Raw genomic sequence first — 144,179 nt, forward strand, 5'->3', positions numbered from 1 at the left:
AACTGGCCGTATTGAGGGTAAAATAAGAGGATTGTGTTTCCCCCCGGTTCCCTGGGGACTTTTTCATCCTCCTATCAGACATGTTGTGCACTAGAATTGTGTCTTTTGTGTGGTAGGAATGCGATGTAACCCTTAGCTTGATTGCTGAGGTTGTGCTAAAACTGCTGGAGAAACTTTATTTTCCTAAAAGAAAAGATGGTTTGGTCGCTGTCGTGTGTGCTTAGCAAGGCCTGTGGCCGATACTAATCGAGAATTATGTATTCTCTCATTGTGAAAAACGGCGTTCCTCTGTAGAGTGTTTTTGCCATTTTTTGTAGGTGATGATGGGTTGTGTGTGTCATGTGACCTGCAACTGGGTTGGACTGGCCACAGAAGCACATGTGTATGTTGGACCGGGGCTCTTAGAGCCCTCTCTATTCTGTGTTTTTTCCTTAGTAAAAATCAGATAGCAGGTTAGCTCATGCGCTGTGTGGAGCTGTCAAACGCTTCATAGAGCTGACTATGACTGTGTCATATTCTCTTTTTGTCATTACATCGTATCATGGGTGTGGGGTCGTAAAGGGGTGAACTGGTAACCTTTCCTCTCCCCCTTGTTTCTGTCGGTCAGGGGTACACCCCCTGTCCTTCAAGGTTCCCGTCACGTGGCGGTTCGGCACGTTACGGGGGGGGGGGGGGGAGTTTCCTGGTCCCACGGCCTGGTATATTGGGCGTGTGCACCGCAGGAATTCCCCCGCCATAGAGTACGTCACCGTGCACGTCTCTGTTGGTAGGACTTCCGTGTGCTGTTCAGGTCCATGTGTTGGATCTGTTTCAGGGGGGTGGTCAGGGCTCCTCCTCACCAAGCGCCTATTCGGGCCTTCTGTGAGTTCGGACTCCTTCTTCCATGGGAGGGAGCCTCCATCAGAGTACAGAGCCTTCCTCCTCAGATTGTCAAAGTGAGTGGACCCTCTAGAAGGTGTCCTATTCTATTGTATATGTATTCGATTCAATTCGATTGTTGAGTGTGTATGGGTTCAGTGCCTCTTCCCCGGAGAGCCCTAAAACCAATTTTTTACATGGCTCAAGGTGCAATATATTCTTTTCAATCTGTACAGCTCGCGTGGGAAGTCTCTCTGGGGATCCCCGTCTCCTTCCTATGGGAGGGTGGTGGGATGTAAAAATGTGAAAATGTTTTACCCCTGGCTGTGTAGACTGGGATACATACTGTTGATGCTTCCTTCTTTTCTATTCAAAAAGTGTTGGAGTTAGGAAGTGTCACACCCCTCTTGTCGTTCCCCTGGGCGCCTTGGGGATTCAATGACAGGTCTAAATAGCCTGTTCAATGATGGGGGTGTGTCCCGACGCACGTATAGTGCTAGCTCGCTGTAAACAGGCGACTGACTGGCACGCCTTGGTTGCTTGTGGTTGAAACAGCGTTTTTATAAAGCAACTGAGATGGGGGTTTTTCCTCTTCCGACGACCAAATCCCATGACCTGGGTTGGTTTTTCGACGGATTCTCGTTCATGTCTGGGGGATGATGATGGAATGGATCTGAACATATGTAGAGGGGTCTCACGCCCTTGGGGTGGGCCACCAGGCGCGGTTCGCCCGAACGTCTGGGTGGCGCCTTCTTTTCATGTTAAGATCAACACGCATATCTGCCCTTTCTCCTGGAGTAGGCATGTCGGCGTGGTTAGGGCACGGGTTCTGGCCTGGTTAGTACTTGGATGGGATACCGCCTGGGAATACCAGGTGCAGTAACTGAGGGGCCTTTGTCCGAATACGCTGGCGATGTGGGGGGCGGGGCACTACGTGCCCACCTGGTGGGGTCTTGATGCTGGCATCATGGACTTCTCCGGGCCCCCATTCCAGGGAGTCCAGTCCTTTTGGTGGGTCTGGGTCTTCCTTCGCGCTCCGCTGCTACGGCCTTGCCACGGGGTTGGGTTTGCCCTTGACCCCGTGATTCTGGGGGCAGTAACGAGGTTGTTCCTCCGTTCGTTCCCGGGTGGCATGCGGGTTGTGCGTGTGTGTAGTCGTGGGGTCAAGCCACGGTCTGCTCACCCTGTGCGTTGAGTTGCTTGAGTGCCTCTTCGCACGGTCGGGTCCGTCGCCCTCCCGTGAAGCCCCTAATAGGGGGGATGCCCTCCATTAGGGGGGGTCGGGGGGGCTCGGCCCTCCCTGTTCTGATGGTTGTGGGGGGCTGTCAGCGGGGTGTATTTGTCAGCCAGCGGCTCCGCTTGGCCTCCCATTGTGCAGTGTGATGCCAAGCAGAGCCCCTAACGGAACAGAACGTTAGGTTATGGCTATAACCAAGTTCTGTTAGTTAGGGGTGACGCTTGGCATCAGACGGCCGCTGCAGCCCTTGACCTCACCTTGTGGTGAAAGCTTGGGAAGGAGGAGAGCAGGTGACCACACACCTGCTTATGAAGGTAAGCTGATGAGGGGTGTGGTCAGACTAATACTGGTATTAAAGGTACATTTTGTGGAATTTATTCAGTGCGCGTGCACGTACGCGAGGGAGTGCAGTGTGATGCCAAGCGTCACCCCTAACTAACAGAACTTGGTTATAGCCATAACCTAACGTTTTGTTTCCGCACGGAGGGAACTAACGTTAGCTAGCTGGTTAGCAATAACGTTGGATGGGGGACGCTGAGGAAGAAGAAGAAGTTATCCCCGTGAGAGCAGAAAGGATGGAAGGACTGAGACCGCCACAGACGCTATGCTTGGACACTGGAAACCTTGCGAAGACGTGGAAATCGTCGAAGGAGGAGTTTACACTCTACTTGGACCTTTCTATGCCAGATGCGGCCGAAATTATGAGAGTGAAGCTGTTCTACTACCTCATTGGAGAGGCGGGTAGGGAGCTATGTGAAACGTTGATGGGTGACGGCAATTCGGCTGGGAAGAAACTGCCAGACTTGCTCACTGCATTTGATGAACATTGCAATCCCAAAGTGAACGAGACTGTGGAAAGATATCGTTTTTTCATGAGGAATCAAGGTCAGAAAGAAAGCATTGACACATATGTTACTGATCTCAAAGTGCTAGCCAGTACATGTAACTTTGGAGAAATAAAGGACTCGCTCATACGGGACAGAATAGTATGTGCTGGTAACGATGCAGGGCTGAAAGAGAGACTGCTTAGAGAAGATAAGTTAACACTGGAAACATTTCTACACATGTGCAGGGCCACAGAGTTGTCTCGGGAAAATAGCAAAACGCTCTCAGGGAACAGCGTGGAGGAGGTACACATGATCAAACAGACAGAAGGGCAGGAGATGGATACAGTGTCATGCATGTTCTGTGGGATGACACATGAAAGGAGCAAGGCAAAGTGTCCAGCCTACGGAAAGAGCTGCAAGAAATGTGGTAAAGAAAATCACTTTGCAGTTAAATGTAAAGCCAAACTGGGGAAAGAGAAAAAACATGAGAAAAGAACATGTAGAGTACACCAGGTGACTGACCAGGATAGTGAAGAGGAATACTATGATGACGTCACTCAAGGGAGAGTTGAGAGATCTACAAGAGAGGGAGATCATCACGCCTGTGGAAAAGAGCACGGATTGGATTAGTAGTTTGGTTACGCTGCAGAAGCCGAATGGAAAGACTAGAGTGTGCATAGACCCGCGACCACTCAACAAGGCACTGAAGCGCAGCCATTTCCCCCTGCCCACCATAGAAGATGTTCTCCCAGACCTGTCGAGAGCAAAGGTGTTTACAGTCTGTGATGTCAAACATGGATTCTGGCATGTGAAACTGGAGGAGTCGTCGAGCTATCTGACAACGTTTGCCACACCATTTGGCAGATATGTGGCTCAGGATGCCTATGGGGATAAGTCCGGCTCCGGAGATATTCCAGCAGAAGCTGACCCAGGCGCTGGAGGGGCTGCCAGGCATATACATTATCGCGGACGATATCCTCATCACGGGAGAAGGGGACACACAAGAGATGGCTAACAAAGACCACGACAGGAAACTGAGACAGTTCCTCACCAGATGCAGGGAGAGGAACATAAAACTGAATGCAGATAAGCTCAGATTGAGACAGCAAGAGGTACCGTACATCGGACACATACTGACAGCGGAGGGGCTGAAAGTCGACGCGGAGAAGGTTCGAGCAGTGAGAGACATGCCGAGGCCCACCGATGTGAAAGGCATACAGAGACTAGTCGGCATGGTGAATTACCTGGCTAAGTTCTATCAACACCATCAGACGACTGTGAGACACTGAGACAGCTCACCCATAGAGACAGCATATGGGAGTGGACGGATGTGCAAGAGGAAGCATTCTGCAGGCTGAAGGACAAGATAGCCAGAGCGCCAGTACTCAAGTACTATGACCCCAAGCAGGAACTTACGCTGCAGTGTGACGCATCAGAAACGGGACTCGGAGCAGCACTGACCCAAGGTGGACAGCCGGTAGCGTTTGCGAGCAGAGCGCTGACTCAGACGGAAAAGGGTTACACCCAAATTGAAAAGGAATGTCTGGCCATCGTCTTCGGCACAGAGAAATTCCATCAGTACACGTACGGCCGGAAAGTGACTGTACAGAGCGACCACATTAAAGCCTCTGGAGAACATTGTCAGGAAGCCACTGCTGAGCGCACCCAAGCGACTGCAAAGGATGTTGCTGCGGCTTCAGTCATATGATATAGATGTGACGTACGTTCCCGGACGTGACATGTTGCTCGCGGATACATTGAGCAGAGCGTACCTGCCTGAGAGCTCAGGCGCGGGGTCAGTGGAAGCTGAGATAGAGACAGTCAATATGGTGGACTACATACCAATCTCAGAGGCAAGACTCAGCACAATACGCTCTGTTACCCGAGACGATGACACCCTACAAAGGTTAAGTGATATCATAAGGAAGGGATGGCCGAAGAATAAGAAAGACACACCGATAGATATCAGACACTATCACTCCATACAAGAGGAGCTGAGTGTTCAGGACGAAATCGTCTTCAGAGGAGAGAGAGTTGTGATTCCAGACACAATCCGAAGCGACATCACCCGCCGCATACACTCTACTCACCTGGGAGTAGAGGGGTGTCTCAGACGGGCGAGAGAATATGTCTACTGGCCAGGAATGACTGAGCTGATCAGGACAGCCATATCCAAGTGCGACATCTGCAGAACAATGGACACAAAGCAGCAGAAAGAGACACTGCACTCACACGAGGTGCCGAGCAGGCCGTGGGCCAAGGTGGGGACAGACTTGTTTACCCATAACAATATTGATTACCTACTGACAGTTGACTACTATTCAAATTTTTGGGAGGTCGACCATTTACCGGACACAAAATCGAGTACGGTGATAAGAAAGCTGAAGGCTCACTTTGCTCGTCAGGGGATCGCAGATGTTGTAGTTTCGGACAATGGGCCACAATACTCGTCACACGAGTTCGAGAGGTTCAGTCAGCTGTGGGGATTTAAACACCAGACGTCATCCCCTGGCTACCCTCAAAGCAACGGGAAAGCAGAGTCGGCGGTCAAAACTGAGAAGAGACTCATGATGAAAGCCAAGGCGGCAGGGGAGGACCCATACCTGGCGATGTTGGATCACCGCAACACTCCATCTCAAGGGCTAGACACAAGCCCAGCTCAGAGACTGATGTGTAGGAGGACCAGAACCCTGCTACCAACGAGGGATAGTCTTCTGCAGCAGGAGGTGAAACGCACAACGGCAGAGCAGATGAGACGAGGACAAATGAGACAAGCTAAATACTACGACAGAACAGCGAGAGATTTGGATACGCTAAAAGTAGGAGAGCATGTCAGAATTCAACCCTTCGAACCGCACACAAGCTGGAGAAAGGCGACAGTGGTGCAGCCTGTTGACCACAGATCCTACAGAGTAGAGCTGGACACCGGAACTGTTCTTCGACGAAATCGACGACACCTGAGACGGGACACGGGCACAGAGCCAGGTGGGCCGGACCTGACTGTATCTGTTGAGACCCACAGCACACCAGAGTCTACCGCCACTCTGGGCAGGGACATAGGGGACACACAGACTGTAACCCCAAGATCGGGTCGAGCAGTTGCTAGACCAGGATATCTCATGGACTATGCAAGCTGAGTGTGTGGGGCACAGTGTGTTCAAGAAGAAAAAAAAAAGAGAAAAAATTATGGTTTTGAAAGTAGATTTTTATCTCATTACCGTTTAGCTCCATGTTAGTTCGATATTAATGGCATTCACCATTTAGCTCCCTTTAGTTCAGTAAAAGAAAAGGGATGTTACAATAGGATCTTTTAGTTCAGTAAAAGAAAAGGGATGTTACAATAGGATCTTTTAGTTCAGTAAAAGAAAAGGGATGTTACAATAGGATCTTTTAGTTCAGTAAAAGAAAAGGGATGTTACAATAGGATATTTTAGTTCAGTAAAAGAAAAGGGATGTTACAATAGGTTTGTATTAAACTAAGGTTTTGTTTCCGCACGGAGGGAGTTGAGTGTGACACAGCTATGTGGAGAGCTGGATGAAGAATGTCAACGTGAGATTATAATAAAAGTGTAAGCAACTTGGAGAATGCTTCAATCGTCAATTCTGTAGTTCATGGTACAGTATAAACCAAGGCAGAATTTAACAGTCCTTACTTTGGCTGGGTTGGCAGTGTGAGTCGTGTCACTAACTTTTGTCTTTTTAGGAGGCTGACTCGTCATTATTTTATTAAGTGAATTATAATGCGACTTCAAGGGTGACCATATTGTGATTTTTTTTTAAAGAGGACACTCTGCCTTCAGCCTCAAGATACTTAATCAAAGTTTACTCAAAGATGCCTTATCATTATAATATATTTAAAGTATACCTCCTCTGTATGGATATAAAATTATTGTTTATATTATTTATTTTATATAACAAAATAATATCTCTCTATAACCAAAGTTACTCAACATGCTGTATTATGCCTAAAGTAATCTGACAAATCTCAAGAAAATAACTAAATCAACCTAAGACAAAATATATATTTTCAAGTCTTACTGGACAAAATAAATAACAAGAAAAATATGATGTAATGTTCTAAATAATACCTCTTCTGTATTAGAAAATCCAGCTTTAAAAAATATATCTTTATCTTTTCAATGTAATGTAAATTATAAAACAGAAACCTCAAAGATACTAATTTAAAAGTGCACTATGCAGTTTCAGATTTGTTGCAATTAGTGTACTAAAGTAATTTATTACACACATAATCCTTAGAATGATTGTATCATAAGCATCTTATCAAACCAAAACATCATTTTGAGGCATTAAAATAGTTTTCAATTATTTTCTTTCTCTCTGTATAGCTGCATTCTTCAATCAATACGGTCAACTTTGCCATCAAACTCTCGCCTCGCACTGCTTTGTTTGTAATGTTTTGCTGTGTCCATGTGAGTTTTGAGATCGCCAGCACCTTTATTAGACACATAAACACACACTGTAAACCCGCACGTTCAAAATAATCAATTAGTTTGAGTAGGGTATACTCAATATTCTATGAAAGTTCTACTAACTTGAATGTCTTGAGTTCGTGTGACGTGTTCTTATGTTTTGAGTAAATAAAACTCATCGTTTTTGATTGACTTGGAACTATTCACTTATTAAGTAAGTATAATGTAAAAGCATAACTTAAGTACAACTTAAGATAATTAAGTAGATACAGACTCTAAACCGCATTATGTTTTGAGTAAATAAAACTCATAGTTTTTGATTGACTTGGAATTATTCACTTATTAAGTAAGTATAATGTAAAAGCATAACTTAAGTACAACTTAAGATAATTAAGTAGATACAGACTGTAAACCGCATTATGTTTTGAGTAAATAAAACTCATAGTTTTTGATTGACTTGGAACTATTCACTTATTAAGTAAGTATAATGTAAAAGCATAACTTAAGTACAACTTAAGATAATTAAGTAGATACAGACTGAAAACCGCATTATGTTTTGAGTAAATAAAACTCATAGTTTTTGATTGACTTGGAATTATTCACTTATTAAGTAAGTATAATGTAAAAGCATAACTTAAGTACAACTTAAGATAATTAAGTAGATACAGACTGTAAACCGCATTATGTTTTGAGTAAATAAAACTCATAGTTTTTGATTGACTTGGAACTATTCACTTATTAAGTAAGTATAATGTAAAAGCATAACTTAAGTACAACTTAAGATAATTAAGTAGATACAGAGTGTAAACCGCATTATGTTTTGAGTAAATAAAACTCATCTTTTTTGATTGACTTGGAACTATTCACTTATTAAGTAAGTATAATGTAAAAGCATAACTTAAGTACAACTTAAGATAATTAAGTAGATACAGACTCTAAACCGCATTATGTTTTGAGTAAATAAAACTCATAGTTTTTGATTGACTTGGAATTATTCACTTATTAAGTAAGTATAATGTAAAAGCATAACTTAAGTACAACTTAAAGGGGAACTATCTTATAAATGGCCTTTTTGAGTGTTTAGCATTGTTTCCTAGCTATGTGAACTTATATTAATATGATCTATGTCTCAAAATTCTCATATTGGCGCATTCTTCCAATTCTCCTCTCACAATATTCACCCTCACTGAACTGAGTCGTTTGAAAATGTGCCTATATGTGATGTCATATAGTCACCGCTGCATGTTAATGTTGAGATAGACGACGACGCTCCGCAGTGGTTTAGGTGGCACCTGCAGCCCAGGCTCAAAACAGCTCGAAATCTTGAGGTAGAAAAATGCTGTTTTTGAGGACTTGATTAGAAATACAAAACAATGAATAAAAAAAAAATATATATTACAGAGGTGTTCCATAGACTCACAGGAATTGTGTAAAAGTGCCCAAATAGTGAAAGAAATAGTAAAATAGTTCCCCTTTAAGATAATTAAGTAGATACAGACTGTAAACCGCATTATGTTTTGAGTAAATAAAACTCATAGTTTTTGATTGACTTGGAACTATTCACTTATTAAGTAAGTATAATGTAAAAGCATAACTTAAGTACAACTTAAGATAATTAAGTAGATACAGACTGAAAACCGCATTATGTTTTGAGTAAATAAAACTCATAGTTTTTGATTGACTTGGAACTATTCACTTATTAAGTAAGTATAATGTAAAAGCATAAATTAAGTACAACTTAAGATAATTAAGTAGATACAGACTGTAAACCGCATTATGTTTTGAGTAAATAAAACTCATCGTTTTTGATTGACTTGGAACTATTCACTTATTAAGTAAGTATAATGTAAAAGCATAACTTAAGTACAACTTTATTAACAGATTGCAGAATGGGTATAGAGGTGTGATAGGTGTGATAGGTGTGATAGGTGTGAGAGGTGTGATAGGTGTGATAGGTGTGATAGGTGTGAGAGGTGTGATAGGTGTGATAGGTGTGAGAGGTGTGATAGGTGTGAGAGGTGTGATAGGTGTGAGAGGTGTGAGAGGAGTGAGAGGTGTGATAGGTGTGATAGGTGTGAGAGGTGTGAGAGGTGTGATAGGTGTGAGAGGTGTGATAGGTGTGAGAGGTGTGATAGGTGTGAGAGGTGTGATATGTGTGATAGGTGGGATCGGTGTGAGAGGTGTGATAGGTGTGAGAGGTGTGATAGGTGTGAGAGGTGTGATAGGTGTGAGAGGTGTGATAGGTGTGAGAGGTGTGATAGGTGTGAGAGGTGTGATAGGTGTGATAGGTGTGAGAGGTGTGATAGGTGTGAGAGGTGTGATAGGTGTGATAGGTGGGATCGGTGTGAGAGGTGTGAGAGGTGTGATAGGTGTGAGAGGTGTGATAGGTGTGAGAGGTGTGATAGGTGTGAGAGGTGTGAGAGGTGTGAAAGGTGTGAGAGGTGTGAGAGGTGTGATAGGTGTGAGAGGTGTGATAGGTGTGAGAGGTGTGATAGGTGTGAGAGGTGTGATAGGTGTGAGAGGTGTGATAGGTGTGAGAGGTGTGAGAGGTGTGAGAGGTGTGATAGGTGTGATAGGTGTGAGAGGTGTGATAGGTGTGATAGGTGTGAGAGGTGTGAGAGGTGTGATAGGTGTGAGAGGTGTGATAGGTGTGAGAGGTGTGATAGGTGTGAGAGGTGTGAGAGGTGTGAGAGGTGTGATAGGCGTGAGAGGTGTGAGAGGTGTGAGAGGTGTGATAGGTGTGAGAGGTGTGATAGGTGTGATAGGTGTGAGAGGTGTGAGAGGTGTGATAGGTGTGAGAGGTGTGATAGGTGTGAGAGGTGTGATATGTGTGATAGGTGGGATCGGTGTGAGAGGTGTGAGAGGTGTGAGAGATGTGAGAGGTGTGAGAGATGTGATAGGTGTGAGAGGTGTGAGAGGTGTGATAGGTGTGAGAGGTGTGATAGGTGTGATAGGTGTGATAGGTGTGAGAGGTGTGATAGGTGTGAGAGGTGTGAGAGGTGTGATAGGTGTGAGAGGTGTGATAGGTGTGAGAGGTGTGATAGGTGTGAGAGGTGTGATAGGTGTGAGAGGTGTGATAGGTGTGAGAGGTGTGATAGGTGTGAGAGGTGTGAGAGGTGTGAGAGGTGTGAGAGGTGTGATAGGTGTGATAGGTGTGATAGGTGTGAGAGGTGTGATAGGTGTGATAGGTGTGAGAGGTGTCATAGGTGTGATAGGTGTGAGAGGTGTGATAGGTGTGAGAGGTGTGATAGGTGTGAGAGGTGTGAAAGGTGTGAGAGGTGTGAGAGGTGTGATAGGTGTGAGAGGTGTGATAGGTGTGAGAGGTGTGAGAGGTGTGATAGGTGTGATAGGTGTGAGAGGTGTGATAGGTGTGATAGGTGTGAGAGGTGTGAGAGGTGTGATAGGTGTGAGAGGTGTGATAGGTGTGAGAGGTGTGATAGGTGTGAGAGGTGTGATAGGTGTGATAGGTGTGATAGGTGTGAGAGGTGTGATAGGTGTGATAGGTGTGAGAGGTGTCATAGGTGTGATAGGTGTGAGAGGTGTGATAGGTGTGATAGGTGTGATAGGTGTGAGAGGTGTGATAGGTGTGATAGGTGTGAGAGGTGTGATAGGTGTGAGAGGTGTGATAGGTGTGAGAGGTGTGAGAGATGTGATAGGTGTGAGAGGTGTGAGAGGTGTGAGAGGTAGCTGGTGCTAACTAGCTAGCCATCGCTCCCGGCAGCTAACGCCGGTCCCCGACTGGTGCTAACTAGCTAGCCATCGCTCCCGGCAGCTGACGCCGGTCCCCGACTGGTGCTAACTAGCTAGCCATCGCTCCCGGCAGCTGACGCCGGTCCCCGACTGGTGCTAACTAGCTAGCCATCGCTCCAGGTCCCCGGCTGGTGCTAACTAGCTAGCCATCGCTCCCGGCAGCTAACGCCGGTCCTCGGCTGGTGCTAACTAGCTAGCCATCGCTCCCGGGAGCTGCCGCCGGTCCCCGGCTGGTGCTAACTAGCTAGCCATCGCTCCCGGCAGCTAACGCCGGTCCCCGACTGGTGCTAACTAGCTAGCCATCGCTCCAGGTCCCCGGCTGGTGCTAACTAGCTAGCCATCGCTCCCGGCAGCTAACGCCGGTCCTCGGCTGGTGCTAACTAGCTAGCCATCGCTCCCGGGAGCCTGCGCCGGTCTGTCTGTCGAAGACCGAGGGAACCGCATCAGGCTTCAGCTGATTAGTGGTCTTCTGGACAAACCTTCCACCCCCAACAACATAATCCGAGGCAATGAAGTGTTCGCTGGAGATCTTCATTCCCTGTCCAACAGGCTGATCGCGCCGCCTGAGTGCAGCCAGCCTGAGTGCAGCTAACAGTAGCTACTGTCTGTAACTGTGATGCATTTTCTGTTTGCAGTCCAATGTTCACCAAAACACACACCCACACACTTATAATTTGTTCCTCAACGTTATATAGACAGGTCATGTTTTGTAAACTAACGTTATGTTTAGAATGGAATGAATACATGGGTCGGGAAAGATAGTTAGCTCAAAGCTAATCCGGCCTGTTTAACCACTAGCTTCTGTTAGCTAATGCTGGCTGAGCAAGGAAACTAACAGTAAACGTTTTTACATGAAATACAGCCCAAAAACCATGCTGATTGATTGATTGATTGAATTGATTGAAAACTTTATTAACAGATTGCAGAATGGGTACAATACAGTGCAGCTCAATACACACAATTGTTAAGGGGATGCAGACCAGAGAAAGACTTTAGTCTTGTTTACATCAGGGTCCCCCATTTTCAATTCATCAGGACATATATGACATACAGATAGACAGTACTGCTACATCTATGACATACCAGATTTGCAAATACAGTACCGTTTGTGATACAAAAAGAGTCCAGAAAAGGGAGTATATACATTTGACGTAGAAACTGTACATTGGAGGAGGTTGGGTGGGGTTGTGTGGGGGGAGGGGGGGGGGGGGGGGGGGGTTGGGTAGGGCCGGGAACACTGTACAACTGTACAAGCAAAACTGTACATTGGGATATTGACAACCATACTAGGTCATTTACATTGGAGGGGGTTGGGACTCTGTACGAACAAGCAAAACTGTACATTGGAATATTGACAAAACCATACTAGGTAAATTACTGTACATTGGAGGGGGTTGGGTTAGGACATTTACAGGGGCCAGTTTCGAATTGCAGTCTCCTGTAGGTGTTCCTTGAGTGGTTTTGACAAACGTTTGCTTATTAAATACATTCTATACTATAATAATACAAACGTTTCATTGCCTCTCTGTGACGACAAAGTTGTTTAAATAAGGGGAGAAAAGTAGCTAAAACCAATGTATTTGGATGGGACAGGAAGTGCCATTGGCAACCGGAAGTCAGCCGGAAGTGGCTACTATCAGATTGTGCAAGTGGAGAATAGATTCCCCCTCCCCCCTCCCCTCCTCCCCTCCTCCCCTCCTCCCCTCCTCCCCCTCCCCTCCCCTTCGAGAGGGTAGTCCTAAGCAACTCGCGAGACCTAGAAGATCTCACAGGACTTGAGGTATTCAAACGTAACTTGTTGGCGCGATCGCCGCGATGATGTCTTCACTACTGGCTTGACAAATAGTCTGAGCCAAACTCCTTGGTAAGTCATTGACAATATAATGTATTATGCCATTCACATACCATAATCTTGCTGTCATCGTTTGACTACATGCTACTTTGTGAATTATTACCGTGGTGGCAAGCAACTAGTAGCCTACAGTGCAGAACGAAGCTTGTAGCATTGTTAGCATTATTAGCTAGCATGCTAGATAGTATACTAGTTAACTGGTAAGTGAGTTCTTATGGGAATAGTATGATCACGTTCAGATACCATCACCGGGCTGTTATCGTTTGACTAAATGTTATCTCTGTGCCGTGGCAAATAGTTTGGAGCTTGTTTTAGCAAATAGTATTGCATATTATTACAGTAGCTAGCATGCTACTAACGTTAGCTAGCTAGCATGCTACTAGCGTTAGCTAGCTAGCATGCTACTAGCGTTAGCTAGCTAGCATGCTAGCTAACGTTAGTCTGCCATTTTGTTTCGTGATTAAAATGTACGTTTTTAATAGTTACATAAGCATTGTTGTAACTAGTGACCTGTTCCACCCCAGGTGAAAATCTGCATAAAATGTATACCTAGGTAAATGGAATATTGCTCCACTTCTACAAGGGCTATTTGCATATTCTTGGTATCTAGGAACATCTATGGACCTCAATGAATGTATTCTCAGTGTCAGAAATATTGTGTCTATTACTAGGCTTGCTTAAATTGTGATGAAACAAAGGAAAATATGAATTATGATTTTTCTTTTCATCTTTGACAGTGAATAAAACCATGATAATAATGACCAAACTTAAACATTCAGTACCCTCTTGAGATCATGTGTACAAAAGATCTAAGGAAATTGATAAAGGGAAGATGATCAAACTGAAGGTTCTGTATGTACAGTACTGAATTCTCCCATCCGGACCAATGCAATTTGAAATATTATTATAGAATATAGAATATATGCTTATACATTACCTTATTATAGCCAATTAGCACATTTATATATATATACATATAGTATATTTCAAATGGCCGAGTTCAATTTGGATATAGTATCACCAGGCGTGCATAATAACAGATACTGATATTTACTGTAATCGACTGTACTATTTTATTTCCCCCACAGTGTAACCATTTTGAAACTAATTTCAGATCTAATTCTTCCTACATGGTAACAATAGTGTGGAGAAACTGACTGCGTTTCAATATTTGTCAAAAACGTTACCTTTTGTAGCTTATTATCGCGAATCATAACAATTATTGATATGATTCATTCAGAACGCTGAACTTTGAACCACCATAGTATGTGACAGGAAGTGTAGATTGGAGAAATTTCAACGCAGGCCGATAGCTAGCGATCTCCTCTACAAAATGGCAAGTAAACTACAATTCCGATGGTTCAACATTTCCATTTCCGGTTCCGGGTCAGAATAGACGATCGCAAATAGAAAACTTAAAATTATCTAAGTACACTTTTAACCTATTGCTAAACTATTGCCAACCCAACGTTTTACATTCTACATGTATTTGTGACATAGAAAGCTTATGCAGACCACATTTGCCCTGCGCCGACAGACCATAGTGAAGTCCAGCCCACCAGTGAAAGAGCTCATGGACCTCTGGCCTGCTCTCAAAATGGAGTCTGAGGTAATATAGATCAGCTCTCTTTCCTGTGTTAACATTTGGCACATTCTGTGTGTTTTAAAGTGAAACTTGTGATTCTTAAGCCTGGTTTATATACTCTAGCGGCGCATCTGCGTGTGTGTTCTGTGCGCCCCCGCGAGCTAGTCATCAGCGACCGATTCCGCAAAGCATGTAATGACATGGTTGACCAGAAATCCCGCCGTCATGCTCTGAAGCCCAAACCAAACAAAGTAAGAGATCCACCAAGTTGAAGTGACTAATTGATGTTGATATACTATATTGTCCTGCTGTTATTAAATATAGGTGTATGCAGAGTTCCAGCTGATTGCCAACCAGAACCTGCCCAACACATTCTACGCTGAGCTTGACCGCCATCTTCCTCGGCTGATGACGTTATTCAGACAGAAGGCGTCCAAAACTGGGAACACGGCAGATGCTTTGGCTCACATTTTAAAAAATCCACGATGAACAGGTGAATAGATTATTATACATGACATGTCATAGGTCGAACCTCTGTAACATTGAACAGGTTCAATGATTCAAATGAGCTTTTGAATTTTACAATTAGTCCACCATTGTGTTTGCCATTTTTCTGATTGCATTAAAGATGTGAACATGTTATTTGTGGACATATCTGATTGGACTGTTTAAAATCCGCTTTGTTGAGTAAATATTTCCATATAATACAATTCTTTTTTCTTCTTAATCTTACATCTTAATAGGAAATCCATGATGTTCACACCAGGCGTACCACTGTTCTCCATGCCCTGCCTGTGTATCTGCATGAGGAAGTCTCTGGATTTTTCAAAACCTGCACAGTGAGTCCGAGTGAAAATAATTTACAGTACAACTGTATATTAAGTGAACAGTTAATCAAAATGCCAGAAATCCCGCCGTCATGCTCTGAAGCCCAAACCAAACAAAGTAAGAGATCCACCAAGTTGAAGTGACTAATTGATGTTGATATACTATATTGTCCTGCTGTTTTTAAATATAGGTGTATGCAGAGTTCCAGCTGATTGCCAACCAGAACCTGCCCAACACATTCTACGCTGAGCTTGACCGCCATCTTCCTCGACTGATGATGTTATTCAGACAGAAGGCGTCCAAAACTGGGAACACGGCAGATGCTTTGGCTCACATTTTTTAAAAAATCCACGATGAACAGGTGAATAGATTATTATACATGACATGTCATAGGTCGAACCTCTGTAACATTGAACAGGTTCAATGATTCAAATGAGCTTTTGAATTTTACAATTAGTCCACCATTGTGTTTGCCATTTTTCTGATTGCATTAAAGATGTGAACATGTTATTTGTGGACATATCTGATTGGACTGTTTAAAATCCGCTTTGTTCAGTAAATATTTCCATATAATACAATTCTTTTTTCTTCTTAATCTTACATCTTAATAGGAAATCCATGATGTTCACACCAGGCGTACCACTGTTCTCCATGCCCTGCCTGTGTATCTGCATGAGGAAGTCTCTGGATTTTTCAAAACCTGCACAGTGAGTCAGAGTGAAAATAATTTACAGTACAACTGTATATTAAGTGAACAGTTAATCAAAATGCCAGAAATCCCGCCGTCATGCTCTGAAGCCCAAACCAAACAAAGTAAGAGATCCACCAAGTTGAAGTGACTAATTGATGTTGATATACTATATTGTCCTGCTGTTTTTAAATATAGGTGTATGCAGAGTTCCAGCTGATTGCCAACCAGAACCTGCCCAACACATTCTACGCTGAGCTTGACCGCCATCTTCCTCGACTGATGATGTTATTCAGACAGAAGGCGTCCAAAACTGGGAACACGGCAGATGCTTTGGCTCACATTTTTTTTTAAATCCACGATGAACAGGTGAATAGATTATTATACATGACATGTCATAGGTCGAACCTCTGTAACATTGAACATGTTCAATGATTCAAATGAGCTTTTGAATTTTACAATTAGTCCACCATTGTGTTTGCCATTTTTCTGATTGCATTAAAGATGTGAACATGTTATTTGTGGACATATCTGATTGGACTGTTTAAAATCCGCTTTGTTCAGTAAACATTTCCATATAATACAATTCTTTTTTTCTTCTTAATCTTACATCTTAATAGGAAATCCATGATGTTCACACCAGGCGTACCACTGTTCTCCATGCCCTGCCTGTGTATCTGCATGAGGAAGTCTCTGGATTTTTCAAAACCGGCACAGTGAGTCCGAGTGAAAATAATTTACAGTACAACTGTATATTAAGTGAACAGTTAATCAAAATGCCAGAAATCCCGCCGTCATGCTCTGAAGCCCAAACCAAACAAAGTAAGAGATCCACCAAGTTGAAGTGACTAATTGATGTTGATATACTATATTGTCCTGCTGTTTTTAAATATAGGTGTATGCAGAGTTCCAGCTGATTGCCAACCAGAACCTGCCCAACACATTCTACGCTGAGCTTGACCGCCATCTTCCTCGACTGATGACGTTATTCAGACAGAAGGCGTCCAAAACTGGGAACACGGCAGATGCTTTGGCTCACATTTAAAAAAATCCACGATGAACAGGTGAATAGATTATTATACATGACATGTCATAGGTCGAACCTCTGTAACATTGAACAGGTTCAATGATTCAAATGAGCTTTTGAATTTTACAATTAGTCCACCATTGTGTTTGCCATTTTTCTGATTGCATTAAAGATGTGAACATGTTATTTGTGGACATATCTGATTGGACTGTTTAAAATCCGCTTTGTTCAGTAAACATTTCCATATAATACAATTCTTTTTTTTCTTCTTAATCTTACATCTTAATAGGAAATCCATGATGTTCACACCAGGCGTACCACTGTTCTCCATGCCCTGCCTGTGTATCTGCATGAGGAAGTCTCTGGATTTTTCAAAACCTGCACAGTGAGTCCGAGTGAAAATAATTTACAGTACAACTGTATATTAAGTGAACAGTTAATCAAAATGCTAAGTATCAGTCTTCCTTCCTTCCAGGTCTCCCTTGTGAAAGAGATATTTGATCTCGACAGGACTAACCTGGTTAAATAAAAATAACCTTCTCACCAAAAAAATTGTTCTAACTAAAATATAAACAACTTACAAACACAACTCCATATACTTAGTTTTGTGCTGCACTTTGTAGAAACCATGGATTTATTTGTGATTATTATGTCTCTTTCATTCCTTCAGGACACGCCTGATGAGCCAGAGCTTCAGGGTGTTGCAGTGGCCCTCCTTACTGTCATCAGTGACCATGGCACAAGTCCAGTTCACTACCAGCCTGTGACAATCTCTGATTGGTGATTCCTTCCTGGTAATGTTTGGACTAATCTATGCACTACACCTCAGCTACCCCAAGGGACTTACCAACACTTTTGAATTCATTCAGAAGATTTTACTAGGTCTAGAAGCTGGTATACTCAACTCTTCCTCTCCTTCCCTCCCTCAGATATCCACGTCTCTGAGCGGATCTCGGCCTGTCTGTCCGACATCTCCGCCTGGATGACGACCAACCACCTCAAACTGAACCTAAGCAAAACAGAATTGCTCCACCTGCCGGCCAAATCCTCCCCCCTGACCGACCTTTCCATCACAGTCGAGAATGCAGCTGTGACCGCGTCCCCGACCGCCAAGAACCTTGGTGTTGTCCTCGACGACCAGTTGAACTTCTCTGCTCACATCGCAGCGACAACCAGAACCTGCCGATTCCTCCTGAGCAACGTCAGAAGGATACGCCCCTTCCTGACAAAAGAAGCCACCCAACTCCTCGTCCAATCAACAGTCATCTCCCGCCTCGACTACTGCAACGCACTGCTCGCTGGCCTCCCGGCCACTGCCACTAAGCCTCTTCAACTCATTCAGAACGCAGCGGCCCGCCTGATCTCAAACCTACCGAAGTCGGCCCATGTCACCCCACTTCTTAGGGACCTGCACTGGCTCCCCATTGCTGCACGAATCCGCTTCAAGGCCCTTGACCTAGCATACCGTGCGGCAAAGGGAACTGCTCCCGCCTACCTCCGGTCAATGGTCTCTAACTACACACCCTCAAGACCCCTACGCTCTGCATCTTCTGGCCGCCTCAGACCTACTCCTATCCAAGCTCCGGGAGGGTCATCAAAGAGAAGTCGCCTATTCTCAGTCCTTGCCCCACAATGGTGGAATGAACTACCCACCCCAGTTAGGACAGCCGAAACACGTCCAATCTTTCGCCGTCGACTAAAGACTCACTTCTTCAACCATTATCTGAATTAAAAAAAGAAAAAAAAAAAAAAAGAAAAAAAAAATCTAACCCTAACTAACCATACTGTCATGCACTTGTCCTAATAAACTAACCTACACTGTAGCACTCAACACTTTGATGAACATTGTTACTCAGCTGATAGAGTTGTGCTCTTCCTGATGGCTTGTCGTACAGAACTTGTAAGTCGCTTTGGATAAAAGCGTCAGCTAAATGACTAAATGTAAATGTAAATGTAAATGTAAACTGTTGCCCAGGTTGCAGACTCTCAAGAATGACTTGATGATGCAATCATTTTTTTCCCCCTGATTTTTCAATGGATTTTCTCCCCGTCCCAATTAGTCGTTGTGCCAATTCCCCCCCCCCCCCTACCTGGTGCTGTATGCATGTTCTCCTACGAGTCGGTATAAGGGCGTCCCGAGTCGATCGCACGCTTCCCCCGAGACGTGCGCCGACAGCCAGTGACGTCTTTTCACTTGGCAGCAAGGGCTCTCATTGGTGAAGTGTAACGCGTGGGAGGGCACGCTATCTCCACCAAGTCCTGCCCCGCTTAGCAAGCGCCGAGACCTGACCTGTAGGCGTCGCTGTCCACAACGCCAGATTCCCACCCGCCAGCTTCCCCACCCCCTAATACTGCCGAATTGTATTAGTGTGAACGGCCAGCCAAGCTGGTGACAACGCAGGGAGTTGGATTCGAACACGCGAATCCAGTGTCTCCAGCGTTGGTGACGAACGCAATCTCCGCTACGTCACCTGACCGCTCTTGCATTAAACTTTTGAAGGTATTATTTTGACATGACAAGGAAATTAATACCTCACCCCACATCCTTCTTTCAGATGAGTTTCTATTCCTTACTGTAATCAGTGATCATGACACAAGTCCAGTTCACTACCAGCCTGTGACAATCTCTATTGTCATTGAAAGTCATATCATGATCAGCTTCCCCAGATTTGGTGATTCCTTACTGTAATGTTTGGACTAATCTATGCACTACCCCAAAGCACTTACCAACACCTCAAAAGTGTGTCTATAGAAACTCATCTGAAATGTCTTGTCATGTCAAAATAATACCTTCAAAAGTTGCTGTACTACTTTGCAGATGTTCAGCCAATAGGTCCAAACTACTCAATGTACCTTGTTCTTTATTTTTTATGTAATATGTTTACATTTGAGAGTTTTACAGTTCGAATTTTCTTAACCGTCTATAGCTGGCATTATTGTAATTTCATCCAAGTAAGTTTTAGAGTTGAAAGAGTTTATCAGAATCTCAAAGGCAACATCCAAGTCCCAAACGTTTGTTTCTTGAGGAACAATAGGAGGCAATGGGCATAAATGCCACTCTGCTCTGACTGCTTCCATTGCTTGTAGGCAGTGGTAGAGTTAGTGTTCTCAGTACAGAGTACAAGGCGATATACCAGGAGCCATAAACGCAACACAGAAGCGTTATTATTAACATATACAGAATATGAACTTATACAGAATATGAACTGGTCAATTACACAACTAGAGTGAATAAAGACACAATAATTGATTAATAAAATAACTATTCACCATTAGCTGGACTCAGTTCCGTTTCACTTGAATGAATCGCTTGGGAGTCAGCAGCAGCAGACCATCGATCTTGTATGCTGAGAGTGGGACTGTATCCTTGAGACCTTGTAGGCAGTAGTATACTGCCCTGTCAAGGGCTAACCGCAGTAACTTGAAAAAAGTAAAAATTTAGTTATGAGTGAAATTGACCTTGTCAATAAATGTTTTATCTTGTGACCAAGTTTCAGATGTTAATGTCGCTCAGTTTTGGAGATATGGGGTTTTAAAAACTGCAGTAACTACAAAATCACACTCAAAACCCAGGCAGACCGCAGTAACTTCCAAACAGTGAAAAATGGCTTTAAAGTGTTTTGACTTGCCATCCAAAATGTGTTATAGGTAAATAGATGATAGTACCCAGATTTAACATGTATTAATGAAGTAATCTTTAGGCATACAAAAATATGACACAATTATTTTAATTAACCCCAAAAAAGCAGATATTGCACTCTGCTGCACTATTTCCTTAAATAATTATACAGGTAATGTACAGGCAAAGTGCAGTAACTTCAAATACAATGTTGTTTTCCCTCCAGCTTTCATAACTTAACCTAGCCATTTTGAAAATGAAATTTAATACCTGAATATATTGGAATGATGATGATCCAAATAAAATGGCTAGGTGAAGTTATGAAAGCTGGAGGGAAAACAACATTGCATTTGAAGTTACTGCACTTTGCCTGTACATTACCTGTATAATTATTTAAGGAAATCGTGCAGCAGAGTGCAGTATCTGCTTTTTTGGGGTTAATTAAAATAACTACGTCATATTTTTGTATGCCTAAAGATTACTTCATTAATACATGTTAAATCTGGGTACTATCATCTATCTACCTATAACACATTTTGGATGGCAAGTCAAAAAACTTTAAAGCCATTTTTCTCAGTTTCACTGTTTGGAAGTTACTGCGGTCTGCCTTGACAGGGCAGTATAGTTAGTGTACTGTATAGTGTTCTTAGTACAGAGTACTGTAGTGTTCTAGTTATCATTCTGCAAACATAGCCTGCTCTAAATGACGGATGGTGCCTCTGACATTCTGACTAACTCTTTCAATGAAAACACCATCTTGTTCCATGATACATCATGGAGCAAATACATGCAGCTGCATTTCCATATGTAGGTATGTGCACTATTAACAGTATTGCCAGCTGTATAGCATGTAATGTGGATTGGTATTTTGGTTCCACATTGGCAGGACCCAATATACAGCACAACGTTTGTGAATTTTACATGTGCCAAGCGGATTGACAATTTTCAGATAATCTATACATTTTATTCTGTACTGTTCATAGATACACTGTGTTATCCCAACGGTCACAATAGTTGCCGTCAACATGTTTGCTCATTCTATGACCACACTATACAAATTTGAGTAATTCAGCCAGGATGTAAACGGCTCTGGTCATGTGCACTGCACATATTGAGACCCTTTATTATTTCAATATTTGCTGGAAATACATTGATACATCATTCAGTAACATTTTCAGAGCCTTATAACAAACATTATTACACTATTGTGACCAGAGGGATTAAATGTGTAATATACATTACATTGTATGTACATGTTATAACATGCATGTATTTATTTTCTATATATATTTTCTATATATATATATTTTCAATTTTAACATTGCCATAATGTTGGAGAGGGCAACACAATGTTTTTGTAAGATAAATAGATGTATACTCTTTGAATAGAAATAAATATAAAGAGTTTGAAGTTGTAACACAATGTTTTTGTAAGATAAATAGTTTCGATGAAGAACAAAACCTCCTAAATGCATACAAAAAAAGGGGAAAACTTCATATCTGCACTTTGCAAGGCACTAATACCTGGTCGGTATTGTTAACATATATAGTCCAAAAACAGTGTACGGTGTTTACAGTGTTATTGTACATTGCTAACATACAGATTATATATGTATACTCTTTTATACTCTTTGAATAGAAAAAAATAAAAGAGTTGTTTGAAGTTGATATAATGTGCTTGTGTAGTTATTTTTCTGTTAACTTTTTCACATGGATTTTAAAACTGAACCTTAAGTTATAGTAACTGCAAATATTTGAGTTGATTAACTTAGAAATTTGAGTTGATTAACTTAAAAGAAATGAGGCATGGGATGGCCTCAATGTCGTTGAGTTCTGTTAACTTAATCACATGGATTTAAGGTTGAACCTTAAGTCACAGTAACTGAACATATTTGAGTTGCCTCCACTTGAGAACCTTAAGTCACAGTAACTGAACATATTTGAACTGCCTTAACTGAGAACTGTAAGTCACAGTAACTGAACATATTTGAGTTGACACCACTTGAGAACCTTAAGTCACAGTAACTGAATATATTTGCATTGCCTTAACTGAGAACTGTAAGTCACAGTAACTGAACATATTTGAGTTGACACCACTTTAGAACCTTAAGTCACAGTAACTGAACATATTTGAACTGCCTTAACTGAGAACTGTAAGTCACAGTAACTGAACATATTTGAGTTGACACCACTTGAGAACCTTAAGTCACAGTAACTGAACATATTTGAACTGCCTTAACTGAGAACTGTAAGTCACAGTAACTGAACATATTTGAGTTGACACCACTTGAGAACCTTAAGTCACAGTAACTGAATATATTTGCATTGCCTTAACTGAGAACTGTAAGTCACAGTAACTGAACATATTTGAGTTGACACCACTTGAGAACCTTAAGTCACAGTAACTGAACATATTTGAACTGCCTTAACTGAGAACTGTAAGTCACAGTAACTGAACATATTTGAGTTGACACCACTTGATAACCTTAAGTCACAGTAACTGAATATATTTGAATTGCCTTAACTGAGAACTGTAAGTCACAGTAACTGAACATATTTGAGTTGACACCACTTGAGAACCTTAAGTCACAGTAACTGAATATATTTGAATTGCCTTAACTGAGAACTGTAAGTCACAGTAACTGAACATATTTGAGTTGACTCCACTTGAGAACTGTAAGTCAGAGTAACTGACCATATTTGATTTGACTTAACTGAGAACCTTAAGACACAGTAACAGACCATATTTGAGTTGCCTTAACTGAGAATTGTAAGTCTTAGCCAACTGAAAACATTTGAGTTTATCAACTTAAAAAAATTGAGGCCATGTATGGCCTCAATTTTTTTAAGTTCTGGAAACTTATTCGGGTTTACAGTGCATGGTCAAGCTTTGCACGCATTGCACTCCGCTTCCAATTAGTCTCGACCGGGATGATAAATTGGAAAGTTCATCTGTAATGTACATTTTCGCATTTGCATTGTGAGGAGCCAGCAATGCTGGTCGGATCTCTCCACTTCCTCATCTGTTGTGTGTCTGTGTGAGCGTGCAGTAGCGCTGCCCACAAAGCACTGAAAGCGGGGCTTCTCTTGGTAACGTCACACGCAACAGATTACCGTTAGGGATGTCCCGATCAAATTTTTTTGCTCCCGATCCGATCCCGATCATGTGATTTTGAGTATCTACCGATACTGATCTTTCCCGATCCGATCAACAAAAATATTTTTTTTTTTATTTTTATTAAATTTTTTATCCCAATTTCTCACATTACATTCACCCTGAATGTTGACGTTATCGAGGTGAAAAGTTAACTTAATTCAAACGAGGCATTGCAATCCTTGACATAAATCATTTGATGTATAATTAAATCAAAGGAAATGCGTTTGGGTTTGAGAGTGTGGCTGGTCTGCCGTTCTGCAGATGGATACTATTGGTTTGTTTTGGCAAAATTATTCTGCTCTGTGTGACAATAAATAAATGAATGATGATATGCAATTTAAAACCAAAACTAAGGCCTCAGTATGAGTTTAAGACGTGAACATGGTCATGTTTGTTGAATAAAAAAAAAAGGTAAGGTTGATCACCACCGAGGCCGTCTTCGCTGGTCTGGTGACACGTCTCCTCCGATCTTCTCCCCTGCCTTCTCTCTGGGCCTACCTCCGGTTCCTCTACAATTTGAGGCAGCATGCCCTTCCTGCATCGGGCTCGGCCACCTGGATGGATGGAGAGGAAGCTGTGGAGGGCCGAATCCAAGCTGGGGGCATTTGGGTCAGGGTGTGAGACACCAGGGTGTGGTTCCGGTGTAGAGTCCCGCTTGGCTGAAACGCGGACACTCTCCCTCTGCCTGCGTCTCAGCTCTGCCATCTCTCTTGTTCGGTTCTCCTGCAGCGGGACAAGATGTTCAGAGTTAAATGATGTACGATAGTAACGAGAGGGAAATCCATGGCCTTCTCTCCATGCTGTGGTTTGTTCTGGTTCAGGCTACATCTGCCTTTAGATATAATATACGACTTCAGTCTCACCTGAGCAGCCGTGTCAAACTTCTGGCAGAAGGAGTGGAAGACGGAGCAGCACTCCTCCAGTTTGAAGACGGCTGGGTCTTCACAGAAGAACCCGGCCACCACACGGCTCACAGAGTCCAGCTCCAGGAGAAAGGCCTCAGTTTCAGCCAGCTTGGCCTCCGCCCTCTGCAGATCCATAATATAGAACAGTTCAGCCAACTTGGAACCATAACACAACAGTTCATCCAGCCTGGAACTACAATAGAACAGTTCATCCCCCGGGCGGCCGGGTAGCGCAGCGGACTACGCGTCTGTCTACCACCACAGAGACAGTGGGATCGAATCCAGCTGTGGTGCTTCCGGGTTGGCCGACCGTCCATACTAACACAATTGGCAGTGTTAGCGGGTGGGAAGCCGGCGTGGGTGGGTCCTAGTCGCGTCTATACTTTCCACAAGCTAGTTTTCCTTCCGCGTTCCCGTTTTGCGCTCCGATTGGCCACGCACGTTTCTGGTCATGTGACATGTGCACCCAATAGCATGACGAGCAGTGTCTTAGACCATTTCCGCGTCAAACAACCTGCAAACTACCTAACGCCTAGTTTATCACTGGTTAAGCTTAGGCGACTCTTTTGCAGTTGGTTAAGGTTAGAGTTTGGAATCAGGGCTGGCGTTCTATCGCCATGCTCTAAGACAAACTCTAACCTTAACCAACTTCGAAAGAGTGCCTAAGCTTAACCGTCCAAAAACTTGCAGTCCCACGATTGGCGCACATGTCACATGGCCAATCAGAGCGCAAAACGGGAACGCGGAAGGAAAACTAGCCTGTGGAAAGTAAACAGGCGTCCTGGTCATTGTAAACAGCGACTCCTACAGTTCGGTCGGGGCGCCTGCCCAGCAAGGGAAGGATCTGGGAGAGGTAGTGTGACCTTCCACACGTTACACTCTCCCAGTGAGAGTCCGCGCTGCCAGGTGAAAAGAAGCGGTGGGCTGGGTACACATGTGTCTCCGCCCTCCCGGACCGACGGTAGGGGGTAAAGTGCGCAACAACCAGGAAGGGGATTGGGAATTGGCATAACGACTAACATTGGGATGGGAGAAAAACAGAAAAAAAGGAGGAAAAAGATTTATATAAACTGGGAACACTGGTCACTGGGAGATGCCTCACCGTGAGAAACGTCTCCATCTGGTGGTGCAGGTCAGGCAGGCCTCTGACACGCCGTCTCACCTCAGCAATCTTCTGGACTTCTCTCTGGAAGTCAGTCTTCATCCCTTCCCCAACCCTGTCAGAATAAAACACATTTATTCCCAAAACAAGACAAACTGGTAGATTTCATTTATTTGACTCAACTGAAATGAGAACAGCAGCTACTGGGAACAGAGATAGTAATCCCAGACTCAGAGACAGAGGAGTGACGAGACAGAGGACTGATGAGACAGAACTTATGAGACAGGAGTGATGAGACAGGAGTGACGAGACCCACTTTGATGCCGACCCAATGTGTCCAAGCTGGCTGGAAAACGTCAGAAGCTGAACACCGATGTCCTGAGCTTGCTGTGAGTGGAAAATAAAGGGAGAAGAGATCGATGGAGAAGGGAGGAAGAAGAGACAGATGAAGACAAGGAAGGGAGAAGAGATGGATGAAGACAGAATCAGGGTTTTCAGGTTTAATTTCACTTCATGGTTCAGTCTGAAAGTTATTCCACTGTGCCGTTTAAAAAGATGAGTCACGTGTCAGTCAGACTAGCCTAGTAACCACATGGTGTCAGTCAGACTAGCCTAGTAACCACATGGTGTCAGTCAGACTAGCCTAGTAACCACATGGTGTCAGTCAGACTAGCCTAGTAACCACATGGTGTCAGTCAGACTAGCCTAGTAACCACATGGTGTCAGTCAGACTAGCCTAGTAACCACATGATGTCAGTCAGACTAGTTACTGTAGACTAGCCTAGTAACCACATGATGTCAGTCAGACTAGTTACTGTAGACTAGCCTAGTAACCACATGATGTCAGTTAGACTAGTCAGACTAGCCTAGTAACCACATTAGTCTAGTAATGACAGTAGTAACAAACACCGTTTGTGTGATTTGTGTAAATGCAGCTGTCGCCTATAGAGGGCGCATGTTTATTTTTATATTTCATTTTATCTCATGTGACGTATCACGTCCCGTCTCACGCTCTGACTTGCCGTAGTTTGATCAGATCTGGCAGAACGTGCCCAGACATGTAGGAGAAGACAGTGCAGCAGATTTATGCACTTTATTTGTCAAAGCTAAAAGACTAAAATGTTAGAGTTTTGAAGATAACCCCCTCCCATTTCGTGCATCCATGGGCGGCACAGTAGAACACTGGACTGTGAAGTTGAAGACTCCCAAGTGAGAAATGAATCGCGTTGGCTATGAGGACGTCGGGTAGAGGATTGTCTGCAGTCGAAGATGTATCGTCATGTCTGGGGAACTTTTGTGCTGGGAAGGAGTTGCAGCAGTGTGCACACGGCCAAACAAGCGAGCTCGTGGAAGAAGACGGCTCGAGGTTGGCGCGGGTACAGGACTCTGCCACTGAACTTTTCCACGTATCAGTAAGATTTCACAGCATCCATCTTAAAGAAGCAGCAGACGTTTCCCTACATTGAAGTTGAACTGCATAGGCAAATGCCATTTACCAAGTTGACTGACTACACGTCTCAGGTATTGACTTTTCAGAGAGAAGTATTGTTGTAGGCTACAATTGCATTGCAAGTGCGCACATTCTTGAGACTGTATATAAGGTTGTTTACAGTTTAATATTTTTGGCCATTTAAGAATAGGTTGATATTCATTAATGAAGTCTAGCTTTATAAGGTTAATTTAGAAAAGGCCAATCATAAAGGGTATATTCGAACTTGATAGTTTGCATTTTCATAATAGCCTACTAGGCTTACATTTTCATTTCGTTTTTGAATTTCATATTAGCCTACACATTTTATTAGTTATATCCCAGTATAGTAAGCTACTATAATATAAACCTAGGCCTATGGTTTATTTTTATTTTTCATAATTTGTATTTCACATTGAAGAAAGGTGTAGATTTGAATGAGCCTACAATGTTCAACTAAATTAAGCATTTTATTTTTGAATACTTAAGACATTTGTTGACACTTTTCATTATTAGGCTTACACATTTCTTAGACTGAATTCATATTAGCCTACCCCTCTATTTACAGTTCATAGTTATTATTCCATAGATATGGTTCATAAATATTTAATGAATACATAATTGATTTATTTACTACACAGTAAACATGTCACAAAGGGGTGAAATAGAGCAGACTGAATCTCAGATTGAGACAGACAAGCTAGACGATAGTGAGCCAGTGATGGATCTAAAAGTGAACTTCAAAAGGGCATATGAGAGGTGGAAGCACAACATAAATGGACTGAAAAAATCCATCAAGTATAAGGACGACTCTGAGCTAATGGAGACCATGGCCAGAATAAATTCAGCCCAAATGGAGATTGATGGTATTTATCTAGAAATGAGACACTTTACATCCCGATCATCCAGACTCAGAAACCTGTAGAAGGAATGATACATGCCAATCGCTCACCAGGACTGCTAATACAAAGGCTCAGCAGTTCATCAACAACAAGAGGAGAACCAGGACTGCTAATAAAAGGGCTCAGCAGTTCCTCAACAACGGTGGTTCTGAAATCTCAGTGTCACACAACGCAAGACAAGCTGCAGCGGAAGCAGCCGCAACTACAGAGGTACTAAAAATAATGAAAGACCAGAATGAGCAAGAAGGAGAAATCCGAAGACTGGAGCAGGAAGATGAAAGGCTGTCGGCTGAAAACGACGCAGAGAACGCCAAGAGTTCTATTCATCATGGAAAGTGCTGATAGAAGAACAACGCTAAATGAGAAAAAGAGAGAAGTGGAACGGTTAGAGGAACTCAAGAAACTCAACGCAGCTAAGGCAAAGCTAAAGGTTTACACTGAAAGCGTTCATAATGATGATGAAGAAGATCATCTGTGGTTACCCCTTCTACACTATCCTTCAGCACATTCGCTAGCTCTCACCCCACAAGAAGAACTGCGTCCTCTTGCGCCTCCAGTGTATCAACCCAACCCCAATCCGGTAGTCTCTAGACCAGTGGTTCTCAAACTGTGGTACGCGTACCACTAGTGGTACTTGGTGGTACTGCTGGTGGTACTTGAAAACATTTCCAAAAAAGCGAAATAATTTTTATTTATTTTTTTTGCAGTCAGGCCACTGAACTTAGAAGCAGGCCAGGCCAGTGTTCCTGGTTGCGGCAGCGCGATAGTTAGATAATCTAAGTGGGGAACAACCAGGAGATCACTGTGACAGAGAGTAATGCAGTCTAAACAGTCATACATCTTTAATTCAACTTCAGCCCTGATCATAACCATTTATTTTTAGATTTCTTGTAATGTCAGATAAAAAATGAAATACTCCCACTTTTCTGAAAAGGGTTGGTGTTAAATCTGACATTACAAAAAATCCATCAAAATATGTGTTGCTGCTAATCATTGACACGTGCCTAGCCTGTAATAATCCCCCCCAGAAAAATTTACTTTGCATTTGATATATTGTAAATATTTTACTTTTTGTGTGTGTTTTTTTAACAATAATTTGTGATGCCATCACACACACATGGCATTTAAAGGGTAAACATTCAAAAATGTATTGAATATGTGTTTTCTTTTCTTTTTTACAATAATTTGTGATGCCCATCACAAACACTGGTATTTAAAGGGTAAAAATTCAAAAATTCCTGCACCAGAATGCAGGAAATTAAGTTTTTGTAACCAAATAATTGTGTGTGTGTGTGTGTGTGAGTGTGAGAAAGAATGACGGACAATTGCTTGCTGTGTGAGAGAGAGAGAGAGAGAGAGAGAGAGAGAGAGAGAGAGAGAGAGAGAGAGAGAGAGAGAGAGAGAGAGAGAGAGAGAGAGAGAGAGAGAGAGAGAGAGAGAGAGAGAGAATTTGTACATTTGCTGAAATACAGTTGTTCTTAATTTTCTCACTTGCTATGTGAGAATGTTAGTTATTATGTTCTCAATGCCCCAAATCAAATCAAATTTATTTATAAGGCCCAACAACACACGTTAATGTCCCCATGGGCCGTACAGGTCTTCTTTAAACAAGTCAAGAAGAAAACATAACAATAAGTCAAGAATATCTCGATGTGATTTATCAAGAAATATCTACAGCAAGAATTTTGGGTCTCAATGAATCCAAAATGACATTGTGGTTAGAAGTGGTGGAGAGAATAAAAGCTAGCATATAATGGTAGTGTCTGGTTAGGAACAAGTTATAATGGTTGGATTATCCAATGGGGGGTCCGGGAGGGGGGGGTTCGAGCTGGAGCATATGTATGTAGGTTTTTAGATAACAGGTATTAGGGGTTTATCCTGTATAAGACATTTGACTATATGGTAATTTCATTGGATATGCACTGTGAATTAATGCTTGTATATCTTATCGTGTGTTGTCATGTTTGTTTATATGTCTGTTTAAAAAATAATAAAAAAATAAAATACAAAAAAAACAATAAGTCAAGAACAGAACAAGGACACCATAAGGTCCAACAAATTTAAAATAAATGCAAATAAATGAAAGAATGCAAGCACTCCCAGACATACCCCACACGAAGGTAAGGAAAAACTCACTAAAACCTAACAATAGGCATCAGCGCTGAGGGCGCATGGCGTGCCGTGGGCTCAAGCTTTGCAACCACACCCCTTCCTCAGGCTCATAGTGGACAGGACGACCTCCAGAGGGTTTGTCTCAGACTTTTATACGCTCTTAATTCAATCCACGTATAAAAATGTGTCATTGGATACAATCTGGCGTGTGGATATCCCGGAGTTGGACCCCGAGTTTGACTGGGATGATGTTTGGGCAAATGTGGCATTGTCTTCCCGCAACCCCAATCACCAGCAAATAAATTTTAATTATAAGATAAGATAAGATAAGATAAGATATTCCTTTATTGATCCCCTTGGGGAAATTCAGGCATCATAGCAGCATGGGGGGGAGGGGGGGAGGGGTACAGGTAGTAAAACAACACAGTATACAGGTAGTAAAAGACAACACAGGCAGTGTAAACAATTTGATCAATATGGTCAATATAATTTACTATCTGACTAGCTGAGGAATATTCACATTATTCACAGTGTCACATGAGGTGCAGTATGCAAGAGGTAGTGTTATAATAATTTACTATCTACTGAGTATACATTAATCAAAGTACCAGGGTAGTCTACTTTGTCCCCCTTGGGTTCCTATAAGTCCCAGGTCAATGTCTGGTAGCAGTCGCTGTCGCTGCCCCCTGTTGTGGGGCCTGGAGGCTGCTAGTCGCTGCCCACTGTTGTGGAGCCTGATGGCCGCTGGTATGAAGGACTGTCCGAGGCGGTTAGTTGAGTGTCGGGGGGGGATGAGTCTGTGGCTGAACGAGCTTCTCATCTTGACTAGCTCGTCGTAGAGGGGGTGGTAGGGGTTCTCCATGATGGCATCCAGCTTCCTTATCATCCCCCTCTCTACCATCACCTCAAGTCTAGGTAGCTCGACTCCCACCACGGAGCTAGCCTTCCTCACCAGCTTGTTGAGCTTGTTGGTGTCCCTTGAGTTGATGTAGCCTCCCCAGCATGCCACAGCATAGAAGAGGATGCTGGCCACAACAGACTGGTAAAAAGACTGCAGCAGTTTGTTGCACACATTGAAGGACCTGAGTCTCCTCAGGAAGAACAGCCTGCTCTGTCCCTTCCTGTAGAGGGCCTCTGTGTTGTCCGACCAGTCCAGTTTATTGTTCAGGTGTACCCCAAGGAACTTGTATGAGTCCACCATCTCCACATCCACCCCTCGGATGGAGATGGGAATCGGGGGGGGCCTCTTCTTGCCCCTCCGGAAGTCCACCACCAGCTCCTTGGTCTTACTGGTGTTGAGTTGGAGGTGGTTGCTGTCGCTCCACCCCACGAAGCTCTCCACCAGGGCTCTGTACTCCTCCTCATCATCGTCGGTGATGTAGCTTACGATGGAGGAGTCGTCTGAGAACTTCTGCAGGTGGCACCCGCTGGAGTTGCGGCAGAAGTCTGAGGTGTAGAGGGTGAAGAGGAAGCACAGCACAGTTCCCTGGGGGGCGCCGGTGTTGCTCACCAGTACGTCAGACTGACTGTCCTTTAGTCTGACGTACTGTGGCCTCTCAGTGAGGTAGTCCTTGATCCAGGCCACCAAGCCGTGCTCCAGCTGCATCGCAGAGAGCTTCTCCGCTAGCAGTGACGGCTGGATGGTGTTGAAGGCGCTGGAGAAATCAAAGAACATGATCCTCACTGAGCTGCGCGGCTTCTCCAGGTGCGTGTACGCTCTGTGGAGCATGTAGATGATGGCATCCTCCACCCCGATGTTTGCCTGGTATGCAAACTGCAGGGGGTCGAGGGAGTCACGCACCAGGGGCTTGAGGTGTTGCAGGACCAGTCTCTCAAACGTCTTCATGACGTGTGACGTCAGAGCGACTGGCCTGTAGTCGTTGGGGGTGCTGGGACGTCCCTTCTTGGGCACCGGGACAATGCAGGAGGTCTTCCAGAGCTGGGGCACCCTCTCCAGCCTCAGGGAGAGGTTGAAAAGATGCTGGAGCGGTGCTGCCAGCTGCTCTGCACATACCTTGAGCACCCTGGGATTGGTGTTGTCCGGTCCTCTGGCCTTGTTTACATTAATTTTGGAGAGCTGCCTACTGACCTGACTGGTTGTGATCGTCAGGGTTGGGGGTGGTGGGCAGTCTGCTGGTGTTGGGGGTGGGGTGCCGTTGCTGATGGGTGTGGGGGGGTGGGGGGTGGGGGGGCTGCTTTGTAGGTGTGATCTTTGTAGGACCTATCTTACACCTAGGAAGCTATTTGCTATGGGACTGGTAACCGACTCTCGGTGCACCTTGTGCTCTCAAAGGGCCGCTGGCACTTATATGCATATGTATTGGGATTGCCCACCAGTGGCCCGCTTCTGGAGGTCAATAACGGACAAACTTTCAGATTTGTGTGGCTTAACTATCCCATTCACAGCTGTTACGCTACTCCTGAACGATATAACGACACTACCCGCGTCCGTACAACTAAAAAGGGTTGTCCTAGCGGGCGTCACAGCAGCGAAGAAGCTAATAGCATTGAGATGGAAGGAGCCTGAGAAGCTCACAGTGATTAACTGGTCCCTAACACTGTTGGATGTGATTTATCTTGAGATATCCACAGCGCGGGTGATTGGGGTGGGGCAGGCTGGTATTGACCTGTGGTTTGCAACAGCAGAGAAGGTCAGGACCGCCGTGTGCGGCTGAGCGGGGTTGAGGTGCTTGTTCGGGGGAGTCCGGCGGTCTCGTGGGAGGGAGAGGAGGAAATGACTTGTCTGTCTTGTCTTTTGTCTTGTCCTTCTTAACTTTAACTGGGGGAATTTTATTGGGGGGGAGCTATTTTGCTATTTTGCTATTTCTTCACTGTTTGGGCACTTTTACACGGTTCCTGTGAGTCTATGGAACACTCTGTAGGTTTTTGTTTTTCGAAAAGGTTCATTGTTTTGTATTTCTGGTCGGGTACTCAGGGGCAGCGTTTCTCTACCTCAGGATCTTAAGCCGTTTTGAGGCTGGGCTCCAACCACTGTGTGGCCTGGTGACAATTGCCACATTGTTATGCAGCTGGAAATCTCTGACATCACTGATATGCACGTTTTGAGATGACTCAGTTTGGTGAGGGTGAGGGTTGTGAGGGGAATTGGAAGAGTGCGCCAATATGAGAATTAGAGACATAAGTCTTATTGATATAGAGCCACACGGCCGGGAAACGGTACTGAATACTGGGAAAGGCTAATTGTAAGATAGTACCCCTTTAAAATTAAAATGTTGTACTCTGTTTTTATAAATTGTTATTTCTTTTATTATTATTGTTCTGTTATCTCCCTGTGAAGTTCTGTGTATTGTTATTATGGTTATTGTATTGTGTTGTCTTGTTTTCATGTTTCATGTTAGGTAAAAATGCTCCACAGGCAGTGTGGAGGAGAGAAACCTTAGAAGGGCCATTCAAGGGGGGATCTCCCTTCTTAGATGTCGGTGATAGTAGTGTTGCAGACGGACAGTTGGTAAGCATGCACTCAAGTGTGTAGTGAAACACAGATGAGTGCATGCAATAGCAACTGAACATTTTGAAAGATTAAAGATAGAGCTGATAGCGAATCTATTTGAGGCACAGGGGCGGCGCAGAGAGGGTCGCGTCCTCCCCGTCTTAATCACGGGACATTCAACACTCCGGTCATTGCTCAGGGACAGCCGGAGACAGGGAGATAGGGGGCGGCGCAGAGAGGGTTGCGAACTCCCCAACATCATCGCGGGACGTCCGGCACTCCGGTCACCACTACGAGACCTCCGGAGACAGGGGGGCACGCAGAGGGGGTCGCAACCTCCCGGCCTTCATCACGGGACGTCCGACACTCCGGTCAGCACTCCAGGACGTGCATTGTATGAGTTGTGTGGAAGCGTTTGCTAGTTCTAGTGCTATCCCTTTGTACATTGTGGCTGTGTCTGACAAAAGTTAACAATAAATAATGGTATTAGGAATACATTTGCCTCCTGCGTGAACTGTGCATAGCTGAATAGACTGTATTTTAACGTCGGCCATATGGTGGTACTTGGAGAGCCAGCTACGTTCTCAGGTGGTACTTGGTGTAAAAAGTTTGAGAACCACTGCTCTAGACCTCAGGGGAGTGTAGACTCAGAGCCTGGGGTAAAGACAGTCTCTAGACCTCAGGGGAGTGTAGACTCAGAGCCTGGGGTAAAGACAGTCTCTAGACCTCAGGGGAGTGTAGACTCAGAGCCTGGGGTGAAGACAGTCTCTAGACCTCAGGGGAGTGTAGACTCAGAGCTTGGGGTAAAGACAGTCTCTAGACCTCAGGGGAGTGTAGACTCAGAGCTTGGGGTAAAGACAGTCTCTAGACCTCAGGGGAGTGTAGACTCAGAGCTTGGGGTAAAGACAGTCTCTAGACCTCAGGGGAGTGTAGACTCAGAGCTTGGGGTAAAGACAGTCTCTAGACCTCAGGGGAGTGTAGACTCGGAGCCTGGGGTGGAGAGTGAGCGAGAGGAACAGGAAGAGCCTGTCATTCTGACTGGACAAGAGCCATGCACTGCTACAGCAAACTGTGTGAAGAATGAAGATGAGAATGAGCAAGGAGAGAGACCTTCTCAACAAGGAGAGAGCCCGTCTCAACAAGGAGAGAGCCCGTCTCAACAAGGAGAGAGACCTTCTCAACAAGGAGAGAGACCTCATCAACAAGGAGAGATACCTTCTCAACAAGGAGAGAGACCTCATCAACAAGGAGAGAGACATTCTCATCAACAAGGAGAGAAAACAAAACCAGGAGAGTTTGTGAAAGAAGACCTCCATCTTCAGAAAAGATGGAAGAGAGTTCAGTTCCTGTCAAATGAGTTCTGGACTAGGTGGAGAAAGGAGTACCTGCTTAATCTGCAACACAGAAAAAAATGGACCAAGGACAGGAGAAATACCAGCAAGATGAGAACTTGCCAAGAAATCAGTGGAAGTTAGCGAAGGTAGTGGAAGTCTTCCCGGCTGCTGACAATAGGGTCAGAAGAGTTAAGCTGTTAGTCAGTGACACAACACTAGACAACAAAGACGCACGCATATCTCAGCCACATTATTTAGAGAGAGCCATACACAAAACGGTACTATTACTGGAAGTCGAGTAAAGGCTCATTGAAACCTTTTTTTGTTTTGGTGTATTTGGTTTGTTTAAAGGGTTCCCAATGTTTAAAGGGTTCCTGATGTTTTAAATGGTTATGTTGAAAATCACAAGTTATGTGATTGGTGGGAGTGTAAATGCAGCTGTCGCCTATAGAGGGCGCATGTTTATTTTTATATTTCATTTTATCTCATGTGACGTATCACGTCCTGTCTCACGCTCTGACTTGCCGTAGTTTGATCAGATCTGGCAGAACGTGCCTAGACATGTAGGAGAAGACAGTGCAGCAGATTTATGCACTTTATTTGTCAAAGCTAAAAGACTAAAATGTTATAACCCCCTCCCATTGAGCTGCAAGCAGGCCAAAGTGGTTAGTAGAGCTTATTCACACTTTTCGTTTTGTTTTTGTAATTCTATTGACTGAATTGTATGAATATTGACTGTTATTATTTCCTGCATTGTAGTTCTACGGTGGTGATGAACGTGATTTGCATCAATAAACAGCCATCTGTAATTAAAGAACTCGGAGTCCTCGTCGTGCATCCATGGGCGGCACAATTTGTATACAGAGCATGGACACAAGTCATACAATAAACAATAAACTGCAAAAAATAGACAAGGGCAAGATGTGGTCCGCTGGAGCACAGGACTGAGGTTTAGCTTCTTCAGTAGCCACTAGGGGTGGAACGGTTCACAAAATCGACAGTTTGGTTCGATATACGTTGTTTTTTATTTAAAAAAGAATTTAACACTCAAATCGAAACATGCTTCTCATTTATTATATATATATATATATATATATATATATATATATATATATATATATATATATATATATATATATATATATATATATATATATATATATATATATATATATATAAAGTTTACAGTGTTAGTGTTTACAGCCTTAAATAATGTTTGGCACACAAAGACCGAACTGACTGAAAAATATAGGCTACATTTGTCAAAGTATTAACTTAGTGCAAACAAACAATATGCTCAGCCAGCACTAGACTTTCTTTAACACTTTGGGTGCCGGGAACCGTCTTTAGACGTCTTTGCTGGCCATGCTAAAGTTGCCGGAGGACGCGTTACGTCGTCCTTATATCAATATTTCAAAAATCTGCGATCGGATTCATATGTCCCCTCCGCTGGCCTGAGATCCACCAGCAGGACCCACTGAGCTCTCTGGCGGTTCAGGAGCGCCATCTGGTGGCAGATCGGCGCAATCGCCAAACAGGATATGGCTCGTCACGCTACACAGTGATCGATTGGCAATAACTCGATAAACAACATGATTTGGACGTATATACCATTATACAAGCTGCGGACCGGGTAAAAATATATCCCATAATGATAAGATTTCTACTCTACGATGATCGCCCAATGGCGCGCGGAGACTGGGGTGAGTTTCAGCGTGTAACGTTACCGTCTTCGATACTAACTGCTATTATCAACATTTGACCCACATTAGATGATTGGTATAACGCTGCCCACGGAATTATAAACGCCCCCTCGCCCATCCGGTCAACATCAGATGACGTGTAGTAACTTCTAGAAGTACGTCTAGTTGGAATTTTTTATATCGCGCTGATTGCCATCAAACTGTATTTCATCATCAATATAATGCATTTGGGGCTATATATCACGTTCTGGAGAAAGCTGCAGAAAGAGATGAAAACATACTTATACATTAGACCATACTTTACTATGAATATGTGAATGAAAAAGTTTAACGTTGCTACACAATGAACAATACATATAGGACTTTGAATGGGCCCTAATAATGGCAATGTAGCAATAGAATTTAAAAAGTTATAGCCCTGCAAAGAAGGGGACTTTCTCCATAGACAAATAGCGCTGGTAATCTATGGTATATCATGAATTTAACCTTAGGCAGCCAAAGTGTTAATATAAACACAAAAAAACAATGTCAACAATGTTTAAATTCCCTGATTGTCAGTTCTTAATGGAAAGATTCGCTTGAAATTAAAGTGCAGTATTTGAAATACAATGAAAGGAATATGGCTGGATTTCTTATCAAAGGGAAAAGTGTCACTGTTATTTAAAATAAATAAATAAACAAATTAGAAGGCCAACAATATAAATTGCAGCATACATCAAACTAACACACACACTGTTTCAAAACAACACTGCTCTGTTCATTCTATTTTAAAAATACGGACATTATCTGTCTACATTTATTTAGACTAACATTTAAATATTGAGTGCAACTGTGGTGGATTCATGTAATTCGGTGAGTTGGAACTATCTATGGGTTGGGGGACCGCACGGACATTTTAGCGTCACGGACCTTCTCGACTCTTAACATTACCGGAGTTGATAACATGCAGTGGAAAAGCGGCAATAGTCCCGGTTGGAGTTATTAAACACAGTTGTATGTTAGCCTTCTTGGATGTTGAATAAACGCCCATCATTGTCTTTAAACACCCCGCCTCTCATACTCTCATTTTCTCCTCTGCTAGCTAGTAGCTACGATAACATTTCATTGGCTGTATTAGCTGGCGGGCTACCATAGTTAAAACGTGCGTTGTGTTGTACAAACCGCTAATGTTATGGCAAGATGTGTGTAGGCCTATGTAATGTTAATGGCTATGTTTTTAAAGTCGTAATGAAGATTTATATTGCGCTTGCCATTTACACAAACTGACTAGCACCTGCAGTGCAGCCAGCTCCCGGCCAAATGATTTTTTTTGCGCATCCCCTGAACCGTACAATACACAGACGCCCCGAACCGTGGAGGTCGTGCCGAACGGTGTACGGTTCGAATGCGTATCGTCGTCGTCGTCGTCGTCCCCCCCCCCTCACCTTGGCCACATAGTGCATGAATTCCAGGCATGTTGGCCTTAATGTCGGGCAGTTTCAGAAGAGACACCATCCTGAAGGATACAGCATTACCAGCATAGCCACCCTAAACAACACATAGTTGGTCTTTATATAACAACACTACTAACAATAATAATAGGAACTGTAGGAGAAATACCAACATTGTTCATATAATTCCCTGCTTCCAACACCAGACGAATGACATCGTGGAGGTCATCACAATGCAAGAGTTCTGAGAGAGAGAGAGAGAGAGAGAGAGAGAGAGAGAGAGAGAGAGAGAGAGAGAGAGAGAGAGAGAGAGACGAGAGAGAGCATCACAATCCAAGAGTTCTGAGAGAGACAGAGACAGAGAGAGAGAGAGAGCAATCCAACAGTTCTGAGAGAGGAAGATATTCAAGAGGTTTATTTGTCACATACATACCAGGGCATACAGTGAAATGCGGGTGGCCATGCCCGCTTTGTGCAATAATACTAAATAATAGACATAATAAACAGGTAATAAAATAGACATGCTAAAGTCCTGAGATAATGCAATACCAATGTTACCTACGGATTAAGGCACTGGGTCCTATGTACACTACTAAACAATACAGTTTTTACTCTATATCCCTATGCTATACTTGCTATTTCTAAACTATACAAGAACCACATCAGTTCTTTCCTTAAAGTGACATTTATTTTCCTCGTTCCTTTAAAGTGTCCTTTCCATTGTGTTTAAAGTGACCGTTTGTGTGAGCGAATGCAGAATGTGTGTTGTGTATGCTCGTGTGTGGAGAGTTCAGTGTTCAATATGAGAGAGAGCGAGAGCGAGACACACAGAGAGACCTGGAGGTCATCACAATCCAACAGTTCTGAGAGACAGGAAGAGAGACAAGAGAGACAGACACACAGACAGAGAGCAAAGTAGATCCGAGTTATATTACATCATTACCCGTGTGTGTGTGTGTGTGTGTGTTACCGTTAGCTGCGTTGATCAGGATAACAATAGAGTTCTTCATTTCCTCCATGAGAGGAAAGAACTCCTCCCTCAGAATCATGGTCTTGAGCTGCTCCTCGTAGCTGAGGACGTCACAGAGGATAGGACGTCACACACAGGAATATGTTCTTAACCCTTTCACTACCACACTACAGAAGGTTAAGCCTTATCACACTACAGACGGTAGTGTGGTAGTGAAAGGGTTAACCTGCTGTCTTGTGGCAGTGAAAGGGTCAACCTTGAAAGGGTTAACCATTTAGTTTGGCAGTGAAAGGGTTAATGTCATTTAACAAATGGACTTGTAATCCATTACTCAATATACCTGTAATCCATTACTCAATATATTAACATATTCCCTCTCAAGTTTGCCAATGTTCCTGGAGATGCTGGTTCACGCTACTTGCTTTAGGGCCTTTTATTGACAAAAAGCGCTTGGATAGAGCTGAGAAACGGGCCACAGCGTGTTCTGCAGCTCAAGATGTCGATGTAGGGTCTGAGCTTACAAGTGAAAGTCCTCCGAAAAGAACTTGGATCCAGGACAAGCCTGCCAGCTTTTGCCGGCGCTGTACTTCCAGGCTTGTGCATAATTTGCAAGAAAATGGACAAGTATGCGTGTTGTAAATTCCCCATTATTTTCTATGCTGTGTACCATTATTATTTCCAGTCAGGCACTTCTTTGGACAGCCCAAGGGTCCTTAGTCTGGTAATTAAATGCAGCGGCCATCTTGCCGCCCATGCGTTTCCATTGCTGTCTGCTTTCACATTAGTGTGTTCGTGAAGAAGTAAGTCATCAATAGCCTCCAATGTAATGTCTATGGTTGTACTATGGCATTCAATACCATAGTCCCCTCCAAACTCATAGCCAAGCTCAGGGACCTGGGCTTGAACTATGACCTCTGCCAGTGGGTCTTGGACTTCCTGACGGGCAGACCCCAGGTGGTGAGAGCAGGCAACTGCACCTCCTCATCCATCACCCTCAACATAGGGGCCCCCCAGGGCTGTGTTCTGAGTCCCCTCCTCTACTCCCTGTACACACACGACTGTGTGGCTCAGCGGAGTAGCAACACAATCATCAAATTTGCTGACGACACAGTGGTGGTGGGCCTGATCTCTGCCAACGACGAGAGGGCCTACCTGGAAGAGGTCAAGGTCCTGGCGGGATGGTGCCAGGAAAACAGCCTCTCCCTGAACGTCAGCAAAACAAAGGAGATGATTGTGGACTTCAGGAGGTCGGGGGTCAAGGACTACAGCCCCCTCAGCATCGACGGGGCACCGGTTGAGAGAGTCAACAGCTTTAAGTACCTCGGAGCCTACATATCCGAGGACCTGACATGGACCACACACATTGACAGTGTTGTGAAGAAGGCACGACAACGCCTCTACTTCCTCAGGCGCCTAAGGAAGTTCCAAGTCAGTCAGAAGATCCTTAAGAACTTCTACTCATGTACAATAGAGAGCATCCTGACTGGCAACATCACCTCCTGGTTTGGGAATAGCACTGCACAAGACCGAAGCAGACTACAAAGAGTGACACGTTCAGCCGAACGCACAATTGGAGGGGGGCTCCCCACCCTCCAGAACATTTACAACAAGCGGTACAGGGGCAAGGCTAAGAGAATCATTAAAGACTCCAGTCAACCGAACAACTGCCTCTTTGAACTGCTGCGGTCAGGCAAGCGATACCGGAGTCTCAAGGCGAGCACAGAAAGACTCAGAAGAAGCTTCTATCCCCAGGCCATCAGGCTGCTCAACGAACAATGAACACTACACAACAACAACCATCAAACGCACATAGCACACACATCCACACGCACACACTCACTTTAAACAAACACACTGTAGCACCCACTCCCCACACTTTATAGCACACACTCACTTTAAACAAACACACTGTAGCACCCACTCCCCACACTTTATATTTATTGATGAAGGATTGCACTACAACTCGTACACCTTACTGTAAATTGTACCTAAATTGTACCTCATCCCATTTCTGCTTTGCACTATATAGTATTGTACATTAGTACACTGCATAGTATTGTATATTATATGGTAACTCAGTTTTTTTACGTCTATTCTGCATAGAACATTGTACATATGTCTATACTGAACACTGTGACCTCATTTTCTACTTATAATTTACTACTCTACTCTTCTACTTCTAATTTACATGCTATACTATGTTATTTGATACTATCTTGTCTAGCACAGTCTCTGGAGCGTAACAGTAAGAAGCATTTTGTATGAAAGTATTCTGTACTTCTGTATGACAACTATTAAAGAAACTTGAAACTTGAAACTTGAACTTGATAGATGCATGTCATATGTAGCCTATATTATGCCGCTAAGTGACTTATCTTATGACTATGACTTGGTGCTATGTTTGTTCCAAGCTGCTAATTGAGCTAATGCACTGAGCTAATGCTATGCTAATGTGAATATGCTATATAGCATTGTTTCAGTTATGTGTATCTTCTAGATGCCAGCATGTTATGACTACTAAGTATGTATTCTGCTCATCTGTTGCAGAATACCACTCACTCAATATCTCACTATTTCATCCAGCCTTACAACCTGGATGAAAACACCATCATTCTGAGAGATCACTCTCATTCACCAACATATCCTAATTAAAATACAAAGGACCGTTCTGCACTCTGACCGGGGTGTGCTGTTTTGGATAAAGTGGCTCCAGTAAACAACATTACAAAACATTATATCTTCAATAATGTGACTGAAAGGCAAACGCAAGAGGGACCACCCATCACTGGCAGAAACCTTGTCTGCAGGTATGAAAAACAAGGCTAGCTTCACTAATATGAAAAATACACTATTTGATGCTGTGCTGAGAGACAGTGGACACCTACGGGTGGCTACAATTAGAAACTGGCCCCGGTAAAAATGCAATGGGTGGCACATCGAGGATGGGGAGTTAACAGTGACCTGGATGACTACAAATCCAGCCCCTGATAAGTGTGTTGCCGGTAGTCCACTGCGGTTGCAAACAAGGCAAATGTGAGACAGGAAGATGTTCCCGTGTGTCTGCAAAACTGCTATATATTTGTCAATGCCAAAACTGTGCAAATGTTTCTAAGGAAACCGAAGATATGGCTACATGGGATGACTCAGATGATAGTGGTGAGGATGATTAACATCAGTGTTGCCTGGGAAGTGTGGTCGTGGATGAGGGGTTGGGTGCAGTGGTGGTCCCACGCGGTACCACGCCGACCCAGCAGTTTTCTGAGCAGAAGTACGCACACGGATGTGTATGCGCGTGCACACAAATGCGTTCACAACTTTCACTCGACTCGTCGGGCCGTGCACCAAGTACCCGGCACTTATCCATCACCTAGTCTTTGCATAATAATAGGATACCAATAGCATAACAAAGAAAGAGAAGTGCAAAACCAAAATACAAGCCCTGTACCAATTGGTGGGAGTTTGCTTGAGCTATGGAACCAAATGGTCCCGACTGGAAGTATGAGACATTTAGCTGTGCTTCAGAAGGAAACTGTAACGTTACATTGTTAATTTAGTTTGTATTTACTTTTCTAGTTTTCAATTAAAGAAATTGTAACTACAATATTATATCTACAATTACATTTAAAACATAGTTTGTTTTTCAACCATATCTGTTGACAATATAATTTCTTTATATATTGAAGGCTACATCCTGCTACCTTTTTCAGCTTCTCTATTTCAAGGCAATATTTACAAAAACTAAAACTAGTAATTTTCTATACAAACATGTCCTACTATTTATGCATAATCAGCATCTGTTCTGTGCGCACGCGAGGGAACATGCACGTGGCGTCATTTAAACAGCGTACAGGCAGTTCTGATATTACGACTGCACCCCTGGTTGGGTGGTGGATGAGGGTGTGGACTGGGGTTGGGATGTTTGTACCTGCATTCCATTTAGTTTTTAAACAAAATAAAAAAGGTTAATGAGTAACTTATTGATTTGTCAATTGTTTTGTACATTATTCCAAATGAAGGGGATGGTGTAGTGTTTTGATTGATTAACTATCGTGCTCAAAAGTGTGTGGATCTATTATTTCTCATTATATTATCCACTGAACTGTTTTATGTGTACAACCTCAATCTTTAGAACATTTTACCATATTTTATATTGCAGGTTGGGAATCGCAAAGTAAAGCGTTTGATACAAATTTGGTGCATATCATGGAATAATTTCACATTCAAGTATACTAATGCACCAATATTTGACTCAGATGTTTAGGTACATGTGTAAATGTCAATTTCAGAGAGATTTTGTCAACACATTTCTTTATTTTTATTTTCATACATATACATTTATGGCCCCCGACAAAAGCCGGCAGGATATCTTGCAGAGAACTTTTAACCCAATGTCGATGATGGTATCGTCTATGGAAAAATGCATTCAGAATGTAGTTCCCAGACGTGGGAACGAAAATCCTTTTCTAGACACTTTTCAGGCTTCACCTTATGGCCTATCTGGAGAAGACGATAAGCTAATTTACCAAAATGTTGGCGTGTTCCTTTAACACAGGAAACCAGCAGGGGGGCGCACTATTTATCGCTTGAATGCCAGCCCTTTGGGACCGATTTTCCGATATTTCATGATTTTCGCAGAGCTATTTCTATATTCTATATTATGGCTATGAGTCTAATATGCCCGTCGCTTATCAATGACTTGCTTGCAGTCAACATGTACGAAACGGATTGTTTTTTTCATCGGTACACTTCCGTTTTATACCGTTTTGAAAAACAGAAGTTTTTGGACATTTCTTAAAAAAAAAGATTCCGCAGGAATCGCCCTTTAGTGGAATACACTCATTTCCCGTCTGATTTATGAATCGTTTTCAAATAAACGCTAGATTATCGATAGTATGTGTACTTATGCACGCTAGAGAAGCGGGCTGAAAAATCTATTATCTATGACCTGGTCAGCGCTAACGTCATATACAGTACACACATAGGGGACACGTTGTGAAATATGTGAAAAGAAACATCCGATTACCCCAATACTGGTAAAATAGATTCCTTCCCTCAGATCAGATGTTCTGCAAAAAGATTATTCCAATTCCTGATCGCCATTCCAAATATCGATCGCGTTTATTGATCCAACGTTATGTACTCGAAACGCATATTCCACGCTGCTCTGAGGATCCCCAATGAATGCAGTAGTCTCGGGTTACATGCCTGAGAAGTAAAATGTGGAATCCGGAGTTTTCTTTTCACATGCATTTTCATTGAGTCCATTCCAATGGGTGCAATACCATCCGGGAGACGATAGCCCTTTTCGAGCTCATAGACAGTCCCAATGATAACGTGAGGCTGGATTGATTTGGATATCGCTAATAAAAGCAATAACGATTAAATAACGAGTTATCTCGTCGTTGGCACTCAATGTGTTAATAGTATTCCCAGATGGATATAGTTGACTCACCCCGGTATCTTCACCAGCTGCAGCATGAGCCGGTCGGCATCCGGCAAGAGAGAGGTCCCCATGAAAGGACAGCAGCTGCTCCACCTGTACAACCACAACACTGTTACAAGCACCTGTACAAGCACAACACTGTTACAACCACAACACTGTTACAAGCACCTGTACAACCACAACACTGTTACAACCACAACACTGTTAGTGTTACAGCCACCTGTACAACCACAACACTGTTACAACCACAACACTGTTAGTGTTACAGCCACCTGTACAACCACAACACTGTTACAACCACAACACTGTTAGTGTTACAGCCACCTGTACAACCACAACACTGTTACAACCACAACACTGTTAGTGTTACAGCCACCTGTACAACCACAACACTGTTACAACCACAACACTGTTAGTGTTACAGCCACCTGTACAACCACAACACTGTTACAACCACAACACTGTTAGTGTTACAGCCACCTGTACAACCACAACACTGTTACAACCACAACACTGTTAGTGTTACAGCCACCTGTACAACCACAACACTGTTACAACCACAACACTGTTAGTGTTACAGCCACCTGTACAACCACAACACTGGCTTCAAAGCCCAGCCAGTTCCCTTGTTTAATGTCCTCCATCATGTCACTCACTGGCCTGTAGTTGAAGACACAAGTCATCATCACAGACATCTTGGTTGGCAAACTACATGATTGTAATAAGTCATAACGTTAGACATGATCAACGTGCAGTCTTTTGGTTAGTCAGTTAGTCGCTGTTTTGATGATCAACGATGGTTCCGGTAGTCCATTTACATTTTGTCATTTAGCAGACACTTTTATCCAAAGCGACTTACAAGTTTTGTACGACAAGTCAGCAGGAAGGGTACAAATCTATCAGCCGAGTAACAATGTTCAAAGTGTTCAGACTTGAGTGCTATAGTGTCGAGTGTATGTTAGTATATTAGGAAGTGTGTCTGACAGTAAGGTTATGTTTTTTTTCTCCCTCTTCATTTCAGATATTGAAAATTTCAGTCGACGGCGAAAGATTGGGTTTTGGCAGTCCCAATTGTAGTGGGAAGTTTGTTCCCCCATTGTGGGGCAAGGACCGAGAATAAGCGGCTTGTGAGGACCCACCAGAGACACAGGGACCCACACCAGAGACACACAGGGACCCACACCAGAGACACACAGGGACCCACACCAGAGACACACAGGGACCCACACCAGAGACACACAGGGACCCACACCAGAGACACACAGGGACCCACACTAGAGACACACAGGGACCCACACCAGAGACACACAGGGACCCACACCAGAGACACACAGGGACCCACACCAGAGACACACACCAGAGACACACACCAGAGACACACAGGGACCCACACCAGAGACACACAGGGACCCACACCAGAGACACACAGGGACCCACACCAGAGACACACAGGGACCCACACCAGAGACCCACACCAGAGACACACAGGGACCCACACCAGAGACACACAGGGACCCACACCAGAGACACACACCAGAGACACGCGAGGACTCACACGCTCAACCATTTCATTACCTCTTGAAGTGTTTCAAGAAGATCCCGATATTCATGCTCTTCTGGGAGGAGAGTATTGAGACCTGAAGAGAAAGACTCATCAACACATCAACTAGGGATGCTCTGCAGAGTGGAGAGACTGGGAGACCCATGTTACTGACCAGACACACTATCAGTGATGGCTGTTTACTGCAGAGTGGAGGGACTGGGAGACCCATGTTACTGACCAGACACTATATCAGTGATGACCGTTTACTGCAGAGTGGAGGGACTGGGAGACCCATGTTACTGACCAGACATTCTATATCAGTGATGGCTGTTTACTGCAGAGCAGGAGGGACTGGGAGACCCATGTTACTGACCAGTCACTCTATATCAGTGATGGCTGTTTACTGCAGAGCAGGAGGGACTGGGAGACCCATGTTACCGACCAGTCACTCTACAGTATATCAGTGATGGCTGTTTACTGCAGAGCAGGAGGGACTGGGAGACCCATGTTACCGACCAGTCACTCTACAGTATATCAGTGATGTCGGTTTACTGCAGAGCGGAGGGACTGGGAGTCCCATGTTACTGACCAGACACTCTATATAAGTGATGGCTGTTTACTGCAGAGCAGGAGGGACTAGGAGACCCATGTTACTGACCAGTCACTCTATATCAGTGATGTCTGTTTACTGCAGAGTGGAGGGACTGGGAGACCCATGTTACTGACCAGACACTATATCAGTGATGACCGTTTACTGCAGAGTGGAGGGACTGGGAGACCCATGTTACTGACCAGACACTCTGTATCAGCGATGGCTGTTTACTGCAGAGTGGAGGGACTGAGAGACCCATGTTACTGACCAGACACTCTGTATCTGTGATGGCTGTTTACTGCAGAGTGGAGGGACTGGGAGACCCATGTTACTGACCAGACACTATATCAGTGATGACCGTTTACTGCAGAGTGGAGGGACTGGGAGTTCCATGTTACTGACCAGACACTCTGTATCAGTGATGGCTGTTTACTGCAGAGTGGAGGGACTGGGAGACCCATGTTACTGACAAGACACTATATCAGTGATGACCGTTTACTGCAGAGTGGAGGGACTGGGAGACCCATGTTACTGACCAGACACTATATCAGTGATGGCCGTCAGAATGTATTATTTTATATAACAAAAACATAGCGCTTACAGCACCAGTGTCCTGCGAGGTGGACGCTCACCTGCGCCTCCTGGGCAGAGCCGTCCCGGTTCCTCAGGTTCCTGGAGCTCCGGTTCCTCTGCAGGCCCGGCTGGCGCTGATGATGGTCCTCGTGACGGAACAGCTTCTCCATGGACTCAAAGTCCAGCTCCACGTTCTTATTCAGCAGCCGAGGTGTGAAGACATTCTGTTCCCCCGGAACACTCTGGCAGCAGGGGATCCAGTTGAAGCTCTTCATGTGCAGAAGTGGGCCTGCACCTCGAGAAGGAGGGGGGGAGGGGGAGGAGGAGGAGGGGCAGGGGGGGGGGGGGGGGGGGGGGTACACCGATGGGGGAGGGGGTGGGGAAGGTCCGGCAGCCTTTATAAGCTCCATCAGCATCGACACGCTTCAGATCTGAGGAGACATTAAAAATAAAGATTATACTATGGCTGGGCGGCGTAGCGGAGATTGCGCTCGTCACCAATGCAAGAGGCTCCGGTCTCGAATCCCGTGTCGGCAATGCCTGCGGCTTGGGCCAGTCGTCATACTATCTCAATTGGCAGAGGTAGCGGGTGGAAGTCGATGGGTGGGGATTGGACTTTGTGGACAGCGACTCCTACAGGTCGGTTGGGTGACACCTGCACAGCAGAGACAGGAAGTATCGGGGGCAGCGTGAGCCTCCCACGCGTTACTCCTCGCCACTGAGAGTCTGCGCTGTCTGGTGAAAAGACGAGACAGGCTGCCTCCTCGTGTACCGGAGGGGACACGTGATGCAAGGCTTCTATCCTCACTACAGCTGACCAGTGGGGGGCATATGCGAGCAACGTTCAAGACAGGGGAGAATTGGAAACACGAAATTGGGATGGGAGAAAAATTTAAAAATAAGGAGAAAAAGTGGATAAAAAAAAAAGATTATACTATGGCTGCATTTATATAGAACAGCTTTTACTCAAAGCGCTTTACAACCGATGCCTCACATTGACACCGACGGCGGAGAAAACCATGCAAGGTGCCAACCTGCTCATCAGGAGCAATTAGGGGTTATTAAGTGCCTTTGCTCAACGATACGGAATCGAACCAGGAACCTTCCGATTACCACAAACCGCTCTAACTCCTGAGCCACTATCGCCCCTAAAACGTACAACCAAAAGTATATTAAAAGTACAACCAAAAGTATACAATGTCCATTGTCGTTTCAACAATCATTCTGCACGTTCAAATCCAGACATTTATGTTATTTAACCAGGCAAGTCAATTAATATCAAATAAATTCTTATTACCGTACAATGACAGCCTGCTGAGAAGACAAAAGGACCTGGTGAGAGGACAAAAGAACCTGGTGAGAGGACAAAAGGACCTGGTGAGAGGACAAAAGGACCTGGTGAGAGGACAAAACTGACCTGGTGAGAGGACAAAAGGACCTGGGCCCTCATTCATCAACGTGTTCTACGCACAGATCTGTGCTTACCCTGTGCGTACGATCATTTCTAAGCAAAGAGTGGGATTCATCAATTTCGATTTGAACTTGACTCCGTGCTTACATCTACGCACAGGTCAGACCAGGCGTACCTGGCGCCCAGTGGTAGAATATATTATTACAACAAGGAAATGAGCTTCTGTGCATAATAACACTGGCATGTTCTGTACGAACCGTAGTTCATTATAGTTCATTGTAAAATAGCAACAGTAGTGTAATTATGGTCAAAACCCTATAAATAGCATTTGGAATAATAGATCTTTCTCTCAGAATGAATGCAGCATGGTTTATATAGCGTTATCGGAATATACGGGGTGTAGGCTACTGACTGACTGCGCTCCGCGTAGCTTGATTGATTGATTGATTGAAAAGTTTATTAACAGATTGCAGAATGGGTACAGTACAGTACAGCTCAGTACATACAATTGTTAATTGGGGATGCAGACCAACTTTCGTCTTGTTTACATCAGGGTCCCCCATTTTCAATTCATCATAAATCATAAAGCTCAACTCGTTATTATTTTGCGCAGACCGCAGAAACACGGGAACGTTTTGATTATATTTAAAAGGCTTTACGTTAAACGAAACAAGTGGAATTTCGAAGCTGTAAGCAGAATACAAGTCATATGAATATAGTGTTCTTCCCCCTTTTTACTGTATAAGAAAGAATAGAAAACGCATTGCAATGACACCATGAGCCTCAGGCACATTAAATAATTTCAGAATTAAATGTTTCTTGTCAAATGAGTCACCTGCTCTGACCATTTATTTAATGTTAGGCCTTTTTTACCCAATTGCCTTTATGAAGTTTAATCACATTAATTTAGTTCATGAGTGCCTTGTGTGCCTCTGGTGAGTTGCTGCCACACAAAATTCTTCTCAATCTACAACGGGATGTAACAAATTTAACACCTTCACCAGTGCTCAGTAATATGATGGTCAATGACCATCAGAAAGCCTTTTGAATGTTAAAGAGCACCAATCGTGATTTTATTTTTCACATAATCTCACACATTCAAAAACCCTAAACAGTTTTGCACACATTAAATTAGTTTGAGAGTTATTGAGAGTCAATTAATTTGCATATGACCACCAGTGATGTCGTCTGGCACATTAAATCATTGTGTTTTTTTTTGTCATGTAGATGGACAAAATAGCAATAATGGACTGCTGCCTTATCATTTCACTGAGCTGTAATTGACACAAGACCTAGGATTGTCCTTGATGACATCACTGGTGGCCATACTCAAACTCATTTACTCTCTCAAACTAAATGAATGTGTGCAAACCTTTAATAGTGGAACCTATTGCAATGAATGATATACAGTAATCTCAAACCTGATGATGAAAACTGGGCAGACTAATTTATTTGATGAATGCCTGTAAATGGGCTATACTCAGGGGTGTAAAAAGTACCCAGAAATTATACTTAAGTGAAAGTATGGGTACTGTCTCAAAATCTGACTCAAGTAAAAGTCAAAGTATCTGGCTAAAAACACACTTGAGTAAAAGTAAAAAAGTCCTACTTTTAAATGTACTTAAGTACTAAAAAGTAAAAGTAAAAAAAAATTTGGAAAGGGATAGACCAGGGGTCTCAAACTCATTCCATCATCGGCCAAGTTTTCATTTTAACTATACATTGCCAGGTGAGTTAGTTGAAGAGGTGAGCCAATTAGTGAAATCATCAGCTGGTGTTTAGGCAAGGCTGGAATGAAACCAAGCATACACTCTGCCCACAATGGAACGTGTTCTGTGATAGACCATGCTGAAATGAAAGAACAGAGGACACTTTTTTTGCATTAAAATTATTTAATGCACTTCTCCATTGAAGGTAAACTAACGTTCACATCACAGCATGAATAATATCACAATATTAAAGACCGAATGGTGTATCCTGAACAGGCATGCGTTCTTCATGGGACGGGGTTGCACTCCGTGCCACCCCAGATAAGTACTCGCTATTTGCATATCAATAGCGCCGGTCGTCAGGTGTGTTAAATACGTTCTCAGATACATTCACACCTAACTTGTTGTGAAGACATGTGTTACATTCCATTCGTAGAGGCAATTAGGCACTGTCTTTAGTCTGTGCTCAAGCGAGGGGACATTAAATGCGCATTTGCGGGAGCGCGCGTGCACGTGGTGCGTGCAACCCCCGATGATTTCAATAACGCACCACTGATCCTGAATAATATCACAATATTAACCACAGCATACTGGATTAGCCTGAATAATATCACAATATTAAAGGCAGAATACTGGAGTACCCTGAATAATATCACAATATTAAAGACGGAATAATGGAGTACCCTGAATAATATCACAATATTAAAGGCAGGATACTGGAGTATACTCTGAATAATATCACAATATTAAAGACAGAATACTGGAGTACCCTGAATAATATCGCAATATTAACCACAGCATACTGGATTATCCTGAATAATATCACAATATTAAAAGCAGAATACTGGAGTATACTCTGAATAATATGACAATATTAAAGACAGAATACTGGAGTACCCTGAATAATATCACAATATTAAAGACGGAATAATGGAGTACCCTGAATAATATCACAATATTAAAGGCAGAATACTGGAGTACCCTGAATAATACCGCAATATTAACCACAGCATACTGGATTATCCTAAATAATATCACAATATTAACCACAGCATAATGCAGATTTTGTACTCCAAGTGAATGTCGTTTAAGGCACTGGCCAAAACATTGAAAGTATGGTAGCCCTTCAGTCTTCTGCAGCAGAACGCATTTCAAAGCTTTCAGTTTTGATCCAGTGAGCGGTTACCCCAATGAAACTTCTTCGTCGGGCTGTCCAGCAATCTGTTGTTGTCGCGATCCATTCAACTTCACTCATAGCAGCAGTGACTTTCTCGTTCATGGTTTGAGCAGCTTTGCTGATCTTCGAGCGGACAGTGGGCCTCGTAATGACGTTAGTGCTTGGTCGCAAACCATTTATCAGGTTTTTGAATGATGGCAACTCAACAACACTATAAGGTTGGAGTCCTTGAACTATGTATTTTTTATGTAGATAGGGCCATGGATGCTCGTCTTGTCCATCCACGCCGTCGCAGACCGTTTTGTCCTCTTCATCACTCATTGTGGCCTTATATGTCTTGTCACTCTGACTGTCTATTCTTCTGATAGCAGGTGTTTAATCAAAGATCCCCGCTTTCTAGTCTTGCACAAGGACCAATCAGCATGGGTATGGGCGGGTTCATTTTCCATTGATGGGGATTTGATTGGCTGTTTACCTGCGGTCGCAGGATTAATAACGTTAATGTTAGTTTGGCCAGATAAACAATTCAAATATACTAATTAAAATGGTTGGACCTGCGAGATTTGTACTTTGTAGGTCTGCATTTTAAATGTAAGGAGTAAAAAGTATGTTTTTTTTCTCTGAAATGTAATGGAGTAAAAGTACAAAGTATACAAACCTAATAATACTCGAGTAAAGTACAAATCCCCCAAAACAGTACTTAAGTATTGTAATGAAGTACAATTACTCAAGTACTTTACACCCCTGGCTATACTTGAGCAATATTATATGGGGCCATATTTTGGAAAATGGGCTTTGTATGGATTTGGCAGTCTGAAATGTAATTTAGGCGCTGGGGGGGAATTGCATAAGGAGGCCTAGCCCCTTTCGTGACTGTGATACACGCCAACAAGGTTTGGCCGAGTGAATCCACAGTCCCTTGCTCCCCCATAGGAAACCACCCTAGATTTACTCTGAAGAACTGGTCCGACACGAAACGTATTTAAAATGTTTATTAGCAACGCCAAGCTTTCAAACCATTGCGATTCTCTGTCCAAGACCCTTGTGCAACTGAGTACCTTTGAAATTTCTCTGCGATATACTTGTATAGCGAACGTTTCGCGTCAGACCAGTTCTTCAGAATAAATCTAGGGTGGTTTCCTATTGAGGAGCAAGGGACTGTGGATTCACTCGGCCAAACCTTGTAGGCGTGCATCACAGTCACGAAAGGGGCTAAATGAGCCCTACTCCTTGCCATTGAGTAATACTGTTACTCATTTTACTCTGTATTGTATATTGACTGAACATTCCTTTACTTTTTATTTACTTCTTAATTACTTTTTTTACTTACTTTATTTTACTGTATGTAGCACACTCTCAGGGGCTCATACAGAAACAAGCATTTCATCATAAAGTATTCTGTATTTTATGACAAATAATAAACAAACTTGAGGGTTTGAAGCCTAAAGCTGTTCAGAATGATTGCCCTTGGTGATGTCACAAGGGGGGGTACAAGAAATAAATTAAACACTCGAATTAATAAATTATCTGTGCTTTTTGGAGCCATACTCAAACTACCCGTTTGTAAATATTTTACTCTTGAGTTACTCTGTGCCAGATAGTGAAGGACATAATTAATTTAAAGGAACTACACTTGAATGCTGAATAAAACGACATGGCGTATACGACTATAGAGAAGGAGCTCCATGATGCAAGTGGAGAAACTTTGTTGCTGCCCTATGCGCCAGCCGGCGTAATGGGAGATAAGTAAACACTTGAATGCTATCTTCCCCCAGAGTCAGATGAGAAGATTGATATCAATTTAATTTCTGTGTGTCAGTGTTGTCTGTTTTCACTTTTGATTGAGCTGCTCCCTATATACTGATTCCAGTCCTTGTGCTAAAATAGGCTAGCATGCATGCACTCTCTCCCTGTCTCTGGGGCTGCTGGACACAGACACTAGATGAAAATGATATCAATCGTGGCAGATGGCAATTAAGTGTTCCTTTAAAATGTGTTGTGTACTGTACTCACCAAAGCATATTCAATAAGAGAGTAGCTGGGAAATAATCTAAATTTGATTTCATTTGACATTTCATTTGCAAAACACAAACGTTCCACAGTTTCAAGGAAGTCCTAAAACAATTTTGAAAAAGTACATAATACAGATTGATTGATTGATTGATTGATTGATTGATTGAAATTTGTATTAACAGATTGCAGAATGGGTACAATACAGTACGGCTCAATACACACAATTGAGGATGCAGACCAGAGAAACATCAGGGTCCCCCATTTTCAATTAATCATAACATGACATACAGAGATAGACAGTACTGCTACATATTTTTTTTTTTATCCACTTTTTCTCCCGTTTTCTATTTTTCTCCCATCCCAATTTCGTATCATCCAATTCAACCCTCCCCTGTCACGAACGCTGTTTCTTGCCTCCCACAAGCCGGCTGCAATGTGGACTAAGTCATACATAGCACAAGTCCCCTCCGATACTTGAGGTAACAGCAGTCGCATCTTTTCACCTGCACAGCGCGATCTCTCAGTGGCGAGGAGTAACGCGTGGGAGGCTCACGCGCCCCCCGACACATCCTGATTCTACTGCGCAGGCGCACCAACCGACCTGTAGGAGTCGCTGTCCACAACGCCCGATCCCCACCCATCAGTTTCCCACCCTCTAATACAGCCAATGTGTATTAGTACGGACGACCAGCTAAACTGAAAGCAATGTGGAGCGCTGGGTTCGAACAGGCGAACCCAGCGTCTCCAGTATTCGTGGCGAGCGCCTTGCCCACTACGCCACGTAGCCGCCCACAGTACTGCTACATCTATACATTTATGACATACCAGATTTACTTATACAGTACTGTTTGTGATACAAAAATTGTCTAAAAAAAGAGAGTATATACATTTGACGGTAGGTTAAAGTATGTCCCCTTTAACCTTTCCATTTCTAATCCTATTCTGTCACAAATGGGCTACACACACTTAATCCAACCGACAGGTCGCGACAACAAGTCAACAACCTGATGCAACCTGAAGCAACGGGTGGGGATTAGACCTGATCAGCAGAGTACAGCAACTTGCAATGGGCCTGGTCTAGAAGATACACTACACGACCAAGGTACGTACCCATGTACATGTCAAAATACTTCCCAAAGGTCAGTGAATACCACGATCACAACACCAGAGGGAGCTCCTCAAATCATGTTAAACCCAGATTCGGCTCAAACAAGGGACTAAACACGTTTAGCAATTATGCTACATCAATGTGGAACGCCCTACCCACAGTGGTAAACGAATGTGAATCACTACCCACTTTCAAAACCATTCTCAAAGAACACCTACGGGAGACTGCAATTCTGTAAATGTCCTAACCCAACCCCCTCCAATGTACAGTAAATGACCTAGTATGGTTTTGTCAATATTCCAATGTATAGTTTTGCTTGTACAGTGTCCCCCCCCCCCTCCTACCCACCCCCCCCCCCCCCCCAACCCCACCCAAACTCCTCCAATGTACAGTTTTTACGTCAACTCTCTTTTCTGGACTCTTTTTGTATCACAAACAGTAGGCCTACTGTATTTGCAAATCTGGTATGTCATAAATGTATAGATGTAGCAGTACTGTCTATCTATGTCATATATGTCCTGATTAATTGAAAATGGGGGACCCTGATGTAAACAAGACGAAAGTCTTTCTCTGGTCTGCATCCCCTTAACAATTGTGTGTATTGAGCTGTACTGTATTGTACCCATTCTGCAATCTGTTAATAAAGTTTTCAATCAATCAATCAATCAATCAATCAATCAATCACGGGCAGTTCAAGTGATGGCAGTCAACAACCTGATGCAACCTGAAGCAATGGGTGGGGATTAGACCTGATCACGGGCAGTTCAAGTGATGATGTCAAAGCCGCTCAACACCAGCAGCAGACAGACAGACAGTGCTGCTAACATTTGGCGCACTGCCCCTTTATCAATGTAGTCCAAACAAAGCGTGTGTGTGTGACAGCAGCCCAGCCGCACGGAAGTGGTTGGGTTCGGAGTCCACGTTAGAAAATGTGAGGAATCATGAGACTTTATTATTATTGACGTTATTATGTTTTAATCTTATGAGTTAGTTAGTTCTCTCAAACGCGGATTTAGTTCATATCGGTTTTTGGTTTTGTTTTAGAGATCGCATCATCACAGTAGTAAATAGGTCGCCGGCTAGCTGCCTATAGCCTTGGCAGCCATGCCTTCTTCTTCTTATTCAGAATTGAGGAAAACCAACCACTTTTACTACTTCATCAAAATCACCTTAAACATATACTCAATGCTGTTCTCGGTAAGTCTTCATTTCTCTTTGTTTACATGGGGCACGTTGACCATAAATACGTCTGAGGCTTCAGAAATGGCAGCTAACACCGTTAGCCACCCGGTCGTCGCCGTTATTATTAGTGGGACGCTGATAATAATATCACACACCGACTGTAGTAGCGTTTATCAATTGTTTCGTCAATTAGCTACGCCTTTCATTATTTTGTTCACACAGAAACAAAGCGTGTCACGTCGTACATTTAAAGACATTTATGATGGAGAGGAGCTGGTGGAGAACGTTACACTGACAAAGGGCTGCTGTGTCTGTTGGTGCAGGGCGTTGGAGCCAGGTTTTAAAGGGATGCTAACGTGGTGAGGGATATATATCTTTGCCGACAAAAGATGCAGGCCAGGGGCCCATATTTGACTCTTTTTGTATCACAAACAGTACTGTATGTGTAAATCTGGTATGTCATAGATGTAGCAGTACTGTCTATCTGTATGTCATGTATGATATATGTTATGATTAATTGAAAATGGGGGACCCTGATGTAAACAAGACGAAAGTCTTTCTCTGGTCTGCAGCATTCCCTTAACAATTGTGTGTATTGAGCCGTACTGTGTGTTGTACCCATTCTGCAATCTGTTAATAAAATGTGCAATCAATCAATGCTATAGTGTACAGCACATACAGTACAACAACAGCACATACATCTTGGTGGACCAGTTGGACTCGGGATACATTTTTATCCATAGCCAATTGGTAGTCAGAGAGAGAGCGAGAGCGAAAGGAACCCAATTCCCTGTGAAAAATAGAGAATGTTTTGCCCTACTGTTGAATGGCTCCTCGCAGTGAATTGGCACAATTCTTGGTATGTCAGACAGACAATCTGTGGCCTAGGGAAAGGGTTGTTTGGCCCCATTTATCAGTACTGTCAAATAGGCCTATTTGTAATGCAGGTGGACAGCAACCCATCATGAGGTTTTTCACCCTCCGTTCGGATCTGCAGTCTGGTCCATCTGATCAGAGAGTATCAGAATCAGAAAGGTCTTTATTGCCATGTAGTTTTCACACACACACACAAGGAATTTGCTTTGGTCGTGTTCGGTGCGACATTGGCGGACAGACGGATAATACAATAAAGAGGTGGAGTAAGATCAAATGAAATATGAACTAAGTTAAGCACAATATAATATAATTATGAAATAAAATATAGGCCAGGGCTGTACAACTGTAAATAAAGAGGTTGAATAATATTAAATGGGATATAAACTAAATTAAATGTAGCACAATATAATATACTAAAAATAAAATATAGGCCAGGGCTGTGCAATTGGGCAGTTATCTGCAAAGAGTACGAGTCAGTGAAGTATGAACAGGTATTTTTGGTCCTTTATGCAAGTATTTAGTCCAGTGGGGGTGTGTTAATGTAACACATTTGGGGGAGGGGGGGGGGTGTCAGTGAGGATCCCGAGTCTTGTTGATGAGGCTCAGGAAGAAACTGTTCTTGTGGTGTGAGGTTTTGGCCCTGATGGACCGCAGCCTCCTGCCAGAGGGGAGTGACTCAAACAGGTAGTGGGTTAGTCACCGCTGCCGCTGCCTCTACCTCTACCTCTCACCGGCCCTGGCCATTTTCACCTCAAGAAAGGGTTGTTATTTAGATTTAAATTACATTAATTTGTTCTCTCCCTTGTGTTTGTCACAAGTGACAAATCTACATGGCTAACATGAGCAGACATTGCCTAAAGCTGTTATTGAGTATGCCTCCAGAACATCAGTAGATTTATCCCATTAGCCATCCCTCTCTTGCATTAGCCTCCCTCCCTCCCTCCCTCCCTCCCTCCCTATCTCTCCCCTGTTCTGTTCTGTTTTAGTACATCATGGTCAGACTGAGCTGAACAGACGAGAGTTCCTTTTGGCTGAAAGCCAGTGACACTGAGTTAATTAAGGCTATCTTAGCCATTGGTTCATGTAATTCAATTTGTATTCGTATGACATGCCCGTTGTGCCCCTTGTACACTGACTTAAGGAGGGTTTTATTTGAGAAGGTTCAATTTGTAAATCCGGATTTGTTTTGGCAGTCTTGAGAGTTGTATGTTGAGTTGTTTTTTTGTGGAGGAGACTTTCAGTTTTGCAGGATTTTTGGAGAAAGCATGGCACTTGAGACAAAACACATTATATCCCATATCATTTGATATGATCCCTCTTGTTTCTTTGAAGTACATTGTTTACAGCTTGTTATTATGTTTTATTTAGTTTTCTCTCTTTTGTGGCCATCTTGGTCTATATGATCACTTATTGTTTGTGTTATGTCATATGGGCTGGGCAAGGGCATACATCTGTATGTAAGACACAAAAATAAAAAGAATCAATCAATCATATTCCACCTGTGTGTGTGTGTATAGGTGTCCACTGCCTTATACTTTGGTGTTGATTTGCCTTACCTATCACAGACTTCGTTTAAAAAAAATATATATAATACAGGATCTAGTTAGTAGTTACTTACTTACGCCTTTTACCCCGTTTGGGGCATAGGCCGTCAACAAGGGTTCTCCAAGCATCCCGATCCTGAGCCAACCTCTCCAGCTGGCCCCAGGTGTGTCCCATCTTCTTGGCATCATCTTCCAGGTCTCTGCGCCAGGTGTTTTGTGGTCGAAACACCTGGTTAGTAGTTAGTGTTGGTATATTAGTGAGTCCTCCTCTGCAGTAGTGAGGCTAAGTAGGCTAATGTTGAGAATGGGAAGCGAGCCAAATGCGTCTATCTAGAGGGTCAGAGGGTGGATGGCAGTGGTGAACGGAGAGCAAATGGAGTTGAAACCTCTTCAGGCTCTCTCTCTCATCCTAAGTGAGATTCAATAACGAGGTAGCCGTGCTCTGCATGACCGCAGCGGCTGCGGTTATCAACCTGACCAACATGTCCACCGTGGCAGGTCACTGAGGAGAGTTATCAACCTGACCAACATGTCCACCGTGGCAGGTCACTGAGGCGAGTTATCAACCTGACCAACATGTCCACCAGGTCACTGAGGAGAGTTATCAACCTGACCAACATGTCCACCGTGGCAGGTCACTGAGGAGAGTTATCAACCTGACCAACATGTCCACCGTGGCAGGTCACTGAGGAGAGTTATAAACCTGACCAACATGTCCACCAGGTCACTGAGGAGAGTTATCAACCTGACCAACATGTCCACCGTGGCAGGTCACTGAGGAGAGTTATAAACCTGACCAACATGTCCACCGTGGCAGGTCACTGAGGAGAGTTATCAACCTGACCAACATGTCCACCAGGTCACTGAGGAGAGTTATCAACCTGACCAACATGTCCACCAGGTCACTGAGGAGAGTTATAAACCTGACCAACAACATGTCCACCGTGGCAGGTCACTGAGGAGAGTTATCAACCTGACCAACATGTCCACCGTGGCAGGTCACTGAGGCGAGTTATAAACCTGACCAGCATGTCCACCAGGTCACTGAGGAGAGTTATAAACCTGACCAACATGTCCACCGTGGCAGGTCACTGAGGAGAGTTATAAACCTGACCAACATGTCCACCGTGGCAGGTCACTGAGGAGAGTTATAAACCTGACCAACATGTCCACCGTGGCAGGTCACTGAGGAGAGTTATAAACCTGACCAACATGTCCACCAGGTCACTGAGGAGAGTTATAAACCTGACCAACATGTCCACCGTGGCAGGTCACTGAGGAGAGTTATAAACCTGACCAACATGTCCACCGTGGCAGGTCACTGAGGAGAGTTATAAACCTGACCAACATGTCCACCGTGGCAGGTCACTGAGGAGAGTTATAAACCTGACCAACATGTCCACCGTGGCAGGTCACTGAGGAGAGTTATAAACCTGACCAACATGTCCACCAGGTCACTGAGGAGAGTTATAAACCTGACCAACATGTCCACCGTGGCAGGTCACTGAGGAGAGTTATCAACCTGACCAACAACATGTCCACCGTGGCAGGTCACTGAGGAGAGTTATAAACCTGACCAACATGTCCACCAGGTCACTGAGGCGAGTTATAAACCTGACCAACATGTCCACCGTGGCAGGTCACTGAGGAGAGTTATCAACCTGACCAACAACATGTCCACCGTGGCAGGTCACTGAGGAGAGTTATCAACCTGACCAACATGTCCACCAGGTCACTGAGGAGAGTTATAAACCTGACCAACAACATGTCCACCGTGGCAGGTCACTGAGGAGAGTTATCAACCTGACCAACATGTCCACCAGGTCACTGAGGAGAGTTATCAACCTGACCAACATGTCCACCGTGGCAGGTCACTGAGGAGAGTTATCAACCTGACCAACAACATGTCCACCGTGGCAGGTCACTGAGGAGAGTTATAAACCTGACCAACATGTCCACCAGGTCACTGAGGAGAGTTATAAACCTGACCAACATGTCCACCGTGGCAGGTCACTGAGGAGAGTTATCAACCTGACCAACATGTCCACCGTGGCAGGTCACTGAGGAGAGTTATCAACCTGACCAACATGTCCACCGTGGCAGGTCACTGAGGAGAGTTATCAACCTGACCAACATGTCCACCGTGGCAGGTCACTGAGGAGAGTTATAAACCTGACCAACATGTCCACCGTGGCAGGTCACTGAGGAGAGTTATAAACCTGACCAACATGTCCACCGTGGCAGGTCACTGAGGAGAGTTATCAACCTGACCAACATGTCCACCGTGGCAGGTCACTGAGGAGAGTGGTCGGTAAACTCACCACAGAGAGGGCCGAGCCACGATCTACAAGTCGTGGAATGAATGAATGAATGAATGAATGAATGATCATTACATTTATATAGCGCTTTTCTAGACACTCAAAGCGCTCCCCACAATGTAGGGTGGAAATGGCCTCCTTCACCACCCCTGGTAGCACCCAACCTTGGGCTACGCAGGCTCAATGGCTGCCATACACTGGCACCAGGCACACGTCACACTACTACACAATGGCTGAACGGCTCAGGAGACAAGGATTGATATCAGCCAATTAAGGGGAAGGGATGATTAGGTGGCCTTGATGTCAGATACCTGATTGGGAATTTGGCCAGGAATGTCGGGGAACCCCCTACTCTTTGCGACTGCCCACCTAGGCACAGCCACACCAGGCCACGCTCTCTACCTCCCAGGCTCCAGAACACACTCCTTGGACAGAACCTTCCTACACACTGCTGTCCGTATATGGAATAGCCTTCCAGAGCACGTTATTCGATCCATTGTAGACGATGGTCTTCAGGCCTCCAATGCAGAATTCATAGACGCCCCCCTGACCACTCCCCTCGTTGACTGTTGAGCTGCAGTGAACCATATGATTGGCTAAGTGGATATAACTGTATTTTCTAACTTGGCTATTGTTCACAATTGCAACCACAAAACAAAAAATTTAGCGTGACCACTCTTGATTAGGCCTAACAAAAAAATGTGTTTGGTTCCTGTTGGTTGTCAGTTAAGGCCATGGGTAGGTAGGGAATTTATTAAATTCTTTTCCACGGCGACTATGGATAGGGAATTTCTTTGTTTGTGAAATACTTGCTTTTTATATATTCTCATTATTGACATGGAATGCACTTTTTGACTAAGATTTAACTAAACTTTATTGCACAAAAAAGATTTATTAATTTTTTTTACTTTCTATATATATATTTTTTTGTATTACTCATAAAATAAATTGGGTCGCACCTAAATAGGCAGGGTCGGTCGGCAACCGGAACCAAACTATTAACAATCTTCTCATTATGACTAGAGTTGTTCCGATACCGATACTGGTATCGGAAAAGCCGCCGATACTGGCTAAAATGCTGGTATCGGTATCGGCGAGTACCCTCTAATGCTGCGCTCCGATACCATATGACGTAATTTATCAACAACACTGTGGTCTGTTGAGTAAGCATTATAAAACAAACGTGTGCTTAATCGATTAAAGTGTCAATGCCATTTGTCATTTTAACAGCAGATACTTTCTTAAATGTCATCGTCCCGACAGAGCGGTGTTGACGGCGAGCTCATGGGTTCGCTTGGTGGCTGGTGTTATTAGCATTGAACGGCTAACCGAAAGCTAGCTTTAACATTACCTTGGCTAAAGTTGGGGCTATTCATATAATCCAGCAATAATGGCTGCAGACCTGCAAGCAAAGTACAGCAAGTTGGCAAAGGAGTATTCCAAGTTAAATCACAATGTCACCAGTAACGTTACAGTCTTCTATGGTCTTCCCATATACCGGTAGCTCATGCTAGCTAACGGTAACGTTGTCATTGCACAATTGCACGTCGCGTACACAATTAATGACATGTTGCGGACAGCCATATCGGCGACAATGTTTAGCTTTTAGTGCCAAATGATAAGAGTCTGAGGCGGAGTCTCAAAAGAGAATGTTGAATATTTATTGTGCAAAAATCAAAACAGATCCGACTGCTACTGAACGGAGCCTTGTAGACAGACTGAGTAGGGTATATCTGCAGAGCCAGTGGGTAGCGAGTGCAGCAACGTATAATGTCCGTGTGGATCATTGGAGTAGGGTATATCTGCAGTGCTGAAGCCCCATACTCATTGATTAATGATACTAATACAAATCTATACAATCACCTGTTGTTGAATAAATACCATTACTTTCTAGTTATGACTAAAAAACAGTATATATAAAACAGTATTTGTTAAAAAAAAAAAAAAAATATTATATTTATAAAAAATTTATATAATATCGTTTTTTTTTTTTTTATGTATGCACTGGTATCGGATAAGTATCGGTATCGGCCGATACCCAAAGCTTAGGTATCGGAATCGGATCGGAAAGGAAAAAATGGTATCGGAACATCTCTAATTATGACCCAGTGCAGGGTTCGCACAAGGTCCTTGAAGTGCTTAAAGTGCTTGATAAAAAAAAAAGTCAAAGGTCAAGGCCTGGATTTCCTTAAACGGCCCATTTTTAACAAAGTGCTTAAAAAGTCCTTGAAATTCATATCAACCATTCACATTGAATGTTTTGTTCATCCACGATCAAATTGCTCTCAATCAAGAAATCGTTTTTTTGGTCTGTTTTAATAAAATCCGACGAGTCGCTGTCTCGCACGCTCTCAACTGCTTTTCCTCATTTCTTCACGTGTGATGCTGTAGCTTGCTCTAGCTGGCAGAAGATGCTAAAAAAAACAGCATTTAAAGGAAAACTCCAACATTTTGGGAAATTAGCTTATTTGGCATCTACCCAAACAAGAAGATACAGTACATAACCTTTTTCTTCTCTGTGCATGCAGTAGGAGTAGGAAGACGCGCACCGTTAGCCTAGCTTAGCGTCAGTCACTGGAAGTAGGTTCCTCCATTAGCCTAGTTCCCAACGTCTTCCTACTCCTACTGCATGCACAGAGAAGAAAAATGTATGTATCTTCTTTTCTAACTCCAGGGTAGATGGCAAATAAGCTAATTTCTAGGGCTGACCTTCGAAGCTTTTTTTGGCAATCGAAGCTTTGGGGCCGACGCCGAGCTTCGATTTTAATTCGAAGCTTCGATTTTTTTTTTTAATACAAAAAATCCCTTTTTTTTTTTTTTTTTTTTCTTATGTTGTGGGACTTGTACAGCACTTTCATAAACGTTGTTGTTTTTAAATGTGCTCTATAAATAAAGTGGGTTGGATTAATTAATTAAGTTGCCCCTTTCGTGACTGAGCCAACAAGGTTTCACTCGGCTGTGTGATTTAATTCAAGGTGGATCGCTGTTGTCGTTTGAACAACTTCAGATTTCATGGGAACTACCAATCCCCCAAATCAAGAATGTTTAAGATGAATGAAGTAAGATTTTGATTATTTGAAATATGGCCTGTGTAGACTAAACTATGCACAGAATTATGTCAGTCTACAAGGTCCGGATTCTACATGGTCCGGCAATGTAGACCTTGTAGACTCCACTACAGACCAATTATCAGTGAATGTTCATGCATTTTTAAGAAGGGCAACTTCCACAAAAAAACAAAGAACTCACCAAAACATCTCAGTAGCACCTTATCTAAATTTTATTTCCTATTGTTTATTCATCCCAGTATCTTTTTTTCTTATGTGTGGAATTCTACAAGGCATGTAGGTGTATATGTATTTGAGGATGATATCCTTCAAACAGGCAATAGTAGGCCTGCCACGATAACAAATTTTGCTGGGCGATTAATTGCCCCCGAAAATATCGCGATAAGCGATATTATTGCGACCGGTTAGAGAATTTTTTTTTGAGAAATTTATTTCCCAAAACTTTTATTTTGAAGCCCACCGCTCCGTCTTTTCCGGTGTTTTAGACTTTTATTTTGAAGCCCACCGACCGGACCGGAAGTATTGTTGTTATTATCCTAGCTTGCTGATGCTGCTGGTGGACTGGGGCCAGCTAACGTTAGCTTGCTGATGCTACTACTACTTCGACATGCTGCTAATGGGCTGGGGCCAGCTAACGTTAGGTTGCTGATGCTGCTGGTAGATCGACATGCTGCTAGTGGACTGGGGCCAGCTAACGTTAGCTTGCTGATGCTACTAGTAGATCGACATGAGCTAATGATAAAACAAATGTTGAGATTGTTGGTGAACAACTAACTTTAAGTTAGTTTTAACGTTAGCTACTAACGTTAAAACGCTAACGTTACACTACAAATAACGCTACTTGGTTAAAAGGAGCAACACTATTGAGAAATGTAGTTAAGCTATGTGGTGTTGCCCCACGGAGCTCCTGTGCTGTGCTCTCTGCTCTGTAGTAAAGCCAGCGGCCCGCCTCCCAACACGGACAGTGACTGACAAGGGGCACTGGTTCCGCCTCATTAAAACAAACGCGCAAATAGCAATTAATCGCGCCCGTCAAAATCATTGCATTAATTTTAATTATCGCGGCAATTAATCGATTTATTGCTTATCGCGGCAGGCCTAGGCAATAGTGTTGATATAATTTGGGCAGTGCTGAGCTGGGTTACTTTCCTCCAGTGTATTTGTCCCCCGGCCCCACCCAATGGCCCCATGCGCGCGCGCGCGCGCACACACACACACACCAGCGTTTCCGTTAGCCGGTAATTACCGGTATTTGACCGGCAAAATCTGTTGAAGTCCGACATATTTAATCTCTCCGGTCTTAATGTCCGGTGAAAATAATTCCCTGAGTCTAAGCACAATTTGATTATTTGAATTGTATTAAAATAGGCTAAAATTAAATAGCCTATGCGATGAACGAAACAATCATTACATTTGTTTCATCGTTGCTTCTAATAATGACAACGACGTTGTCAGCGAGAGCTTAGTGCTGGGTGTGCGAACTTTTGTGAAGCTGCAGAGCCGGAGCAGCAGCAGCACAATGCAGTACTCCAGCAGTACTCCAATTCAGCCATTTTCAATTCAATGTTGGGTGGGGGGGCGCTGCTGTGCGGTCCCCAGAAAAGAGCCAATAACGGCTGAATCTGCTGCTCTGCATCGACATACTCTCACAAATAAGTCATTGGGAGGTGGAGAGAGAGAGAGAGTCGTCACGCAAACCCACGATAATGTTGCCGTCTCTCTCTGCCAAATTTCTCAGTTCTTCGCTTGATATAATTAATACAAATGTCCAATATAACGGAATTCGTTAGCTCATAAAAATGTGATTATAACAGACTGTTGTTTATTAATGTCGGGCGACTGCCCACAGACACCTATTTGATTTAAAGTCGGCAGCAGCACGAGTCTCGGGACTTATTTTATTTGGAATATAATGACTTTATACGCAAAAGTAGCCTAGTTTTAAGTAAAAATATTATAAATCTACATGCCTTGATGATGTCATTATTTTGTTTTGTTGTCATTCTTTTGCCTATCAATTGTTTTTAAGCTCAATAAACTCTGACCGGAATTTCTTTCATTTGACCGGTAGATTGAAATCTACCGGACACTGAGGCCGGCAAAAAAAAATTCTAACGGAAACCCTGACACACACACACACACACACACACACACACACACACACACACACACACACACACACACACACACACACACACACACACACACACACACACACACACACACACACACACACACACACACACACACACACACACACACACACACACACACACACACACACACACACACACACACACACACACACACACACACACACACACACACACACACACACACACACACACACACACACACACACACACACACACACACACACACACACACACACACACACACACACACACACACACACACACACACACACACACACACACACACACACACACACACACACACACACACACACACACACACACACACACACACACACACACACACACACACACACACACACACACACACACACACACACACACACACACACACACACACACACACACACACACACACACACACACACACACACACACACACACACACACACACACACACACACACACACACACACACACACACACACACACACACACACACACACACACACACACACACACACACACACACACACACACACACACACACACACACACACACACACACACACACACACACACACACACACACACACACACACACACACACACACACACACACACACACACACACATTTACATTTAGTCATTTAGCTGACGCTTTTATCCAAAGCGACTTACAAGTTCTGTACGACAAGACAGCAAGAAGGGTACAACTCTATCAGCTGAGTAACAATGTTTATCAAAGTGTTGCGTGTTACAGTGTAGGTTAGTTTATTAGGAAAAGTGCATGACAGTAAGGTTAGTCACGGTTAGATTTTTTTTTTTTTTTTTAATCATTTCAGATAATGGTTGAAGAAGTCAGTCTTTAGTCAAATCAAATCAAATTTATTTATAAGGCCCGACAACACACGTTAATGTCCCCATGGGCCGTACAGGTCTTCTTTAAACAAGTCAAGAAGAAAACATAACAATAAGTCAAGAACAGAACAAGAACACCATAAGGTCCAAACATTTTTAGATAAATGCAAAAAATTAAAATAAAAAATGTGTGTGGAGGAGAGAAACCTTAGAAGGGCCATTCAAGGGGGGGATCTCCCTTCTTAGATGTTGGTGATAGTAGTGTTGCAGACGGACAGTTGGTAAGCATGCACTCATGTGTGTAGTGAAACACAGATGAGTGCATGCCTGGGTTCGAAATTAACGGGGGCTCGGGGCAAAATGCCCTTGAAAATGGACAAAATGCCCCCGAATATCAGTTAAGGGGGGCAGAAAATGCCCCCGACAGTTTACTAATTATATATATAATTATATATATGATCTAGAGTGCGAGCATTTCCCTTGTATTTGGCCCTAATAATATGTGTGTGTGCGCCACCCGGAAAAATCATTTACTCGAGACGAGTGACGATTACAAAACAGCTCCGCTGTTATAATAGTCCCACATTACACAAGGCGCATAAACGTCCAATCACAGTAGCGCCCGAAAACAAAGTCACGGTACCGGCTTAGGCAAGTTATACATTCAGAATCAGACAACGCAAAAAAATCAGCCAGCCATGAAGCCCATTCATTTTTATTTTGAGCAAAAGAGAGACGAGGAGAAAGAGAGGAATCCGGCTGACATGGCTTTTGAAGTGATATTCGCACATGTTTTTGCGGGTCCAGTCCCCACGGTATGTTGACAGAATTCGCAAAACACCTTATCGACTGAAGCATAAAAGTCATTAGGATACTGCTCTGCTCTGAATTTAGGGCTTAGTGGGGAATTTCTTCCGACGTTAACGTTAACGACGCACCGAAGCAGCTAGACCATTTCTCCGTGTTGTGTGTAACACGCAGCGGTCCCCGCCTCCTCCCTCCTTGCAACAAACGTTCCACCCAAAAACGGAATTTCTATTTCATAATGAATTAAATAATTGTATAAAGAATTTTCAATGTTCTGTCATCTAATAATATATTCCATTACCTTTCCTATCTGTATCAAAGTCAAAATGTTGGTATCATAACAACACTACAACATACAAAAGCAGCTTGACAACCGATATCCTTTGCGTTTGATTGATTGAAAACTTTATTAACAGATTGCAGAATGGGTACAATACAGTACAGCTCAATACACACAAGTTAAGGGGATGCAGACCAGAGAAAGACTTTCGTCTTGTTTACATCAGGGTCCCCCATTTTCAATTCATAGTGTGCACACGCACAGTATAATAATGCATGAGATAAATAGTTAATAAACTCTGTTACTTGAACAATTTTCACTGTGCTCCTAAATTTCTTTGTGTGCTCCTAAATTTTTATTTAGATTTTATTTATTAACATTTTATTTAGGAGCACATGTGCTCCTTGGGAAAAAGGTTAGCGTAGAGCCCTATATATGGAGACATTAACATTACATTATCAAACATAGGGACGAAGACTGTAAAAAAAAGTGTCAACAATGTTTTATAATCCTTATGTTAATTTTCATCATAAAAATTCAGTGCCCCCGAAATACAAAAAAAAGCCCCCGAAAATCAATTAAGGGGGGCAAAAAAAGCCCTTGAAAAAAAATGTTAATTTCTAACCCTGGTGCATGCAATAGCAACTGAACATTTTGAAAGATTAAAGATAAAGCAAATAGCGATAGCAACTGAACATTTTGAAAGATTAAAGATAGAGCTGATAGCGGATCTATTTGAGGCACAGGGGCGGCGCAAAGAGGGTCACGTCCTCCCCGTCTTAGTCACGGGACATTCAACACTCCGGTCATTGCTCAGGGACAGCCGGAGACAGGGAGATAGGGGGCGGCGCAGAGAGGGTCGCGAACTCCCCGACATCATCACGGGACGTCCGGCACTCCGGTCACCACTACGAGACCTCCGGAGACAGGGGGGCACGCAGAGGGGGTCGCAACCTCCCGGCCTTCATCACGGGATGTCCGACACTCCGGTCAGCACTCCAGGACAGCAAGTCATAGGGGGACAGGGAGACGGGACAGGCGTTAAGACAGCTCATGTGATTGTAGTGGGCGGACATAGCAATAGATACAAGTGGTAAGCATATATGTGAATGGAGTAGATATATGAAGTAAGCATATTATGTGAATAGAATAGAAGTACTTAACCCAGCAATGAAACCGCGTTGACTGTTAATCTGTTAACAGTCTGTTAATGCTGTTAATCAGTTGACAGGACCACGGACAGACGACGGTAAATAACTGATCCAAGGCCTCGGAGGTGCATGTAGAGCAGTCACTACAATATAGTCGACGGCGAAATATTGGACGGGATTCAGCTGTCCTAACTGGGATGGGTAGTTCTCACACACACACACACACACACACACACACACACAAATCGAAGTAATTCTTTTTTTTTTTTTTTTTTTTTTTTAACTTCGATTTTCTTTTTAATGTTCGAAGCTTGTGCCATCGAACGAAGCTTCGAAGTATTTAAGACAGCCCTACTAATTTCCCAAAATGTTGGAGTTTTCCTTTTTAAAAGTGAATTGTATCCTTCGAGTGACATACTTGAAAATAAAAAATAGTGCTTGGAAAAGTACTTGGCTGCCGGCTATTATCCTCATCCTTAGCAGCTGACGCCATCACTGTAAACGGTGGGAGTCGCTCACCTTGTTTGCAGGGCTATAACTATTTAAATATTATAGCTATATGCAATACTATGGCCCATTTGACACCGGGTATCTATTGTTCAAGATATGAAAAAGGAATATTTTTTCCATCCATACATTGTCGTTTTTTTTTTATTATTATCTTTTTTCCCCCTCCTTTTTCCTCCGATTTTCTCCCATCCCAATGTTAGTCGTTATGCCAATTCCCAATCCCCTTCCTGGTCGCTGCGCACTTACCCCCCACAGTCGGTCTGGGAGAGTGGAGGCTACCACGTGCTTCCTCCGACACACGTCCAGCCAATCAACAGCTTCTTTTCACCTGGCAGCGCGGATTCTCACTGAGAGGGCGTAGCGTGTGGAAGGATCACACTATCCCACTTAGATCCTATCCGCGCTTAGCAGGCGCCCCGACCGAACTGTAGGAGTCGCTGTTTACAACGACCCGGACCCACCCCGCCAGCTTCTCCCACCCTCTAATACTGCCAATTGTATTAGTGTGAACGGCCAGCCAAGCTGGTGACAACCCCGGAGCTGTGAGCTGGATTCGAACAGGCGAATGCTCCGCTCCGGGGTTGGTGACGAACGCAATCTCCGTTACGCCACCTGACCGCCTCATACATTGTCGTTTTATACCGTGGTGAATAAGTATAGTTTTAGAGTGATTTGATTTGATTTTATTAGGGATCCCCATTAGCTGGTGCGATAGCAACCAGCTATTCTTCCTGGGGTCCACACACAAAAAAACATACAAAAACAATCACTATTGCAAAAAACAAAATTATTAAAAGTCAGTACACACAATGCATAATGAACCTACTGTAACAATTAATATAGCTAAAATTACATTAGTGTAAAACAAAAACAAAAAATTACTTTAGTGTTAAAAACAATTTAAGATTATTTTTAAAAGTGAATCTACTGTAAATGCAGCAGAGGTTCCGAGGCAGGCCATTCCACAGAGTTAATGCTCTAGAAATAAAAGATCTCCCCAAAGCGCTGGTTCTAGGACCTGGCAATTCAAGCTGCCCACTACTGGAACCTCTAGTGTAATGCTCATGCACAGTATTACTAAAAACAATCTGATTATGTATAAAAACAGGAGTTTTACTGCTCATGACCAACTTGAACAGCACAAGTATATTAAAAGACAATCTATTTTCAACGTTAAGCCAAGAGAGGCGGGCATGCAGCCCAGTACCAACCGTGCTGCCCTGTTCTGGACCACCTGGAGCTTCCTGAGGTCCCCACTGGCAGCAGATGACCACATCGCAGAGCAATAGTCAAGATGACATAAAACTAAGGAGAATTCCAGGAACGCTAGTAATAGGCTGCGACACATTATACTTAATCCAGGGGTAGGCAACCCTAGGCACGCGTGCCTGCATAGGCACGCGGGGGCATTTGCATAGGCACAGGGGGCAGCATTAAAAAAAAAAAAAAAAAAATGAAAATTATATATATATATTTTTTTTTTTTTTTTGCTTTGAAATATTATAGTGAAATATTTTGCACTGTTGTCGCATTTATCTTATTGAAATCCTCCCACAGGTTCTTTTTACTACCACATATTTAATTGAGACCCTTTATTTGTTTATTATTTCAATTTAGCTGGAAATACATTGCTACATCATTCAGTAACATTTGCAGAGCCTTATAACAAAAACATTATTATGGTCACCATTGTGACCAGTGGGATTAATCAACACATTTTATTATTTATTTTTCTATTTCATTGAACATTGCACATGTTAAAAGCCATTTTTTTACTCAAAATGTGAGTATTACCAAGTCAACTTGTGTTCTTAAAACAATGACAATAAACATAGTTTTATTAGGTTGAAATAATGTGGTTGTGTACTTATTTTTCTGTTAACTTATTATGGATTGAAAACTGAAAACATTAATGCACAGTAACTGAACAAAATATTTTTAAGTTCTGGTAACTTATTATTATATTATTTTTTACAGTGTAGTCTTGCAATCAATCAAAACTTATTTACACGATATACCTCACATTCACCCTCCATTCACATCCTGGTGTTCTCCATTAGGCCTGTAGGTGGAGCTATGACAGCACACGTACAGTACACACACCGATGGTGTGTGATGTGTCCAAAAATGAATGGGCAAATGTGAGTGAAATGGTCGCACTGTATGCAGCTGTTTGTCTGCATTGCATTCCCCCCCCCCCCCAACTCAGATTTAGGGTTGATACAACCATCATAATAATATTGTTAATAATAACAATAACAATAATGATGTAATAATGTAAAAATTATCATTAAAAAGACCTGATTATGAGAAGAAAAAAAATTACGATGCATGGAATATTGTTGAGGCACACTAGTTACAACTATATTTCAAACAGGCACTCCATATCAAAAAGGTTGCTGACCCCTGACTTAATCCATTGGCATTTCGTCCCTATACACGCTACAATAAAAAATTCAAATGCATATGATCTGTATATTATGTTCCATCATGCATGCAGGAAAGGGGGGGTGGGTCGTTTATGATTAATTGATTGTCAATAACGGCATTCGTTCGTTCGGCGGTATCAGACCGTTGCGATCTCAGACAGAGTGCCACACATTCCCACAGCACAGCAGGATGAATTATGAATGGAGATGGCGAATAAAAGAAATGATCATAATAACAAGTATACTCGTTGTTGGCAGAATTCGATTGGCGGGCTATAACGAGTTAACTCGTTGTTGGCGGCCATTGTGTTAAAAGTCCTTGAATTTAATTTGGCTGTGGGAACCCTGCCAGCGTGAACCAGGTGGCAGCCTGTCAGGCCTGTTCTTTTCAAAGCCCCTTCATCAAGTAAGGCGGTGTCAAGTGTGTTTACTTTGGTGCTGCTTACAAAGGTTATGATGCAGTTGGAATGGAGCCAGACTTCCTTTTCCCTCCTTTTCTATTGTTTTATGCAGCCATAATAACCCGTAATCATACCTTTCCATGTAACCTCAACCCAAGCCACAGCCTTCATTCTGCTAGTCGGGGTGCCGAGCAGCAGGCTGAGCCACCTCCACACTTGTCAGCAGGGACCGAAACTAGAGAGCGCCACCCGCCATTTGCGTTCAGTTTTTACGTTTGGCGCCTCCCACTGAGACGTATGAGCGCCGTGTGGCGCTCAATCAAATAGTCATGTGAAAACCGAAAATCATGATCCAATTCTTTAGCGGAGTTCTCACTCCTGTCTCAGCACAGACATGAAGCGCGCACCGCGCACTGCTGCTACCCCCTCCCCACCTGTTTCTGTATGCCTGCATGTAAACAGAGGCTATTGCCTCCGAGTCACCGTGACGTTAGTTAGCACTGCTGCTCCTACCCCTGTATGCCTGCATGTAAACAGAGGCTATTGCCTCACCGTGACGTTAGTCTAGTCAGTGTGGGACCTTCGTGAGATAACGTTAGCTACTGTTACAAAATGACCCAGTCAACTATTTACTTCGTTTAATACATGAGGCATTGTGTAACGTTATCCAGCCGGCTAGCTACGGATAGCTCCCGACATCAACAAATCCTCCAGCAATAGTCCAGTGCATAATACCTCCGTTGGCTAGGTAACTAGTCACTACGAAATGTCGCAGTAAACTAAATAGTTCACTGAGGCGTTGTCCCAACGCCATCCAGCAGTAGCTACAAAAAGCTCCTGGCATCAATGTCCTACAACAACAACATGCGTATTCGAGTCCCTGGTTTACATCGCATGCGTGAGGGCTGCTGACTAGGGTCCAGGTGCAGCGCCGGAGAATTCTTTTGCATGCTGAATGTAGCGTTTAGGGTCCAGCTGCACCCCCGGAGAATCCTTGCTGGAGCTGGAGGCCACTCGAGTATACACACAGACAGTGGAGCTGTTTGCAGACAGCGAGGTGGCGATGTCTCGCAGATAACACAATCACAAGTATGATTATATAATATATATATTTTATTAAAAAAATAATTTTTATATAAAATAATAATAAAAACAAATTTTATCAAAAAAAAGTTGGCAGGTAAGAAATATGGTTGGCGGGTAGATTCTTCCCATCTACCCGCCACTGGCCGGTGAGTCAAAAAGTTAATTTCGCTCCCTGCTTGTCAGGCCTTTCGGAACCGGAAGAAACAAGAAAAGAAAAACAATTTCACTGCTGCAGCTTATTGTTTTGAATGACGTCGCACATCGACATGAGATCTGTATTTCTCATTGTTCTTGATCTTGGGACATTTATTATTTTTCTTGGAGCAACTCTTAAATTAAACCATGTCCTTTCTTTTGAAGATGGAAAAGGATATCGGTCCATTTGCATCTAACTGACTTAACCCTTTCACTACCACACTACAGAAGGTTAACCTTTCACTACCACGCTACAGACGGTTAATCTTTCACTACCACACTACAGAAGGTTAACCTTTCACTACCACACTACAGAAGGTTAACCTTTCACTACCACGCTACAGAAGGTTAACCTTTCACTACCACGCTACAGAAGGTTAACCTTTCACTAGGGATGCCCCGATCGATCGGCCACCGATCGTTATCGGCCGATACTCAGTATAAATATGCAATCTGTGAATTCCGATAATTAGTCATATTCGCCGATAGCGGAAACCGATCAAGCGAAGCTCTCACTCGCTGTCTGTCTCAGACACACACGACCTGCAAACTGCCGCTGCTCCTCCTCCCTAGCTCCGCCCGCCCCCGTGTAGAGTTTGTAAACAAAGAGGTGCGGCTCCTCTGCTCGAGTCTGTAGTGCACTGCATTCGACCTGCGCTAACGTTAGCTACCTAGCTATCGTTACTGTTTAAACAAAATTACCCAGTCAACTATTCACGTTTAGTAGGCATTGTCTAACGGTATTTAGCCGGCTAGCTACCGATAGCTCCTGATATCAACAAATGATCCAGAAAGTCTAGTAGTTCATGTTCATACCTCAGTTAGCTTGCGTTAGCTGACGTTCGTTTACTGTTCAAAACGAAATGTCCCATTGAACTAAAGTTCTGTCTTAACGTCATCTAGCCGGCTAGCAGTAGCTACAGATAGCTCTTGATATCAATGTCTTATAACATTGATTTAATGCGTATTCGAGCTGAGGGCTTGCTGAATGTGAAATGACCAAAGCACTTAACGTTACCAATGGGGTCCCGCTGCAGCGCCGGAGAATCCTTTTTGGAGCTGGGCTACTAGAGTACACACAGACAGTGGAGCTGTTTGCAGATAGTGAGCATTTTGACTTGTTGCGTGGTGGCGATGTCTCGCAGTCGCAGATAATACAAGTACAAGTCTAATTATATAATATATATATTTTATAAAAAAAAAAAAAAAAAAAAAAAACGTTTTATATAAAATAATTTTTAATTTCTTTTTAATCAAAAACAATCGGTATCGGATCGGTATCGGCCGATATGGCTCACGACGATCGGTGATAGGTATCGGTGGCAAAAAACGTGATCGGGGCATCCCTACCTTTCACTACCACGCTACAGAAGGTTAACCTTTCACTACCACACTACAGAAGGTTAACCTTTCACTACCACACTACAGAAGGTTAACCTTTCACTATACCAAACGGTTAACCCTTTCACTACCACACTACAGAAGGTTAACCTTTCACTACCACACTACAGAAGGTTAACCTTTCACTACCATGCTACAGACGGTTAATCTTTCACTACCACACTACAGAAGGTTAACCGTCTGTAGTGTGGTAGTGAAAGGGTTAACCTGTAGTGTGGTTGTGAAAGGGTTGACCTTTTGTCGTGTGGCAGTGAAAGGGTTAAACTGCTGTATCGTCGCAGTGAAAGGGTTAACGGTTTGGTAGTGTGGTAGTGAAAGGGTTAAGCCTAACTCTCTGTGCTGCTCATCATAAGCACATCCTACCGTCATCATCACCCTGTAGGCCTGCATGTTGTCTGCAACGATTCTAATGCATCCGGTCTCTCTCCCTCTCCTCCCTCTCCCTCTCCCTCTCTCTCTCTCTCTCTCTCTCTCTCACCCTTTCTCCCTCTCAGCTGGTGGGGCTGTGTGTGCTGTGCGTGGGGGTGTACGCGGAGGTGGAGAGGCAGAAGAACCGGACCCTGGAGGGCGTGTTCCTGGCTCCTGCCGTGGTTCTCATCCTGCTGGGTCTGGTGATGTTCACCGTGTCTGTGGTGGGCATGGTGGGCTCTCTCCGAGACAACAAGACCTTGCTGCACATGGTGAGGGATGGAGGAGGATGTGTTTCTGACTGTGTGTGTGACAGTGATGTGTTATGCCTGATGTGTTTACGTTGGGTCCCTTTTTTACATGGGGATCTTCCAATGCTTGTATATAGGACAGGGCTGGCCTGCCCCCTCTTATGCCTTGTCCACCACACCTACACGGGTATTTCGTCCACACAATGCATTGCACACTGCGTTGTAGGTCACTGAAACCAGACCTTTTTTGAAAACTCCTTCCAGGAGTCCCCTGAAGTGTGAATGGGTGAAACCGGAGCTTATGGAAAACACTAACATCATAATAATAATAATAATAATAATAATTTCATTACATTTTATATAGCGCCTTTTTTTTATTTTTTTTATCCACTTTTTCTCCCATTTTCTATATTTTCTCCCATCCGAATTTTCGTATCGTCCAATTCAACCCTCCCCTGTCACGAACGCTGTTTCTTGCCTCCCACAAGCCGGCTGCAATGTGGACTAAGTCATACATAGCACAAGTCCCCTCCGGTACTTGAGGTAACAGCAGTCGCATCTTTTCACCTGCGCAGCTCGATCTCTCAGTGGCGAGGAGTAACGCGTGGGAGGCTCACGCTGCCCCCGACACTTCCTGATTCTACTGCGCAGGCGCACCAACCGACCTGTAGGAGTCGCTGTCCACAACGCCCGATCCCCACCCATCAGTTTCCCACCCCCTAATACGGCCAATGTGTATTAGTATGGACGACCAGCTAAACTGAAAGCAAATGTGGAGCGCTGGGCTCGAACAGGCGAGCCCAGCGTCTCCAGATGTCATGGCGAGCGCCTTGCCCACTACGCCACGTAGCCGCCCTTATATAGCGATTTTCTAGACACTCAAAGCGCTCCCCACAACGTAGGGTGGAAATTGCCTTCTTTACCACCACTTCATGACTAATGGCCCTGTTCACACACAGTATTGTCTCTGAAATCAGGACCATGGAGAGCTCTCCGCAGTCCAAGTCATGTGAACCTTTTTTGCGTTGTTGTGAGGACTGAGATTTTCTGTAAATAGTTTTGGACACATTCACTTAGTTTGACAGTTATTGAGAGTAAATTAATTTGAATATGTCCACCAGTGATGTCATTGAATCCGTGTGTTGTGTTAATAACCGCTCAATGAAATGATAAGGTAGCGGTCCCTGTAAGACCATGTATTGATATCTCTTCATCTACATAATTTCATGGAGGTGTCGTCTGACGTCACTGTGGTCCGCCCGCGAGGTCCACCCGTATAGGGATTTATCATTGGGAAAATGAATTATCGGCTATTGTAACAATTCTGCCTCATGAACATTGGCAAGCTTTCCATTTTTGCACAAAATGAGTTCCCTTCTATCACTAACATTATTGTTTAAGCATTTTTGGTTGACATTCTTTTTACGATTTAATTGCGAATATTTTCATGTTGAGCTATAGATTGTGGATGAATATGCACAGAAAGGTACACCATTCAAATGTCCATGCTTTATTTGTTTTAAACGAGACGATTTAGAAATGGGCAATGGGGAAATACGTTGCCATTTTGCGAGGTGGACCGGCCGGAAACAGCAATGACGTAACCACCACACCTCCCTATTAACACAACACAAGGATTCAATGTCCCTGATGACATCACTGGTGGCCATATTCAACCTCCCAGGCTCCAGAACACACTCCTTGGACAGAACCTTCCTACACACTGCTGTCCGTATATGGAATAGCCTTCCAGAGCACGTTATTAGATCCATCGTAGACAATGGTCTTCAGGCCTCCAATGCAGAATTCATAGACGCCCCCTGACCACTCCCCTCGTTGACTGTTGAGCTGCAGTGAACCATATGATTGGCTAAGTGGATATATATGCACTTACGCGTGGTGCGCCACCGTGGCGCCCCATAACTGTATTTTCTAACTTGGCTATTGTTCACAATTGCAACCAAAAACAAAAAATTTAGCGTGACCACTCTTGATTGGTCTGGTGGCCATATTCAATCTCGTTTACTGCAATAAAAACGATTGGAATGAGGTGAACAAACAAATGTTATCTTATTAGATTAAAAAAGAGGATGTATATCTAATTTGAATTGCAGATGTTAACAAAGTCTTCCATTGGAGACATAATTTGCAGTTGAAAAAAGTGTATAAAAAGCAATGTATCGCAATATCATGCTATTACAATATGGTAACTCTAGTATTGTGACTCCAGTAGTATGATAATATTGTATTGTGGGGCCCTATTCGCGCCTATGTTTTATATACGACTTAACCCTTTCACTACCACACTACAGAAGGTTAACCTTTCACTACCACACTACAGACGGTTAACCTTTCACTACCACACTACAGACGGTTAACCTTTCACTACCACACTACAGACGGTTAACCTTTCACTACCACACTACAGAAGGTTAACCTTTCACTACCACACTACAGAATGTTAACCTTTCACTACCACACTACCAAAGGGTTAACCCTTTCACTGCCACACTACAGAAGGTTAACCTTTCACTACCACACTACAGAAGGTTAACCCTTCACTGCCACACTACAGAAGGTTAACCTTTCACTACCACACTACAGACGGTTAACCTTTCACTACCACACTACAGACGGGTTAACCCTTTCACTACCACACTACAGAAGGTTAACCCTTTCACTACCACACTACAGAAGGTTAACCTTTCACTACCACACTACAGAAGGTTAACCTTTCACTACCACACTACAGAAGGTTAACCTTTCACTACCACACTACAGAAGGTTAACCTTTCACTACCACACTACAGACGGTTAACCTTCTGTAGTGTGGTAGTGAAAGTGTTAACCTTCTGTAGTGTGGTTGTGAAAGGGTTAACCCTTTGTTGTATGCAGTGAAAGTGTTAACCTTTTGTATTGTCGCAGTGAAAGGGTTAACCCTTCTGTAGTGTGGTAGTGAAAGGGTTAACCCTTTGGTAGTGTGGTAGTGAAAGGGTTAACCTTCTGTAGTGTGGTAGTGAACGGGTTAACCCTTTGGTAGTGTGGTAGTGAAATGGTTAACCCTTTATTGTATGCAGTGAAAGCGTTAACCTTTTGTATTGTCGCAGTGAAAGGGTTAACCCTTCTGTAGTGTGGTAGTGAAAGGGTTAACCATTTGGTAGTGTGGTAGTGAAAGGGTTAACCTTCTGTAGTGTGGTAGTGAAAGGGTTAACCCTTTGGTAGTGTGGTAGTGAAAGGGTTAACCCTTTATTGTATGCAGTGAAAGCGTTAACCTTTTGTATTGTCGCAGTGAAAGGGTTAACCCTTCTGTAGTGTGGTAGTGAAAGGGTTAACCCTTTGGTAGTGTGGTTGTGAAAGGGTTAACCTTCTGTAGTGTGGTAGTGAAAGGGTTAACCCTTTGGTAGTGTGGTAGTGAAAGGGTAACCTTCTGTAGTGTGGTAGTGAAAGGGTTAACCCTTTATTGTATGCAGTGAAAGCGTTAACCTTTTGTATTGTCGCAGTGAAAGGGTTAACCCTTCTGTAGTGTGGTAGTGAAAGGGTTAACCCTTTGGTAGTGTGGTTGTGAAAGGGTTAACCTTCTGTAGTGTGGTAGTGAAAGGGTTAACCTTCTGTAGTGTGGTAGTGAAAGGGTTAACCCTTTGGTAGTGTGGTAGTGAAAGGGTTAACCCTTTATTGTATGCAGTGAAAGCGGTAACCTTTTGTATTGTCGCAGTGAAAGGGTTAACCTTCTGTAGTGTGGTAGTGAAAGGGTTAACCTTCTGTAGTGTGGTAGTGAAAGGGTTAACCCTTTGGTAGTGTGGTAGTGAAAGGGTTAACCTTCTGTAGTGTGTTAGTGAAAGGGTTAACCCTTTGGTAGTGTGGTAGTGAAAGGGTTATAGTAAATGACCGATTTTGAACACTGCTGGACTGGTGCGCGCTGGATTACTTTGATCTTGAATGTTGTATCGTTCCTGCTCTGGCTGCAGCCTGGAGGAGCAGCTCGGCTCATCATACGTTTGTTTGTTTGTTTGTTTGCTTGCTTTTTTCCTAGAAGATGATAAGCACATCATGTCTGTCATCACAATAATATTCCTCAATACTTTTATTTTATTTTATAAGCACTAGAGTTGAAGAGCTCCTCCTCAACCATTACATTTATTTGCATGACAGTAATGTGGGGAAAAAAATAGTTGTACCAATTTGTGTTGATTTTAAATCAACTAATTGATTATCTAACAAAGTGCTCTTATGGTTATTCAGCGAATAATTTCTTTAGTTGAAGACACTAGTATCCGATATCAAGTCGATACCGAGCTGAAAGTAGGATTTCCTTAATACCTAAATACAATTATAATTAAGCTTAAGACCCATTACAGCATTATCATATCGGACAGTAAATCAAAGCGACTTGATTTCCTGTGTTTTCTTGTACCTTAAGTATTAGTACTTTGTATCCAATACTTAAAAGTGTAGGAGTCAGCGGTGTATCGCTAGTCTTCTTAACGTTTTTCATGGTTCATGTTCATGGCTGTATGTATATTATGTGTCTTCCTAATAGGATCCTCTCCTCTTGAATGAATGAATACGTTTATTTTTGAACATGTATTCTCCATATTCCTCCAAACAAATCACAGTATCTAGCTCCGTCAAACAGAACAATCATAATAAAAAAAGAATAATAATTATAAACAAAAAGTCAAGAGCAATGTATTTAGTTAGTTGACATGACCCGTCTCTCTCTCTAGTTCCTGTGTGTCGTGCTCCTTCTCCAGGCCGCTGCCCTCATCCTCTCCTCTCTCTCCGTCTCTCTCTCTAGTTCCTGTGTGTCCTGTGTGTGCTGCTCCTTCTCCAGGCCGCTGCCCTCATCCTCTCCTCTCTCTCCGTCTCTCTCTCTAGTTCCTGTGTGTCCTGTGTGTGCTGCTCCTTCTCCAGGCCGCTGCCCTCATCCTCTCCTCTCTCTCCGTCTCTCTCTCTAGTTCCTGTGTGTCCTGTGTGTGCTGCTCCTTCTCCAGGCCGCTGCCCTCATCCTCTCCTCTCTCTCCGTCTCTCTCTAGTTCCTGTGTGTCCTGTGTGTGCTGCTGCTTCTCCAGGCCGCCGCCCTCATCGTGGCACTCATCTTTGAGAAGAAGGTCAGTCCCTTTGCCACATGTTGACACGTCCCACTACTGTCCCTCTCTGCGTAGCATCTGTCTGTCTGTCTGTCTGTCTGTCTGTCTGTCTGTCTGTCTGTCTGTCTGTCTGTCTGTCTGTCTGTCTGTCTGTCTGTCTGTCTGTCTGTCTGTCTGTCTGTCTGTCTGTCTGTGTCTCTCTCTCTCTCTCTCTCTCTCTCTCTCTCTCTCTCTCTCTCTCTGCTGTATGACACCTTAGTCATCACTCTGTCTGTCTATCTATGTCTGTGTTTGTCTGTATCTACCGTACTTTTCGCACTATAAGCCGCACCTGACTATAAGCCGCAGCAGCTAAATTGAATGATGTGTACATATATAAGCCGCACTGGACTATAAGCCGCATGTGTTTTAATGTTTAATTACCATATGTAAGGAGTGGAGCCTGCAGCTTAATTTGACTCAACACGGGAAACCTCACCCGGCCCGGACACGGAAAGGATTGACAGATTGATTGCTCTTTCTCGATTCTGTGGGTGGTGGTGCATGGCCTCTTATATTGAGCTTTAAGTTCCCACCTCTACAGAGAATAACTCCCACCTCTACAGAGAATGACTCCCACCTCTACAGAGAATGACATTGGGACACAATACTGTCGGACAAATAACAAGAATTAACTCATTTACAAGTTGTATTAAGTTTAGCAAATAAGGATAAATAACATTTCAATGCAGTAAAAAAAGCAATATTTCGATTTTCGGGTTTTGTCCACATATAAGCCGCACCGTTATATAAGCCGCAGGGTCGAAAAATGGGGAAAAAAGCCGCGGCTTATAGTCCGAAAAGTACGGTATGTATCCATCTATCTCTGTCTGTCTATGGAGAGTCTCTGAATCTCTCTCTCTCCCTCCATCTAGACATCTGCCTTGTTTCAGAAAAGTATACGAGAGGGAATTAAACACTATTACGATGATCTGGACTTCAAAAACATCTTGGACTATGTACAGCAGAAGGTAGGAGGATGTTCTCTATATATAACAGACATTTGTGTGTGTGTGTGTGTGTTTCACTCTAATGGACATTTGAAGATTTATGATGAAAATTATTATACACAAGGTCCAATCCCTCCCATTTAGTCTTCTCATATAAGAAGATGGTCTCATGTAGGGCTGAGCGATATGGAAGATATTAATATCACAATAATAAAATCAATATACTGTATGTCACAGCATCTTTGCAAAATCACTTATTGAATAATGTAATTGATCATCGCATTGAAATGCATGGTAATGTAAAGTGTGACACCAGACCAAGAATCTAAATCATTTTCAAATGAAGTGCCCTCAAATATATCAGATCTCATGGTTAAGATATGCTTATCATTCATTTAGACAACAGACGTTGTGAACCGTGATATCATAGTTCCATCATTCATTTAGACGACAGACGTTGTGTACCGTGATATCATAGTTCCATCATTCATTTAGACAACAGACGTTGTGAACCGCGATATCATAGTTCCATCATTCATTTAGACAACAGACGTTGTGAACCGTGATATCATAGTTCCATCATTCATTTAAATGGCAGGAGTTTCATCACGGTATGATCCAACAGAAAGACAATAAGGGACGGGGCACAGTGGTTAACAGTGTCTCCTCAGAGCAAGAAGGTCCTGGGTTTGAACCCCGGTGGGAGGCCTTTCTGTGCTTGTTCTCCCCGTTTTCTTTTTACGGGTACTCCGGTTTGCTCCCACACCAAAAGACATGCATGGGAAAATGTTGATTAATGTGCATATTCCCTGGGTAAAATAAGAAATAAACTTCAATTCCTGGGAATGCAATTGAGGGTGGCCCTCATTTTCAATGATGCCAAGATTCTATTAGGTGGCAATAAATAAATTTAAACTATAAAATACAGACACAATACATATAACATTAGCCTTAGCACAGTTACAAATTGAGGCAGGGAGGTTTGTAAATAATTGATTTAAATTGTTCATAATTTTAGTGTGTGTTGAATATCATTCTAAGAAGCTGGGGAAGACAAAATGCTGACTTTCCAAATTCAGACCATGCATAAGCATAAGCCAGTAATTTTGAGCGAGACAGGGTCCATAGTTCCAAATCAGTATCGTTGCGATATAAGGTAATTTCCCAGCAATGACCTTAAAGATAAACGGACCATAGAGTACCATATCTATCACCACATCTGAGAGCAGGATGATAGTCTGTGTCTAGGGTTTAACAGTGCTTTCAAGGTTGTGAAAATGCTTGGAATTGGAATTGTATTAACTGATGTTGCTGTGCTACAACCTAAATTATAGTTATTGTTACGGAACATTATTTAGATTGTCTGTTTCATATATACGGTATGTACATACACAGTCGATTGATATTATACTAATTTTGAGTATATGTCTTAAACATTTTATGTGACGGACCCCTAAGGTGCTTGAATTCGACTCTGGAAAAGTCTAGGAACTATGTAGAAGTGTACATCTATCTACTGTCATCTTTATCTGTAATTGCTTTAATGCCTTGTACTGTATGTAAAGCACTTTGAGCTGAATCCTGTGTATGACAGGTACTATAGAAATAAAGAGTATTATTATCATTATGAGTGGAAGGAGCAGCATTTCTATAAATTACTTCTCCATAATCCAACACTGATGAGAAAACTCCTTCAACAATCTTTTCCAATCCACACGAAAGTCAACACAGGACTTCAGACGCCACATGCAGCCACTCTTCACAGAATTTGCATTGAGCTGTTTTATCCAGAATGATCCCGTGTTGTTGACAACTATGTCAGTTGGATAATGAGTCCTGGTTCCCAGTTTGGGTCGTGGCCTTTCATTTGCCAACTTGTCCATTTGAATCTAATCTAATCTTGTGGACATTTTTTTTTAATCTAATCTTGTGAAATATGTAATTTGCAGCGGGGTGCCTGTGTTTATCAGTGGCAGGAATAGAGATCACAGAGAAGTCTGGTAGCAACAAGGCGCTGCTGCAGCGATGACTGAGAGACATTCATCCTTCACTGTCCCCGGGTCGCTGTCCATGCGGCGGGCAATTGATCCGCGTCAGATTTCAAAGGCACACAGTCTTTTAATTGGGAGTCGGAAAGTCTCTCAGCCGTTGCCTGAAGGACCCAGTTCCCTATTGCGGCAATCTCTGCACCAATCTCTATTTTGCAGTGGGAATTGAAGATGAGATTATTCCGAGATTGAGGCCTGGGCTGGGTAGAGGGGATAGTAGAGCGAAAGCGCTGTGTATCCTCAGGGGCTCGAGTCCAAGGTGACCAGTGTTGGGCTTGTTACTCAACAGAAAAATCTATTCCTTTTTGTTACTCAAAAGTTATGTTATTACTTATTCCTACTTCCAGGGAGCAGTAATTTGTTACTGTGATGTGGGGGTGGCTGGTTTTTAAATTTATTTGTGTGTTCGGGAGACTCGGGTGCATAAAAACCTGATTATAATCGTGTTTCTGCCACAACCACAGTGCGAGCTGTGAGTGAATTACGCGAAGGGGAGCGTTATGGCAGGAGACTTATTTTACGAAAAAGAGTGAGGCGAGGGCGGAAGTGGCAATTGTTCAAAGTAAAATACCCGGAAGACTAATGAAAATAAAATACATTTCCTTTTAAACAACTTTATTCTTTCTTTGCGGCCCGGTACCAAATTATCCACGGCCAGGTACCGGTCCGCGACCCGGTGGTTCAACATTGACAACTTTGTCTCAATGTGCAACAGATCTGCAGACTAATAAGTGCATCTTGCAGGGCGTCAAAGGAGAGTTGTAAATATTTAGTGGGCAGTTGCACAGAATCAGCAGTACAAGAGAACCGTGTCATCTGTGTAAAGGTGGCTTTGACAGCTGCTCAGAGATGAGACAATATTATTCATGTAAATAAGACGGGGCCCAGGTTTGATCCCTGTGGAACACTTTTTGTGATGGGTAGAAATTCTGATTGGGCATTTCCCATTTTCACACACTGAAATCTTTGTAATGGAAGAAGGTGGTCAACAGTATCAAATGCCGGGCGGCTAAGTGGCGCAGTGGGCAAGGCGATCACCACTAACGCAGGAGATGCTGGGTTCGAGCCCAGCTCTCTGCGTTGCTTCCGGCTTGGCTGGTCGTTCGGGCACCTATTCCGCCACAGATTCCGTTGTTTTTTTTGTTTGTTTGTTTGTTTGTTAACACTTTGGGTGCCGGGAAACGCTTTACAGCGTCTTTCCCGGCCATGCTCAAGGTGCCGAGGACGCTGTACAGCGTCTTTGATCTGTTTACATCTTTTTTCGATTTTCCCCGTCTGAACTTCACCGCCGAGCTTTTGGAAGAAAATTTTAACCGGAAACTGCATTTCCTCTCAAATTTCACTAGGTGGCAGTGTCCCCCTATTTTCTAACACTATCACAATAGGGGGAATATTGTACCCCACAATGAATCTGGCATTTGATTGGCCAGCATACCTGGCCAATGTAACCACAGGTATAAAACGTTAGCGCGATCCCAGAATCTACGAGGTTTTGGAGGAGAGAGAGAGAGAGAGATAGATAGAGCGATAGAGAGAGAGAGAGAGAGATTGAGAGAGAGATTTGAATTGAGATCAGCCTATAGTCTATATTTATAGTGTTATACAGTATAGTGGTAGTATCAGACTAATTGTAAGGTTTCAGCTGTGCTTTAGAAAGTACTTAGTCGTGCTAAGTAGTAGTACTATTCGAGGGATTAGTGTGTAGTCTAGGTAGTATATTTCAGTAGTAGTAATAGTAGTTTGATCAGTTAGTAGTTTCATTTAGATCAGTATGAAGAGACGTAGTGTAGGAAAGCGAGGGGACAATCCGGCGGCGGGTCGCTTTGTTCAGACGAAGCTGGCGTTTGGACCCGCGGTTGTTCAAGCAGCAGCAGCACCAACAGCACCAACGTCTTTGGTAGCTCCGATCGGAGAGAGCCGTGAGACCGTTGCTGGGCCCAGTAACGCGTCTCTCCCCGGGACCGGGAGCGGCTCTACCCGACGCAGTTCGAGGAAGAGGAAGGCTGCCGCTGTGGTCATAGCTTCTTCATGCGAGTCAGGGGACAGCGATTCGACCGCCCACGAATCTGATGGGAGCGCCGATTGGGAACCACCAGGTAATTACACGGTCTTATATATATATATATATATATGTGTGTGTGTGAAACGTGTATTTGATGATTTACATACTGTGACTATGTAACGTTAGTTCGACAAACCAACGGCGATATGCATGTGATTGTGTGTGTGTGTGAAACGTGTATTTGATGATTTACATACTGTGACTGTCTATGTAACGTTAGTTCGACAAACCAACGCCGGCGATATGCATGTGATTGTGTGTGTGTGAAACGTGTATTTGATGATTTACCTACCGCTTATTCTGTGACTATGTAACGTTAGTTTGCCAAACCTAACGCTGATATGCATTTATTATATTCTAGCTCCGGAATCATCTGACGATGATCTCGGCTTGGGTCGGAGGTATGAGTCTGATTCATCGCACGATTCAGACGTGGGAGTCGGACACGGTGGTGGTCGACGGGGCAACGGTACGTCATGTTTACTAATGCAATGTGAATATTGTTTTGTGCATGTTCAAATCGATAGTTGAATGATATAGGATATAGTAGGGATGTAGAGTACAGGCCACGCGACCATGTGCTACAGTTAGGTTGTCTTGTGTGCGTGTGTGTGTGTGTGTGTGCATGTGCACGCCCTTTGAAGTGGCTCTTTGAAGTGTGTAGCTATCATGTAAGTGATAATAGTTGCATGCTGGGCATGATACGACGTGGTGGTGGTGGTCGACGTGGTAATTGGTATGTTGCAATGTGAATATTGTTTTGTGCATGTTCAAATCAATAGTTGAATGATATAGGATATAGTAGGCATGCAGTACAGGCCACGCTACCATGTGCTACAGTTAGGTTGTCTTGTGTGCGTGTGTGTGTGTGTGTGTGTGCATGTGCACGCCCTTTGAAGTGGCTCTTTGAAGTGTGTAGCTATCATGTAAGTGATAATAGTTGCATGCTGGGCATGATACGACGTGGTGGTGGTGGTCGACGTGGTAATTGGTATGTTGCAATGTGAATATTGTTTTGTGCATGTTCAAATCGATAGTTGAATGATATAGGATATAGTAGGCATGCAGTACAGGCCACGCTACCATGTGCTACAGTTAGGTTGTCTTGTGTGCGTGTGTGTGTGTGTGTGTGCATGTGCACGCCCTTTGAAGTGGCTCTTTGAAGTGTGTAGCTATCATGTAAGTGATAATAGTTGCATGCTGGGCATGATACGACGTGGTGGTGGTGGTCGACGTGGTAATTGGTATGTTGCAATGTGAATATTGTTTTGTGCATGTTCAAATCGATAGTTGAATGATATAGGATATAGTAGGCATGTACAGGCCACTACATTTAGTTACATGGATGTGTGTGTGTGTGTGTGTGTAGATGCCTCACCCCATGCCATTTGATGTGTGTGTGTATGTGTGTGTGTGTGTGTGCAGTGTGTGTACACACACACACACACAAGATCAAAAGACATGCATCCTCTCCAACACCTTTGAACTTCGCAGTACATGGTGAGGCCTCTATATGCAAATTCCATTGATTACAGCACACACATACACAATGGCATGGACACATGGCGAGGCCTATATTTAAATGCATGGTTGTGTAGCATATGTAAAATTCCATTGATTACAACACACACACATGTACATGCTTTGATGGACGCTGATTTATTTTGTGTTCACACAGCAGAACACTCCGAAACCGAATCCGGGGCCAATACACCAACATGCTTGGGTATGTACTAACTACATTTATGTATGTGTAAATGTATTACTATTGTGTTTTGTGAGACTTACTTACTGAATGAATTTAATCCAATTCAGATTCTGGCGCAGACCCTGCAGATAGTGACGCTGAGACTGGCAACGACATAGGATCACATTCTACTCCTGCAGGTAATTGTACATGGTGGTGACTGGCTGCTGCTAGAGCCTGGGCCTGGTGGTAGCTGGCTGCTGCTAGAGCCTGGGCCTGGTGGTGACTGGCTGCTGCTAGAGCCTGGGCCTGGTGGTGACTGGCTGCTGCAGGGCCTGGGCCTGGTGGTGACTGGCTGCTGCAGGGCCTGGGCCTGGTGGTGACTGGCTGCTGCAGGGCCTGGTCTGGTGGTGATGGTGGTAAATACAATGACAATGCGTTGCCCTAGTGTAATGTATTACATCATGTGATTCTAGAACTGGATGCTAGTCTGGACATGCCGGAACCTGTTGCAGGGCGGAAACGCACATCTAAGAGCGGTAAGTTGGCCTCACTCTGCACACCACTTCCAGCTCTGACCTCTGACCCCCACACCACGTCCAGCTCTGACATCTGAACCCCACACACACTCACTCATTCACTCACACAGTTTGTAACTACGTGGCATATGAATGTCTACAGTAGGGGTGTTATAGTATATTTGTATAATTGACAGGTCGTGGAGGAGCGAAGAGCAGGGCTGCGATCCGTCAGGAAGAGGAGAATGCCTGGTCTCGTGAGGGCTGGGTGCCTCAAAGGATCCCCTTCACAGCCCAACCGGGGTTGCTCCAGGACGCCAAGGCACTCAGATCTTACCGGCCTGCGAAATGGATGGATCTGTTCCTGACAGATGCTTTTCTGAACTCTATTGTTGCCCAGTCCAACCTCTACGCTGAGCAGTCCATTGCCCGGCTGGACCCCACGCTAACCAGTAGCAGGGCACTGCTTTGGAAGCCCCTCACATTGAAGGAGCTGAAGAAGTTCCTCGGACTCCATTTCCTTAGCAGTGTCCTGCGGAAGCCTCGCGTGGACCAGATGTGGACCACTGACGACATGATGTACACACCGTACTACTCTGATACCATGCCACGCAACAGGTTCCAATTGATCTGGCGATTCCTCCACTTTGCGGACAATACTTCCCTGGAGGTTAGAGACAAATTGTGCAAAGTACGCCCTGTAGTCGACCATGTAAACACGAGGTGCAAGGAGCTGTACCAGCCTGAACGCGAGCTCGCCATTGACGAGGGGGTGATGGCATGGCGAGGCCGCCTGACCTTCCGGGTCTACAACCCCAACAAGCCCACCCGCTATGGCATCAAGTCCTACTTCCTGTGCGAATCACGCACAGGATATTGCTTTTCATTTAAGCCATATTGTCGGGAAGGCTCGCTCCTGGGGGACACGGTCGTCGGTCTGCTTGGACGTCTGTCTGGGGCCGGCTATACGCTCTACATGGACAACTTCTACAACTCGGTACGTATGTCAGCCAGGCTCCGACAGTTGAGGACCGACGTCTGTGGTACCCTCAGGAAGCACCGGGGCGAGCCAGCCATCATCAAGAACATTACCAAACGTGACATCGGTGTGGGGGAGCGCATTGCGGTCAACAACAAGGAGGTCCTGATCGTGGCATGGCGCGATAAGAGAATCGTGAAGACCATCAGCAGCTTCCACGAGGACACTATGGAAAAGGCGATGGTGTGGAAGAAGCAGAAGAAGGGCAAAGCGCTGAGGGTGGAGATGCTCAAGCCAACATCAATCCTGGAGTACAATAAATTCATGAACGGCGTCGATCAGCTGGATCAAAATATATCGTACTATCCGGTTACACGTAAGACTGGAAAGTGGACCAAAAAGTTTGTGATGTATCTGATCCAAATATGTATCTTCAACGCGTTTGTCTTGTACAAAAAAAAGCACCCACAAGGGCATTACTCCAACCTCTTCCGGTTCACCAGGGCTGTGGCGCGGACCTACACAGACGGTAAGGAGAAGAAGATTCCTGGGGTGACAGCGGAGATGGAGGCGGAGGCGGAGGCAGGGGAGGAGGCAGGGGAGGAGGCAGGGGGTGGGGATGAGGAGGAGGCAGGGGCTGAGCAGGTGGGGCGTGTCGACCCTAGGGCCCCACTGGGGGACCCGCAGAGCAGATTAGTGGGTGGCTTTGTGAAGCATGTAATGGTTGCATACAAAGCCACCCCGAAGAGAAAGCTACCGTGTAGGAAATGTCGTGTCTGCAGTAGGCGTGGCATCAGGAGTGAGACCAGATATTTTTGCACATCGTGCAAAGTCCCCCTGCATCGTGACAAATGCTTCGCTCTGTACCACACAAAGAGGGATTTCTCTAAATAGTTTCTTTATTAGTTGTCATACAGAAGTACAGACTACTTCTAAATAATCCGGCACACAGAAGTACAGATTACTTCTAAATAATCCATCATTGTGTGATACAGACAGAACCATGTGTACCGGTACATAGTATAGCTAGCTGAGTGTAGTATAGTATAGTGTAGTATAGTATAGTATAGTATATTGTAGTATAGTATAGTATAGTATAGTGTATGGGTAGTTGCACTGTTTTCTGTACAAGACAAATGCGTTGAACACATGTATTTGGGCCACGGTTGTCGATATTGCATAGGCATGTTTGGACCACTTGCAGATGAGACGTTATGTTAGCGATCTAGCTGTATCGACTCCATTCATAATTTGCATTGTGTGTGTATATAGTTTTTTTTTATTTATCTTTTTCCCCCCTCATTTTTACCGTTTGCACAGAACCAATGGTTGCTGACAGTCACCCAGTTTAAAAAAGTATATACTGTAGGTAACATACCACACTTTTCTAATGCAGTCCATTGGCCTATTATTTATATACTTTGGAAGCATGTATTGGATATTTTTTGGTCCACAGATCATCTGGCGCTTCATCCATTTATCAATGGACAATGCAGTCATCGATGCGAGAGACCAAGTAAGATATGCCCTGTAGTTCATGTGACGTGAATGTTACCAGCAAACTTCTAAATGCACTGAAACAATGGTTGGTTATCCTCCAGTGTTCACTTTTTATAAGGTATTGTCTTTGTAAATTACCATAATCCTATACTGTGAATGTTACCAACAAACTCCTAAATGCACTGACACAATGGTTGGTTATCATCAGCCAGTGTTCACTTTTTATAAGGTATTGTCTTGGTAAATTACCATAATCCTATACTGTGAATGTTACCAACAAACTCCTAAATGCACTGAAACAATGGTTGGTTATCATCACAGTGTTCACTTTTTATAAGGTATTGTCTTGGTAAATTACCATAATCCTATACTGTGAATGTTACCAACAAACTCCTAAATGCACTGAAACAATGGTTGGTTATCATCACAGTGTTCACTTTTTATAAGGTATTGTCTTGGTAAATTACCATAATCCTATACTGTGAATGTTACCAACAAACTCCTAAATGCACTGAAACAATGGTTGGTTATCATCACAGTGTTCACTTTTTATAAGGTATTGTCTTGGTAAATTACCATAATCCTATACTGTGAATGTTACCAACAAACTCCTAAATGCACTGAAACAATGGTTGATTATCCTCCAGTGTTCACTTTTTATAAGGTATTGTCTTGGTAAATTACCATAATCCTATACTGTGAATGTTACCAACAAACTCCTAAATGCACTGAAACAATGGTTGATTATCCTCCAGTGTTCACTTTTTATAAGGTATTGTCTTGGTAAATTACCATAATCCTATACTGTGAATGTTACCAACAAACTCCTAAATGCACTGAAACAATGGTTGGTTATCCTCCAGTGTTCACTTTTTATAAGGTATTGTCTTTGTAAATTACCATAATCCTATACTGTGAATGTTACCAACAAACTCCTAAATGCACTGACACAATGGTTGGTTATCATCAGCCAGTGTTCACTTTTTATAAGGTATTGTCTTGGTAAATTACCATAATCCTATACTGTGAATGTTACCAACAAACTCCTAAATGCACTGAAACAATGGTTGATTATCCTCCAGTGTTCACTTTTTATAAGGTATTGTATTGGTAAATTACCATAATCCTATACTGTGAATGTTACCAACAAACTCCTAAATGCACTGAAACAATGGTTGATTATCCTCCAGTGTTCACTTTTTATAAGGTATTGTCTTGGTAAATTACCATAATCCTATACTGTGAATGTTACCAACAAACTCCTAAATGCACTGAAACAATGGTTGATTATCCTCCAGTGTTCACTTTTTATAAGGTATTGTCTTGGTAAATTACCATAATCCTATACTGTGAATGTTACCAACAAACTCCTAAATGCACTGAAACAATGGTTGGTTATCATCACAGTGTTCACTTTTTATAAGGTATTGTCTTGGTAAATTACCATAATCCTATACTGTGAATGTTACCAACAAACTCCTAAATGCACTGAAACAATGGTTGATTATCCTCCAGTGTTCACTTTTTATAAGGTATTGTATTGGTAAATTACCATAATCCTATACTGTGAATGTTACCAACAAACTCCTAAATGCACTGAAACAATGGTTGATTATCCTCCAGTGTTCACTTTTTATAAGGTATTGTCTTGGTAAATTACCATAATCCTATACTGTGAATGTTACCAGCATATAATGCACAGCAACAATGGTTGGTACTGATGACTTGTCACCCAGTTTATTGAACATATTTTACAATAAAAATGTTCATGGCATCAAAGTTTCAAGTTTTTTGCATTGTAAAGTATTCTGTATTTTATAATAATGTTGTCTGGACCTACACCAGTAGTTATAAAACTTACTTGTTCATTAGCGCCAGGCATATCAATCAAATGACCAACAAAGTAATCAATCAATCAAACAAATCAATCTATGAATCAAACTATCAACAAAACAATCAAACATTCTATCAAGCAAATGACCAACAAAGTAATCAATCAAACAAATCAATCTATGAATCAAACTATCAACAAAACAATCAAACATTCTATCAATCAAATGACCAACAAAGTAATCAATCAATCAAACCAATCAATCTATGAATCAAACTATCAACAAAACAATCAAACATTCTATCAAGCAAATGACCAACAAAGTAATCAATCAATCAAACCAATCAATCTATGAATCAAACTATCAACAAAACAATCAAACATTCTATCAAGCAAACTATCAACAAAACAATCAAACATTCTATCAATCAAATGACCAACAAAGTAATCAATCAATCAAACAAATCAATCTATGAATCAAACTATCAACAAAACAATCAAACATTCTATCAATCAAATGACCAACAAAGTAATCAATCAATCAAACCAATCAATCTATGAATCAAACTATCAACAAAACAATCAAACATTCTATCAAGCAAACTATCAACAAAACAATCAAACATTCTATCAATCAAATGACCAACAAAGTAATCAATCAATCAAACAAATCAATCTATGAATCAAACTATCAACAAAACAATCAAACATTCTATCAATCAAATGACCAACAAAGTAATCAATCAATCAAACAAATCAATCTATGAATCAAACTATCAACAAAACAATCAAACATTCTATCAATCAAATGACCAACAAAGTAATCAATCAATCAAACAAATCAATCTATGAATCAAACTATCAACAAAACAATAAAACATTCTATCAATCAAACCAATAAAACAATCTGTCAAACAATCAATCAATCAAACCATCCATCCATCCATCCCAGTCTAAATTGCTTTATAACACGTTCAGTACCTATTATCACCCCGCCGGCACACCTTTCATAAAAGTGCCTGTAACTTCTGTTCTAAATAATTTACCTCCACTTTTATCTTTTGTTGACGTTTTTTAACTTGTAATTGTGAACGAACGAAGACATGCAGAAACAAACGGTTTTTTGCATTGTGTACATCAACTTGTCGTCTTCAAATGAGCCCAACCATTTCCCCATAGTTATAATATAAAATATAGAAATAGCTCCGCTAAGATCATGAGATATGCTAGAATCGTCCAGGAATCCTGGCAACCCACAGTCATTTTCCGGATTTTTGGCCGGCACCCAAAGTGTTAATTTCAACCACTTCATCCAATTGGACAGAACTTGCCTCCTTTTTTATTTTTATTTTTTTATCGCTTTTATCTTATTTGTTTTTTCTTGTTGTTACTATACACAGATCTTTTATGTATTTTATTATATTTTTTTCAATTTTATTTCTTATTTTTTCCATCCTTTCCTTGTACAGTGTCCTTGAGTCTGAGAAAGGCGCTTCTCTCTTAAAATCCAATCTATTATTATTATTATTATTATACTAATACAATTGGCAGTATTAGGGGGTGGGAAAGCTGGTGGGTGGGGATCGGACATTGTGGACAGCGACTCCTACAGGTCGGTTGGTGCGCCTGTACAGCAGAATCAGGAAGCAACAGGGGCAGCGTGAGCCTCCCACGCGTTACTCCTTGCCGCTGAGAGATCGTGCTGTGCAGGTGAAAAGATGGGACATCTGCCTCCTTGTGTACCGGAGGGGACATGTGATGCAAGGCTTGGTCCACATTGCAGCCGACCAGTGGGAGGCATGGTCTAACAACGTTCGAGACAGGGGAGGGTAGAATTGGATAATACGAAAATTGGGATGGGAGAAAAATGGGGAGAAAAAGTAGATCACAAAAAAAAACAGTATAATAATATGCAGGACCTCCAAGTGCTCCTGTCCGTCTTCGTCAAGGACACCACAGCGTTAGCGATCTGTTGTTGTGCATGTTTTTCCATTGGGTTTATCTTATCGGGGGGAAACCCTTGCGAGCACGGGGGGGAGAACATGCAAACTCCACACAGAAAGGCCTGGGAGATACCCCACCTGGGTACCTGGCATCATGGAAACCTGGTCCCCAAGCGGGAATCGAACCCTGGACCCTGGGCCAGTATCAAATGCCTTCGACAAATCTACAAACAGGGCAGCACAATGCTTTCCTTTGTTAACACTTTCAGTGCCGGCCGTGTTTTCCTATTTACCCCGTTGAATGCCACCATCCACGGCCAATGTTAACGTTAATATCGCCTAATCTATGTTTTAAATTATGGCTATGTGTCTAATCTGCCCGTCGCTTATCAAAGACTCATTTTCCAGTCAACATTGGCAAGGCAGATTGTATTTTTATCGCTTCATTTCCGTTTGATAGCATTTTGAAAATCACCCGTTTTCCGGGGAAAAACAACCCATGCCTATGATAATTGCCTTTTACTGGAATATTCCAGAACGTTGTCATTTGTCGGCCTATTTATGAATCGTTTTCAAATAAACGCTAGATAATCGATAGTATATGTGTGCGCACGCACGCTCGTGCCGTGCGCTGATAATCGCTGCTCTTATTTCCTCATGGCTTTTACAGTCAAAACAGCCATATCACATAAACGCTTATATATCCGTGAAAACGAGTCTGATTATCCTAACACTGATAACATAGATTCCTTACCTGAGGTCAGATGGTATCCAAATGGTTTATTCCAATTTCCGATCGCCATTCGAAAAAATCGATAAATGTATTGATCCATCGTGTGTACAGCACATGATCCGCGCGGCTCAGAGGCTCCAGAATGAACTCTGGTAGACCCCGGCTGCATCAGTGAGAAGTAAAATGTGGAGTCAGAAATCCGTTCTCCCACACTTTCATTGAGTCCATTCCAAAAGGGTGATTTACCATCTGGGAGACGATAGGGGGTGCTTTTTTCACATCTGAGCGCCGGCGGTCCCTGGATCTCCAACGGTAGGCTCGCGTGATGCAATATGATTTCAGATTGCTAATAAAAATAAATAAAAAAAACACCCGAGAATACTCGTGACCGTGGCATTCAACGGTCGTGGCGTAAACCCGAGAAAAGCCGTGAGTGGCATACAAAGTGTTAAGGGCTGATACAATGTCATTTATAACTAGACGAGTCACTGAGATTGTACTGTGTTTTTCTCTAAAACCAGATTGGTGTGGGCTTAATATAGAGTGCTTTGTGATCAATTATTTAAGTTTGTTGTTTACCAATGACTCCAGGATTTCTGCTAGACAGGATAGCTTAGAGATTGGTCTATCTCATACATGCATAAATACATACCGTAGCCTCCGTGAAGAAGACGCATCAGCTCTGTTTCCTCCCTTTTAGAGTCCCCACTTTTCACATTGGATTTCCTTACAATGATGTTCTTGTCATCTGTGTAGGGCTGTACCCAATTTTTTGTCAAATTGGATAAATAAAAAAAAAAATAAAAAAAAAGTTTACGTCTATTCATAAGAGGTTCTGGCTAAATACATTGGCATGCATACGTTAACATAGTCAAGTGCAACAGAGTCATATGACATTTTTTCTTGCGTTTAACTTTAAAATCAATAAATCTGTTAAGACAATTGCATATGACACCAGGTGGCTGATGTGAATTGCAGACAATGCAAATTAGGATTTTTCAGAATCATATGTCAGACTAATAAACTCATGACAACACTGGTATTACCGGTGACGCCAGACTTTTTTCATAATGACGCTCAATATCTGTAGAGCAATTATAGCGCTACATTGATCCACTGTGTCTAGTCTGTTTTTAATACATTTTCAATGACTAGTATCCATTTGTTGGACAGACAGAGTTGACTTTGGTTCTAATAAGAAAATAAACCAACGGACAGTGATACCTTCCATCAATGTTCTATCTGACAGATGTAGCTGTTTAGTGCAGGGGTTCTCAACCTTTCTGCTGCCAAGGCACCCCTGTGTTCAATAAAATATTCCAGGGCACCCCTACATACGATAAAGACTTTTCCGGTCCTGTCTTTTTTGCTACAATGATGACAAAAGTGCTTGCTTTCAAAATAATATTTATTTAAGAAACCGGGAAACACATTGTGTGTTTATGCCTATATAATGCATTATTAATAGGTGTTTCCAGTCTAAATGGCTTAGTACTGTTGACATTACACTGTTTGTAGTAGTAAATCAAATAGCATATTTCTTTAAATAAAATTACAGAAAATTATAACTAAAGTGCTATCTGTTGCAGCTGCACACTTTTCCATAAAAATAGCATATTTGGATAAGTGTGACCATTTCTCAAACTGAAAATCATGTATTTTTTTTAAATACAGAAAAGGATCACTAAAGTGCTATCTGTTGCAGCTGCACTGTTCTCCATAAAAATAGCATATTTGGATAAGTGTGACCATTTCTCAAAAATGTAAATACAGAAAAGGATCACCAAGTTACCATTTCTCAAAAAATATAAATAAATACAGAAAATAAGCACTCGTTCACTCAGTGGACATTTCTAGCTCAATGCGAGGTCTGCTGCTGCTTGCTAATAATACGGTCAATGCGTGGGGAGATCTTTGACAAAGCAACACGCATGTCATCCTCAAGGCTCAACTTGGCCCTATATTTTGTTTTCAGAGCTGTCATGGATGAAAAGCCAGCTTCACACGGATATGTGGTGCTGAATGGTATCAACACCTTAACTGCTGCATCATGAGATACTTGGTACTCAGCACCACACTCTGAAACTAGCTCTCCAGGTGGTATCAGATGAGATTTCAATGAGTTCTTCCAAGAGTTTGGATGGAGATGTGTCAGGAAGCTTTGTCTCAATGTTGTCTGTAAAGGTTTTTTTTTATCCAGAGTAACTTGGTGATCCTTTTCTGTGTTTTATTAAATAATGATTTTCAGATTTTGAGAAATGGTCAAACTTATCCAAATATGGTATTTTCATGGAAAACAGTGCAGCTGCAACAGATAGCACTTTAGTGATAATTTTCTGTAATCATAAAAAAAAAAAAGTTTAATCTCAAGGCACCCCTGGCAGCACCCTAGGGTGCCGCGGCACCCCTGTTGAGAACCGCTGGTTTAGTGCATCGCTCAAACATAGTGTTGCTGGACTGATCCTCAAGCTCCTTCCCAGTCAAGCTTAAAAAGTTGAGGCCTGGAATTCCTTGAAAACAGAAATTATTTTTAACAATGTGCTTAAAAAGTCCTTGAAATTCAAATCAACCATTCGCATTGAAAGTTTTGTTCATCCATTAATTTATTTTTATTTAAAGTGTAACTAATTGTCCGAAATCGGTCATAAATATTGGATCAGATTTTCTTTTCTATAAAAAACAGCATTTAGGCGGCTGGGTGGCGCCGTGGAGATTGCGCTCATCACCAATGCAAGAGACTCCGGTCTCGAATCCGGGTGTCAGCATTGCCTCCGGTTTGGGCCGGCCGTCATACTGGCTCAATTGGCAGAGCCAGCGGGTGGAAGTCGATGGGTGATAATCTGGACGTTGTGGACAGCGACTCCTACAGGTCGGTTGGGGGACGCCTGCACAGCAGAGACAGGAAATAGCGGGGGTAGTGTGAGCCTCCCACACGTTACACCTCGCCAATGAGAGTCCGCACTGGTAGGTGAAAAGATGTGACAGGCCTCGTGTACCGGAGGGGACAGGTGATGCAAGGCTTCTATCCTCCCTACAACCGACCAGTGGGGGGCACAAGACAGGGGAGGGGAGAATTGGAAACACGAAATTGGGATGGGAGAAGAATAGAAAAATAAGGAGAAAAAGTGGATTAAAAAAAAAACAGCATTTAAAAGTTAATTGAATCCTTTTTAACACTTTCAGTGCCCAGCAGGGGGCGCACATTTAGTGCTTGAATGCCCACTATCCGCTTCAATGTTAACGTTAATATTGCCTAATCTATGTTTTAAATTATGGCTATGTGTCTAATCTGCCTGTCGCTTATCAATGACTAATTTCCAGTCAACATTGTCGAAGCGGTTTGTTTTTTTATCGGTTCATTTCCGTTTTATAGCATTTTGAAAAGCCCTCGTTTTCAAGAAAAAAATAAAGATTCTCTGATAAACGCCCTGTGCTGTAATATTCTAGAATGTTGTCATTTTTCTGCCTATTTATGAATCGTTTTCAAATAAACGCTAGACCATCGATAGTATATGTGTACGCATGCACGCTGGTGCCGCGCGCTGAAAATCGATTCTCCTAGTTCCTGACCGCTCGCACAGTCAAACAGGCTGGGGGACACATAGGGGAAAAGCTTATATCTCCGTGAAAATAGGTCTGATCATCCCAAGACTGGTAAAATAGTTTCCTTACCTGAGATCAGATGGTATCCAAATGGATTATTCCAATTCCTGATCGCCATTCCAAAAATCAATCCTTTTATTGATCCTACGCGTATACTGTAAAACACATATTACACGCTGTGCTGAGGGTCCAGCATGAATCTGATCGGCTCCGGTTACATGCGTGAGAAGTAAAATGTGGATTCCGGAGTTTTTTTCTCATCCATTTTCATGGGAGTCCAATCCAAAAGGGTGCATTACCATCTGGGAGACGATAGGGGGCGCTTTTTTCACATCTGAGCGCCTGGTGGGGCAGGCTTACCAACGGTAGACTTGGTTGATGAAATATGAATTCAGATCGCTAATAAAAAAAATTAAACGAGAATTCTCGTGATGTAAAAATAGTGCTTGAAAAAGTACTTGAATTTCATTTTGCAATGTCTGGGAACCCTGCGTTTAAATCCAAAATTGACAAATCCCTGTATTGTCTCTTGCCTCTTCTTTCTCTCCTTCATGTGAAGTTACATCTACTCTACTACTAGAAATGAAAGTGAAACCTTCTGACTAAGTATTGATAACACTTTTTACAAGAGTTTTTTTTATTTGATGAATGTGGGAACTGATGTGCAAAAAATAACTAAATGGGTTTTATTTCTAATATATATTTAATAAAATAAATATTAAATAAAAAAAATGACTCCTTGACTCAAAGAATCTCAGAAGACTGAGGGGATGTCCTTTTCTTTCTGTCCTTGTCTTTGTAATGCAGTTTTCCTGTTGCGGTGGGGACCAATATACGGACTGGAAATTCAACCAGTACCATTTTTGCAACGGTACCGGTCCATTGGCCTGTGGGGTGCCATACACCTGCTGTGTTCGCCTCAAGGTAAGTGCCAGCATTAATGGACACACACACACACACACACACACACACACACACACACACACACACACACACACACACACACACACACACACATGCATTCCTACACAGTTTTACTCTCAGGAAGCTGAAGTCCCCAGTGACTGTTTAATGTTTATAGTACCTCACTGCTGGGAGGCACCCATAGTGGTAAATGGATCTAATTAGCTCTCCCTCTCGACCGATGCAGTCCCCTCCTGTGTGGCCGAGTGGCTGTAGCCACATTTCAGAGTAACTCATTTATCCCAGCGTTAATAAGCTAGTGAGGCCCCCATGAAGCCAGGGGATGAGAACCAGCCCCCCCAGTGGGCCCTGCTGCAGAGGACCAGGACCCAGGTCCTTTTAGCCCCCAGTGGCCCTGCTGCAGAGGACCAGGACCCAGGTCATTTTAGCCCCCAGTGGCCCTGCTGCAGAGGACCAGGACCCGGGTCCTTTTAGCCCCCAGTGGCCCTGCTGCAGAGGACCAGGACCCGGGTCCTTTTAGCCCCCAGTGGCCCTGCTGCAGAGGACCAGGACCCGGGTCCTTTTAGCCCCCAGTGGCCCTGCTGCAGAGGACCAGGACCCGGGTCCTTTTAGCCCCCAGTGGCCCTGCTGCAGAGGACCAGGACCCGGGTCCTTTTAGCCCCCAGTGGCCCTGCTGCAGAGGACCAGGACCCGGGTCCTTTTAGCCCCCAGTGGCCCTGCTGCAGAGGACCAGGACCCAGGTCCTTTTAGCCCCCAGTGGCCCTGCTGCAGAGGACCAGGACCCAGGTCTTTTTAGCCCCCAGTGGCCCTGCTGCAGAGGACCAGGACCCAGGTCCTTTTAGCCCCCAGTGGCCCTGCTGCAGAGGACCAGGACCCGGGTCCTTTTAGCCCCCAGTGGCCCTGCTGCAGAGGACCAGGACCCGGGTCCTTTTAGCCCCCAGTGGCCCTGCTGCAGAGGACCAGGACCCGGGTCCTTTTAGCCCCCAGTGCGCCCTACTGCAGAGGACCAGGACCCGGGTCCTTTTAGCCCCCAGTGGCCCTGCTGCAGAGGACCAGGACCCGGGTCCTTTTTGCCCCCAGTGGCCCTGCTGCAGAGGACCAGGACCCGGGTCCTTTTAGCCCCCCAGTGGCCCTGCTGCAGAGGACCAGGACCCGGGTCCTTTTAGCCCCCAGTGGCCCTGCTGCAGAGGACCAGGACCCGGGTCCTTTTAGCCCCCAGTGGCCCTGCTGCAGAGGACCAGGACCCGGGTCCTTTTAGCCCCCAGTGGCCCTGCTGCAGAGGACCAGGACCCGGGTCCTTTTAGCCCCCAGTGGCCCTGCTGCAGAGGACCAGGACCCGGGTCCTTTTAGCCCCCAGTGGCCCTGCTGCAGAGGACCAGGACCCGGGTCCTTTTAGCCCCCAGTGGCCCTGCTGCAGAGGACCAGGACCCGGGTCCTTTTAGCCCCCAGTGGCCCTGCTGCAGAGGACCAGGACCCGGGTCCTTTTAGCCCCCAGTGGCCCTGCTGCAGAGGACCAGGACCCGGGTCCTTTTAGCCCCCAGTGGCCCCTGCTGCAGAGGACCAGGACCCGGGTCCTTTTAGCCCCCAGTGGGCCCTGCTGCAGAGGACCAGGACCGGGTCCTTTTAGCCCCCAGTGGCCCTGCTGCAGAGGACCAGGACCCGGGTCCTTTTAGCCCCCAGTGGCCCTGCTGCAGAGTACCAGGACCCGGGGCCTTTTAGCCCCCAGTGGCCCTGCTGCAGAGGACCAGGACCCGGGTCCTTTTAGCCCCCAGTGGCCCTGCTGCAGAGGACCAGGACCCGGGTCCTTTTAGCCCCCAGTGGCCCTGCTGCAGAGGACCAGGACCCGGGTCCTTTTAGCCCCCAGTGGCCCTGCTGCAGAGGACCAGGACCCGGGTCCTTTTAGCCCCCAGTGGCCCTGCTGCAGAGGACCAGGACCCGGGTCCTTTTAGCCCCCAGTGGCCCTGCTGCAGAGGACCAGGACCCGGGTCCTTTTAGCCCCCAGTGCGCCCTGCTGCAGAGGACCAGGACCCGGGTCCTTTTAGCCCCCAGTGGCCCTGCTGCAGAGGACCAGAACCCGGGTCCTTTTAGCCCCCAGTGGCCCTGCTGCAGAGGACCAGGACCCGGGTCCTTTTAGCCCCCCAGTGGCCCTGCTGCAGAGGACCAGGACCCGGGTCCTTTTAGCCCCCAGTGGCCCTGCTGCAGAGGACCAGGACCCGGGTCCTTTTAGCCCCCAGTGGCCCTGCTGCAGAGGACCAGGACCCGGGTCCTTTTAGCCCCCAGTGGCCCTGCTGCAGAGGACCAGGACCCGGGTCCTTTTAGCCCCCAGTGGCCCTGCTGCAGAGGACCAGGACCCGGGTCCTTTTAGCCCCCAGTGGCCCTGCTGCAGAGGACCAGGACCCGGGTCCTTTTAGCCCCCAGTGGCCCTGCTGCAGAGGACCAGGACCCGGGTCCTTTTAGCCCCCAGTGGCCCTGCTGCAGAGGACCAGGACCCGGGTCCTTTTAGCCCCCAGTGGCCCTGCTGCAGAGGACCAGGACCCGGGTCCTTTTAGCCCCCAGTGGCCCTGCTGCAGAGGACCAGGACCCGGGTCCTTTTAGTCCATCACCTCGTGGCGACACCTGATCCCCTTGGACCCCTCGTCTCAGTCCAACATCGTTTCCCTGTTTCACCAAGTTCAAGTACCGTAGTGCTGTAGACACCTATCAACGTGTTCTCCCGGTGGGGGTGTCATTGATTGTGCGACTCAATGGTATTGGCTTCGAATTTAGAGATTTCTCCTCCTCTGGAAATCGGTGGATAAATTAAATGTAGGTCCCTTGTCGCGAACCCCCAGCTGCTCACTATCTCTCCTATGCCATGGCTCACAAAGTACCAAGTCTGTGGAAGCACTTAATGACATCCACTGAACCCTCCAACACACACACACACACACCGTAGCCCCCCCCCCCCCTCCCCCAGAGATATGAGAGTTGATTAAACAGCCTGAACATTGGCTAGTCGTATCACCGCCCAACTGTCAGGCCTGCCACCATTTTCAAGGTTGCGCTCGGCGCGAGAGGGGACGGGTGTAGATCATGGGGGTCTTTCGCTGTCAACGGATGTCGCCTCACACTAGCATGTCTGCTCAATTAAAAGTCTTATTTGTGTTGCGCAGGTGGGAGAGGTCATCAACACGCTCTGTGGTTACAAGACTATTGATCAGCAGGTAAGAGGAAGCATCGTTTGTTTGGTGTGTATTGGTAAATGGTAAATGGACTGCATTTATATAGAGCTTTTATCCAAAGCGCTTTACAATTTGTTCCTCACATTCACCCATTCACTCACACATTCACACCGGCGGAGGCGACCATGCAAGGTGCCAACCTGCTCAAGGAGTGTCTTGCTCAAGGACACTTTGACACGCTGCCCGGGAGGAGTACGATCGAACCGGGAACCTGCCGGATTACCAGACGGCACAAGCAATTCCTGTCTAGCCCCAAACTTCCCCAAGCCAACTAGTGCTGTTGGGTGTGTGCAGTTTACAGGAAGGAACTCCGGCGCACTGTCTCCTTAGTTGCAAGCACTTTGTGAACTTACCTTCATCGGGTAAGGTCTAAGGACCCAAACGTTGCAAGTTAAAGGGATAGTTCAGATTTTTGGAACCCTAGCCCTATTTCCTACTTAACCAATGGTGTTGTCGATTGGTAGCAACGCTTCTCGGCACGATCCATGCTGGTCCTCATACTAGCTCCGGCTAGTTAGCCACAAACCATCCTCATGCTAGCTCCGGCTAGTTAGCCACAAACCATCCTCATACTAGCTCCGGCTAGTTAGCCACAAACCATCCTCATACTAGCTCCGGCTAGTTAGCCACAAACCATCCTCATACTAGCTCCGGCTAGTTAGCCACAAACCATCCTCATACTAGCTCCGGCTAGTTAGCCACAAACCATCCTCATACTAGCTCCGGCTAGTTAGCCACAAACCATCCTCATGCTAGCTCCGGCTAGTTAGCCACAAACCATCCTCATACTAGCTCCGGCTAGTTAGCCACAAACCATCCTCATGCTAGCTCCGGCTAGTTAGCCACAAACCATCCTCATACTAGCTCCGGCTAGTTAGCCACAAACCATCCTCATGCTAGCTCCGGCTAGTTAGCCACAAACCATCCTCATGCTAGCTCCGGCTTGTTAGCCACAAACCATCCTCATGCTAGCTCCGGCTAGTTAGCCACAAACCATCCTCATGCTAGCTCCGGCTAGTTAGCCACAAACCATCCTCATACTAGCTCCGGCTAGTTAGCCACAAACCATCCTCATACTAGCTCTGGCTAGTTAGCCACAAACCATCCTCATACTAGCTCCGGCTAGTTAGCCACAAACCATCCTCATACTAGCTCCGGCTAGTTAGCCACAAACCATCCTCATACTAGCTCCGGCTAGTTAGCCACAAACCATCCTCATATTAGCTCCGGCTAGTTAGCCACAAACCAATGCACAAAGTCGATGAGGTCAGGCTCCTGTCTGTACAAGCTGACTGAAGCTCACTGAAAGTACTGTAGCTTAATCCACAGTGCACACAAAGACTTCAGTGAGCTCCGTCAGCTTGACTTTGCATTTGTTTGTGGCTAACTAGCCGGAGCTAGTACGAGGAAACTCCTATCCGAGCTCCGGGAGGGTCATCAAAGAGAAGCCGACTATTCTCGGTCCTTGCCCCACAATGGTGGAACGAACTTCCCACCACAGTTAGGACAACCGAAACGCGTCCAATCTTTCGCCGTCGACTAAAGACGCACTTCTTCAATCAATATCTGAAATAAAACTTGTAAGTCACTTTGGATAAAAGCATTCAGCTAAATGACAATGTTAAAAAAAATTATGAAACGCATGGACTGTGCTGAGAAAGGAATTAAGGAATTTTAATGAAGTGAATGCAAATAAGAGGACAGTGTGTGGTAGTTTTCTAAAGTCTAGACGTTGACATTCTCCTGTGCACCTTCCGATAACAAACCCTAGGACTGATTAGCCTGTCGAGGTGGGTAGTTGAAAGCACTTCAGTAATATTCCAGTTGGTTAGATTTGTCTTATCAGCATTAGTGTGCGACTGTACCCTTTTTGTCAAACACAGCTGACGTTTTCCTTGCCTGAAGGGTAATCGTAAAAGGGGTGTATTTATTGAATTAATAACATTATCATTGAAAAGGGCAGTAGCATGATCATTAACTTTAATGGAAAATGATGGCCAAATGTCAAGCAGTGGAAAAGCAGATGGTTGGAACGGTGATGCGGATTTAGGGTCTCCAGTTACATTGAAATTCTCTCCATTCCATCAGGCGCTGATAGGTTTGTGGTAGGGATGTCCGATATTATGTGATATCGGGAAAATATCGGTATCTGTTTAAAAAAAAAGAAAAAAAAAAGTTGTACATTTCTACAACCTTTATTTACCCAGGCAAGCAAGTAAGAACAAATTCTGATTTTATTTATTGTCAAAAGTATGCATAATGTTGTGTTAATTCCACAACAAGAGATATGTAATGTTAATTACCTGAAATTATTCCATTTTTGGGGGGGGGCATATATCGGTATCGGTTGATATCGGTATCGGAAATTAAGAGTTGGACAATATCGGTATCGGTAAAAAAGCCAATATCGAGCATCCCTAGTTTGTGGTGAATGACAATACGGTTGGGGTGGTATTGATGTTTAATTTTTTTTTATAATAATACAAAAATAAACACAAAAAATAAAAATCGACTCTCACTTTCTTACTTACTTACTAGGGATGCCCCGATCGATCGGCCAGCGATCGGTATCGGCCAATAATCAGTATAAATATGCGATCGGGGAATTCCGATAATGACTCATATTCGCCGATCGCGGAAACTGATCAAGTGGACTTCTCATTCGCTGTCTGTCTCAGATGCACAGGACCTGCAAACTGCCGCTGCTCCCTAGCCCCGCCCGCACCCATGTAGAGTTTGTAAACAGAGGAGGCGGCTCCTCTGCATTCGATCTGAGCTAACGTTAGCTACCTAGCTATCGTTACTGTTTAAACAAAATGACCCAGTCAACTATTCACTTTTAGTAGGCATTGTCTAACGGTATTTAGCCGGCTAGCTACTGATAGCTCCGGATATCAACAAATGCCCCAGGAAGTCTAGTAGTCCATGTTGATATCTCCGTTAGCTTGCGTTAGCTTGCGTTAGCTGACGTTAGTTCTCTGTTCAAAACGAAATGTCCCATTGAACTAAAGTTCTGTCTTAACGTCATCTAGCCGGCTAGCAGTAGCTATAGATAGCTCTTGATATCAATGTCTTATAACATTGATTCAATGCGTATTGGAGCTGAGGGCTTGCTGAATGTGAAATGACCAAATAACCGTAACATTACCAATAGGGTCCAGCTGCAGCGCCGGAGAATCCTTTTTGGAGCTGGAGGCTACTAGAGTACACAGACAGTGGAGCTGTTTGCAGATAGCGAGCATTTTGACTTGTTGCGTGGTGGCGATGTCTCGCAGATAATACAAGTACAAGTCTAATTATATAATATATATATTTTATAAAAAAAAAAAAAAACTTTTTATAAAATAATTTTTAATTTCTTTTTAATCAAAAACAATCGGTATCGGATCGGTATCGGCCGATATGGCTCACGACGATCGGTGATCGGTATCGGTGGCAAAAAACGTGATCGGGGCATCCCTATTACTTACTTATCCCCCATTACGCCGGCTGGTGCATAGGGCAGCAACAAAGTTTCTCCACTTGTATCTGTCTTTGGCCATCTTCTCTATGGTCCCCCAGCTCTGATGGTTTTGCTGGAGCTCCTTCTCTATAGTCCTACGCCATGTCGCTTCAGGCCTCCCTTGCTTTCTTTTGCCTTCTGGGGTCCAGTGTAATGCCACTCTTGGGATCGCGTTGGTGTCCATTCCGAGGACGTGGCCAATCCAGGTCCACCTTCGTTTATTAATTATACAGTGCATGTCATCTTGTTGTGTAATGTTGAGGAGGTTATTGTTGGAGATGATCTTGGGCCAGAATATATGCAGGATTTTGCGCAATGAGGTGTGGAAAGTGGATAATTTATGGATGTCACTTTCTGTGGTTTTTCAGGATTTCTCACTTTCTTGATGGAGGATAATGAGGTTTTGTTCTCTCTCACCTCCTTCCCCTGGTCTTGTCTTCTCAGCGTGAACTCCTGCACGAGGTGATACACGTGCGAGGCTGTATCCACGCTGTCAACCTTTGGATGAGTGACAACATCGGAGCGACCGTTGCACTCTGCTGCGCCGTGGGGCTGCCACAGGTAATTTAGAAACGCAACGTTGTGTTGCGCAGGCTCTCCAATCAAACACCCATCTTACCTATTTACCTTTTGGTATTTTAAATATGCAAACACAGTTTTTTTTCTTCTTGGAAGTCAATTTGCATTTTGATTGCCTCCTATACCAAGACTCCGGCTGCCAGTTCATTAGTATTATGCATGCTGCACATAATGATATGATACATGGGCATCTCCCGGGCAGGGCTTTTCACAACACCGTCTGGCGTAACAGAATGCCAGAAGAAAAACATTTAAAGAATATATTATACATTAAGGGCCTGATGTTAGAAAACCTCAGCGGACCTCTCTGATAATTGTGTTTGTCCACCTTTCCGATGTGTTCGGAGCTTATATAACAACAGGCCTAGACTCCTCTTCTTCTCTTGGAATAACTTTTACAAGAGTTTTAGCAGACAGAGAGCCCTCCTGGAGACAAGTAATTACAACTTCAACAGCTGCAGAAATAGATTCATTCAATCTTTATTTTGACTAAAAAAAATTACACTGAGGGGTAACCCTGATTTACAGTGTGAGTATTGCATAGTCATCAACAATAAACGATTAATATACAAAGTGCAATTAGTGATGACCTGCTTGGTCATCGGTGCTCTAAATCGACCCATAGACACTAGTGTACTTAGTTTCAATGCCCCCTGTAGGGCATTCCACGACTCGGAGAAGCCAAAGCGTCCTCGCCACCCTACGCACCAGGCTGTCAACCATGGGGCACCGTGCTTTTTGCACACTGGGGCCGCGCCCGTGGAATCAGCTGCCGGGGTCCATCAAGGCCTCAGTCTCCCTTGCTGCCTTCAAGGCCAGCCTTAAAGGAACACTCCAACATTTTGGGAAATTAGCTTATTTGCCATCTACCCTGGAGTTAGACAAGAAGATGCATACCTTCTTCTTCTCTGTGCGTGCAGTAGGAGTAGGAAGACGTTGGGAACTAGGCTAATGGAGGAACCTACTTCCAGTGACTGACGCTAAGCTAGGCTAACGGTGCGCGTCTTCCTACTCCTACTGCATGCACAGAGAAGAAAAAGGTATGTATCTTAAAGGCCAACTTGCAGGTTAAATCCTACTCTTCAGTTATGGGTAGTTTACATCATTGGTATCTAATTTCATTATTTATAATTTTTTTTCCATTTGACGCCGAAAATGCCACTCAGAAAGGGTTAAAAAGGTCCACGCACGAATAACATGCACGGATCAAATGAAAAAGCTTATCAGACGCTAGCAGGGCGGTGACGTCTCTTCAGGCAACTTATGCCTTATGCCCGTCCGGGTCATAGTACTACTGGCTATATGGCTCTGGCTAACGTTACCCCACTAACGTTAGCATTATGTCTACTGTTGTGAACCATTTTAGATCGGGGCATGTAGAGGAGTTTTGGGAACGAGTAAAATGTGCAGGTCCTCTTCTCAGACCTGTGGGGCAAAGCACTGCACACGCATCATGCCGCTAGCAGGCACGTCGCGGCATGTTGATAGCACAATAGTAGCCCACTCGGTGCATCACAGTCACGAAACGGGCTACCACGATAGCTATTAGCTAACTAACTTTAACGTTACAAGCTCAAACACCTTATAACTACTACTATTGTCGTGTCCATAAGTTCCCTGACAGAATACTTGTGAGGACAAAGGTATACAAAGAGGAGAGAACCATTTTAAATCGGGCATTGTTAGGAGTTTCGAGAATGCTGGCTACCAAGCTAAGCTAAGCTACGTTAGCTAACTTAGCTACTAACGTTATATACACAATTATGTACAACGACACAATGATTTACATTATTACAAATATGGTAACGTGGTTGTGGTTTTTACAAATAGTGGTTAGCTTTAGAGATGAATGGCTATGATCACAGAGCAATAGTCTTAGGTGAAACAGAGACTAGATCCTCGGCTAGTAGTAACAAGAAGGCTCTCTGCTTCCTGCCACTACCTGCCTGTGATTCTCAGAGCCCCTCGCTGCCCTGCACCTGATGTGACGTCATCATTAAGATGACACACACACGCTATGAACCATGGATTAAAATATGCATGTGCGTGAGGTTGTGGTTTGGTCGACAAAATGTTTGATAAACGTTAAAACTGGGTCAATTTCGATAATTTTCTTTCCCCTCTTCATGAAAGTCAGCGTTGGCCTAGTCACATTGTTTATTGAACAAAAATACAACCTGCAAGTTGGCCTTTAACACTCCAACATTTTGGGGACCCTGGAGTTAGACAAGAAGATGCATACCTTTTTCTTCTCTGTGCATGCAGTAGGAGTAGGAAGACGTTGGGAACTAGGCTAATGGAGGAACCTACTTCCAGTGACTGACGCTAAGCTAGGCTAACGGTGCGCGTCTTCCTACTCCTGTATCTTCTTGTCTAACTCCAGGGTAGATGCCAAATAAGCTAATTTCCCAAAATGTTGGAGTTTTCCTCCCATTTATTTTACTCTGCCTTCCACTAGGGTCTGTTTTTTAATCTGCTCCTATGTTTTGTTTTTTTATTTTATTTTATTAATTTAAAAAAAAAAATGTTTTAAACCTTTTTTTATTTTATTCATTTGAATGTTTTCATGTTTTAAACCTTTTTTATTTTATTTTTAAATTTTATTTTTCTTCTGCTGTGAAGCACATTGAGAGCTCACTGAGTTTAAAGTGTGCTATATAAATGAAATCTATTATTATTATTATTATTATTATTATTATTATTATTATTATTATTATTATTAAAGCCAGATCTACCGAGTTCTATGTAAACTCTAGGCAATTTAAGTGTGAGCCAGTCACGTGTTTGTGTGCCATATGGTCCAGAGCTCCATTGCAACAATGAGGTAATGTAGTTTGGTCAATCTATAATTATGGCTTTATACTAGAGGTGGGCATAGATTAATTTTTTAATCTAGATTAATCTATCTGCAATCCTGGATTTAATCTAGATGAATCTAGATTAAAATGGCTAAAAAAAATTAAAAAAAACCTGCCGAAGGCATTCAAAATATGTGTGTTCTACCCAAATAATGACCAGAAGTAAGTCCTTACTTTTTCTTTCCTCCTTATGTTTCTCAGGCCAGGTGGCCCATTACACCATGAGCCCATCTCCCGTTTCCAAAATGCATTACAGACTGTTTGAAAAAGCTGTTTTGCTATGATAATTGGTAATGAAATATCAAAATAATGTTCAATAAGATGTACTTGTGTTTAATAAGTTGTTTTATTCAGAAGTTAACACAAATAAATAATATTACCAGTACAGTACAGTATCTAGCACACTCTCAGGAGCAAAACAGAAAGAATCATTTCAAACTTGAACTATGTGACATGGCTTGAATCAACTGCTCCTGTGGAGTTGCTCAGTGGCCAATGGTGTCAACTGTGGTTGTACTGGGCAGCTCCCAGGTGTGAATGGAACTGTGTGAATGTGAAGCAGGGCGTTCCTGAAAAAGAGCATCTGTGCTCAGCGAACCTACCCTGGGTAAATAAAGGTAAAAAAAAAAAAATGTAAACATTTTTTTATTTTATTTTTTTTATTAGATTAATGCGTTAATTATATTATCGCGTGATACTAGTATAGCGTTAACGCAGCACGTTAACGCCGTTAACTGCCCAGCTCTACTTTATACAGAAACAAATGCCGGTGCACATTTTGTCTTTCCGTCAAAGAGGACCCCCTAACCTTATTGTACAGGACACAATGGTGAGCACTATAACCATCACCGGTGATAAATCTGATGGCTGAATGATATACAGAGTCTAATTGCAGAGGATGTCTATAAATCACATCTCCGTAATCCAAAACAGACAGGAAAACCGCTTCAACAACTCTTTTTATTTTGCTAATCATTGGGAAACTGGCTCTTTCCCTACAAAAATCCAATCTTTTGCCGCAATTTACTGGCAAGAACGTTCACATGGTGTTTAGATGTACATTTTTCATCAAGCCAAATACCAAGGTATTTGTATTGTGTCACTCTTTCAATGTCAGACCCATTCACAGTAGATATGCAAAGGTCATTATAAAACTATAGTTCTGGCTCTAGAGAATAAGATACATTTAGTTTTATAGCATTTACAGTAGCACCAATTCGAGACATCTTGTAAAGCATTAAAAAGAGCGTTTCAGCTTCTCAGTGGCTAATTTCACAGTCTGCAATACAATAGATGACATCCGCATGAAGATGAACTTGACAGCCCTTCAGAGATTAGACACTATTATTAATATACATTTTAAATAAGATGGGGCCAGTCAGTGGGGAAGGAGGTATTGGCCCCTAGTAGCAGCAGCAGCATATCAGGGTTGCACTTAGTCTGTGTGAGCTGCACAGGATTTTCCCACCAGCCTAAAGGAGTGATTTGTACTGTACTCCATTGTTTCTCATCTCACTGCATTTTGGGGAAGAGATTTTCAGTGAGTTCAAATTAATATTAACTCATTCACTGCCACACTGGCCGGCCATCCTGCGGTTAGTAGGCCGGCTTTTCGTGACTGTTTTCGCGATAATTCATGATCTTTGCGGAGCTATTTGTATATTCTATATTATAGCTATGGGGGAAATGGTACGGCTCATTTGACAGAAACTATTTGCAGTACAGCATGTAAAAAGGCGTTTGTTTCTACACACTGTAGTTTGTAGTTTATTACACGCTGAACATCGCCCATTTCCGAAAGAATCCAGTCTTTTTCCATATATCGCGAGATAGGACGCTTTATGTGCAATAAGCCCGAATCATTCTGGTTGATTCCCTGAACCCCCAAATACTCCCAATTCAAAGGTATATAACATGTACATTTGTATCTTCACATAATCATCAAAGTAGTAAGTAGCCTTACCCCGAAAATCCCATTGTTAGAAAAAGCCTTGTTTATGACCGGTACAGCAAGCCACTGCGATCGTTGCATAAACATGTTCCACGTTTGGTAAAATAGACATAGGGGGTTCTTACCTTAGCCAGAAGGTAATCCAAAAAGAATAATTCCAATGATTCCATCGGCGATCGCGATTACAATTTCTTTATCAACTTTTTTTCCCATTTTTCTATATTTTCTCCCATCCCAATTTCGTATCATCCAATTCAACCCTCCCCTGTCACGAACGCTGTTTCTTGCCTCCCACAAGCCGGCTGCAATGTGGACTAAGTCATACATAGCACAAGTCCCCTCCGGTACTTGAGGTAACAGCAGTCGCATCTTTTCACCTGCACAGCTCGATCTCTCAGTGGCGAGGAGTAACGTGTGGGAGGATCACGCTGCCCCCGACACTTCCTGATTCTACTGTGCAGGCGCACCAACCGACCTGTAGGAGTCGCTGTCCACAACGCCCGATCCCCACCCATCAGTTTCCCACCCCCTAATACGGCCAATGTGTATTAGTACGGACGACCAGCTAAACTGAAAGCAAATGTGGAGCGCTGGGCTCGAACAGGCAAGCCCAGCGTCTCCAGATTTCGTGGCGAGCGCCTTGCCCACTACGCCACGTAGCCGCCCACGCGATTACAAGTTTATATGTAACTAATTACACGTTGTTTACTGGACACTAGGTTTTGAGGCAGCGGATCTGCTTGCGATTGCTTTGGGAGAGCTCCCCCACAGCGCGAGTCAGGACAGAAAGGGATCATTGACAGACACTGTCTGATCTACACTATCCGAGTTCAAATGGTAGACGATACTGCCATCTGGTGATAACCGATCGGCATTGCAATTCAAGCGTATGTGGCTGTGCCAAAATGATTCAGATCGCTCCGGGCAAGTCTGTAGCGCTGGGATCAAAGGAAAAATATCAAATGATCTAATAACGTGTATATATACGTGATTGGCGTTCACCGCGTTGCGAGCAAGCGTGTGTGTATATATACGTGGACGGCGCAGATTGAGTTAAGGACATGTGAGGGGGGCACCCCCTGTCTCATACCTTGTTGATTTATCAAAGAGATCGCAGGAGAGATTATTTTCCCTGGTGTAGTGCCAGAATGGGGAGTCTTTATCCAGGAAATAAAATAACCTTCCCTACCAAACGATCCATAAAACAAAAAAAAACAACGGATTCATTAACCCTTTCACTACCACACCGCAGAAGGTTAACCCTTTCACTACCACACTACAGAAGGGTTGACCTTCTGTAGTGTGGTTGTGAACGGGTTAACCCTTTGTTGTGTGTGGCAGTGAAAGGGTTAACCCTCTGTGTTGTCGCCGTGAAAGGGTTAACCCTTTGGGTCGTGTGGCAGTGAAAGGGTTAAATGGATTGGATCTTCTACCGCCCCCCTGACCACTCCCCCCTTCTTCTCCCCCCCCCACCGGCCGCGTGTCTCCAGCTGCTGGGCATCGTGCTGAGCTGCGTCTTCTGGAACCTCCTGGTGGACATGAGCGACTCCCCCGACATGGTGGACTTCAAGGTGCTGAAGAGGGCCGGCTTCGAGTACAACGAGCTGGACCTGGGCGGCGCCGGCTGGTGCATGTGTCTCCCCAGGGACGGAGGCTACCTGCCCGTCCCGGAGGCCGAGCCAGAACTAGACCCCATCGACGCACACCTGCAGAAGCTGAAGAAGCAGGCGCCGCGCTCACACTCCCAGCTCCGAGAGCTGCAGGAGTCCCGCTCAGCCACCGGACTGGACGAGATAGACATTGGTCGGAAGCTGAAAAGAGAACATTGAATGTTCTTTTTTTTTTGAATTTTTTTTTTGTCGTCGTCGTTGTGGTTGTTGTTGTAATAGTTGGCATTTGTTGAAGGAGTCGTGTTGCACTACTTAATGGCTGAACCAGTCGATCGTTGGATGAAGATAATTCACGTAACCCTCGGTTGCAAAATTACAACATCACTTTTAGCTTTTAGCTATTTAAAAAAAAGTCTTTAAATGTTTATTTAATAATTTTTTTTAGCACATTTACATAGTCAATGGGTCCTGTTGTTCAGCCTCACAATGCTATTGGATGGTAAATGTGTTTTATAGGTCCCAGATTCTGGCCTCTGAAGTTGATGATGTCAATTTAATTTGAGCCTTACATTATCTGAAGGGATCATAATATCAAATCATAATTTGGCACTTTGTGAGGCAATTAAGGGGCAATCATTTCCCTGTTTTACAAAACTGTTTTGAAGAACAAGATGCAACAGTGGCTTTTTTTAAATGTTGTTTCTTTTGGTCTCCTGTTTTGTGACAATTGAAATTGAAGGGTTTTGGCATTATGATATTTAATATCTGTTGTTCTAGATATTATTTTGCCTTTGAATTGGAGCTATGTCTCATGTGCTAAAGCTTACCTCAGGCTGTTGTGAAAACGGCCCAGAAGGCAGAGGATGGTATAGTTGGTGTACAAACTTTATTGTAGCTTGAAAAGAGGTTTTCTTGTCAGAGAAATAGGAATAGCCAAATATGTCTTGCGTGCAACGTCTGTGACGGATGTGTATGTATAATGGTTTATTTTAGTATGATCTATGATTTTTGATTTGGTGCAATTGGTGTACATTGTAAGACAGACTGTTCAGGAATACCATGGGATGCATGTTTTGTACTATATATGAATTACGTAAAAACTAAATAATCAGTTTACAGGTGTTTGGCTCATCAGGGGATTTCATTCTATTCCATTTTTACTCTTTTAAATTGGTTATTGTTTCCAGCATTTAAGTTAAAAGCTAAATGGATAATCGAACAATTTCAACCCAGTTAAAAGCTATTATGGCAGTTTTTCCCATATCTGAGTTATGCACTGGTTTGAGCTTTCCCCTCTAGCTCCTGCCTTGTATAAACACTACTGTTATTGTCAATAAAGTTGAATTTGTCTACTGATTTATGTGCTGACATCTTTGTGTGTGTGCGGGATATCATATAATCATTTTGGTTAATTCCCTGTATTTGCAGGGAATTTGCATTTGACTCTGTTGCCTTACAAGGCACAATGCAGCAGATGGTTGAGGCAGAGAGTGCTGCTGCAGTGCCCAGCTCTGGTCTTGAATTTGAATGTGTTCACACACACACACACACACACACGATACAATACAATAAATATCATCAACATGGTATCATCAGAATTGTGTAGTGTGCCAGGTCTCCCAAGAAGCTATTTAAAGCTTTTGGAGGGAGCCTGATCACAAACGGAGGCAAACAAAACATATAACATGGATAGGCTACTATTTACATATATACAACATAGATACATAAATACAGAGAAATAATATTCCCAAGTATGGTTACAATTTATAGATATGATTTGAGCAAATCCTCTTTCTGTGTTTTTTTTAAGGTTGAGATGGATTTTGACAGTTTCAGACTCTCGTCGAGCTCGTTCCAGATCTGCGGGCCCCTGCACGCTATACTTAGGCCGGCACCTCTTGCCAAAGATAAGATGCCTATTCCTAGTATTATGAATGTGCAGTGGACGGCAGACCGGGACAAGCTCTGTGATTCATGTTATACACAACTTGATACATCATTGTAGCGTTTTGGTGGACATTAAAATCAGCAAGCCTCAGGAGACCAACGCTCTTAACAGCTCCAATAAGACTGCTCCTTCACCTCATATCTCACTGTGCAGGTAGCCAGACCTCTCCCCACTACGTTAGTGCCAGTGTTGGAGCGAGGTCTGGCTGAATGAACCTATTATCAGTCCAGTATATGGGGGGGAAAAACGCTCTGGCTAAGCCCAGGATGCAGTGACTGTGCCCTTGAAAAATAGTGTCACAGATGGCGTAAGGGGAGGAGAATTCCGATCAATGCCGTCGGTCAATGGCATGCTTATAGGGAGGTGTAGCGGTTACGTCCTTGTTGTTTCCGGCCGGTCCACCTCGCTTGAAATTGCAATGTATTTCCAATGGACACATTTCTAAATCGTCTCGTTTAAAACAAATAAAGCATGAACATTGGCATGGTGTACATTTCTGTGTGTATTCGTCCACAATCTATAGCTCAACATGAAACAATTCGCAATTAATCGTAAAATAATTACGTATAATTGTATTTCAACCAAAAATGCTTAAACAATAATGTTAGTGATAGAAGGGAACTCATTTTGTGCAAAAATGGAAAGCTTGCCAATGTTCATGAGGCAGAATTATTACAATAGCCGACAATACATTTTCCCAATGATAAATCCCTATACGGGTGGACCGCGCGGGAAACTAAAGTGACGTCAGACCACACCTCCATATATCCACAGTCTCAGTCCTGTGATCCACACTACAGATGCAGTAGAGAAATGGTCCACTGCCACTCATTCAGTCTAATTTATTAACCTTACTTGGCACTTTTGTCAAATATTCTTTGTTCGCCAAGTGCTTGTTATCCTCAAAATGAGCAAAAAGAGAGCAGCTTACCTGGGGGTAACGTCATCGGTCTTTTTAGTGCCTCCAATGTGTTGCATGTTTGGAGGGGAGAAAAGGTAAAGAAGGATGCCGATGCCATTTCAGCGTGTACTGTGTACACATTACAGTGGCCTTCCATCAGGGCAATTTAACCCACCACGAAGATGATTGCCTCATGGAACGACAACACAACGCAGAGACGACACAGAGAGGCGATTAAGGCTGATAACGACCGAAATCTTACAACACACCCACACACATCACTTTCCCAGACTCCCATCACTCTCTCATCCTCTTTCACACACAATTTCCCTCCTAGAAGCACTTTCCCTTGCATTCGTTGGTATCCACAAACACAACACGGATGCACCCCCCCCCCATATACGCACACACACACCTTCATCTCCTCGTGGCCCCATCTCACCTCTCCCTCCCCACATGGTGTGTATCGAGAGCCTGAGGGTGGAATAATTACAGGAAGAAAATGAACTGCGCCGTCAAAATAACACTCAGGGGACTGAGTGCAGGATGTGTAGCACATCCCAGTAACCATGATAATGGCAATAATGACATGAATGCTGCTGTTATGACGATGGGAGCAGATATAGGCTTGCTACTAAGTGACACCCTGCCTGCCCCCCTTCAAGCATTCCAGGCAGCCTCTCATCCGTCACTGAACAGGCTCTGGGATTTTGGACACCGACGATCAATAACCGCCACCATAGAGCATGTATTGAGCTTGGATGATGAAATGCATCACCTGTGCATTTCTGTCTAACATGCGTTGAACCCCTTCCACCGTTCACAAAGCACAAAGATGAGGTGCACATATTGTATGAGGTAGCCTATAATGTCGACTATACAGAGGTGGTTCTCCACTTGGGCTGAGGGGACTTCCTGGGTGCATGAGGGATTTCTACTTTCCAGTGAGTATCGATAAAAAGGAAAAGAAGACGTGCGCTCAAATAGGCCAAAGCACTCTTTATGTGTTAAAAATGCCTTTATTATCTTTATATTGTCCAACAAGGATAAACATGCTAAATGGAGGATACAACCCGTGCATATAGCGGCCTACCCGCAGGGCTGTAAAAAGTACCAAGAAATTATACTTAACCTGTTCCACCCGTGGAATATTTTCGCCTAAAATATATACCTAGGTAAATGGAATATTGCTCCACTTCTACAAGGTCCATTTGCATATTCTTGGTATCTAGGTACATCTATGGACCTCAGGGAATGTATTCACAGTGTCAGAAATATTGTGTCTATTACTAGGCTTGCTTAAATTGTGATGAAACAAAGGAGAATATGAATTATGATTTTTCTTTGAATCTTTGACAGTGAATAACACCATGATAATAATGACCAAACTTAAAAAAAAAAAACTGCCACTGATTTTGTATCAGTACCTTCTTGAGATCATGTGTACAAGAAATCTAAGGAAATTAATAAAGGGAAGATGATTAAACAGAAGGTTCTGTAGATACAGTACTGAATTCTCCCATCCGGACCAATGCAATTTTAAATGCTTAAATGCTTATAAATTACCTTATTATAGCCAATTCGCACATTTATATATATATTAGGGATGTCCGATATTATCGGCCTACCGATAATATCAATTTACATTTCTATTTTACATTTCAATTTACATTTCTATAGAAATTATGTCAGATATTATCGGCCTACCGATATTATTGGCCGATATCGGCATTAAAATGTGATATCGGTTGATATCGGTATCGGAAATTAAGAGTTGGACAATATCGGTATCGGTAAAAAAGCCAATATCGAGCATCCCTAATATATATACATATATTATCTTTCAAATGCCCGAGTTCAATTTGGATTTAGTATCACCAGGCGTGCATAAGAACAGATAATGATATCTACTGTAATTTACTGTACCTTTTATTTTCACCACAGTGCAACCATTTTGAAACTAATTTCAGATCTAATTGTTGCTACATGCTAACAATAGGGAGGAGAAACTAACTGCGTTTCAATATTTGTCAAAAACGTTACCTTTTGTGGCTTATTATCCCGAATAATAACAGTTATTGAAATAATTCATTCAGACACTGAACTTTGAACCCCCACAGTATCTGGCAGGAAGTGTAGTTCGGAATAATTCCAACGCTGATCCCCCCGACAAAATGACTGCAAAAAAACTACAATTCCCATGATTCAAATTTTTCAAAATGGTCACCGTCTTGTAATAGACTTCCTCAAATCGAGAAGTTAAAACTATCTAATGGCACTTTTAACCTATTGCTAAACTAACGTATTGATGATAATATACATTCTACATGCTTTTGTGACATGTTAGTGATGTTAATATTTGAAAAAAACGCAAAAAATATGCAACACTGAAAAATATTGATTTATGACCATATGCCATTTTTGGGTCGGTACCGACCCCGTCGGGTGGAACAGGCTAAGTGAAAGTATGGGTACCGTCTCAAAATCGTACTCAAGTAAAAGTCAGAGTATATGGCTAAAAACTAGAGGTGGGCATAGATTTTTTTTTTTAATCTAGATTAATCTATCTGCAATCCTGGATTTAATCTAGATTAATCTAGATTAAAATGGCTAAAAAAAAAAAAAAAAACTGCCGAAGGCATTCAAAATATGTGTGTTCTACCCAAATAATGACCAGAAGTAAGTCCTTACTTTTTCTTTCCTCCTTATGTTTCTCAGGCCAGGTGGCCCATTACACCATGAGCCCATCTCCCGTTTCCAAAATGCATTACAGACTGTTTGAAAAAGCTGTTTTGCTATGATAATTGGTAATGAAATATCAAAATAATGTTCAATAAGATGTACTTGTGTTTAAATTTTTTTTTTGATTAATGCGTTAATTATATTATCGCGCGATACTAGTATAGCGTTAACGCAGCACGTTAACGCCGTTAACGGCCCAGCTCTACTAAAAACACACTTGAGTATAAGTGTCACATAGCAATGTCACAAGACAATATAGAATAAGCTGGAACGGGCTGTATGTGAAAACCAGCCCGTCCAGTAGTGCTTTTAAAGCACCGGTCCCAGGCAGGTAAAGAAAATAACACAAGGCGTTGTTCCAAATAGTAAATGATATTTTATTATAGCGGGGATTTAAACCCACTGTTCCCAAAGAGTAAATTATATTTATTCTTGCAGGGTAGGACTTGAAACCTCCACTGATCTAACTGGGCAACAAAGGGAAAAAACAACCCACAAACATGTAAACAAATAGGGAAAAAGGTAATTGGAGAACAGACAAAGTGAGGTATAGGTAAATACTAAATATATATATATAATACCATATGATATAAGATATAGTATACTTCCGATAAATATATATATATAGATACTTACTTCCACGCAGGAAGGCAAATGGCTCTAAGGCCCACAACACAATACCTATATATTTGGCTACTGGTAAGTCCACACACAGTGGCCAACATAAGCACAAGGTAATCCACACACAGTGGTCAATCAATGGCCACCTCACGAAACTCTATCAGTGTCAACTGACAGAGTGAGGCGCGCCGATGTTGTGTCATCTCCACTCTATTAACCACCCATCTCCCCTGCCTGCTCCAAGGTGCACCAATCAGATGCAACCAATCCAATCAGGGGGAGATGAGTGGCATCTGTGAATAGAAACAGAAATTAGGAGATGACACAACACTACACATAACAGACAACACAAATTATATATTACCCTGATGTTACATGGTGTTAAAATATATGGCAATAATGATAATGAACAACCCACGTACGTGACACCTCCCCCCATAGAAGCGAACCCACCGGGTGAACAAAACATTATTACCTATACAACCAACATCAGAGCAGTACCCCAAAACCTACCCTCTGGATAAGGCATCGGCCACAACATTGTCCACCCCCTTTTTGTGACGGATGACAATGTTGTAGCCCTGCACCAACAGGGCCCAACGCATCAACCGCTGGTTATGGTTATACATGTGCGCCAAAAACACCAGGGGATTGTGGTCCGTGTGGACCAACACTGGGATAGCGCTGGAGCCCACGTACACCCCGAAGTGCTGGAGAGCGAGGAGCATCGCCAGCGTCTCCTTCTCGATGGTCGAGTAGTTCAACTGATGCAGCTTGAACTTCACCGAGAAGTAGCAAACCGGATGATGCACCTCGCCCTCCCCCGCCTGCAACAGCACAGCTCCAGCCCCAGCAGCACTTGCGTCGACCTCCAGCTGAAAGGGTAACGCAAAGTCAGGGGCTGCCAGAACAGGAGCACTGCAGAGGAGAGACTTAGCAGCCTCGAAGGCGCTCTGACACTCCCCGGACCACACATAAGGTACTATAGGACTACATAAAGAAGTGAGGGAAGCCACCACCACAGAAAAATTCTTACAAAAACACCGGTAATACCCTGCCATCACCAGAAAACGCCATAGCTCGCGTCTCGTGGAAGGAGCCGGATACGCCAGGATCGCTGTCACCTTAGCGTCCACCGGGCGAACCTGTCCGTGACCCACCTGCTTCCCCAAGTACGTCACCGTGGCTTTCCCAAACTCACACTTGGCGAGGTTCAGCGTTAACGAAGCCTCCGCCAAGCGTGCAAAAACCACCCGCAATTTGTCAATGTGCTCCCCCCATGTGTCCGAGTACACCACCACATCGTCCAAATAGACGTTACACTTAGACACACCCCCCAACACCATGTGCATCAACCGTTGGAACGTGGCCGGTGCGTTCCTCATTCCGAAGGCCATGACGGTGTACTGCAAAAAACAGTCTGGTGTAACGAACGCCGAGATATCAGATGCTCGCTCCGTCAGGGGAACCTGCCAGTATCCCTTCAAGAGATCGAGCTTCGTAATAAATACAGCGGGACCAATACTGTCAATGCAGTCATCCATTCTGGGCAACGGGAACGAGTCAGGCACAGTCACCGCGTTCACCTTCCTGTAATCAGTGCAAAACCGGGGAGACCCATCAGCCTTAGGAGCCAAAAGGCAAGGAGAGCTCCAGGGACTACGGCTATCCTTAGCCATCCCATGTTCCAACAGATACTCAGCCTCCTTCCTCATTACCTCCCTCTTCGCCACCGGACACCGATACGCGTGTTGTTTAATGGGGGTCGCACCACCCACATCAATATCGTGCTCCAGGACGGTCGTTCTGGAGGGCACATCAGACAACAACACAGGGTAGGATAACAACAGTTGACGTACATCATCACTCTGTGACACAGGCAGATACAACAGATGGGCAGTGACCTCGCTCATGAACTCTGAGTTAGTCAAACGCCCCGTCTGCTGACCCTCGGACAACGCCTTCAAATCGTCGTCCGGCAGGGGATTAACACACGTTAACAAAACAGCCGGCACAGCTCCTGGGCTGCCAGACTGCACCTCCTGCTCACTCTCACCAGCACGGGTGAGATATCTCTTCAACACGTTAATGTGACACAACCGTGTCTTCCTGCGCCTCTCGGGCGTACATATAACATAATTGGTGTCTGATACTTTCCTCTCCACCTTATAGGGCCCTGCAAACTGGGCAGAGAGAGCTGACCCAGGCATGGGCAGCAAAACCAGCACCTCATCGCCAGCCTTGAACTGCCGCCCCACCGCCTCCTTGTCAAACCTCACCTTCATCTCCCCCTGGGCAGAGGCGAGGGCCTCCCTAGCCAGCGAGGACGCACAGCGGAGGCGCTCCTTGACCCGGGAGACAAAATCAAACACAGTGGATTTAGGAGAAGACCCAGACAACATCTTCTCTTTGAGCAGTTTCAATGGACCACGCACACTGTGACCAAACACCAACTCTGCTGGGCTAAACCCAAGTGACTCCTGTTTAGCATCCCGAATAGCAAACAGTACAAACGGCACACCCTCGTCCCAACCACAACCCGTATCAACACAGTACTTCTTCAGCATCGCCTTCAGCGTCTGGTGCCAGCGCTCCAGCGCCCCCTGCGATTCAGGATGGTATGCGCTCGACACCGTGTGACTGATACCCAAAGCCTGTAATGATTGATTAAAGGTCTTAGACATGAAATTCGAGCCTTGACCACTTTGCACGGTTTTTGGTAGCCCGTAAGTAAAAAAAAACTGTTTAATGCCCTGGTAATGGCTGGGGCAGTAATCTTCCTCAGAGGTATCGCCTCTGGGAAACGGGTGGCAAGACACATGATAGTCAACATGTATTAGTGACCTGCCTTTGTCTTAGGCAGGGGGCCAACACAGTCAATGATCACATGTTCAAAAGGTTCCCCTATCGCCGGAATGGGGTGCAAGGGAGCTAAAGGAACCCCCTGATTTGGCTTACCCACAATTTGACATGTACTACAAGTACTACAAAATTTTACCACATCGGCCTTCAGACCGGGCCAAAAGAAATTTTGCAGTATTCTGTCATAAGTCTTTGAAATACCCAAATGACCAGACCAAATATGTTCATGAGCTAACATCAAAACGTGAAGTCTACACTCCACTGGTAATACAACCTGGTGCATTACATTCCATGCATCCCCACACTCTAAGCCTGTCACACCTGGCCTAGCTACCCAAGTTCGCATCAACACCCCTTCCTCCATTAAGAAGGTGTGTTTCCTACTATCAGTAGTGCTGGCTACTGCCGCAAAACAACTTGTTAGGGAGGAATAATTTTTCTGAGCGTCAATCAACGCATGACGCGTTAGAGGCAACAGCACGTCGGAAAACTTGGGATTTACCAGTTTCCCCTGAACGCTACTCACACCCCCTTTTATCTCGTCACTAGACGGCCACCTGTCCTCAGCGAGCGCCTCGCCACAGATGGAGTCACGCAGCGTCACCGCCTGCCCTCGTTTCGCCTGAGCCCTAGTCACAGCACAGACAGGAAAAACATTTGGGTGACTTTTGACCAACGCATCGCACAAAAACTCAGACACTGGGGTATCCACCATCTCCAGGGATGGAATCACCCTCCCTCCAGCTATATCATTCCCCATGATAAAATCAACTCCGGCCATCGGAAAAGAGGAACGAACCGCCACAGGAAAACAACCTGTGACCAGTTTTGATGTCACATGTATCATATGTAACGGAGCGGGTATGTAACCCATTTCTATCCCGCGCACAATAGCACTTGAGTTACAAGACGACTCCTCATTTAACGGCAATACATCCGCCAGCATAAAGGACTGTGAACCACCTGTATCACGAAGGATCCTCACCTCGCGCTGGTCACAGACTTTACCCGACAGTGACACAAAACCAGTAGACATAAAAGGATTAAAACAACTGTCCGGTTTCTCCCGCTCTGGGCGTGAGACAGTGCTAATCAACCCCACCCCCTTTGGTTTCTGAGCTGGCCTTTTATTATCTTGCCGATCGCGCACAAATGCATAACAGTCCGCCACCAAATGACCTGGCTTCTTACAATAATTACAATGTCTCTTTTCAGACGGAGGCGAGCGTGGCCGATACGCACGCTCGCCCAGTGGCGGCCGCTGCCGCTGGTGCCTTGTGGGTCGCAGTTCACGTTAATAGGTCGAGTTGAAAATGTAATGCTCTGAGATGCTCTGGAGCAATCTCTCTCTGTCTCTCGGATCAATCAAATCAAATAATTAACACATGTATGTTGTCATTTTAAACAACTCACCATTCATTCATTATGCATCAGCAGCAGCTAAATAAATGTTATAGTTCACAACACAGCAGCGCGTTTTGAATCGCCAGCCTATTATCGTCTCAGCAAGCACAGTCAATACTTTTTTCCGTAGCCGCATTTCGCGGAGACAGCTGTGTATAGCGAGAGAGAGAGAGAGAGCGAGAGAGAGAGAGTTACGTATCATGTATTAAACTAGAGTTAAGATCGCTAATCTACCTTGTTGTTGGCTTGTTGATAAAGTATATCCACTCTATGGCATTGTCCATCCAGCCTGTGTTGATGTCCATCCATTGTGCGCATCCATATAGCTTGTTGTTAGCCAACAAGCTGTGTGAGTGAAGAGCTGTGTCTTTGTCCATTTCCGCCTCGAACAGCCTGCAAACTACCTGGCGTTCTATCGCCATGCTCTAAGACAAACTCTAACCATAACCAACTTTGAAAGAGTGCCTAAGCTTAACAGTCTAAAGAACTTGCAGTCACGGTACGCTCGTCTAAGACAAACAGCTGCCTGCATCATTCTCACAACAACACTATCTCCACCGATCACCAACCTAGGAATAATAACCTAGAAATTGGATTCGGCCAATGATTTGTCCGTCTTTCAAACGGTGTTGATTTGATGGATTTAACAGAATTATCCAATTCCATGGTGGTAGCTTTAGCTAACTATAAATCGAAATGAAAATACTCAGTCCTTGAATAAACCTGGCGCATTCTCTCTCTAAGCAAGAACCCGAGAAATGCGGCTATGGAAAAAAACTGGCATCGCGTCGGCCAATCAGAGCGTCTCCACGAAAATGCGGCTATGGAAATTCTTCACGGAAGTTCACGCTGCTGGGCTAGACCGCTTCAAATTGCGCTCGGATTCCAACATAATAGTCATATTTCAACGCACAACGCCGTATGCACTGATTGGCTGTGACGGAGACAGCGATCAAACTGTGACGCGCACTCAGAGCGCGATCGCTTCTAGCCCTCGGGCGAGAAATACGAAAAAATAAAAAAAACGTCACTTCCTGCTCAAGAAAACAATGTTTTTTTTAATTTAGATAATAACGTTATATTGTGCATTGGAAATACAAACATACTTAAAATGAGTAAATAGTATTCATTTTAAACATGTTTATATTATTTATAGGGCTATAAAACACAAAAACGAAAAAGTTTTATTGTCTTCTTCTCTGATTTAACAGCAGCTGGCCAGCAGGTGGGTCGGCGCCCTTGCGCCCACTAGTGGCGAGCCGCCACTGCGCTCGCCACTTCCCCGAAATGGTAATTCCAGAGAGGGAAACGCACCGTTTTTAACACACACAGTATCGTTACGCACCGAAGCATGTTTGTGCGTCAACGCCAATTCATCCGCCAAAACAGCAGCGTCTTGGAGAGTAGACACTTTCTGTTCATTCAGATACAGTTCGGTTCGTTCGGGCATACAGAGTTTAAATTGTTCCATGAGTACTAACTCGCTCATGGCTGCAAGATCCTGCACCTTACTCGCCGCGCACCATCGTTCAAAAAGATTCCTCTGTTCACGGGAGAAATCAGTATTTGTTTGAGAAGGGGATTTTCTGAGCGAGCGAAAACGCTGTCTATATGCTTCGGGAACCAACTCATACACACGTAAAACAGCATTCTTCACCCGCTCATAATTTTGACTGTCAGCCATAGTTAACGACGCAACCGCCGCACTGGCTTTGCCAGTGAGCCTGGTCTGAAGTAAAATTACCCACATATCCTCCGGCCAATGCAGAGCCTGTGCAATACGCTCAAAAGCAGAAAAATAAGCCTTTACTTCTGATTCTCGGAACATGGGTACCAGATTAACGTGCTGGCCGATATTGAAGTGAGCCGGGGAAACCCCAGCAGGAGAGGAGGTAGCACCACCACTACCAGCTTCTAACCGCATTCTCTCTATTGTCAGTTGAAGGTCCCTGTCTTTCTCATCCTTTCTCTCCAACCTTTCTCTCTCCTCCCTTCTCTCTTCCTTTCTCTCCAGCCTATCTCGAACAGCGGCTCTGTCCTCCCTGTCTCTCTCCTCCTTGCGCAAAAGCGCTCTCTCCTCCATCTGGAGACGGGCAAAACGCAGACTAGAGCGCGTATGGCCAGAAGACGTGGATCCTTTATCTGAATCGCCCGCGCCCTCACTTTCAACTCTGGGCGTACTACCATTCTTCCTAATAGCACCACCCTCTGGGTCAAGATCACGCAAGGGAGATTTATCGCCAGTGATTTTAACCTCCTGGTCACTATGACTCACTACTCCCCGAGCCGCGCTGAACACCTGTTGCTCTTCTAACCCCGCTAGTACAGCCGCTTTCATATCAGCCTTAGACTGGGAACTTTGCACAGTAATATTATAATGCTTAGCAATAAGGCATAATTCCGCCTTAGTGCAACCTTCCACCTGATCCTCCGTTGGATCCGCCACGAAGACTTCAAAAACAAACGCAGACGCCGCCATAATATGTCGTTCCGCGTGACTATGATATGATATATATAACGTCCTCACTTGGTTAACCATGACCGTGCGCAATAATAATAGACACATTCTGCTTTTATACCTCTTAACCAAAACAATCCAACTGACCACATCTACCAAATGAAAACAATAACAAATGTTCCTAACCACTCAATTAGGAGTCACCTGTGTCACGCTAGCCTATCCCAGCTAAACTACTCCACTACCTGGATGAAAAGGCTACACATATCTTCAGTCGCTTACCGATTTCATTGCGCACTCCACCGGAATCACGACTCGTGCCCCCCACCCTCTAGCCAAGCAGGTGACCCCCCCAGTTACCTATGTGGTAGAAAAAAGAGATCTGGTTAAGAGCATACACGAATGGTTAATTATTATATAAAACACAGCATGGATACATAAATACCAATAAACAACAACGCCACTTTACCTGATACCATCAGCCCCTATGTCAAACGTACACAGCAGACCGGCATTGAGCCCCCCATGTCACAAGGACATGAAAGACCGGAAATGAGCCCCCATGTCACATAGCAATGTCACAAGACAATATAGAATAAGCTGGAACGGGCTGTATGTGAAAACCAGCCCGTCCAGTAGTGCTTTTAAAGCACCGGTCCCAGGCAGGTAAAGAAAAGGCGTTGTTCCAAATAGTAAATGATATTTTATTATAGCGGGGATTTAAACCCACTGTTCCCAAAGAGTAAATTATATTTATTCTTGCAGGGTAGGACTTGAAACCTCCACTGATCTAACTGGGCAACAAAGGGAAAAAACAACCCACAAACATGTAAACAAATAGGGAAAAAGGTAATTGGAGAACAGACAAAGTGAGGTATAGGTAAATACTAAATATATATATATAATACCATATGATATAAGATATAGTATACTTCCGATAAATATATATATATAGATACTTACTTCCACGCAGGAAGGCAAATGGCTCTAAGGCCCACAACACAATACCTATATATTTGGCTACTGGTAAGTCCACACACAGTGGCCAACATAAGCACAAGGTAATCCACACACAGTGGTCAATCAATGGCCACCTCACGAAACTCTATCAGTGTCAACTGACAGAGTGAGGCGCGCCGATGTTGTGTCATCTCCACTCTATTAACCACCCATCTCCCCTGCCTGCTCCAAGGTGCACCAATCAGATGCAACCAATCCAATCAGGGGGAGATGAGTGGCATCTGTGAATAGAAACAGAAATTAGGAGATGACACAACACTACACATAACAGACAACACAAATTATATATTACCCTGATGTTACATGGTGTTAAAATATATGGCAATAATGATAATGAACAACCCACGTACGTGACAATAAGTAAAAAAGTTTCTACTTTTAAATGTACTTTAAAAGTTAAACTAAACTAAAAAGTCAAAGTAAAAACTTTTTTTTATTTTGGGGAAATGAAATGTTCCGTTTCGTCCTCTTCATCACTCGTACTATCATTTGGGGCCATCTTCTGTAGCTTGTCACCCTGACTGTCTATTCTTCTGATAGCAGGTGTTTAATCAAATATCCCCGCTTTATAGTCTTGCACAAGGACCAATCAGCATGTGTATGGGCAGGTTCATTTTCCATTGATGGGGATTTGATTGGCTGTTTTTAAATAATGTGCTGCCGCTGGATTAATAACGTTAACGTTAGTTCGGCCAGAGAAACAAATATACTCATTAAAATGGTTGGACTCTGCGAGAATTGTACTTTGTACTTTGTAGGTCTGCATTTTAAATGTAGGAGTAAAAAGTATGTTTTTTTTTCTCTGAAATGTAATTGAGTAAAAGTACAAGTATACAAACCTAATAATACTTGAGTAAAGTACAAATCCCCAAAAACAGTACTTAAAGGGGAACTATTTTACTATTCCTAGCACTATTTGGGCAACTTTAAACAATTCCTGTCAGTCTATTGAAGACATCTGTACGTTTAAAAAAAAATGCATTGGTTTATATTTCTAATCAAGTACTCAAACCCATCATTTTTCAGCCACAAGAAATCAGGCTGTTATGGCCTGGCTCCGCCCATAAGCACTTTGAGTGACAGTCAGTCGAGAGAGAGAGAGAGAGAGAGAGAGAGAGAGAGAGAGAGAGAGAGAGAGCGAGAGAGAGAGAGAGAGAGAGAGAGAGAGAGAGAGAGAGAGAGAGAGAGCGAGCGAGCGAGAGAGAGAGAGAGAGAGAGAGAGAGAGAGAGAGAGAGAGAGAGAGAGAGAGAGAGAGAGAGAGAGAGAGAGAGAGAGAAAAAAAGTTTAAACACTCTGCGTGTCCTCCCGGGTGAGGGAGCCGGGAGGACACGCAGAGTGTTACAGTTCTCTCTCTCTCGGTTCGGGAGCATGGGCTGTAGCGCAGCACGGTGGTGGACTTCCTCGAGAGGGAGAGGGAGACACGCAGAGCGTTTACAGTTCTCTGCTTCTCTCGCTCTCGCTCGGCGGGCAGCTAGAGGGGGCGGGTGTTATTATGCAAATACGCTTACGCACCATATGACGTCCCATATAGGCAAATTTTCAGATGACTCACTTGAGGGAGGGACATTATTGTGAGGGGAGAATTGGAAGAATGCGCCAAATCGAGAATTAGAGACATAGATCCTATTACTATAAGTCCACATAGCTAGAAAATAACCCTAAACACTGGAAAAGGTCATTAATAAGATAGTTCCCCTTTAAGTATTGTAACAAAGTACTTTACACCCCTGGGCGCGTGAATACTTTACCCAAGGCAGTTGTCCTTCCGCGTTCGGTTTGCGCGCCCTGATTGGCCTCTCAGCGCCCAATCGCATTAGCCCTACTATCGCTTAACTACTCGCTCAATATACTACTATCACTCAACTCGCTACCGCCGTGCATCATATACTAAAACTAACTATCACTCAACTCACTATCACTCAACTCGCTACCGCCGTGCATCATATACTAAAACTAAAACTAACTATCGCCTAACTCGCTACCGCCGAAATGCTTTATGTCAATCTGTTCTGTTATTCCTTGATATAGACGTTATTCTGTCAACCTTGACAATGTGCTATTGATGTAGACTAATCAAAGTATTTTTAAATGCTTTATGGCTAATAAACTAGACTAAATATAACCTATAGAACAGATTTTTACAGCCTAACGTTAATATAGAGAGATGAAAACAATACGTTATTTATATTGATGTGATGCCGATTTATATGAATAGCGCGTTACGTTAATATAGAGAGATGAAAACAATACATTATTTATATTGATGTGATGTCGATTGATATGAATAGCGCGTTACGTTAATATAGAGAGATGAAACAATATGTTATTTATATTGATGTGAGAGATGAAAACAATACGTTATTTATATTGATGTGATGTCGATTGATATGAATAGCGCGTTACGTTAATATAGAGAGATGAAAACAATACGAGGAAATGGGCGAGGACTTGGGCTGTGGAACTGAAAGCTGATGCACGGCGGTAGCGAGTTGAGTGATAGTAGTATATTGAGCGAGTAGTTAGGCGATAGGTGATTGGGCGCTGAGAGGCCAATCAGGGCGCGCAAACCGAACGCGGAAGGACAACTGCCTTGGGTAAAGTATTCACGCCCCCTGTGCCTACCTAGCCTTCAATCATGGTGTGGCAAGTTGGTGTCGTATATTCCTAATGAATATCTACTGTTAATTACAGCACAATGAGGTTGCTAACTAGAGGGAGAGAAGGAGAGTGATAGTAACATGGTCCTCATCTGACTCCCAAAAATAGCCAGTAGAGAATAAACTTGTGCAGCCAGACAAAAAAGGAACTAATGGTCCAATACTTATTTAATTGCAGCGTGGCCAAGAGTTAATGCATTGGTTACATACAGGAAATGTATTTCAGCATAATACATGATTGTACAAAAGGATTGATGAGGTAAATCACAATAGCCCTTACACGTTGGCTCTCTACATCAATACAGTATTGCACATAAAGAGTATTCATGTTATGTTATGAAATAAGACCATAGTCATATGGTAAACCCGGTCTAAATAGACATCTTCCTATATAGTTATCACCAACAGTGATTATCATACAGTTTACTTACATAGCGGCAACGTAGAGACCATGGTCGGTGGAGAGGTGGAGACCAGAAAGACCCCCTGGGTTGGGTGTGGCGGGTCTGGCTGGCCTGCCCCTCCATCCTTACTGTTCCCATCCTTATAGGTTATCTGACTTGCCTATTTTTAACTAGTTCAACCAATCACAAGTTTCTAAACACAAGCGGTCTCCTTGGATGACCTTCTGGGGCTGAGGCTGGTCTGTCCCAACATGTCCTTGTGTGTTTTGCCTGCAGCAGCAGGGGGGCTGTGGCCCCCTCCTTTTTGGACAGAGGGGGGGTTTGACTGTGGCCCCCTTTGAATGAATCAATCATTTTAACATTCCTTCTATATGGTTCTTCTTTGTAAGTTACTTTCTAATAGGTTACTATAATCTTGTTTATTATTCCAATATTGTTTTCATTCTAAACTAATATAATGCAATTATATTTTCTGTGACCTTCAATCTTGGTTAGGCAGCTGTCCTTCTGCTATACTGAGTCACCGTTTTCTGTGGTGTGTGACTGAGTAAACAATGTTGTCATGAGAGAGGTGTTGCCTGGTGGTTCCTCCAGAATGTATTCTGAGAGTTTTATGGAATGCATACTACAGTTCACTGTTCAGCAGTTTTAGGGTTAATCTAACAGTCTATTCAAGTCAAATATACCATATTGGCAACCCTAACAACAAAGGGGATGTACACAATTTGAACAATAGGTGACAACAGTCAGGGGGTCATTCTCTCATCACCACTGGGTATAAGGTTTGCAGTGGGGCCCCAGAAACATGGGGAATAGTGTATGTCACTGTTTGGTTCACTAGAAGTTAGTGAAATAATCTGTAACAGACTATTCGGGTCATGGGATTCACTTTCTCCACTGTTACCTATAGACTGCTATGGGATTAAGGATTTAGCCTAATCGTAATTTTACAACAAAGATCTTCTCAGACGGGGGTCCCTGAGACAAAGATCTTCTCAGATTGGGGTCCCTGAGACATAATGTATCAAATGGGGATCTGTGGCCTAATATCTTTAGACTTTGGGGCTCCTAGACACGAAAAAAGGTTGAAAACGATAGGTTATGACTATAACCAAGTTCTGTTAATAGTGGTGACGCTCAGCGTCACTCATGCACTGTCCTCGCACACGTGCACGCGCACTGAATAAAGACCACAATGTACCTTTATATCCCAATATTTGTCTGACCACACCCCTATCAGCTTACCTACATAAGCAGGGGTGGGGCCACATACTCGCCTCCTTCCCAAGCTTTCACCACAAGGCGAGATCAAGGGCTGCAGCGGCGTCGGACACCGAGCGTCACCACTATTAACAGAACTTGGTTATAGTCATAACCTATCGTTCTGTATACATAGTGGCTCCGCTCGGCGTCACTCATGCACAAGGGAGGCCGAGCGGGAGCCACCGGCTGACAAATACACCCCGCTGAAGGCCCCCCACAACCATCAGAACAGGGAGGGCCGAGCCCCCCCGACCCCCCTAATGGAGGGCACCCCCCCTATTGGAGGTTTCCCGGGAGGGCGACGGACACGACCGTGCGAAGAGGCACTCAAGCAACTCAACGCACAGGGTGAGCAGACCGTGGCCTGACCCCACGACTACACACACGCACAACCCGCATGCCACCCGGGAACGAACGGAGGGAACAACCTCGTTACTGCCCCCAGAATCACGGGGTCAAGGGCAAACCCAACCCCGTGGCAAGGCCGTAGCAGCGGAGCGCGAAGGAAGGCCCAGACCCACCAAAGGGACTGGACCCCCTGGAACGGGGGCCCGGAGAAGTCCATGATGCCAGCATCAAGACCCCACCATTTGGGCACTTAGTGACCCCGCCCCCCACATCGCCAGCGTATTCGGACAAAGGCCCCTCAGCCGAGCGGGCCCTGTCCCCCCAATAGTACACCGCCTGGCACACTGACCCTGCAGAACAGGCAGTCAGCATGGCCGTAAGCACACAAAAAGGTTAACCAACGGAAGCAGGCAGCGCACCGGGGAAAACCAGGCAACAGGCTGTAACCTGAGCCTGGAGCACTGCGGACGAGACAGGCGCCAAAGGAGTCAGCTGAAACAGCCGCCCCGGCGGAAGGGGCGTATGCTGGCGTTGTTGCATGACCAAGCCTCCATTTAAAAAAAAAACACCCAGAGGGGTTGAGGCAGAGAAGGCTGACACGATTGGCAGACGTCATGAACGTGCAGAGGCACCCTCAACCGGGTAACCCGGGAGTTGACACTGCTCCAACACACCAGGGAATCAACCACCTTGGTGTTACCCAATGCGGTGGTTGTTCCTATAACCCCTCAAGAAAAAACTCCAAAACACACCTGCGGGTATACACCGGCTATACCGCAGTACAAGTGTTTCAGTTTTCAAAAAAGGGTTAACCCAGGCCAACGGGTCGACGAAACATTACTTCGGACCGGGCCCGGCGATACGGGAAGCACAGGGCCACCAGAGGAGGTCAAAGACCACCCCAACAGGCCCCTCTTCGCCATGCGTGAGAGAGGAGCGAAAATAATGGAGAACCAGCCCCACGCACACCGTACTTGGTATTCCCAGGCGGTCTCCCAACCAAGTACTAACCAGGACCAACCTGTGTAGCGGCCGAGATCTGACGAGATCGAGCGTGTACAGGTTGGCATGGCCGTAAGCCATTACGACAGTGCAGAGTACAAAATGTACCCAACCAGGGTCTCCATAGCGCTTAACCCTGTGACACCCGGACCGACCTGGCATTTTCCCCCTGAAAAAGCCCAAGTCCCTCAGGGTACCAGAACAGCAGATCTGCATCCCCGGCGGACAACGGGTTTAACTGATCCGCACCAGCGTGACCAGAACCAGTCCCGTGCCCTAACCACGCCGACATGCCTACTCCAGGAGAAGGGGCAGATATGCGTGTTGATCTTAAACATGAAAAGAAGGCGCCACCCAGACGTTCGGTGCGAACCGCGCCCGGTGGCCCACCCCCAGGGCGTGAGACCCCTCTACATATGTTCAGATCCATTCCGTCATCATCCCCCAGATATGAACGAGAATCCGTCGACAACCAAAACAGGTCGTCGGAAGAGGAAAAACCTCCATCCCAGTTGCTTTATAAAAATGCCGTTTTAACCTCAAGCAACCAAGGCGTGCCAGTCATTTGCCTGATTACAGAACACCCCGAGCTAGCACTATACGTGCGTCGGGACACAACCACATCAATGAACAGGCTATTTAGACCTGTCATTGAATCCCCAAGGCGCCCAGGGGAACGACAAGAGGGGTGTGATGCTTCCTAACTCCAACTCTTCTTAATAGAAAAGAAGGAAGCACCAACAGTATGTATCCCAGTCTACACAGCCGGGGGTAAACATTTTTCACATTTTTACATCCCACCACCCTCCCATAGGGAGGAGACGGAAATCCCCAGAGAGACTTCCCACGCAAGCTGTACAGATTGAAAATAATATATTGCACCTTGAGCCATGTAAAAGTTTGGTGTTAGTGCTCTCCGGGGAGGAGGCACTGAACCCATACACACTCAATAATCGAATTGAATCGAATACGCACACAATAGAGTAGGACTCCTTCTTGAGGTTCCACTCACCTTGACAATCTGAGGAGGAGGCTCTGTACTCTGAGGAGGCTCCCTCACATGGAAGGAGAGTCCCAACTCACAGAAGGCCCGAATAGGAGCTTCGTGAGGAGGAGCCCTGACCACCCCCCGAAACAGATCCATCATATGGACCTGAACAGCACACGGAAGTCCTACCAACAGAGACGCGCACAGTGACGTACTCTATGGCGGGGGAATTTCTGCGGTGCACACGCCCAATATTCCAGGGCGTGGGACCAGGAAACTCCCCCCCTCACCCTGTAACGTGCCGAACCGCAACGTGACAGGAACCTTGAAGGACAGGTGGGTTTACCCCTGACCAAGAGAAAAAAGGGGGAGGAAAGGTTACCAGTTCACCCCTTTACGACCCCACACCCATGATACGATGTAATGACAAAAAGAGCAGCCCCATGAAGCGTCTAACAGCTTCACACAGCGCATGTGCCAACCTGCTATCTGATTTTTACTAAGGAAAAAACACAGAACAGAGAGGGCCCTCGCAAGAGCCCCGGTACCAGACTTACACATGTGCTTCTGTGGCCAGCCCAACCCAGTTGTAGGTCACACGACACACACAACCCATTATCACCTATAAAAAATGGCAAAAACACTCTACAGAGGAACGCCGTTTTTCATAATGAGAGAATACACAATTCTCGATTAGTATCGGCCACAGGCCTTGCTAAGCACACACGAAAAAGTGACCAAACAATCTTTTCTGTAGGAAAATAAAGTTTCTCAAGCGGTTAGCACAACCCCAACAACTAAGCTAAGGGTTACATCGTATCCCTACCACACAGTGACACAATAAAGTGTAACAACATGTCTGAGAGGAGGATGAAGAAGTCCCCAGGGAACCGGGGGGAAACACAACCCTCCTACTTTACCCTTAATATGGCCAGTTAAACAGGTAAACCTGTTAATATGTGAACACACTGTTCATTGTCATTACAGGCTGAGAAAAGAATCATTCTTTACTCATATGTCACTAAGCATAGCTTTATAGGTTAGTTTAACCCCCTTAGTTGTGAGTACACGGTACATGAACACACAATGTGTCTCAACACAACAAACCAGATCATTTTCACATCTGTAACAATAACCCGATTTGCATGGAGACCAGTGACAAGACAATTCACACATAACTCGCGTCATATCCTAAATGTAGTGCAGCAACACTCGTTTTGGAAAACATCGTTATTTACAAAACATTTAGAAGGGAAAGCAAGAAGAAGTGTTCAAGGTCTGGTCAGGACCTTGCCTACCGGGAGCGCAGATCAAGCGAATTGCAGTCTCTAATATGGCACCGAAGTAACACAGCCTCCTGTGTTTGACGACACGGGCAGCTCGCTGCTCCAACCCGCCGCTACGGTGCTCCTTGTTGACGCAGTCCTCGCCGGCCTGGCTCAGGGCAGGTTCGACGAACATCCTCTGTCAAAGATGACGTCGTAGTCAAGAGTGTTTAAAACATGTTATAGTCACAGCACGTTCAACAGTGTAGCATTAAGCTAACGGCCGTTCTCGGCCGATAGCAGCAAGCTAACGTTACCTAGCCTAGTGACACAACAGGCTTGGTAAACACAGCGAGCTAGCGCCGCAGCTAACAGCTGACTGGCTAACACAGTAGGCCACAACTAGCACGCAAGCTAAGCAGCTATCACCTGAACTTGTACACAATGATATAACAAGCCACACTCAGACATGCCGCCGTTCTGAAACCCTCCTCACTGTTTAAGAGAGAAGAGAAACGAGATGTTAACACAGTTTACAACGGTGATTTTACCAACATCAGACGGAGCCAGCACAAATCCCATCTGGGCTGTAGCTGACTTGAACACGGATCTTCCGATAACGAACAGCCATGCCCATATTTCCTCGTGAGGGTATACTCTCATTTGTATATGAAAGACGGGGCCTACACGGTGACAGAGAAAAATCCACTCTTCCAGAGAACACAGGGAGCACCAGTGTTACTGGTCGTGGCCCACTAGTTGACTATAATGGGCTTCAGACCAAGGTCCTCCGCCGTCGCCTAAGAGGCTGAACAAAAGACCCTAATCTGGGGCCGGTTTTCGTAAACATTGTCAGCTAGCCCCCATAGCACTAACAGACAAGTGAAGCTCGCAACCAAACATTACTCACCAACCTGGAACCCACCGCTTCTCACAACAGCGGCGCGTCCTACAGTCCAGCTGTATCGCTGGAGGGTTTCACCCCAACCAGCCGCAGCAAGGAAGACTGTAGGGAGGCACGTAGCGGCGTGCTCCCAATACGAAAACCGGTGGAGGTTTTTAGAATGATCACCATCTTCCAGACACTCCAGTGACGAAGACAATATCGCCGGATTTTCTCGAAAATAGTGAGAGAGAAAATAAAGATATGATGTCAACGTATCTCTTGTTTTCCAACTCTTCTCCTACCATCACATCACGTCAAGTGGGGATCTACCGAGGCACTACCTTGTGGTGAAAGCGAGAAGGAGGCGAGTATGTGGCCCCACCCCTGCTTATGTAGGTAAGCTGATAGGGGTGTAGTCAGACAAATATTGGGATATAAAGGTACATTGTGGTCTTTATTCAGTGCGCGTGCACGTGTGCGAGGACAGTGCATGAGTGACGCCGAGCGGAGCCACTATGTATACAGAACTACTATTCAGGGGAGAGCAAGTTGGTAAATGGCAGAGCTGCAGCCTGTGCTTATTATTATTATTATTATTATTATTATTATTATTATTATTATTATTATTATTATTATTATTATTATTATTATTATTATCATAATTCTTTCTACATTTGTGTTCACTGACCACAGAAAGCTTTCTTCCTGTTAGCTAAAGGCTGTGTTGACAGATTAATGCTGATTTATTGAATGAAAGATTCTACCAACACAGGGTCACAAATGCTAAGGTAGGCCATTGGCGTATCTTATAAATTAAATCAGCCCACCTGTTTAACATTCCGAGGACAGACTCCATTTGTGTCGTGTGTGTGTGTGTGTGTGTGTGTGTGTGTGTGTGTGTGTGTGTGTGTGTGTGTGTGTGTGTGTGTGTGTGTGTGTGTGTGTGTGTGTGTGTGTGTGTGTGTGTGTGTGTGTGTGTGTGTGTGTGTGTGTGTGTGTGTGTGTGTGTGTGTGTGTGTGTGTGTGTGTGTGTGTGTGTGTGGCCTACACAATGCACCCATGATTAAATTGCCCATCTGCTACAGTAGCAATCCACAGTTAATTTCACAGTGGATGCCTTTGGGGGCTGCAGGGCTGAGACAGGTTAGATACTGTACGTTTATCAGCAGATCACTCTGAGGTTCCCTGTTCTCGCTTAAATCAACTGGGATAGCTGTGCAACACGCCCTTATTAGCTTTATGATGAGCACTGATTATTATAATTTTTTTTTTTTTTACAAATGACATCCCCCATCTCAGTACAGAGATCCATGCATTTTCATATTGTTCCGCCTCTGCTTTGCAATTAGTGTCCACAGTCCTGCGCCTTTCATTCCCGATGTCGTCTTCCAATAATAATCCTGTCTTGTTCTTTTTCTACAGCCCACAGTATGAATTAATACATCAAGGGGAGGTGCAGGGACCTGTGATTGATAACTGAAAACAAAGGAGCTAGAATTGACTCACCTTTAAGAGCTTTAGAACTTTTAAGAACTGAGGTGGTTGAGAAGTGGACACTGGAATACTGTACACTATGGGTTAATGTACACTGGATTATTTATGCAAGGCGCAGGGTAAAGAGATAGCCTACTACGTGAAGATGGAACGAAAATAATATGCACACACTGGATTACAACTCCCAATACTTTAAAGGGGCACGCCAACATTATGGGAAATTCGCTTACAGTCTTGTCCAGAGACAGACAAGAAGATGGATACCAATTTCCTCTCTGTGATAGAAAGTGTGGTAAATTCCCAAACATAGATTTCATGATTAACTAATGTGTAGAAATACTTGGCCCTCAAACAATAATTCATAGTGTGTGTGTGTGTTTACATAGACTGATTGCCATTGTGGGCACACAGAGGTCGATTTACATATGGAGTGAGTGGTCAAATGATTCTATTTACGACAGGAACCCAAGGGCCAGCTGCCATGCCCTTGGAAGAGTTTAAGACAATGGGCTCTGTAAGATCGGAACAAAAGACCAAAAGGTCACGTAAACATGTTATCTCACTAGGAGTCTCCTGACACACAGACACACACACACACACACAGACACACATAGACACACACACACACAGACACACATAGACACACATACACACACACACACACACACACACACACACACACACACACACACACACACACACACACACACAGACACACACACACAAAATATTATTAAAAGTGTTTACATTGTGGTAATAATTATGAAGTCATACTAAAACTGTATTATTGTAATTTGTACAAGTAATGTGTTTAAGTATGATTATCTGTGTTTATGTAATCAATATATCTTGAGGTTCATCAAAGTATTCAAGTAATGTGTTTAAGTAAAAATACAGGGAAAATATTCTCTGGGCAAAAACAAAGTGAAGAGGGTTGGCCTTAAGCCAAACCCCTAATTTCAAATGTAAGCTTAGCCGGCCTGGCATTGGAGGAAAGAATGTGGTGATGTCATCACTCCGAGACACTGGGCCTTGGGGATATAATGGGGTGTGATGGGGGGAAGAAGGACTCTGAACAACCCAACCGACAGGACAAGACGTCTCTACCATCTCATCCACAAGGAAGCAGGAGCAGAACACAAAGGAACTTTTTGGAGGGAAAACCAACTGCTTTGTTATCAGCACAGAACAAAGACTTTCAACAACTAATCAACTATCATTCTCTTTAGTCTAGTTGTATCACTTACGGCACAGTGTTTTTGATCACAACTATAGCATTCTTTTGTCATAACAATTATTGTAATTTGTATACACTCTTAAACTTTGATTAAACAACTGTTATATAACCTTTTTCCTCCTAATTCCGTCTGCCTGCACCGCTGAAAGAACAGAAGTAATTCCCAGAGCTTAAGAGATATAGACACAACGCAGAGAGTACTAAAGCAACCCGGTTCTGAGCAGAGCAGAACCGAAATAGCTTGGGAATCCACTTCATTTTGGTACCGGACCCTAGAATTAGAAGCGCTCGTTTTGAACCACAACAGAAGAAATTTTTTTCTTTATTCACTCCGATCAACGAGGACAACAACAGATCGATCGTCTTCAAGTGACTGGAGAAGTTACTAAGAGGTGAGTGTGATGATGTATTTGAGTGCTCTATTCGAACCATGGAGGGGGTTGCTAAAGATTTAACCTCATGTAAGCATGATGTAAAGAAATATTGAATTGAATGTTCTGGCTGGGGAGGGCGGCTCTATGAACAGCGTGCGTGGTACGTTCTACAGTAGAGCTAAAAGCACAGAAAACGGAGCACCGTTGCCGTTCAGAGCATTCAAGTCAGTTAGGGTGTAAGAAGCGTGTCTGGATTCGTGCTCAAAGTTAAACCAGGTTAAACAGCGTGCGTGGTATGTTCTATAGTAGAGCTTAAGCACAGCGTGCGTGGTATGTTCTATAGTAGGGCTAAAGCACAAAGGTCTAGTTTAACTTTGTGCACACCGGGCGTGTTAATTAGACTGCGTTAGGCTGTAACAAAAAATAGTACTTAATGAAAAGTCGATTAAAAAGCTATAGGAAACGATATGGTAAGCTTAAACATGCAGTATGGAAGTGTGTGCGATTTCGTTTAGTCTGGTGTTTACTAGTCGCGCTGCTGTGCGGCGTTCGAGAGACGGTAATGTGCGTAAATGCTGATTTTGTATTTTTTATTTGTGTTAGGAAGCGTGTATGAATGTATGGTTGGCGAATGGCTATGGTTAGTTGGCGAATGGCTATGGTGGTACGTGTGAGAGTATAGTTGTGTTATTATGTAATTTAAGTCACCGGTTGGCCGTGGGGAAATGTAATGGTAACGCCGGTTCTCCGGGGCCCGTGGAACGCAGCGGCAGTTAGCTGTTGTATTAGCCTCTGAGGCGCCGGAGGATACGGCAGGACAAATAGGCATAGGGTCAAATGTATAAGGTCGATCGATAGTGTCTTGCGATTACGGGGATGTGTAAGGCACTTAAAAGTTTTCATATTCGTGGCGGATAAAGTGGCTATATAATGTTTTAGGGAAATGGGATTATATGTTGCGGGGACCCGACCCGGAAGTCGTTCTAAGCTCGCCGGTGATGACGACAGAGGGGTCAAACTAGTGTTTTGCTGAGAAGTTTTTATATTTCTATTTGGATCACTACACTGGCGTTTTGAGGGAAATAGGATTCTGTTGTGGGGAATGTGGTGTTATATTAACGTTGCGAGGAGACGGCCCGCGCGGCGGGACGGGTCGATGGGTCGTTGGGAAGCGTTTTTATGGGATCATGGGTGAAGCTAAGCTAATGCTACCTAGCCGCGCTAACGGCTAAGATGGTCGCCGGTTGTGACGTCGTAAGGGTGTGCGGTCTGACGGCCCGCGACGTGGCTAACGAAGCTAAGCTAACTGTGCTGACGTCATGGCATGACGGGGCTCTCGGGATGTCTCGCGAGGGGGCGTCCATCTTAGCAGGGGCGCCGGCGTCCATCTTGGGAGGGCACCAAGCGTCCATTGTTAAGGGGAGGGTGGAGTTTATTTAGGAATACGATAGGGGGCGGAAGAGGACAGGATGGATATTTTTGGATTCTGCTCACAGAACGTTTTCATTAGGGGGTTAGTGTGCTGGTAAAGTGAGGTTGGATTGTTGTGTTTTAATCTGGTGGTGGATTGTGGGGCCTTGGCCCCCCCTCCCCCTCGTACACTCTCTCTCACCCTCCCCCCCCCCCTCCCTCTCTCTCTTTCTTTCTCTCCCCCCCCCCCCCTCTCCTTCTTTCCTTCTTTTCCCCCTCTCTCACTCGCTTTCCTTCTCTCACCCTTCCCCCTATCCCTCTCTCTCTTTCCTTCTCTCGCCCTCTCCCTCTCTTTCTTTCCTTCTCTCTCTCCTCCCTCCCTCCTCCCTCCCTCTCCCTTTCGCCTCTCTCCCTCTCACCTTCCCCCCCTCTCTCCCTCTCCCTTTCACCTCCCCCCTCTCTCCCTCTCACCTCCCCTCCCTCTCTCTCTCTTTCTCTTTCTCTTTCACCCCCCCTCTCTTTCTTTCCCTCTCACCTCTCCTCCCTCCCTCTCCCTTTTCGCCTCTCTCCCTCTCCCTCTCACCTCCCCTCCCTCTCTCTCTCTTTCTCTTTCACCCCCCCCTCTCTTTCTTTCCTTCTCTCACCCTCCTCCCTCCCTCTCTCTTTCACCTCCCCCCTCTCTCCCTCTCCCTCTCACCTCCCCCCCTCTTTCCCTCTCCCTCCCTCTCTCTCTCTCTCTCTTACCCCCCCCCCCCTCTCACTCACTCCCCTCATTCCCACACCGCCTCTCTTCCATATATTTCCCCCCCCCTCGGCCCCCCCGAAACGCTTTCTCTTTCTCTCCTAGTTTGGGCCTGTATATAAAGGTTTTTTTTATGGGTTTCAAACGCGGTGTAGTGCTAGGTATATTGTTTATTGCTGTTTACTGTAGGGTTCAAAGGCGGTAGGTTGAGTTTGGGACTTATTATGCGTATGTTGTTGTTCCATATTCAGTTTTATTGTTGTTTTTAGGGAATTTCTAGTGCTGGCAGTGGTAGTGGCTGGCGTTAGGGCTACGCGTTGGTCGACAAGGCGCTCGTACTTCTTTCCTTGCATTTGGACAAGCTCCGGCTGGTAAGGCGGGGGCTCCGTGTCAGTTCATGTTGGTGGGCCGTAAGTCGGAGCATAATTACTCTGCTCGGCTGCGCCTGCGATGGGGGTGTGGGTAGACAGTTCGTCGTGGCTCACTGTCTGCCTCCACGCTTTGACGGGGATGCGCTGTGTGCGACTCGTCGGTGCTCGCTGTCACACTGCGCACATTTTTCATTTTACCAGGCGTACGGGGACTGCTAAACGTCGTGGCGGGGGTGGGCTCGCTGTCTGCCACCGCGCATTAACGGGGGTGCGCTATGCGTGCACTCGTCAAAGGCTCGCTGCCACACTACGCGCGTCGAATTATATTGTGTGTGGGTATTTGGGTGACTGGTTACGGTGGTTGAGTGGTATCAGGGGTGCTGTATGTGTGTGGCAGTGGTTGTGAGTGGAATGATCTTTGAATATCCTTGAGTAGGGGGCCCGGGGTTTCGCGTTCCAGGTTCGAAACTGGGGGTGATGCCGTGGGCCACAGGACGAGGTGGCCAGTGGAATGTCATTGGTCGGCAGGATTTTCAATGTGGGGATGGTGTCGGCGCCGGTGGTTATGAACGGGTTGTGTGACACTGTTCTAAATGCACGGGGACTTCAGTGACATAAGGCACTGGAAATTGATTTCTGTTCCCGTGAGAAGCGCGTTATTTAACACCTAAAGGGTTAGGTGTTACGGGGGAGATATAGTAACTGTGTGAGAAATTATGAATGGAAAATATGTGTGTTACTGAGATGTATAATGTAATATGAGCGAAATACATACTAGGCTTTCACGGACAGAAATAAATATAGTTACACATACACATAGTCATTTGCAAAGAATAATTAGAGTAAAAGTGAGATTATGCACCTAAATTACCATGTCCAATGCAGATGTTTAGAAATGATAGGCTGTAAATAACAAATTTCTGATTGACCAACAGAAGGAGGAGGCTGGTGCAAAATGAGTTCCCCGGAGTTGTAATAAGGAGGATCAGGACAACAGGATTGAGAGTCTGATTTTCCAATGGAGACAACTGGAGAAAGATTAAGGCTGTGTCATTGATAAATCAAAAATGAAAATTGCACAAATGCTCTCAAGTGATCTTAGTATAGGAGATGCCCGACATTCCATGCTTAAAGACAAATGATGGATTGTGAATGGGAAATGTCACTGATAATTAAGTGTATTTTTTGCTTCTCTCTTCACAGCTGCTCCGGGACGGATGGCCAGCGCTGACAATTCCGAACCCCAACAGGGAAATCAAAGAGACTGTTGACAGTCAGGGGGTATAGTATCACAAGAGCGAGTTATCAATTCCTGTTTACACCAATATAGAAGTGTGAGTGAAATTAACTCAAGTTTGGTAAAAATAGTTTGAATACAGAGAAACTTGCTTTCCAAACGGTGACGTTACGAGTGTTTGAAGAAAGGTGAGAATGGAAAATACACAGATAGGAGCAACCGGAGGGTTAGATGCACTGACCATAGAAAGGGTAGACAATCTGTCTATTTCAACGACTGGAGATGTCACAATAAAAGTGACAAAAAGATGGCCAAAGATATTCAGGCCATTACAGAACCTTGTAGTTAAAGGAGGCCGGTATAGAATGCGTACCCAAATCAAGATAATGCCGATAACCTCTGCAGACATTACATTGACCGAATTGGACGTTAACTTGATTGACTGGAATGTGATCGACTCCCCTCTAGTGTCCAGTGTGACGGAGGGACTGGAAATAATGTCTTTTACTCCGCCACAGGGAGTCGTTGCAGCAAGCGACCCAGAGACAACTGTATTACCCGAGTCGATCCACGCTGAAGTGTCCGTTGCAGATGACTGCCAGTTAAAGACGTGCCTCCCTCTCGAACAACAGCTAGCCGAGGCTAGACAGGTAGTGGACTATCTCCAAGGCCTAATCCAGTCCACACAGCCCGGAGGGGAGACAGGTTCCAATGGGGAACCAGATGGCCAGAGACGGGCCCAGTTGGGGCCACAAGGGGGTCCTGTGCCGGAACAACAACAAACCCCAATAGGACCACCCACGAGGTGGCAACCACGAGGAAGAGGTGGAGGCAGAGGCAGGAATCCGAATGGCTACCGTGTGCGGCGGGTGCAGTGTTGGGGGGCGTGTGGGACTCTCGGACACATTTCTCGGGACTGTGCAGAGCGGGACCATCTATCCACAACAGGGTGTGTTTGTACAGAAACAGGTGGCGGGCCCCTCCCAACAACGGGCCCCTCTCAAGGAACTGTGACTGGACCAAATAGGTACGTGGCTTTCTCCTCCGAACAGGCTCCAGGGAACCATGGCGATGATGGCATACCACCAGGACATGTTCGGGGCCCGATGACCCCAGTGTCATCCGGTCACAGGCGACTGACCCACCGGGTCCCACAACCCGGGGGAGACCGCCAGTGTTGTTGGATCTGTG

At 44.1% G+C, this 144,179-nt stretch overlaps 1 protein-coding gene across 1 annotated transcript; it reads left to right on the forward strand.

Moving 5' to 3' along the window:
* Nucleotides 1–55,689: 55,689 nt before the first annotated feature.
* LOC311223110 (tetraspanin-15) lies at nt 55,690–114,697 on the forward strand. The gene is made up of 8 exons (XM_084307857.1): nt 55,690–56,001; nt 75,564–75,749; nt 80,762–80,836; nt 81,730–81,825; nt 99,516–99,632; nt 102,785–102,835; nt 106,800–106,916; nt 113,234–114,697. The coding sequence occupies exons 1-8, from the start codon at nt 55,909–55,911 to the stop codon at nt 113,570–113,572; spliced, it is 1,074 nt and encodes a 357-aa protein (XP_084163983.1). The 5' UTR covers nt 55,690–55,908; the 3' UTR covers nt 113,573–114,697.
* Nucleotides 114,698–144,179: the final 29,482 nt, after the last annotated feature.

Source organism: Notolepis coatsorum (assembly GCF_963971535.1).
Source record: "Notolepis coatsorum genome assembly, chromosome: 2".
Classification (NCBI taxonomy): domain Eukaryota; kingdom Metazoa; phylum Chordata; class Actinopteri; order Aulopiformes; family Paralepididae; genus Notolepis; species Notolepis coatsorum.

Coding starts and splice junctions, on each gene's coding strand:
- LOC311223110 (XM_084307857.1), top strand. CDS start 55,909: ATGCCTTCTTCTTCTTATTCAGAATTGAGGAAAACCAACCACTTTTAC. Junction 75,750..80,761: donor ACAAGACCTTGCTGCACATG/GTGAGGGATGGA, acceptor GTCTCTCTCTAG/TTCCTGTGTGTCCTGTGTGT. Junction 80,837..81,729: donor CACTCATCTTTGAGAAGAAG/GTCAGTCCCTTT, acceptor CCCTCCATCTAG/ACATCTGCCTTGTTTCAGAA.